The sequence below is a fragment of the Mercenaria mercenaria genome, chromosome 10 (assembly GCF_021730395.1).
Source record: "Mercenaria mercenaria strain notata chromosome 10, MADL_Memer_1, whole genome shotgun sequence".
NCBI lineage: Eukaryota > Metazoa > Mollusca > Bivalvia > Venerida > Veneridae > Mercenaria > Mercenaria mercenaria.
Genome location: NC_069370.1, coordinates 42923370 through 43052826, shown reverse-complemented (window position 1 = coordinate 43052826; position 129457 = coordinate 42923370). Strand labels below are relative to the sequence as shown.

The following is a 129457-nucleotide window of genomic DNA, read 5'->3' as shown; positions in this document are numbered from 1 at the left end:
TTTCAGTATTGTCTTCAAAAGAATATTACTTTTGAACAAACTCCAGTTGTTAGACTAGCAAATCCCTTGAACTCTGCATTTGTATATTCTCTGAATGTGAATGGAATTTTTATTTTCAGCAACTCTCATTTTCACACATAGATACACATTATAGAAGTTACATATGACAATATACAACGAGAAATGATGTTGTTTTATGTTAAAAATTGTTGTTCATAAGTAAATATGCCTTTTTGATTGCGAGTAGACCCAATGATAGCCCTAACAGGCCTTACTGCAATTTTAGTATGGCGCACATAATATAGCATTTGTGAAAAAATAGCTACAGAGAACAAAACTCGGCATGCATTTCAGGTGTAACATTTAGCTTTGAGTTAGGCTGTTTTATACAGTTACTCCCCACCCCCCACTCCCCCCGAAGATGCACTGTAGTCTAGGATACTGCATTTTACCTCATGAAAAGAGGGAAGCATTTTGTAATTCCTAGAACTGGATTTCAATAGACCTGTGCTGATGTCTTTAGGGATAAAATGTTTGCATGTATATAATATTTTAACAGCTTCAAGACGTTCAAGTTCATAAGTTATTTTGTACGGTATTACAGCAACTCCAAATTACCGCTGATTTAAACTGATAGATATCTGCGAGGTAATTGTTTGGGAAGTACCAGAGTCAAAATTTCTAGTTCTTCTGGATGAAATGAACTATATTTCTATTTTTATCTTTCTCACTGACAATGCTCCATGAGACACCTAGGTCTAACTAGCAGCCATCTGATAGGTTACTGGTAGATATGTTGAAGACTTGGGATCCAGATGCAATACCCAGTAGCTTTTAGTAAATATAGACCCCATGGTTCTTTTTGCATGCTCAATGAAAAGCAACAATATAAATGAAGCCCTCAGTCCTCTACAGAAAAAGTACAGGCATCTCTTTTGGACAGAAAACATGCAAGAGCACAATGAAATTTCAAGAGCCCAAATCTTTGGATTGATGGTGAATTACTTTACCACACAATGGAAGCAACATTTAGCATGTAAACAAGATCCTCAACAGTAGTTTAAATCTATTCAAACTAATTCAAAATCTTTTTGCAAGTACAACAAGGTGTCTGGGAATGGTTCCTTCTATTTCAATATGTCACTGTGAAAAATTTTGGCAATCCATTCTAAAACATCTATTTCCATCCTCACTGACAGTTCTGAAACTTAAATTTTTATATTGATCTTGCTACCCATCATGTAACCATTCTGTATTTTCAACCTGATTATGTGCTCTGTACCGTATCATATATTCATACAATATTAGCTACTGTTTAAAGTTAATAAAGTGTCCAGATCTTGCAACACCTGAACTTCAAAGTTTCGTAGAACACTGCTCAGTATTATTAAAGAACAAAGTCGATCCATGAATATTGCTGGAAGAGGTAAATTTTGTTTACCGTCGCTTTGTGAAACATCGAACATAAGCTCTGTAGAGCTTTTGAGCGACCCTTTTTTAAGAACAGTTAAAACCAATTATACCTTATCCCCAGCAATTTGCTGGTACCCATTCACAGCTAGGTCTACTGAGGCAATCCTGATAAAGAATTTTTTAAAGTGCCTTGCCCAAGGACACACCGCAATGGGAGTAGTCAGGAATCAAACCCTGGGCCTTCACCTCTGTAGGAAAGCTTCTTAGCCCTCTCAATGTGTCTACACTGGACTATTTGTTTGTTGAATGATACAACAGCAAATAACAATAGGGAAAAACAAAATAGATCTTAAAGCCAAACTGTTATTGTTAATATCAATTAGATCATTTTTATGATTTTACCAAAAATGTAAAGGCAATATTATGCATTTTTGCAAATAGATATGAATGAAGGCTTTTAAACACAGAAGGTTCAAATTTAAGCTCATTTACTTGCAAAAAGTCACGATGCGACAATGTCATTTATTTGGCCCTGCATCGATACCGGAAGAAGAAAACTACATGCATGTTTTATGAAATATGCGAGACTTCTGCCTATGCGTGCTACTTTGCAAGTGTAAAAACTGAACTGAAAATTATGTTGGTTCATCTTCCTTCAACTTTCAATATGGATAGGCTGTAAATACACATTCATTGATGGGTGTTTTTACAAAATATGCATTAACTGACAACAATTTTACAAGGTGCACATACCTAATACTATTAATTAAGACTGCTTGGCAGATTTTAATCACACTGTGATACATCTTTCAGCAAGATACACAATCATCATTTCTCAAAACTCCACGAAATATAGGAAAAAAACAAAGAGTCATGTATTTAGAGAGGTATGTATATAAGTTTTATCAGAAATGGTTTAACAAAATTACTATAGATGAGTATAGTAAGTTGATATGCTTGAAAATTTTTGAACCCCCGATTCATATTCAAACCAGACAAAGCACGTTTTTTACTTCAAGTTCTGCTTTTTAAAGTGCGAGTTTGGTATCTATTTAATCATTTGTTCCAACTCCATACGATTATACATTTCCTACACAAGATTTGAAGTAAAAAAGACACAAATTTGGGTGATTCTGTCGACAACAAATATTGTCTGAAACATGTGACGAGCTGTCAAAATTTGTAAACAAAGATTTTCGTCAACAAAAACAGAACGATCGGGATAAATTAGCTAAACAAGATCTAGCACAGATATTAAATATCGAAACAACTATTCATCAATTTATTGAAATTAACAAAAACCTTAGATATAGTGTGATACGGGTAGTTTTGTCCTAAATTTCCCCTCGGTGTACAGCAACCCCGATGGCGCGCAAAAATGTCGATTTTGAATATCGGGTCAATTCGGCCAATCTATTCAGTTCGTTTACACTTACCAAGAGTTTCACTTCATATATCCTGTCTTTACATGGAAATATTTTCAGAAATGCTGTCTATTCATCGAAATAGAAGTTAATTTCGTAAAAGTACACGTGACAGGTCGTGTTCGCCAATTTCCGTGTTCGACAAGATGGCGACGAGATTCAACCCGCCGAAGCTGTTGCTATAGTGACGTCATCAATGGGGCACCTTGCGGGGTAAAATCTTAAGTATGAGACGCCTGAACTGCATCGTTTTTATTTTGTTAAACACATATCAAGGGAACTTGCCATTTTATCTTTTGAAGACGCATAATCATGGCATCGTCCCATATACGGAATGAATGTTTGAAAACATGTTGTACTAACTTTGCAACTCTAATGGAGTTCAGAGAAACTCCAGCTAATGATAGAGAAAGCGTTATCGTACAGTTACCTGAATCAGTGGGGCACCAGAATCGGTGTTTTTTGTTTAAGCATGCTCCTGTTTTGAACAGGGAGTCGTATGCACTGGTAGTGTAAACTTATTAACTACATCACAGCGGTCAAACTTTGCAAAATGTGATTTTAAATAAAAAGTAATGATAATTTAAAATACCCATGTGTAAATTTTCATGAATTTCTTATTACTTTTTTCCACTGTTACAAAATCTCCTCCACTTCCCACACCTTTTAACCATTTGAAACAATATTTTGTATGATGTAGTTTCAAGACCTGCCGGAATTATAAATATATGGTAAAATAATATGCATTACCCAGAATTAGCATACAGGGTATTCCCAAAATTTCATCTTCTTATATATTTTTGTTGTAAAAAGTACTGTTTTACCTCCATTTGTTTCACATGTGAATGTAAATAAATCTTGTTTTTCTGCCAGAAATGGAAAGACTGCAGTTAAGTAGTTCCATCTCATTTGTATTCACTCAATTTGGAGAATGTAACCACAACAGATGTCACCATCATCTACCTCTTTTACTGCTGCTTGCAAATGGAGGCTAGACTGCATGGTGGTTTTCACTGCCAGTGCTATGGTTAACCTTACTTGCTACAAATATTACAAATCCCAGTAAATATATTCATTTTCATGTTAAGAGCGTATTGCTTTTATGATAACTTTAATGTTTTGGACATACTTCTCCATTTTATTATCACTTAACCATATGGATTGTGAGTAGATTCTACACTGATTCAGGTGACGGCATTTAGACATACCGCTTTTAGGGGTCATGTTATTAAAATGGCTCCGATTTTAAATTGAAAGCTGGTTTTAAAAAGTTTGGATCTCTTTAGGATGCACAAGTAAATAATGTATCAAAATAAGTTCATTTTATATATATATTTAAAATATATTTAACTCAAGATTAGACAAATGCATAGGAGATGAATCCTTATCCCCACCAATACTGGTAACTCCAGGCTAGTATAAACACATCTTAAAATTATACTTACTTCCTTTCAAGTCTACAATGACTTCACAAGTCGAAAAATTTAAAGATGGTTGAGTGGAGGTAAATGACGTTAATTAACGTTAGTATTAATTACTGATTTGTCAACCTTTATTCATTACAACGGTTGCGAAGAATACGTCTAACACATAATTAGGAAATGAACTTTACCAAGACTAAGTGTAAAAATGCACAGAAAAATGTTACATGACGAATTAATAAATGTACACCACCGACTGAAATAACTGTTGCATCCGTATACTTTGTAACAAATACTCGATTGCACATGATATAGCAGAAAGTGCACACAACGACCTAATCTGCGACGGAATAATGAATATGAAGAGGCAGCTGAGACGTTCCATATTTAAGCATTTTTTTTTATATTTTCATTACTCTTAGTATTTACTAAATCTATCAGTCAATGCCATTAGAATCATAATTTAATAAGAAAAAAATCTTATGCTGGCATTGACTTAAAATTTAAGTAGCATTCTCCCACCAAGCATGACCACATCAGCCCGGAATCGGCTATAGATGTCGGCGTATCGGCATATCGGCAAAATATGCCGATCTCGGACCGATGTCACACTGTTTTTAGGGTGTTGTTTTTCTTGCATCAATGTATTATACCTATGCAATGTGTTTCTTCAATACAAAAAAATACAGTTTGTTGATGTTGGTCCGATGACGGCCCGGTTTACATAATACAGAGTGAAGAAACAACACCAGGCCGATGTCTATGTCTATTTTTTGATATCAGTAAATGATTTCTTGATATCAAGAATTATTTTTGATATCAAGAATTGATATCAGAAAATCGATTTCTTGATATCAGAAAATGAATCCTTGATATCAAGAAATCGAATTTTTGATATCAAGAAATGATTATTTGATATCAAAAAATGCCTTTAAAATAGTAAAACGGCGCCCCATAGATGTCGGCCCGATATTATGAAAAATTGACTGCATGCATTATGTTATTACCAAGGAATCATATTACTTGATTCGCTACAAAACAAAACTAAGTTACCAGTTTAGTTTTAGAAATACATATATAGAAAGATTTGCGAATGGCATTAATTCAAATTCATGAAAATGTATGAAAACATTTTGCTGAATTTACTAAATTTATGTAAGGGTTGCTATCTTTGTGCCATGATAGGCAAATATTATATGCATATAAATTCCGAAATATCTACTCAGTACTTAAGGAAGGTTTTCTTTCAATTAATGTGATTGGTTTTTAGTTCCTTGAAATCATAAATATAATTCCTACTGCCACTATGATAAGTGGAGTGCCGTATCTCTACGTTGAGACTCACCGAGGCAGCTGCCTCAGTGTTTTTTATAGATACATTTGATTTCTGTTATCGTCCTAAACAAAACAGACGTTTTGACCGGCCTTATTTGTCTCCTACTTTTCTCTGTTTTCATGAAATTGCAATACTAGATCTAGCTTAACCTAATTTGATCAGATAATTCGTTTGTCTGAAATGGCTTTAAAATGTATCGTTTTGCCTTGTAGAATTTCCACGTTTCTCTGAGAGGAGCCCGAACCCCAAACTCTATATGTAATCAACTTGTGCAGGCGAGAAGTGCGTATATTTCAACCAGATTTGCTTAGATTTTTGGTCGGAGATGGCTTAAATGCACCATTTTGTCTCGTATAATTTCAAACTTTCTCGAGCAGGACCACGAACCCCCATCTCTTCTTGTGCTCCAATTATGCAGGCGAGAAGTGCGTACATTTCAACCTGATTTGCTTAGATTTTTGGCCGGAGATGGCTTAAATACACCATTTTGTCTTGGATAATTTCAATATTTTTCGAGCAGGACCGAGAACCCTCATCTCTACTTGTACTCCAATTATGAAGGCAAGAAGTGACCACGAGCCCCCATCTCGACTAGTATTCCAATTATTCAGGCGAAAGTACGTACATTTCAACCAACCAGATTTGCTTAGATGTTTTGGTCGGAGATGGCTTAAATGCACCATTTTGTCTTGTATAATTTCACAATTTCTCGAGCAGGACCGAGAACCCTCATCTCTACTTGTACTCCAATTATGAAGGCGAGAAGTGCGTGCATTTCAGCCTGGTTTGCTTAGATTTTTGATCGGAGATGGCTTAAATGCACCATTTTGTCTTGAAATAATTCAAAACTTCTCGAGGAGGACCCCGAACCTCTATCTCTACTTGTGTTCCAATTATGCAGACCAGTAGTGTGTACATTTCAACCAGATTTGCTTAGATTTTTGATCAGAGATGGCTTAAATGCATCATTTTGTCATGAACGATTTCAAAATTTCTCGAAGGACCCCGAACCTCCAGCTCTACGTGTGTTCCAGTTATTCAGGCGAGTAGTGTGTACATCTGAGCCTGATTTGCTCAGACGTTTTGTCGGAGATGTATTGAAATGTACCATTTTGCCTTGTATAATTTCAAAATTTTCGAGGACCCCCATCTCGACTTGTGCTCCAATTATGCAGGCGAGAAGTGCATACATTTCAACTAGATTTGCTTCGATTTCTGGCTGGAGATGGCTTAAATGCACCATTTTGTCTTGAATGATATCAAAATTCCTCGAGGAGGACCCCGAACCACCAACTGTACTTGTACTCTAATTATTCAGGCGAGAAGTGCGTACATTTCAACCTGATTTGCTTAGATTATACGGTTCGGTCGGAGATGGATTAAATACACCATTTTGTCTTGTATAGTTTCATAATGTCTCGAGGAGGACCCCGAACCATCTCTACGTGTACTCCAGGCGAATAATGTGTACATTTCAATCTGATTTGCTCAGATGATTAGTATGAGATGTCTTAAAAGTGCACCATTTTGTCTTGTATAGTTTCAAAATTTGCTCAGATTTTTTTGTCGAAGATGGTTTAAGCGCAGCATTTTCATGATTTTGTCAATTTCTCGTGCCATGACTGGCACTGATTAGCCAAGTGTAAACACAGTTAACGTTTTCATTAGTCCAAATTATGTTTTTGCTGAGAAATTCACTACAAAACCAATGTTGTAATTACACTTTAATTCTCACAAATATCAATAATTTTCATCAGTAACAATAAAACAAATCATAATCATTATCGCATACATGTCATTCTTACTAGTATTTCACTGACAGCTTTATCTAAAAACAACTTCATCGCCAACAACAACATCATCAAAAAACACCCTGTCATCAAAATCATCATCATCAGCAGCAGCAGCAGCATCATCATCAGCAGCAGCAGCAGAAACAACAACAACATCATCATCATCATCATCACCAGCAACAGCAACAGCAAAATCAACAGCAACAGCAACAACAACAACCGAAAAAATTATCATAAAGGAGAGGCATAACAACAGCATCATAAGTGCTATAAACATCATCATCAGCATTTTCATCATCAACATTATAAAAAAAAACTTTGACAAAGGCAATATCAGCATACTTTGCATGAACAGCATCATCAAATAACGAAATCATCATCATCATCATCATCACTATCATAACCAGTTGCGCTATTTCCAACAACACCCTCGTTCCATCAGTCCACTTGCCTTTTAATGACCTTCATCATGTAATTAATATTTCTGATATGAATTTAAAAAACGTATGGCATCGACTCCTAAATCTCTTTCGAATTTTTCACGCCAAATCGCACTCCAGACTCAACTCAAGACTCCACTCCATATTTTGCCGTATGCAGTTTACAGTTACAACATTAAATTGTGTCCTGCTGTTCGATACAGCGTTTTTTGTTGTTGCGAATTTTAACCCTAATTATGTTAAACCAAAAAGTTATCTTTTTTCTCCCTGTAGGTCAAGTAACATTTTGACTTTTTATGGAATTTTAATACCATCAAAAATGTATTTTTCTTGGGAAATTCCGAAAGTGATATTTTGTTTTTCAAAAGTCACATTTTGGCATCTGGGTCCAGTCTAGTAAAACTACAGGCAAATTACCAGGGTCCAGACTTTCTACCCCAAAATGGACGGCTATTTTGACGTACCCAGTCTCAAAGAAATACGCCGATTTTATGGGTACCTTACTCTGGCCCTTTTTGGCAATATCAGTGCTTTTTCATCTAGAGTAGGACCATACTAGCATTATTTGCAAACAGAAACTCCAGGACCCAAAATTCGGTCAAAACGCTATTTTTCATGTACCCCTTCTACAGAAATACGGTGAATTTTGTGGGTGCCATTCATGGCCATTTCTTTGAGTGTACAGCAAACTCTGCTAGTGCTAGGCTATCTGGGATCATGCATGCATCAAATGCAAAAAAAAGCCTGGTCCCAAAATTCAGTAAAAAAACTGTTTCCTGTTCCCACTCAGAGAGAAAAATGGTTAATTTTGTTTATGCTGTTCATTTCCGCTTCGATGTGTATACGGCAAAGTCTGTTTGTTCTTGCTTACTACACGAAATATGAGTCTCAAAGTCAGCACTGAACGGGTCACTTTGTAGGTAAAATACCATTTCGTAGAATGTTTAGGTACACTGGGTTCCATTTGACAGAAACAAAAATATTAAGAGGCCACAAAATATTTGATATTAAAATTGTTTTGGCCTTTATCTGGATAATATCATCCCTGTTTACTCTCTATCCTTTTTTGTTTCTCATTGATACTAATTTCTGTACTTCATTTGACAAGCTGAAATGAAAGTTGCTATCAGTTTTATGTAACAAAAATGCGAAAAACTTTCAAACTCTATTATTGAATTAACAGAAAACACAACTGACGTAAAAATCATCTGGGGTATTTTCAAAACCGGCTGCCAACATATAGTGGATGAAAAAGTGCCCTCACGCCAAAGTGCGCAGAGATTCAGCCAGCCCTGGATAAACAGCGATGGTTCAGGAAAGCCAAGAAGTCCAACTCTCCTTCAGACTAGGAAAAAGTATGCAGCAATTAAGCGTAAATCCCAGAAAGCCTGCAGAGCAGCCCATGAGGCACGTGTAGCCTCCATTCTAGCTGAGGACCACGAGAATAAAAAAGTCTTCTGGAACTATATCGAATTCAGGAAGAAGGATAGCTTTGGCGTCTCTGCTTTGGAGAAAGATGGCATTACATACAGCACAGCCAAGAAGAAAGCTGATATACTAAACCAGCAATTTTCGTCTGTGTTCTCCAACGAAGATGATACCTCTCATCCCAATCTGACATCTAATAAAGTCCCATCAGCTGGCACTATCAAAACGCAGAGAAAGACTCATTTAAACTTCTACAGGGGCTGAAACCACACAAAGCTGTTGGGCCAGACAAGATCTCTTGTAAACTTCTGAAGCTTGTCGCTGATGAGCTGACGCCAGGGCTTACAATGTTCTACCAACTGTCTGTCGACCAGGGTCAAATACCATCTGACTGGAAAACTGCACTAGTTTCCCCTGTGTCCAAGAAGGGCAACCACTCCACCTTCCAACTACCTTGCTATCTTCTTGACCTCTGTAACCTGTAAGGTCCTAGATCACATCACCTTCAGCCACATCATGTCTCACTTTGATGCAAACAATATACTCACTGATTTCCAGCATGGCAAACAACGTTCCTTTCATACCCAACTTATTCTTACTATAAATGACCTAGCTATATGCATCGACAAAAACCAGCAAATAGATGCTTTTCTTCTAGTTTTTTGTAAGGCATTTGATAAGGTTAGTCATCACCGCCTCCTACAGAAGCTAGATCTCTATGGAGTCAGGGGCAGCATTAATTCTTGGGTCGCCAATTTCCTGCATTGTCGCACACAACAAGTAGTCCTTAATGGTGCTAGCTCAGAAGACTCTTCTGTCTCATCTGGTGTCCCACTAGGCAGTGTTCTTGGCCCTCTTCTCTTCCTTACGTACATCAACGACTTGCCTTTGAGAGTCAGATCAACAGTCCGCCTTTTTTTGCAGATGACTGTCTTGTGTACAGACAAATCAGGAGCCAGGAAGATGCCAGACGACTCGAATGTTATCTTGCTTGTTTGCAAGACTGGGAACGTGAGTGGTCCATGTCACTTAATCCTGACAAGTGTGATGTTATTCAAATAACCAACAAACGAAATCCATCTGACCACATACACCATCCATGGAACTCGGTTGAAACCTACAGAAGGCGCTATATATCGGAGTCACTATCACACCCGATCTCTCTTGGAAAACCCATGTAAATAACATCACCAAAAAGGCCCACTCCATTATGGCATTCATCTTCAGGAACATCCGCTCAAATCCACCCAACGTCAAAGCAACAGCCTACAAGACCCACGGTGGAGTATGCTTCCACTTTGTGGCCCCCCTACGCTGACTGCCACATCAGCCAGCTGGAGATGATTCAACGAAGAGCTGCAAGGTTCGTCAAAAACGACTACCAACGAACAAGATCAGTCTCGAATATGCTCCATGAACTTCAGTGGGACACACTTCAGCACAGACCAAAGTAACCATGTTGTAATTTTGTTGACATTATTTCTGATCCTCCTCTACGGCAATCAAGATCTGCCAGAATCCACAACCAACAGTACAACCAAATCTCCTGTACTGAATCTGCCTACCAACACAGCTTCTTCCCTGCCACTGTTGTCCTTTAGAACCACCTGCCTCTATGTTCCGTAAATCAGCCTAGGCTAGAGGGCTTTAAGCCTGTTCTATGAAATATCAAAACATTCTAAATACCAGTCTTTGTTTGATCAGTTTTTTAAACTGTCTACAAAGAGAGACTCTTAGTCTTTTAGATATAAATAGTTGTATCTTGCGGCTGCGCATACATTATTTTAATCAAATCGCGAGTATGCTGTTTTAGAGTGAAGATGATGATAAATAACTTAATTATTCGTATTTCATTTTATGATTTGAAATTTATCATTATTAATCTTTTCCTTTGATTTTTCTTGTACATTTTTGTAACATTCTGTCTTATGAATAGTAAATGGGTGCTGGGTTTATTTTCGGGCCATGGACTGTCTATTGGTGTTTTTTTTTTTATCATATAAAGCATCATTATTGACCAAACAAATGTGCCGAATGCCTATGATACTTGATGGTTGCCACAGCTACCTTGGAAGCATTAAAGTCAGAGGTGATAACTATATGGCCAGGTGTGTGATCCGTGATAAAACTGAGTGAGGAAATAAAACAGAATTTATGGCAATGCCTGGTAAGTAGTGAATTGACAGCACTAAGATAGATTTTTTTTTGAAACGTTACCAGACGGGATCTTTGACTTAGATGTTACCTAGTCTTTAGAGTGATTATATCAAAAATATCTTGTAAAAATACATTTGCAGTGGAAATTAATCCATCACTACGACAAAATTATCATTATTGTGCGACGAAGCTCCAGAGGAGTCCAGCACATTCCGGATAGAATTATTACGACTGCACACGGAATCAGACCGGTAGACACAGATTTAGCGTCTTCCATTGACTCTTCAAAAAGGAAGATTTGAGCACCGCTACGAACACTTCCTCGTTCAAGAAATGAATTTTATTAAATAGACAAATATTGGTCAATTCACGCTATGGTCAGTTTGTCGGAGGACAGCGAGCGTGCTAGGGTATCGTTTCTTTTCATTATTGTTGTCATTCAGAGAATGTTACTGGAAAGAACACGGCATAATTTAAACTTGTTCGACCCATGGCACTGGGCCGAATTATTCGGCGAATAATTCACTATTCTCGTTTGCAAAGTGTGTAAAAAGCTATTTGACACTTACAGTCCATTTTCAGGGTAAATTTAACCTGTTCATAATTCATTTTAGAACTGTAACTATACTGTAGTATTTGTGGAACGAGGCATAACCCATTAAAAATATAAAAGTTATCTAGTTTTCATTTCCCTTAATACCTAGATAAGTATGTAAGAAAAAATACAGTAGTATTTGTGGAACGAGGCATAACCCATTAAAAATATAAAAGTTCTCTAGTTTTCATTTCCTGTAGTACCTAGATAAGTATGTAAGAAAAAAACAAAAACAAATTTAGAGGAAAAAATGTGTTTGAAAAAGAAGTTTGATATTTTCTACAGAGTAAAATGCAGACAGTTGAAGTACATGTGTTGTAAGACAACGTACATTATATTACTGAACAAGGTGAACTTTAATAAGTCTCTATTCTCGATATCGACATTATAGGATAAATCCCGTTTTCCAGTATTAAACGCCTGTTCCCGGTTTTACGGTGAGGGGGGTATCGGCCATTACGCTACATTGAGGTAGTGTTTAGATTATCCTTTTTTCAAGTTTTAAACAAAGAAAATGAATAAAAAAAAGTATTACAGATTATCATTAAATATTGTTGTAATTAAGATGTAGCATAATTATCCTCAAAGTTTACTTTATTTTTAAAATTTTATCTTTTATTCTACACTGCCGCTTCGGTGGCTCGATACAGAAGGTGTGAAATTATACGCATTTTTTCAAGGTAAACAGACTATTTTTGCAAAAAAATGTTGCCGAGGTTGTAGAATAGTATTTCCATTGCGAGAAAGTAAGAACTTTCCTAAATCCTTATCTTCTGGCAAAAATAATCGCTACTATTGTACATGGTCTTTATATTGGTTAATCTCGCCAGCCCCCCCCCCCCCCCCCCCCCCCCCCCCTATTTATGGCAGATATAATATCAAAATGAAAATATTAATACTGAGAACGGTATTTCCAAAGAGGAGACTATATTTTATCTTTTTTAAAGAGGGGCGATGATTAAAGAGTTTGCTCTCTTTTTTTTTCGTCATTTTAAATACATTGTAAGTTACAGCTAGGAAACAGAAGTATTTATAATTCTTTATTAAAGCCCTGGAAAAATATGATCACAAATTCGATAAGTAATAAATAGCAATTTGTACACAGTATTAAATCAGAAGCTTTTATCAAATTCTTGTTTTTCTCGGGTCTGATGAACTAAAATAATAAACTTGATATTTTCTGTAGTATAAATTGATAAAGGTGGCTACCGGAAATCGCTGTTAAAATTTAATATTCAATAGATATGCCTCGAACCCAAGTGAGAGCTGATTATAAATAGAATATTTACCATAAAAAACGTAATAACGGCAACTTTGTGAGAACATTATATCATAACTTTTTCCAGTAATTACCTTATACACTGGTAATACAGTACATTATAGTACATGTATATTGATTACCGGACCTCTAGCCACTTCCATAAAAATAATCATTCAAATACTATTTTCAGGATTTGTATTGGTTTAAACCATCAGTATGTCCATATTTGCATAATATATATGTCACAGCATTGAGGAGTAATTAAAACCTTGTTTATATAAATTGAATGAATGTTTGCAATTTATTTCATAGTGCCAGTTAAATGTTTATTGCCGAGAAAGTGTCTAAACATATAATACAGTGCAACCTGTATAGATTTGAATATCAGCTTCTTTCATTTTCATTACTTAAAGAGTCACTTCTTTGAGAAGGAGGATGAGGACTTTATGACAGAATCTGCAACACTGTCTCTGGTTGTCAGCACAGAACAAACTGGTAAAACAATCAACACAACATGGATCATCTTCGTAGAAATTGTCCTTGTGGTAAATATCTGTCAATAATCATTTCAGTCATGAAGATTTGCTTATAGCAACTGTAAGGACAAAATGGTTAAGGCCAATGACTTCAAATTACTTGCCCACTACATTGTCGTGCGAGGATGCCATCTAGCTGCTTTGCAGAAAGCTGGTGTTTCTACCAAAGTGTTGGTCCATTGCCGAAATAATTCGCTGAAGGGCACCTGGTGTCTTCCTCCATCAGGAAATAATGCCTGAATGCTAGAAAGTTTTTAAAACACAAGAGGGCAAACAAAATTAACTTATATTGTTATAAGTGTAAGAAACATGTTGACTTGGTGTTTGGTTTAGATGGATTTATGTTCACACTACAAAGCTGCACTTGTAAGTATTTAGAGAACTTTCCAGTGTTTCTTGTGAAATAAAGCTAGCATTATTTCAGACATAGGGACATCTTTTTGGAACATCTGACTTTCTTAGACCTTTTTTTTCGTTATTTTGGGAATGTCACCAGCACTGGTGAAATTGGGGAAATGTTGTCAGAATTTATCTGAATTGAAACATAACATTAACATGATACATATAAAGCTATCTTTTTTGATACTGGAAATATTTGCAAATATGGAATGGTATTTGAATAATTGTTCATTAGTGTATTATTTTGTGTGTTGTTTACCTAACCTCAATACACATACAAAGTAGCAAAACTATTATAAAACAGCAAAAAACCTGTATGTTAACAATGATTTAGGAATTTTCAGCTTAGAATTGGAGAAACATTTGTATGGGAGTTAGTTTTATAGTTGTAAAAAGCCTGCCCTTTATCCCCTGATTAGTTTACCAGCAATAAGCAAGGCACTAGACTGTTAAACAAGAGGTCACAAGTTCTATTCTGAGGTGACGCATCATTTTGATTCCGAATTGTATCATCATTGTTTATGTTAAAATAGAATTTAACTGCTCGTTCAGATTTTAGTGTTGTAAGTATTGGACATTGTCTTTTTGTTTCAAAATACAATGTGTGGTTTCCCTTACAGCTGGCTGTTTGGGTATGTGCCTTCATCTTGCCAGTACTGTGTACAGGAGATAAGTGTGGTCCTGAGCCAGTAGCTTTGATTTTATACATTGTTGGAGGTGTGTGGTTCTTACAGCTTATTATTGATAGATATTACAGGTATTTAATCTTTTAATTTTCCTTAAATACAGAATTTCTTTTTCCAGAAAGGAATGATTGTGTAGAGGTACTAATTTAAATGAATTTTAATATCTGTAAGACATGCAGGGGACTAAAGGACGTAATTGTTTTGTGAGAGCGCCATCCAGAAAAGTTATGGAAGGTCATGATTCAACTTGACAGGTGCTTGAAATATTTCACTGAGAAGCACCAGCTTGCAGCATTTAAAGCTGGAAAGTCACCATATGATATAAACCTGTGTCAATATGACTTCAAACACAACCAAATGAAGACAAACTTTGACAGAAAAAATGTACAAAGCTGCAAGCGTTTAAGAAAGATCTCTAGAAAGAATTCTGTAACTTCAATTTCACATTTTTTGCACATGAAAATTTTAATAGCAATTTTAAAAGCTATAGTTGTTATAGTTTTGAAGAAAAAGTGGACCTCAACAAAAATTTTAACCAATACCGACGCTGATGATCAAGTGACGACATTACCTCATAGATTTTTTTCAAAATTTAGACGAGCTGATAAAATTACATTGTACATCTTCATTTGATTCAATTATTTCCAAATTTTGATATGTTACTAAGATCACAGAAAGGGTTGAACTAAAAAAATTTATGAATGTTAACATGAGTGTCACTGTTTCTGGAAGGGTATTAATTTCTGTTGCTAAAAATTGTCAATTCAAACATTGATGTTTTTTTTAGGAACCAGCATTATAAGAACCGACTATGCGGATACCTCAGTTTTTACAGACGTACACGCAATATTAGACGTCTTCCACTTATCATTGCATCAGCAGGTTTGTGAAATTTTAAAGTTTATTCCTCTTTCAGTAGGTGACCCCTGTTTTTGTCTGGTACACTGATTTCGCCCGATCTGTACTTGTTTCTTGGGGTACACCTGCAGGACATGCCACATAGCCTGATCGAAACATCACAGCGCATTTCAATGTACAAATCGTGATAGGGATAGCCCAGTATTGTATGAATCGAGCCCACCTAGTAACTCTTGTGATTATTGATAACTTAATTTGGCACAAGCCTTTAATGTTGTTCTTATCATAGAATTGGTCACATGAACAAATTAAAATGATGATATAAAATTTAATAGAGTCGTGGAAGCCTTTTCGGGTTCATTATTGATACAGTAATAGGTTCCAGTTTGTAAGTAAGGCCAGACAAAAGGAACAGTTTCTTGGGTCAGTTTACTCCAACTGTGTATATAATGTTGACAAAATAAAACACTTTATAAATTAGTACTGAATACCTGTGCAAGCAATGGACTACAGTGTCTGATTGGTTATGTTCGCTTACTTCAAATCACTTGCCACTCACATCTGTGTGTTCAAGCCCAGCTCAGGTGGTCATTTCCGAAAGCCACTCAGCTGGCTTGCATTTAGTCAGTGGTTTCACCAAGGTGCACTTGTGCCTGAAATACTGGTAATCCCTGTAGGAGTATCTTTGGTCTTCTGTAATTATAATGCCATGATCTGAACTGTGCCGATATGACTGCCTAAAACAAACAGATCAGCTAAAAGCTGTATATATGTATGTCAGTTATTCATGACATAAAAAGGCTGACCATCAATTAACATTGAATGTATTTTTATGCTTCAAATTGATCCCAAACATGTACTAACTTCCTTGATTTTTAGACAGTGACATTACCTTGATATTGAACGGCCTAAACTTTCTTAAAACACAAATTATATCAATAATTTTTTTAGCAATTGAAACGTTTTAAAACAAGCAATTTATTAATTGCTTTTAATTATTATTTCGAATTAAAATGGATTAATTATGAACGCTTAACATACAGTGTTTTTCTAAAAAGTTTTGAACATCACTACACTGCTATTAAAATTATATGTCATTTAAAACAGTTATTCATTTAAAATAGATATTTGAATACAAAAATATGAAAATCGTAAAAACATTTGTTTTGCCCACCACCAGATAAACAGATGTTAATGCATGATGTCACGGCGATCTCTCCTATAGAACATTATGGCTTATAGACCTTGACTGTGCTTCATACATTTATTGAATGCGGTCAGTTACAGTAGTGAATATGGATTTGTTTTGGTGAATAGTAGGCCAAAAGTCCTAGCCTCATATGTATCTTGGCACTGTAAGCTATTTTTATGCCACCACCCCACTTCTAAGAACAGTGTATGAATTGTTTTGCTTATTGTCTGTCAGTTGACCTTTTAGTTTCTGATCGATAACTGGAAAGATGGTCAAAGTTCACAGAAAAAATACCTGTGGTTAGGAGATGACCCCTATTATTTTTAGTGGTCAGTAGATTCAAGGTAAAGGTGACCTTGAGACTGAAAATGATTAATAACTGAGCCGCGCCATGAGAAAACCAACATAGTGGCTTTGCGACCAGCATGGATCCAGACCAGACTGCGTGGATGCGCAGGCTGGTCTAGATCCATGCTGGTCGCAAAGCCACTATGTTGGTTTTCTCATGGCGCGGTTCAACTAGAGAATGCTTTGGCCTACATTATCCAGTTTTCATAGGATGAATGCCAGAATGGCAAAAGTTAAGGTCCTAACATACAAAATTACGTACCCACTTGCCTCCATCAGGACATCATTTAGGGTATGTTTTGTGTTTTTTTAAACGGCTCTTTTTACAGTGGACTTGGAATTCCCACACTCTTTAACTTACATATATATATGTATAATGGAAATATAAATTTTCAACTGTATACTTTGTCATTTACTTTCAGCCACTGCTTGTTTGTTGATAGTGAGTCAGATTTTAGCAGAGAAATGTGGAGAGGAAGAAGTGAAATGTGGGCCTTTACATAAAGACGGCTACATACAGATAATTGTATCATTCTCTTGTGCCATTCAAATAGTTCTTCTTATCATTTATAGTAGTGAGTATTCTTTTCATGACAGTTTTTATTGTAGTACAGAGAACAAATTTTCAGTCAAGGAATTTTGCTTAGCCTGGCATTTGAAAACAAAAGTTTGGGGAGCACGGTTTCTCAGTTTATCATATGCTGCCTTCAAATCATTTGCCCTCCATCATTGCGGGTTTGAGGTTTGCTTGGGTTGTCATGTGAAGAAGCCATTCAGCTAGGTAGGTTCTATGCAAGTGTCTTATCAGCAGGGTTTTCCCTCGGAAATTTTGATAGAGGGTCATTACGACCCCTGCGTGCTGGCTTATCTTGGTCTGCACTGGTTGCAAAGGCAGAATTGCTGCCAGCAGGCTAAAGGTTAAGATATTCTTAGTAAATGACAATTTTATGGCCAAGAATATACGTTTTCCTTGTAAAATTCTAGTCAGTTTTTTACATGGGAATTTTTTTATGCTATCAGAGGTAGCCTCAGACTTGAAAAAATAAATAGTCAGAATTGAATTTTAAACATCTTTTGGTGTCCAAAATTTGCGAGAAGTCGTAATAATTATAACTTTTGAAGTATTTTAAAATGATATGATATCATGCTTACTGTTTCATCCACCTTTGCCTTAAACAAGATTTTTCCTTGATTTCTTTTCAAATACAAGACAATACTGTTGATAATATACATCATTCTAAAGAATTCGTATGGTGGTAATAGGAACTTTATAGATTCTAAAAAATTATTGAGTTTAAAACTACTTTGATAGGGTATTTGTTATTTCCTTTTGTAAATTTCAGTCCTTTTGACACCAACAGTTGTTAGAATTCAATTTTGACTTTATTTGTGAATGGAGTGTTATAAAACTTTCAGGATATATTAGTTGGTTAGTTTACAAGCTACATTTCCTTGTTAGAATTTTGTTAAATTTCCAATTCCCCCACCCTACTTCGGAAATGTGATTTTGCCCAATTTTTACAGAGAAAACACATTTTTGGCCATACAGTTGAAATAATAAAAAATAAAGAATAAAAAAAAAAGATCCTACTATCACGCTTGGAGACGTTTAGATTAAATTAGAACAATGTAGGCTGATCATGGTCTGCACTGTTCGCTATTTAGTCAGTAAATTTTTAGTGAACACCCCTTTGAATAATAAGTGGCTCTGCCCAAATTGAATGATGGACCAGTTCATTTTAGAAATTTTGCTGGGTAAGGTTAAAGAGGAATCAGGGAAAAGGTGTATCAAACAGTAGGCTGAGGCAAGTCTATCCAGATTTACCTTAACTTTACATTTATTACATAAAATTCTGTTTATATCTGTCTCATCTCATATGACATGTTATCAGGATGACAGCAATTTCCTTCTTCCTGTTCCTTCTGTAATCTTTGCTTAATTTATTTTTGTTTCCTTCTACAATATCTGTGATATTTATTTTATCATTTGGAAAGGAAAATAAAACAAAATTATATATTAAATACTAAACAATTTATCGTTATTATTTAATAATGATTATATGATAAACATTTCATCACATGACAATTATAGTAAGGGGTAATAAGTAACGCTAACTAATAACTTTAAGATCAGTTCGGAGGTTTATGGCCATTTCCTGTAAAACTATGTGAGCCTGCAATAATATGACAGGGAATGCCGAAGCAACTGTCCAAACCTGCTGTAGGCGAAATAAGCAAATAGCAAAACCTGTTGCGAATAAGGCAAGCTATTATTGTAATCCACAGGCAAACACGTAACTTTACTTGAAACCAATTAAGTCAAAAACTTGGCAAGTGCAACAATAAACTAGGCAAAGGTGGCAAGCGCAACAGTAAACTAAGCAAGCTAGGATTGTTTGATCACATGGGCAAAACCTAGAAATGCAAACAGAATTGCAGGCTTACAAATAATATATCTAACAGTGTGATTCAAATTGCACTGTGTATAATTACTATAAATACTTCTGTCGTAAATGCCCCTAAACCGACGGTAATGAGGCCAGGGCCCCAAAATAGATATAGGAGAAAATACGACAGCAAATAATGAAATAATTTTGTGTAAAAGCAGTTCAAGTTTTATGGCTCTTGTGTTCCAAGTTCAACCCTCGGCTGACAGAATTTTTCATGATGTGACATTTAATAAGATGAAGTGTTACATATGAATATAGACATAGAACAATTTTCTTGTCAAAATTGTTAATTGTCATTTACATACATTTTATCAAAGACTGTTATGAACAGTTAAATCACATGAGAAGGTGACTATCAGTTGTAGAGTCTTTATGCAAAATGCTCATCACAAGGAATTCAATGACATTAAGTGTTTATATCTGACAGATGTACATGTATAAAGACTGTATTTAAAGGTAAAACAAGCAACCAGTCTGTAGTAGATGTCCTTTCCAGTAAAAAGTTCAATTAAATTATTAATGTGCAAAAACACAACATAAACTGTAGATGTTTATAACTGTAGATAAACATCACATTACCTGCCCATATTGATTTAGTAGAGACTTTTGAAATATCTTTGTTGGAACACATTGGCATTATTACAAAATAATTTCGCAGACATTTTTCTCGCATAACCATCTACCAAAACTGTTCAAGCAAGCAGTGTAACTCAGGAAAGCAATCTAGGGCCCTCATGGTCTTCTTGTTTAAAAGCAATGACATAGATCTGGAGTTTTGAAATTAAATACAGAAAAGCTAAATTATTTCGAAGTACATAATACTTTACTTTGCACAATAGTGAAATGCTGCACGCTTGAATATTGCTGGCTTGAGCACCAGTTATGACTCAAACAAATTACGGGGCATCCATGGCGGAGTGGTTAAGGTCGCTGACTTCAAATTACTTGCCCCTCGAGCCCCATTTGGGTTGTAGAATTCTTGATGTGAGAAAGCCATCCAGCTGGCTTACGTAAGATCAGTGGTTCTACCCAGGTGCCTGCCTGTGATGAAATAATACCAGGGGCACCTGGTGTCTTCCTCCATCTCAGTAAGCTGCAAAGTCACCATATGACCTATAATTGTGTCAGTGTGATGTTAAACCCAACAACAACAACAACAAAAAAAAAAAAGAGACCAACTGAGTTATCCTATTCCTTGTCCTCTATGTATTGATTACTCAAAACCCTTAACAAAAAGTTCAGCATTTTACTCATGCAACTTCAATTGATCTATGTTTTACTGTATTTTGATTTGTATTTGATAGAAAATATGGTTTAATAGAAGAAGGAAGCAATCTGTAATATTTCACCATTTCAGTTAGAACAATTAACTTTAACAAAAGTGGGGCATCGCCAGATGTCAACCAGGAGGAGATGGTTACCAGTTTCCTTCAAACAAATTCCATTTCTTCTGATGTTGGATTCAGGTATTTACGTCATTTGTATTTTATATTTACTTTAAACATGTTTTTGACCAATTTACAGCTGCTTATATCTTTCTATAAATGATTATATTAATCTTAACCCTTATCATGCTGGAAACGATTGATTCTGCCTTTGCAACCAGTGTAGATCATGATCAGCCTGCACATCCATGCAGTCTGATCATGATCTGCACTGTTCGCCATTCAGTCAGTATCTTTTTGGTAAGCACCCCTTTTAACAGTTAATGGTACTGTCCAAATTGAAAGATGGACAAGATCATTATAGAAATTTAGCAGGGTAAGGGTTAAGTGGGAAATGGAACTTGCAGTCTTAGAGACATGTAGCCTCAGTTCCAAGGTGGTCTTTAGTACAAGTTTGATTATATATAATACTGTATTAATGAATATGCAACCGTCTTTAGGAAAGTGCATGTGGGTATCTTTGCTAGGTTTGAAGTTGGATAATTGACATGGCAAATGTTCCCCAAGACAAAAATTGACAATGAAATAGAAAATTTGGACACATAATGGTTTAGGAGTAGAGCGCCAGACTCCTGATCTTATTTTCGAGTCTGATGAACTTTTGAGTATATATATCTGGTAACGGTTTAAAACATAGTAATCTGATGCTAACAGATAATTACCCATTAAAAAGTTTTGTCTCGCCTAACAAACAAATTCATGTGTATGAATAACTTACACAATACGTGATAAACACTGCATTGTGTTATCTATTTAACCAGGTATTAACCTGCTATTACAAGTGAAAATAATTCTGCTATGTACAGGTTGGTAACTTTTGCTAACTTATATGGTGTCCTAACAAGATCATTGATACTATTTCTGACACAAAAAGCGGACGGCTTATTTTCGAGTGCGGCTAAGTTATGAGCCCTTTTTGCCTGTAGAGAAATGGTGGCTTATTTTCAAAACTAGGACTGTCATTGATTGGGTCTTAGGCATATCGACGATACCGATATATCAGAAGACAAATATCGATGATACATCGATATATTGATTATTAAGTTAGATTAACAACCTATTTGTTCATATGCATACTATATACCTTCCTGTAAATGCTATTTTTAGTTTTATTGCCTACTTTTCATATTACTGTTTGATTGTGTTGTATTTGTATTTATGAAAATAAAAGAAACAAATAAAAATTAGTAAAATCTTTCATTTTTATTTTGCCTTCACTTCTCTTTTGCATTTATCTAAATTTACAACTTTGTAAGCTTAATTGTTTTTGAGGGTCTGAGTGTTTATCTGCATAGTTTTTTCTCTCTGTAAAATACCGATTTTTGAAAATGGGAATCGATAATCGATCGACAAAAAAATATCGTTGATACATCGATATCGTTTCTATCGATGACAGCCCTATTCAAAACCGGCTTATTTTTGGGATTTCAGGGTATTGGAGTGAAATATACCTGGTATTTTCACAGTGAAAAATATCAGATATAGTTTTCACTGGTAAAACTGTAAGATGGATAAATTTAGCCAAAAACATGAAATAAAAAGAAAATTTGTTTGTTTTACATATAAGATGAAAATATCTTTCACTCAAGAACACCATATCTTACATTTTCACTCGTGGCTAAGCCAACCATTAAAATATTGCATCTGAAGTTCACTCATGAAAGATCTTTCAATCTTACTTTGAAACAAACAAAATATCCTCTATATATTATAAGTACGTTTGTAATTGAATGATCAGTATTTTTGTGTGTTACAGAGATGGGGGATTATTGGACCAGGTATTGGAAAGACAAGCTGATATGATACGGTACCTGAAACAACACAATGAACAGCTCAGCAAGAAAATACTTGTTTTGTCTGAGGAAAATCAGACTCTGAAACAGAGAAGACAATAAAAAAAATCGATGCTCTCCACAAAAAAAAGGCAGTCTATACATGTAGTCAATTGTACATTGTCTTGAAAGGGGCAGGTTTCCAAATTTGTGTCAACATTGTCAAAGTTTAGAAAGTTGTTTAACTTTGTAAGTACAGCGATGTAGTGCTAGATAGAGCTAAATACAATTTAGAAAGTACTTGGATTTATTAGAAACTCTAAATAAGAATAAATGCAATTTGGAAAGTACTTGAATTGTTAAAAACTTTAAATAAAAATTAAATGAAATTCAAAAGGTACTACCACTTGCTGAACCTCTAGATAAATCTTTAAAAGCAAAGCACTTCATTGAGTTCTGGGCAGTATTTTTTTACACACCAAATGAAAAAAAAAAGTTTTCAGTCTGTAAAACATGGAGAAAAAATCTTAATATTGTTTAGTCACGTGATACAATTTTATTGTTTAGTCACATGAAAAAATTGTATGTAAAATGAAGCAATTTTAGGTGTACTGTAATATGATAAGTAATTTTGATTTATGAGTTGTTATATAATAGATATCGCTGTCTGTTAAAAGAAATAGAGGTGTACATCTGGAAACATGCCCCTTTAGCGCATGTTTTATCTTGTGTTTGGAATATGTTTCTGTTAATTGAGATTTTTAATACTGTTTTTGTTTGTTTCATGATGTATACCTTCATCCACCTTCTAAACTCCCGCCTCCTGTAAGCAGAAAAGTCGGAATGGATAAAAGTTCTGTTCTTACTTCTTACAACTACAAAAAATATAGGTCATGAAAGGGAATAAAATGTCTTACCAATCATTAATTTTTGACGAAGTCTTGCAGATAGAGGTGAACCCTTATACCTAAAAGTTTTACTATATTTTATACAATATACCCTACTGCAGGGAACCATGTCATAGAATTTTGATAAATGCCTTTACTTTAATTTTTGTCGAGCCAGCTTGTGGAAGCGAGGTATAGTTGTCCAAATGGCTGTTTGGTGTTTGTCTGTGTGTCTGTCCGGATTTGCTTGTCCAGACCATAACTTTGACATGCATAGAGCAATCTCGTTTATATTTGCCATGAATGTTAACCTCAGTGAGACGGAGTGTCATGCGCAATCTGCAGGTTCCTATCTCAAAGATCAAAGTCACACTTGGAGGTCAAAGGTTAAATTCAATAATGACTTTGTCCAGAGCATTTCTTTTTCATGCATGGAGGGATTTTGATTTAACTTGGCACAAATGTTCACAACCATGTGATGGAGTGTCATGCGCAAGAACCAGGACCCTAGGTCTAAGGTCAAGGTCACACTTAAGAGTTCAAAAGTCAGATACAAGAATGACTTTGTCCGGAGCATTTCTTTTTCATGCATGGAGGGATTTTGTTGTAACACACAATTGTTCACCATCATGAGACAGAGTGTAATGTGCAAGAACCTAGCATTACTTCCTTTTGTTGTTACTATAAATAGCTTATATTGTAACTTTTTAATTACTGGTCGTAGGAAAAAATCAAGACCACTTTTCTGTAGAACAATATGCATGTTACATCCAATTTTGAGGTGTATTTTTACCTATCTCTACTGGTAAGGATTTTTGTGTGGACTTAGATTTTTTTAAAGATTTTCTTCCTTTTGTTGTTACTATAAATAATTTATATTGTAACTTTTTGCAATCATTTTTTATTTGGCATAAATATTTGCCTCATGTGCAACTCCTAGTCCTTTTGACAGCTGGCAGGCTCGACATGTTGCCCGTGGGCATCTAGTTATACCTGTTATAGCAGCATAGAGTGTGGTTTGTTTCTTTTTTTAAAAATTAGTCAATAAAATATCATTTTTTTAAACTCCAGGTTTATTTCTACTTGAATTACAGCAGCAATAAGTATTTAATGGTTTTACTTTCTCAGAGCTTAACTTCTTACTGCTTGTGAAAATAATGCTTGTGTGTAACCATATTCATAGAAATACAGTATTCTAATCTATAGCAAAACAGATAATGTAAAGCCTAAATCAATTAATTTTATTATTCTTAAAAATAATAACAGTCTTCCTTTCTTAAAATCAAATTATAGACTTTAATGAAATATTAAATTGAAGTATAAAGTTTAGTTACACTATAATGGTATACAGATATGGTATCACCAAAAGTCTTGAGCAGTGTTATAAATGTAACTGCTATCATTAGATATGGAACCACATTATCTTAAGTGTTACTTATTAGACTACAGAAAGAAATGGTAGGAAAAAATCAAACATTGATTGAATTTTCTTGTTTAAAAAGATTGCATTTTCTGATGCATTGTCTGCTTCATTGAGTAACAACTGATGTTGATACTTCAGCAAGTTTCTCATCCTCAGCCTTATCCTTTGGCAGCTGTTGCCAGTTTCTTGTTGACACAATGTTATCCCTTTCACACTCCTGTGTGTCTGAATCTTCATTTTTTTGGAAGCATTGTCCACTCCAGGTAACAAAATCTTGCTCCAGATCTCATATCCATTGTCAGCGTGTTTTCTGGTCTTCAAGTATCGAGAACTGCAGTATTGTCACTTGCCAATCTTTTCAGACAAAAACCTGCACAGCTAGGTGATGATGTAGCCAGAAACAAGTGTGGACATACAGTGATCAACTGACTCGTTAACCATATCGCTGTTGAGCCACCATAGAAACCTAAGTGCGTCCCTGTCACTGCCTCGTACCCTCACCTGATGAAACATGGCTTCAATATCAGCTACCAGAGCTACTGGTTCCTCGCGAAAATGTAACAGTACTCCTATTAAGCTATTTACAAAGTCAGGACCTTGCAGAATGTTGTCATTCAACAACATTCCTTGCTATTTCGCTGCACAATCAAAAACTATCCTTACCTTTCCTGGCTTGTTTTGGTTAACAACCGGGTGGTGTGGAAGAGTCCACATTTTTCCATTTTCGGGTTTACCTTTGTTATGGACAGGTATGGCATATCCATTTATTTTATAATCATTCATCGTGTTCTTGTACAAAGAACATAAATCTGGATCACCTTTAAGTTTTCTCTTCAAATGCCAAAGCCGAGTAATAACCATCACTCTATTATTTGGCACTCAAACACTTTGGTCATGCAACGGCAGACCTAGATTATAATGACCGTCATCTTTCTCTTGTGTTTTCTCCATAATCGATAATGCATTTCTGTCCTCAAGTGGCATACCTACCTGTGCTGTTTTTAGGTTTTCAGTCTGGAAAGTCAGTTTTCCAAAGCCTTTCAATTTTCATTTGTACATCTGAGGTATGCTGGAAATTAACATTTGCACTAGAGTACGAATCAGTCTTACCTGTTGGTCCTAGAATCTCCAACCTAAGATTGACCGAATCGCATACAGTTCACCTCTCTTACCAGTTCTTTCATCTTCGACCCACAAAACCTGTGGGATATCACTACCTATCAATAACTCTACCTGACCTTTCTTTATTCATGGTAATGTCTTTTAAATGACTCCACTTACCTAGCACCCAACGGTCAGGAAGCAAGCTCAATGATATAGGCAGTCTTTCGACAGACCACACTGTATTCAATATGACTGTTTCACTCTCGTCGATAAGACTTACCTTCAAAGACAACTCTGACCCATTTCTTTGCTCTGAAGAATGATTAACAGTTGTAATGGTAAACTCACAGGGTGTACCTTCGACCCCTAGCTTCTTCACTAATTTATCAATACACAAAGTTATGTCACTTCCTTCATCTAACAATGTGTATGTTTTCACTTGCCATGACTTGCCCTCAATCACCACAGGAACAATTCTCAAACTTACCTTATTCAGCGTGATCTTCTTATCAGCTGCAGCACAGCCATTGTTTCGCCCTGAACCCGTGTTGATATTTTGGTAATTAACACCATGGAGCAAAGTGTGGTGCTTTTGGTTACACCCATCAATTTCACAACAGCTACCTTAACCGCAGAATTTTGCTGAATGCTTGAAAGTCAGACATTTTTTACACATTTTATGCTTTCTAATAACTCCTAATTTTTCACCAATATCAGTTCTCTTGAACTGGTCACAGTTTGTTTGTCTTTCTGTCTTCACTTATGTTTATTTATTGCTGCCACCACAAAATAAATGCTTTTAATTTATTTAAATTTGTATCCATAGTCACTTTTTCTGAAATCACAAAAATACTTATATTGTAGTAAGCTTGAACACGGTTTGTTTCTTATTTTTGAAAGCAGACAGTAAATATATTAATGAATTCCAGTTTATTTTCACTTAAATTATATTAAATATATACATGTATAAGGATGTTGCTTTCTCAGAGCTTAAAGATCTTACTGCATGTGAAAATATGTTAAGATGTAACCATATATATAGAAATACGATAGTCTTGGTTATAGCAAACAGATGATATCCAGCATAAATTAGTAACTTTTATTATAAATTACATAAGCTCCCTAACCAAACAAAAATGGTCATAAAATTGAAACATATAATTTTTTCTCTCAAATAGATATTTACCCTGTCCAAAAATTGATAGTGTGTAAGACTTTTTATTCTCCTTGGTTTGAAGGTATAAAATTTTTAATTGTTTTTAAGTTTGTTTAAAGAATTAAAGTTCTCTTTTAAATGTATAGTTTTATACACTATCCTATTATAAGAGAAGACATACAAACATTTGAAGATTTTAGCAAGTAAATGTTCATTAAGCTGTATACACCACCTTAAATTCATCATGTTTCCGGTTATAAAGACCTTAACGAGTGCCAAAAGAGTTAATACTTGGGACAACATCTTGCAGGGTGTAATGGGTATTTCCTGCAAAAATATTAAACCATATTCCATCCTCATAAATGTTCACTAGCCAGATTGGTGCACTCTTTTGCTTTTCCAGAATGGGGTGTAAACATCATCAACTTTCAGATTGGGTCAGATTTGTTTTCCTGTAGGTAACGATGCATGTTTTGGTTTCTAGCAAAAGTCAAATATCGAGACACTGGATGTAATATAAATATAGCACTCAATAGTGTGTAGTCAATATATAGCAGCCAGCGAAGAGAGCGGCACAATCTAGCGGATTATGAATATAGCTTGTTAACACAAGTTGAAATTAGACCCAAAAGCCAGTTTGGAAAGTTATTTGACTGGTTGGTTTAGCAAAGTGACTTATTAACCCTAATCATGCTGGACACGGTTGGTTCTGCCTTTGCGACCAGTGTAGATCAAGATCAGCCTGCACATCCATGCAGTCTGCTCAAGATCTGCACTGTTCGCCATTGAGTCAGTATCTTTTTGGTAAGCACCCCTTTTAATGGTTAATGGTACTGTCCAAATTGAAAGATGGACAAGTTCATTATAGAAATTTAGCAGGTTAAGGGTTGATACAGGTTGCCATTATGCCAGGTTCAGCTGTATAATTAATTATATTCTCTCTGTAATGTTTAGAATAACTACAATTTCTTACTTGTATTGTAAAAATTTAATGATAGGGAGAAAAAAAATCAGTAAAAAATTGTGCAATATGTTTTTCCCTGTTGTTAAGGACTTAAATATGTTAGCCATTTAGCGGAGTAACAAACTTAGTGTCCTTTCTGAGTTTGTGTTTCAGATTGTTTTTCATGATATAAACACTTTGCTTTAAACAAGCCGGGCCGCTGGTTTATGTATGTACTTCTTCTGTAAGGAACAACTTTTACACTACATATATATGATTTTGTTTCTCATGGAAAAATAGTTACTTATTAAATTGGCTTATTATGCAAAAAGCATGTACTGTATATGTATTTTACAAAGATTTTAATCAAATCTGTATCCACATGTATTTACATATATGCAATATAAGTTTTCACTTTTTTATACTTTGCCATTTTTGATCAAACTTTGAGTGTGCTCTCACTGCATTTATGAAATGACAATTTTATGATTTTAGGTTATAAAACGAGGGTATTATTGAGAAATATGCATGAGTTCTGCAGTAGAAATATTGAATGACTTTAGGAATGCAATATTTTTCAGAGAAAGAACTGGTGCATATCTCTTGATGCAGTAGCTAATAACTTTTATGCATATACTGGTATAAATTTGTACTTTAGCCTGAGTTACATTGACAATATCACTGTAAATGAACTTTTTAGTGCAACAACACATTTTAAAATGACATTGCAAATGGCGTTACACACTAGATACAAAATCTGCATCAGTATTAAAAAATATTGACGTTTTCAGTCCTAAACAGAGGTTGAAAAGACATGTAATAACTTGCAATATTGGACCAGTCATATTTTTTTATATAGTTTAACTTCGTAGCAATACCTCTCCCAGAAGGCAATATTTTCTGGCAACTAGTTACTTAAAAAGTAATGTCTAGATAAAAATACTGAGCACAATATTTTTCTTACCGCTCTTGCCACAATACTGGAGTTATTTCTGTTGAACATAGAATGTGTGTGACTATATTTATTATGCCCCCTTTCAAAGAAGAGGGCTAGACATTGTATATTATCAAATATAGCCAAAATTATAATTGTGATCAACAAATTGTGCATGTGACATTTTTCTTTCCATTTACTTCACATTTAGTTAGAAATTCCTTGAAAATGCTGAATGTAAACAACTTTAGAAAGAGATCTGGCATTGTCTTCTTACCTCTGAATGTATAGAATTTGACATTTTCACTGTGAACTGTTCAGTTAGTTTTAAAGCAGATGTAAATAAAGATATGAAGGATATTTTCTCAGTTGAGTGCCAGAAGAGGCCATCTCATAAGGATAAAGAAGGCTGATATTACGTCACTTCAGTGCAAAAAGTGGATAACTCCATGAGTAGCATGTGAAAATGTTCACAAGTGAAAAAATTTTGACCTTGCATTAAATAAACAAGTTTTCTTTTTATGCCCCCGAAGGGAGGCATATAGTTTTTGAACCGTCTGTCGGTCTGTCCACAATTTTCGTGTCCGGTCCATATCTTTGTCATCGATGGATGGATTTTCAAATAACTTGGCATGAATGTGTACCACAGTAAGATGACATGCAGTACGCAAGACCCAGGTCCGTAGCTCAAAGGTTAAGGTCACACTTAGACGTTAAAGGATAGTGCATTGATGGGCGTGTCTGGTCCATGTCTTTGTCATGGATGGATGGATTTTCAAATAACTTGGCATGAATGTGTACCACAGTAAGACGACGTGCAGTGCGCAAGACCCAGGTCCGTAGTTCAAAGGTCAAGGTCACACTTAGACGTTAAAGGATAGTGCATTGATGGGCGTGTCCGGTCCATATCTTTTTCATCGATGGATGGATTTTCAAATAACTTGGCATAAATGTGTACCACAGTAAGACGACGTGTCATGCACAAGACCCAGGTTCGTAGCTCAAAGGTCAAGGTCACACTTAGATGTTAAAGGATAGTGCATTGATGGGCGTGTCCGGTCCATATCTTTGTCATCGATGGATGGATTTTCAAATAACTTGGCATGAATGTGTACCACAGTAAGACGACGTGTCACACTCAAGACCCAGGTCCGTAGCTCAAAGGTCAAGGTCACACTTAGATGTTAAAGATCATTTTTCATGATAGTGCATTGATGGGCGTGTCCGGTCCATATCTTTGTCATTCATGCATGGATTTTAATATAACTATGCATGAATGTGTGACACAGTAAGACGATGTGTCTCGCGCAAGACCCAGCTCCGTAGGTCAAAGGTCCTAAACTCTTAACATCGGCCATAACTATTCATTCAAAGTGCCATCGGGGACATGTGTCATCCTACGGAGACAGCTCTTGTTATTTATGTCTTTTTTTAATGGTTTTAAATGAATTGTACAAAATTTTACCCATTTTTGAAGTTCCATACTAGTGGAAAATGTATTTGATATCTTTACTGTGTAATTACCGGTATCAGATATATTTCCTTTAAATGTTTCAATAATTCATTGAAAAAGAACCATGTAATTATTCTTTTTTTAGCTCACCTGAGCAATGCTCAGGTGAGTTTTTCTGATCGCTTGATGTCCGGCGTCTGTCGTCTGTCTGTCGTCTGTCGTCTGTCTGTCGTCTGTCTGTCAACATTTAGCTTGTGTATGCGATAGAGGCTGTATTTTTCAACTGATTTTCATGAAACTTGGTCAGAATGATTACCTAAATGAAATCTAGGCCGAGTTCGAAAATGGGTCATCTCGGGTCAAAAACTAGGTCACTAGGTCAAATCAAAGAAAAACCTTGTGTATGCGATAGAGGCTGTATTTTTCAATTAATCTTCATGAATTTTGGTCAGAATGATTACCTTGATGAAATCTAGGCCGAGTTCGAAAATGGGTCATCTCGGGTCAAAAACTAGGACACTAGGTCAAATCAAAGAAAAACCTTGTGTATGCGATAGAGGCTGTATTTTTCAATTGATCTTCATGAACTTTGGTCAGAATGATTCCCTTAATGAAATCTAGGCCGAGTTCAAAAAGGGGTCAGCTGGGGTCAAAAACTAGGTCACTAGGTCAAATCAAAGAAAAACCTTGTGTATGCGATAGAGGCTGTATTTTTCAATTATTCTTCATGAATTTTGGTCAGAATGATTACCTTGATGAAATCTAGGCTGAGTTCGAAAATGGGTCATCTCGGGTCAAAAACTAGGTCACTAGGTCAAATCAAAGAAAAACCTTGTGTATGCGATAGAGGCTGTATTTTTCAATTGATCTTCATGAATATTTTTCAGAATGATTCCCTTGATGAAATCTAGGCCGAGTTCAAAAAGGGGTCAGCTGGGGTCAAAAACTAGGTCACTAGGTCAAATCAAAGAAAAACATTGTGTATGCGATAGAGGCTGTATTTTTCAATTATTCTTCATGAATATTGGTCAGAATGATAACCTTGATGAAATCTAGGCCGAATTCAAAAATGGGTCATCTTGGGTCAAAAACTAGGTCACTAGGTCAAATCAAAGAAAAACCTTGTGTATGCGATAGAGGCGGTATTTTTCAATTGATCTTCATGAATTTTGGTCAGAATGATTACCTTGTTGAAATCTAGGCCGAGTTCGAAAATGGGTCATCTGGGTTCAAAAACTAGGTCACTAGGTCAAATCAAGGAAAAACCTTGTGTATGCGATAGAGGCTGTATTTTTCAATTGATCTTCATGAATTTTGGTCAGAATGATTACCTTGATGAAATTTAGACCAAAATTCGAAAATGGGTCATCTGGGGTCAAAAACTAGGTCACTAGGTCAAATCAAAGAAAAACCTTGTGTATGCAATAGAGGCTGTATTTTTCAACTGATCTTCATGGAATTTAGCCAGAATGATTACCTTGATAAAATCTAGGCCGAGTTCGAAAATGGGTCATCTGGGATCAAAAACTAGGTCACTAGGTCAAATTGAAGAAAAACATTGTGTATGCAATAGAGGATGTATTTTTCAATTGATCTTCATGAAATTTGGTCAGAGTGATTGCCTTGATGAAATCTAGGTCGAGTTTGAATATGGGTTATCTGAGGTCAAAAACTAGGTCACTAGGTCAAATTAAAGAAAAATCTTGTGTATGCGATAGAGACTGTTTTTTTCAATTGATTTTTATGAAATTTGGTCAGGATGATTGCCTTAATGAAATCTAGGTCGAATTTGAAGATGGGTCATCTGAGGTCAAAAACTAGGTCACTTGGTCAAATCTAAGAAAAAACTTGTGTATGTGATAGAGGCTGTATTTTTCAATTGATCTTCATGAATTTTGGTCAGAATGATTGCCTTGATAAAATCTAGGTCGAGTTTGAACATGGGTCATCTAGGGTCAAAAACTAGGTCATATCTAAGAAAATGCTTGTTTTATCGCAAGAGACCAATTTTTTGGTCCAATCTTAATGAAAATTGGTCAGAATATTTGTTTCCATGAAATCACTAGGTCAGACATGTTTTACACTGTTATGGTGTGTTTCTTAGGTGAGCGACCTAGGGCCATCTTGGCCCTCTTGTTTATCTTCTTATATTTCAAAGCAGAATTAATTTTCATTTCAAACAATGAAACAGAGAATAGATTATCTTACTTCTATAATGATGATGTTAAAATAGTGTATTAATATAACAGGGTAAAATGTACACAGATATAGTAAAGCCTTTATCTTGGATTACAACATCCTATTTAAAGATGTACTAGCGTTTTTTTCAGGATATCCGCCATTTTGAAAAATGTTTCTTCGAATATTGCTTTCTAACAAAAGTTTTGCTAAAAATTAATGCTAAATAATTAAAATATGGCTAATAATGTACCATTTAACCAAATATATTTTGCTTTTTGCAAAAAAATATTTTTCACCCTTATTTTTAGCTGGCGTTTACCTAAAATTGACGTAAGATTTACAATGGGGTAGGGATAGGTAACTTCAAATATCTATTAAAGTAGATCAGATTTGGTTTTGATACTTTTGTAACAGATACACATAATGTTAAGCTATAAACAAAATAAAAGTTCTCAAGATAGCACTTTATATTATCTAGAAAATATAAATTAAAACAAAAAGAACAAAAAATATCAAAATTCACCACTTTTTAACAGTTTTTTCTTAATAAATCTCTTAGATGCACGGTGACCCCAACTTTTTTTCTTTCCATTTTGAAGCATTTTTGTGCGTCATTAATGCTGCAAAATATTTTGAAAATCTTAACGTCAGAATTGATTTTGTAGATCTAAATATGTTTTTTCCATTGAAAATAAAGTGGGTGGGTAATAATGTCAACATGTAAAAATTAAAGAGATTTGTTAGTGACATTTATGCTTATATAATACTGACATCACCATATATTCATATTAACCCGTAAGACCTGAAATCCCTCTAAGATTAAGTAGGATATTATATGTTTTATAAAGTACCAACTGTTTTTCAATTTTACAAAATTTCAAAAATGCGTAAACAGTGGGTGAAGAAAATACCCTATAAAATTAAAATGAGTTCGGTGGCCTATGTTTTTTCTGCTCTTGTTTGTCTTAGAAACTAATGTTCTTCAAGCTCACAAGGTATGAAAAAATTCTTAACGTTAGAAAAAATTCGCTCGTACATCCTTAAAGTAATTGTTGAAAAATGTTATATTTGTTTTCTGTTTGAATATTTCTGTCAGTTTAAACTGGTAGAAAATACTGAAACTGAGAACATCTATTGAAAGTAAGTAAAGCTATCTTGATTAGAATTGAAATAAAGGTGTTCTTTTATATACATTGTAAGGACTCATCTGGCAAATTTGTTACTACAGTTCCATATAGAGGTAACGTCATTGTGAGCACATCAGTCAATTATATTTTGTAAAAAAAAATTAACATTCAATTTTTTGCCTATATGTTGTTAGGGAACGCAGATTAAACCATTAAAAAATATTATTTAATATGTCTAAAATATTCCAAAATATATAGCAACCTAATTATTAGGAGCCTAGTTCTTGTTTATAATTTGTTGATGTTGTATTTGTATATATTGCTCTGGTATTTATTTTTCTTACATTTAAATAAAATTGATAAAGAACATGTGTTGTGAATTTCATCTTGACATATACAAGAACATGCTTTAATCAGCATCCACCTGGTTTATGGAAGTTTCTTGGTTCTCTTGAGTACTGTACCTGCCACTACGTGAATGCGTGGAAGGGCACCTAGATCTCCCTCCACCATCAAAGGTGGAAAAGTCACATAATTGTGTTGGCGCAACTCTGAACTCAACCAAAAAAAAGCCATCCATCTGGTTTGCATACAGTCGGTCAGATTCTATCAAGGTAGTGATGAAATAATGCCCAGATGAGCACCTTGGTCTTCCTCCACCATCATAAGTTGGAAAATTACCAGAGTACTGAAGTTTCATAATCACACAAATCAAGGGACTATTGATTTTGCTCATAATGAATTTGACCATAGTGCCTCAGATTTCTTGTCGACAGGTTTTCAGATACTAGTGGAGAAAAAATATATGGTTCTCACTTAACTATTAAGAGATGTAATGTTGAAAATTATTCGAAACAGTAGAACCCAGTTTTTGGACAAACTCCGGTCTTGGCTGGATTTTCTTATCCAAATCTCAAGGGTATGGGATGGTTTAAGCACAGCTTTTCAACAGTTTTACAGTTGTAATGGCAGGCACTCAGCCTTTTCTCTGTACTTGGATTCTGTACCAGTATTAACCTGTTCTCAGCAAGTAACTGCCAACTTCTCTGTATAATCAGAGGTGTAGAACGAATGATATGGGACACAATGTCTGTGATCAAGTTGTCACAGAAAAGATACACCTCGTCTGAGTATCAAACTCACGATCCACTGATGAGCACTCTTCCTATTGAGCTAAGGATGCAGGCTGATTCACTTTGTCTTATCGAAGCTAAATAAACAAACAAACACAGAATAAGTGTCATACCGACTTAGCTGGATAGGGGTTTGTGCCCCAGAGCCTCTGGACTCATTTTTAGCTCGACTATTCGAAGAATAAGTAGAGCTATCCTACTCACCACGGCGTCGGCGTCGGCGTCGGTGTCGGCGTCGGCGTCGGCGTCACACCTTGGGTTAAGTTTTTCGTACCAGTCCACATTTTGACAAAGTCTTTTGAGATAAAGCTTTGAAACTTTCAACACTTGTTTACCATCATCATGGCCAGTTATAGGCAAGAGCACATAACTCCATCAAGGATTTTGGCTGAATTATGGCCCCTTTTGACTTAGAAATCATGGTTAAGTTTTTCGTACCAGTTCATATTTTGACAAAGTCTTTTGAGATAAAGCTTTGAAACTTTCAACACTTGTTTACCATCACCATGTCCAGTTATAGGCAAGAGTACATAACTCCATCAAGGATTTTGGCTGAATTATGGCCCTTTTTGACTTAGAAATCTGGGTTAATATTTCGTACCAGTCCACATCTTGACAAAGTCTTTTGAGATAAAGCTTTGAAACTTTCAGCACTTGTTTACCATCACCATGTCCAGTTATAGGCAAGAGCACATAACTCCATCAAGGATTTTGACTGAATTATGGCCCCTTTTGACTTAGAAATCATGGTTAAGTTTTTCGTACCAGTTCATATTTTGACAAAGTCTTTTGAGATAAAGCTTTGAAACTTTCAACACTTGGTTACCATCACCATGTCCAGTTATAGGCAAGAGTACATAACTCCACATAGGATTTTGGCTGAATTATGGCCCTTTTTGACTTAGAAATCTGGGTTAATATTTCGTACCAGTTCATATTTTGACAAAGTCTTTTGAGATAAAGCTTTGAAACTTTCATCACCTGTTTACCATCACCATGTCCAGTTATAGGCAAGAGCACATAACTCCATCAAGGATTTTGACTGAATTATGGCCCCTTTTGACTTAGAAATCATGGTTAAGTTTTTCGTACCAGTTCATATTTTGACAAAGTCTTTTGAGATAAAGCTATGAAACTTTCAACACTTGGTTACCATCACCATGTCCAGTTATAGGCAAGAGTACATAACTCGATCAAGGATTTTGGCTGAATTATGGCCCTTTTTGACTTAGAAATCTGGGTTAATATTTCGTACCAGTTCATATTTTGACAAAGTCTTTTGAGATAAAGCTTTGAAACTTTCATCACCTGTTTACCATCACCATGTCCAGTTATAGGCAAGAGTACATAACTCCATCAAGGATTTTGGCTGAATTATGGCCCTTTTTGACTGAGAAATCTTGGTTAAGTTTTTCGTACCAGTTCATATTTTTTGTAAAGTGTTTGACATATGGCTTTGAAACTTTTATCACTAGTTTAGTATAATAGTCTCTATCTGTAGGAAAGAGAACATAACTCTGTCATCTGTTTTGGCTGAATTATGGCCCATTTTGGACTTTGAAATTGGTTCTGTTTCCATACAAGTCCATGTTTTGTCAAAACTATTTGACATATGGCTTTTAAACTTTGAACACTTGTTTATCATTATGATTTCCATCTGTAGGCAAGAGTACGTCACTATTTTGACTGAATTATGGCCCTTTTTGGACTTTGAAATTGGCTCATATATTGCCATTTAGTGCAAGACTTATCGAAATCAAAGTAATACAGGAACATTGTTTGTCTAATCTATTTATTTCTTTTGTCTGAATATCCGTGGAAATATTTTGACACCATTCTTCAATCAATTCTTCGAATAGTCGAGCGCGCTGTCATCAGACAGCTCTTGTCATCTATGTTTCAAGTATGAAACTAGGACTGATACTTAACCTTTGGCCTGGCGGCAAGTGATTCTGCCTTTGCGACCAGTGCAGACCAAGATCATGGTCTACACTTTTCGCTATTCAGTCAGTAAATTTTCATTGAAACCCCTTTGAATAATAAGTGGTACTGCCCAAACTGAATGATGGACCAGTCCATTTTAGAAATTCAGCAGGGTAAAGGTTAAGTAATTTCTTCTTTTTGCTCTATCATTGTAAAATTAACACAGATTATACTGAAACTTAGCATAAATGTGCATTCTGCTGATATAGACAGCTTAGCAAAATTTCAGCGGTATAAGTATGCTAAGAAAGTTATGGCTAATTGGAAATTTGCTGTTATTAAGTCCTAAGTTTCAAATTTAAAACATTGATGAATACGAGCTCAGAATACTTTAGTTTCTGGGCTACCTTCTTATATGACTGATACCATAACTTACTTCCCAATTACATGTGTGATGGAAAATTGTCATCAATTTTTTTTTTGTGAAGACAAAAAATTTGTGCATTTATTTAAGTGAGTCTGGGTTAACCCTTAGCCTGCTGCAGGCAAATTTAACAGCCTTTGCAAACAGCTTGGAACCAGAACCAGATTAAATCGGCGTCTGATCAGGTTCCAAGCTGTTTGCTACTCTGACAATATTTCTTCCAATTTTGGAGCAAATTGAATGAATTTTACAATTTTAGCAGACGACATTTCCAGCAGACGACAATTTATCTAGCATGCTAAGGGTTAATTGACTAGAGATAAGGAAAAATTTACTTTTAGAAAACATTTTTGGAGGAATACCAACATAACGAGGCTCAAATGTTAGACCTAAGGCTACAACCTTGACCTTGGGCTTGTGCAATAGGGACATGAGCCTTGCTCCTCATCTGGTTAAGTTGAACTTTCAACTTGAGTTTCATAAATATCATTCAAGGAATTTAGATCATACAGACTGGATAGGAATCTAAGACTTAAATATTTGACCTGCTGTTGTGACCGAGACTTTCGGCCGGCATTTGGAATACAGTCAATCTTCATTCGCTCATACTCGGATAATTCAAACAACACCCTTCGCTCGAACTCATCATCGGGTCCTGGCAGAAGTCCTAGATAATATACAATTATCGACTTTTTCATAGGATGATATCAGGATTTATCAATCCTCAAAAAGTTATATTCACCTCGCCGTTTGATATCAGGATTTATCAACCCGAAAAGAGTTATATTCACCGAGCCGAAGGCGAGGTGAATATAACTTTTTGAGGGTTGATAAATCCTGATATCAACCTATGAAAAAGTCAATAATTGTTTTATTACATGAATAAATGTATAGTCAGTCATGTTATTACAATTGTATCTTTAATAAAGAAATAAGGAATAAATTTAGACCAAATCAGGTTGATATTGGTTTTCCAAGCACCTACTTTGATGTATTTTTATTTTCGTACTATTTATAACCCAAGATAAGTTGATATGATATGTACTCATTACTTTTCAAACCGTTTTCAGCCAATCAGAGAAACAATAGAATACAGTCATGTAATAATGTATATTGTTCAAGCGCTCAAACAACCGACAACTCTTAACTATTTTGCCTGTTCCGTCAAGTTTGAGCAAATAAAGTTTATCTGAATGCATTTTGTATGTGATGGGTATGAGAAGAACAAAGTTTCAAGGGTTTAGAACATAAATGAATATAAGATTCAAGTAAGGCCTTCACTTGTGACCTTGATCTTGTAGTAGCACATCTGTGGATTTAAAGAGATATGGACTGGACTTGAAACCAGACACTCAAAGTTCAGCCAGTTTTTACATCCAGCATGGGCAGACAAAATTAGAACACTAGTTTTGTGTAGGAAATTTATGTTCGTGAACAGGAATGATGTCTTGACGCTACAAATACAAATGATGTTCCTGGATTCTGTACCAGTATAAACCTGTTCATTGCATGTAACTGCCAACTTCCCCACATGAATCAGAGGTGGAGGTGAATGATTACAGACACAATGTCCTTATTCAAATGGTTACATGTGCCTTGCCTGTGGATCGAACACACGACCCCGCGATCTTTGCTCTCCCTAGGCTCAAATATTGATTTTAACCAGAGGCTGGCACAACTGGAAGTTTTCTTCATGGGATGCATACACAACCAGTTTAATCAGTATCCTTTATGGGGTTTATCCTTTATGGGGTGGTTCCAGTACTACAGCTTTAAAAGCTTTGGGTATTGTTTAATCACCCCTTGGATATGGTGATTGCTTTTTAATTCTGTCTTGGCAGTTCCTGTGATATGCAGGCTCCATAACCACAGATCCCCTCTCTAATTTTCAGTTTGTTTAGTTCTGCCCATTGTTTTCTCGTTTAGGGCAAAGCCATTATTTTATCTGGGGACCGCCGCTTTTCATGAAATTGAATTCTGTGCGTCATTGAAGGTTCCATGTGCTCCGCTGTATGAATACATCTGCAGATGACTCTAAATTCTTTTCTAGTACTTATAACATATGTAAATGTTAAATTCTGCTCAACCCGGGGCTAGAGGGAATGGACGGTAGCTTGCATTTCCACTACCGTCCATGAACAGGCTCAATCAAATCGAGCCTGCAACATTTTCATTTATGTTCTGTCTGGGCGACCTATGGTTTTCCACTCTTTTTTTTTTAGAAATGATGAACACATATAAACAAAGTGGGATGGATGGACAACATGAAAACCAGACTCTTCATTGTCAGTCAAGCATGTTACCACTACTGATAAACCACCAGACCACCAACACAACTCTAGTTGTAATTGAAATATTACAAACAAAAAGTAAAGTTATTAAAAGCTTTATTCATGACTTTCTATGACTAGATACCTAAGCTAGTTTTTGGTAAAGATTGAAATAATTAAAATCCAAATAAAATGTCTTTCCTAAATGGTAAAATACTTTACAAAAAAAAAAAAAACAGTTTACACTATCATAACAAAAATTAGAAAGAAATGAGATTCAACAAAAGATATTCAAGAACAGTTTAACAAGAAATAACTATTGATTGATGGCAACCAAAGAATGACTTTTAAGGTATTCCCACACACTTGGATGATGAATATTGAGAAAACCTGCCTCGATATTATTCTGTGAAATCAATCTGACATTGAAATTTTGACCTTCAGGTTTTACACTGGCTGTTTGTATGGAAACAATCTTCACATGTTCAAATATTTACAAATACTTAGTTATGTAGAAACTATTTAAATGTCTTTTATATAAATTGTCTGTTAAATGAACAAATAAAATGCATTTTGTTTTCTTGAGAAAACTGAACAGTGTGTGTGTGTGAACAACGCCTTAAGAATACATGAAGTTTTCTAAATTTTTCAACAAGAAAGTTGATAAAATACGTATATTATAAACCTTATGTATGCACTTTTATCACTAAATGATTCCATAGCATTTATGTACTTTTGACATGCTGTGTTGCTGTGTTAATTACCTTAAATCAATGATGCAGAGCTACCTTAAATCAATTTCTTTGGTTTTTGCTTAAAATAAAGAATAACATTTTAATATAAATGTACAGAAAAAATAAAAAAGAAAAGAGAAAAACAAGAACAAGAAAAAAACATAATTATTAGATTCTGAAGTGAAAGTAGAAAGTCTACTTGATATTTTACTGCACTGAGATAAAGCATTTTTCTACAAAACTTTTCACCACAGCACAAAAAGTGGATAAACACTGAAATTTAACCTTTACCCTGCTACATTTCTAAAATGGACTGGTCCATCATTCAATCTGTGCAGTGCCACCTATTATTCAAGGGGCTGTTTAATGAAAATTTACTGACTGAACAGCGAACAGTGCAGGCCATGATCAGCCTGCTTGGATGTGCAGGCTGATCTTGGTCTGCAGTGGTCGCTAAGGCAGAATCACTCGCTGCCAGCAGGCTAAAGGTTAAGATGCCCTTACCCACTTTCTGTGCTGAGGTGATGATACATAATCAACAGCATCATTACAAGCTGAATACAGTTTGTGGTTAGAGCACCTACAAGTTTGTATAATTTTCTAAAACCGAGTAATTAACAAGACAAACATATTTTTTACAAAAAAGAAATTGTACAAAGAATATAATTTTAACAATACATGGAAGAAACATAGAAAGAACACACAATAGTAAATATATTTCTGACCACAGAGATTATTTTATCTGATTTGGGTTTTACAGCCCGTCAACAGAGTATAAATTGTATGGGGCCGTACAGGACTAAAAATTTTCATTTCACATCTCAATAATGTAATAGAAATTACAAAGTATGGAATCTTAACTTTTAAACCTGCCTGGATTACAGACACAGCAAAACCAAGCATTCTGACTCTTATAGTTGTTTTGATGGTCATTCTTGTCATACCCAAGTTGTCTTACAACCACATAGAACATTACATAGAAGAATAGAAGAGTGATACTAAATTATTTGTACTGTGTGAGTGGAAAAGTTCGCAACGTGGAAATGTTTGCAAGTTTCACAAATACCAGAAATTCGCAAAAAAAAAAATCAACCAGTGTCAATTTCCACGCTCTCCAAGACCTGCCATTGTAGTCATGTAAAGATAAACAAATTTAGCTTAAGTACTTCACTTTTCGGCAATTAGCGAATATTTCTGCTTGTGAAATGCTTGATTTGGTTATTTGTGAACTTTTTCACCCACAAATATATACACTGTAATTAACAGATGCATCCAAAATTGATAGCAATCACCAACTGCAATACTGGTACAAGAATTTATTTAAATCTGATCAGTTGCAAAATGTGCTGAAAATATCTTATAATGACAAAATTGTCAGCAAGTTAATGAAATATCATGGTGTAGTACAACTGGTAATTTGTTATTTTTGACTGGTATGTGAATACAAAATAAGTTAAATTAGATTTTGATGATTTAAAGACAAGAAATATAAAATAAATGTTGTTTAATATATAAGACTAAAATGTATGAACACCATATCTTAAATTTTCAATATGTAACATAATGTTTTTAGAACATGGTCCTTACACGATTTTGACATACAAGAGAATCTATAACTACTACTGAAAGCCTTAGGCGTAAAAAAAAAATTGTTTGTTTCCAGTATCCCGATCTACCCTAAATTTTTGGCACGACCCTAAATGTAAAGGAGAAATTTTTTTTCAACTTTTAACAAAAAATTGCAAAACTGCACTTTTTATGCTTTAAACATGCTCAGTGATGTTAACAAGAGCTGTCTGTAAGACAGCCAAGCTCGACTATTCGAAATATTGTCACAGAAGCAGGAAATTATTACCCAAAATGTTAAATATCAAAAGAGTTTTAAGTTCGAAAGGGGACATAATTTGACCAAAATACATATCAGAGTTATGGGACTTGATGCTATCAACTAGTTCTATAACCCCGAAGAAACATGTTAAGTTTCAATTCAATATCTGCATTAGTTTTGGGGATAGTAACTTGCATGTAAAACTTTAACCAGAATTTTCTAAGTCCAAAAGGGGGCATAATTTGCTCAAAATACATGTTAGAGTTATGGAACTTGACCCAGTGAGGTTGGTAATTGACCTAGAAAAAGAATAAATAAGTTTCAAAGCTATATGCCTTTTGTTAATAGCTGTATGTACTTGCATGCAAAACTTTAACCAGGATTTTCTAAGTCCAAAAGGGGGCATAATTTGCCCAAAATACATGTCAGAGTTATGGAACTTGGTGCTTTCAACTAGTTTTATAACCCGTAAGACACATGTGAAGTTTCAATTTAATATCTGTAGTAGTTTTGGAGTTAGTTATTTGCATGTAAAACTTTAACCAGGATTTTCTAAGTCCAAAAGGGGGCATAATTTGCCCAAAATACATGTCAGAGTTATGGGACTTCACCCAGTGAGGTAGGTAATTGATCTAGAAAAAGAAAAAAAATAAGTTTCAAATCTATATGCCTTTTAGTAATAGCTGTATGTACTTGCACGCAAAACTTTAACCAGAATTTTCTAAGTCCAAAAGGGGGCATAATTTGGCCAAAATACATGTCAGAGTTATGGGACTCGACCCAGTGAGGTAGGTAATTGATCTAGAAAAAGAAAAAATAAGTTTCAATTCTATATGCCTTTTAGTAATAGCTGTATGTACTTGCACGCAAAACTTTAACCAAAATATTCTAAGTCCAAAAGGGGGCATAATTTGGCCAAAATGAAGGTCAGAGTTATGGGACTTGGTGCTATCAACTAGTTTTATAACCCCGAAGACACATGTGAAGTTTCAATTCAATATCTGCATTAGTTTTGGAGATAGTAACTTGCATGTAAAACTTTAACCAGAATTTTCTATGTCCAAAAGGGGGCATAATTTGCTCAAAATACATGTTAGAGTTATGGAACTTGACCCAGTGAGGTTGGTAATTGATCTAGAAAAAGAATAAATAAGTTTCAAAGCTATATGCCTTTAAATGATAGCTGTATGTACTTGCATGCAAAAACTTAGCCAAGGTGTGACGCCGACGCCGGGGTGAGTAGAATAAGTCGAGCTAAAAATCAACTTACTAATGCTCTAAAGGCATAACCCCCTGGTTTGTATTCATTTTTTGACACAAAAATATTTTCTGAAAAGTCTCCCTTAATAAAAAAAAATTCAAAAAAAAAAAAATTTCCGACCTAACTACCCTAATTTTTTTTAGCATGTTACCGGAAACAAAGAATTTTTTTTTAGGCCTTATAAGAATCGAATTAAAATTAACCTTTTTTACATCAATATTTTAAAAGCAAGACAATGACAAAACAAAAAGAGCATTCGGAGCATCCTAATATAAATATTACCCTAATAATATATATATATATTACCCTCCTATTATATAATGGCGATGAATAAACACAGCATTTTAGCAAAATATCTCAATATAATATCTTAAAATGTTAGAGGGAGATAACTCCATACATACATAAAATATTCTATGTGGTAGGTATATTTCAAATGTTCATAGGTATTTAGAATTTCACTATAACAATAGTTACAAATCCTTTCTATTTTTAAATTTATTACATTTATCATGTCAACAAAACAATAACATTGACACATCATTTGAGCCGTGCCATGAGAAAACCAACGTAGTGGGTTGGCGACCAGCACGGATCCAGACCAGCCTGCGCTTCTGCGCAGTCTGCTCAGGATCCATGCTGTTCACTAACAGTTTCTCTAATTGCTATAGGCTCTGAAAGCGAACAGTATGGATCTTGACCAGACTGCGCGGATGCGCAGGCTGGTCTTGATCCATGCTGGTCGCAAAGCCACTATGTTGGTTTTCTCATGGCACGGCTCAATTTTAAAACTCTAAAATAGATACATAATATAATTTATAACAACAATTACTAGAAATGCATACAAACTAATACATAAATAACGATACAACAACACTAATTTATGATAACTGTATTATACAACAAATGCTATGAAACTGGCCTAAGACTAATTGTGGGTTTCACATAGCACAAATTATCTCCCATAGTTGCTATTTTGGGGTTCATTCTGAACACAAAATCTGCCACAGATAAAAATCTTTTCTTTTATTGTTGCTACATAAGAATTTTTTACATGCATAACGGATTACGACAAGTGTCCTTATACCTCACAGTTTTTTTTCTGATTTTGTTAAATATCCCTTAAGATATAAAAAATTTTGACCCACAAAATGGTTGCCAGTTTTTTTAGAGAAAAATAATGCAAAAATTGTGAACTATCTATAAAGTTTTGATTTTAAGGACTGTTAGATAGCAAATTTGTATAAATAATTTCTCAGGACTTCTATCATGATAGCACATGTGTATTTTTAATTATTTTATTTTGAGGCATATACATCAAGCAAGAAAGGTTAATTTCATGTAACTTTCTTATGAGAGGACAAGTAAGAAACTCATTAAACTTACGGATGGGTTGGTTTTAATTTCAGGCATCTCCCCATACCTGTTTACTCAAAAACTACATACATGTACAATAGTTCTGTGCTGGAGAGATTATTCAGGATAATGAGGCCATGATAACAATTTCTGTATGTTAATGTACTTTTATATGTAAATTTTCCATTGTCATTATGGACCCACTACCGTACTTTATTTTTACATTCCATTTTTCCTGAGAAACAAAGTAAAATATTGGCTTTAGCGGCAATCTTCATCATCTGAATCAACGTTTATTCCAGCACCTGACCTTGCCTTGCGTAGCTGTCTCGCTTCCTCGAAGGTTTCGGACTCATAACCATAGGTTCCATGGGAGGAGTAAGTATTGAATGAAGCCTCACTGCCAGAGGCAAGCTTTTGTCTGCGTTCTCGTCGGTGGTCACGCTGAACATGTCTGAAATAAAAAACACTTTATTTATTTAATAAACTGCGTCACTGTAAAATGTAGGTTAGGTGTAAACTGTGTTACTTTAAAGTTACCCTTTCATATTTAGGGTGAAAAAATGCACCTTCAGATATAAGAAGTTTGACATAAAATATATACTTAACATTAAGAAGTAACAAAAGGAGCAAAAATCAGAATAACTGTTTGCCTGAATTAAAGTTACACAGATAAAATTTTAGGTCATATGTTGAATTTCCAGCTTATGAAAGTGTTCACCTTAAGAAATTTTTTTTATCTTTGATAGAAATAAACAAATAACTTTTATTTCTAATACCTGTTTAATGAAGAAGGTCGTTTCCTTTCCCTCTTTTCTCTGTAATATTGTCCAGAGTTCTGTCGCTGTAAACTATCCTGTCGCTGTAAACTGTCCTGCTGCAGATCCCGGAGACTGGATCCCCGAGATAAACTCTGGTGAAAGAGAGAAGCGTCATCATCTGGTCGATCAACATACACATACTCATTTTTTTTTCTGTAACTGCAAACATTAACACATACACATTTTATATGCCAGTAATACCGAACAACACTGCATACACCATTTTTATGCCAGTAAGACCAAATAAAACCTTTACACATTTTATATGCCAGTAAAACCAAACAAAACCATATACATAAAACCGAACAAAACCATATACACATTTTACATGCAAGCAAGACCAAACAAAACCTTATATACACATTTTATATGCCAGTAAGACCAAACAAAACCATATACACTTACACCTCTGTATTAAGTTTTAGTTGAGCTTGGCATACAGAGTCAAATTCTTCAATGTTAGGAAGTCATCCAGCACACTTATGGAAGACTGGTGAGTCTACACAAGTATGCGTCATATGTCAGACAAACATATGATTCAAGCTAGTGGAAAATCAATAGCTTTTTAGACAATCTATTGCATGTAGACCATGTGATTTACCAAAAAATTTTTTCATACTTGAAAAGTTATATATATATATATATATGCATGTAGACCATGTGATTTACCAAAAAATTTTTTCATACTTGAAAAGTTATATATATATATATATATATATTTCGTATCTAGACATTTGTACAAAGTTAAAATTTGTGGGTGCTGAAGATTTTAAAGGGCGGGTGAGGATAAGGATCCACTAACTAACTTGCCTTATTACAGTCCTATAAATTAGACAGATTAAAAAAAGTCAGCAATCGTCTTATGTATTCCTGCTGATCAGAAGCATCTTACGGTAACACATGTATAGCAAATTAAAAGGTATTCACAAATACCAACTTTTCACCAACTTCTCGTTATAAAAGATATTCTGTAGTGAAAATAACTTTAAGAGCATAAATAAAAAACATAATTGTACCTGTGGTTTAAGGTTTCATTAAATATGGGCACACTGACGAAAAAATCTGCAGTTACAGGTTGCTTATATCGTCTCTGCGACTGTGGCTGTCTTGATGATGATGATGCAAGCGATTCAGTCTCAAACTGTCTCAGCGGTCGTCCTGATGGCGGCCGCTGTCTTGGTGTATTTTCTACAACAACTTCCTGTGGCATGTCAGGGAGCCTGCGACCAGCATTTGGGTCTCTATTACCTTTTTTCCACTGTTCTTGTCTTAGGGGTGCCTGAACATGGCGTATATTAGTCTCACCATACCTGTATCAAAAAACAAAACAATAACTAAAAATAGGATGATAGTGAAAGAAGGGAAATATTCAATAACACATAATTCAAACAAGATTATTGAAAAAGAATATGCTCTCTTTATAACATAATTTACAAGTGAAATCAACATAACATTAATAGTCTAACAAGAAGGGTTTGTTTGTTCTGTCATTTTCACTTCTAAATTTTGAAGACTTCTGATATCAAATATGGAAAAAATTATCTATTTTTTTCAAAAGAGAATCAGTGCTTCTATCGAAACTAGTTACAATGTAAATCTTACCCCGAATGATCTATAAAACACGATTAAATATGTAGTATGTAAAATATGTAGGAAAGCTATCAACTGTGCTTGTCATAGTTAAAATTATATGTAAACTAGAAGTAATTTCACTTCATATCATTGTCAGCTTAAATACTATTCATTTTTGACATCCGATATTTGACAGAGTTTCTTCTTTGTTTCAAATATTTTGATATTTTGTTAAAATATGACATACATCTGGAGGTATGCCCCTTTAAAATGTGACATACATCTGTAGGTGTGCACCTTTACAATGTGACATACATCTGGAGGTGTGCCCCTTTAAAATGCTGCATGCTTAAATACTATTGATTTATGACTTCCAATATTTGACAGAGTTTCTTCTTTGTTTCAAATATTTTGATATTTTATTTAAATATGACATACATCTGGAGGTGTGCCCCTTTAAAATGTGACATACATCTGTAGACCTGTGTGCTCCTTTACAATGTGACATACATCTGGAGGTGTGTTCCTTTACAATGTGACATACATCTGGAGGTGTGCCCCTTTAAAATGCTGCATGCCCTTGAAAGTCTCTCAAATTGTCAAATGGGAGCTTTAATTTGAGTTTCAGCTTCCACTTACAATACCCTGAGGAGTGTGTAACAAGTGCAGTAAAAGATAAGGCTATTTGCTTTCTCTTAAATTTCCATATAAATATACATAGTGCCTTTATATATTATAATTTATACACTTATTTTATGGCTTGCTGGTCAATAGCCAATACTACTGCCCAAGGTCCAAAGGATAAAGTGTACGTATTATCAAATGACAAGAGAAATAAATTCCCACATTTTTTTTTTTTTTGAGAGTTGAGTTAAGCCCAGCAAAATTTAGTGTTGAACTATTAACTGGTCAATAGTCAATAGCACAAACTATGGACAAGTGATTTACATAAGCAGTCATGTACCGGTAATGATATTTCTATGTCCCTTGTTCCCTTTTGTGTCTTTCATTTTACCATTTGTTTCCTCTTGACAACTTGAATTAACAAACACGTCTGAGCCGTGCCATGGGAAAACCAACATAGTGGGTTTGCGACCAGCATGGATCCAGACCAGCCTGCGCATCCGAGCAGTCTGGTCAGGATCCATGCTGTTCGCTAACGGTTTCTCTAATTGCAATAGGCTTTGAGAGCGAACAGCATGGATCCTGACCAGACTGCGCGGATGCGCAGGCTGGTCTGGATCCATGCTGGTCGCAAACCCACTATGTTAGTTTACTCATGGCACGGCTCATTTAAATTTACATATAAATAAACAAACAAGTTTATCTACTGCACCACTTTTTTACCTGTTAACGTTTTTGTACTGTGCTGTTTCTTCTGGCTGTACAACTCTTGGTTGCTTTCGTGGAAAGCAAGGCACTATGTAAAACAGAAAATTGAAAGACATTAAACATCTTATATGTGGCAAAATAACAGATTTAACAAATATGAAAACTGTTTACAAATTTAGGCTTTTAATCAACTTTATAGTTCAAACAACTTTTTTAACCAATGACAAGAGAAAGATTTTTAAAAAAGTAACCATTTTATTTTCAGATTATTTCATAACGGAAAAAAATGAGTCACTTAATCACAAAGTTGTTCAAAATTAATGGGAATTCACAGATATGCCTACTTTGAATCAACAACATTCAAGGAGGCGGAACAACTGCCAAATACAGGGACTGCTAATAAAACTAAAACGACCTTTTAAGAAACATGTACCCCCTTGATCATGAGTGAAGATTAGACTAGCCAATGAAATCCAAGAGACTGAAGAAGGCGCAGTTTAGTTTACTTTAGACAGTGATTTTTGTTGTTTTAACCTTTCAATAAAATGAAACAGGGTGTTTTAACTAGAAGTCGGCTATAGATCATTTATTGACATTCTAACGCATTAGGTTTTTGCTTTCACTACGCTGCGCTCTGTTTTGGCAAATTTAATTGCATTAGAATGTCAATAAATGATCTATAACCTATACTTGCATAATTTCTGATTAACAATATGTCATGTCTGTTACTTACTGACTCATAAAAGCTATGAATCAAATCAAGCTGAGACAGACAGCTTTAGACAATTTCCACCAATAAGAGAGGTAACTTGAGTCATGGATTGGGACTAGCATTATACAAACAAAGAACAGAGGAACATTAATATTTTTTTTAACTGCCTGTTGCCTTCCCTTCCTGCCTTCTATTGAAACTGTTTCGATATTTGTTTTTTAGACACGCAAACAGATGCTCCCTCAACATTCATGTTACATATTTAATACTTCCATTCCTTATTATCAAATCTTATTCCATTCCATGTTCTGTTCCAGATTTTAGTGATGTTTTTATAATTTTGGTGGCTAAACAACTGAATTAGTTCAACGAATTTGACGCAATCCTAGGAAATATTGAGATAATTTTTTCATATGGGCAATATCCCCACTCGCGTCAAACATTCGAAAGACCAAAATGGTGGAGGAAATTTCCCATGAAATTTTCACTGCTGCCGACGCTTTACATACTACAGGTTTAAATGCCGATTATGTCACAAACTGGCCATAAATTCAAATAAAACTTTCATGATTTATGTAAGAAGTATCAAATAATATCCAAAATTACGAATTTTCTGGTGATTTAAACCTATGTTACGTACTGTAGTAACTAGTAGATATTATTTGATACTTCTTACATAAATCAATGAAGAATTGAATCACCTTTTGATAAATCGCAAGTATACTCTACACAGAGTGAGGCGATCACTGAAGATGATGATGATGATGATGATGATGATGAATATATGCACAAGTGATAAACCAATAACTTTACATGACTGTGTACTGTAATTTATCCTCAGTTATTTTGGTCCTTCGAAGTTTTGACATTTAGATTGCCCCGAAATATAAAACAATCTGAACGTCGAATTATTTTGACTACATCTACAATCGAATATGATACAACTTGATATTCAATCTGATTGTGAAAATACAATTTAATCATCAAGTCACATTTATATTTGTATTTTTGCTTTAGTGGAAAGGCACAAGAAAATATATTGTAGAATTTTAGCTGTGATTTCATTTCAATATGGGAGATGGGATGTTACCTGCAGGCAGTAGAGATAAACAACATTGTGATAAGTTGCTAGACATCTCTAAGAATTCTTGCTTGGAACAGATAAATACGCTACCAACACGACAAGATAGAATTTTGGATTTACTTCTTACAAGCCATCCAGGACTTGTTCAAAAACATACAACTGCCCCACCAATAGGGCTTAGTGACCATGATATATTAACAGTTTCCACACTAATCAAGCCATTCGTAGGCAGGAAGCCACCCAGAACTGTGTACAACTACAAAAAGGCGAATTGGACAGGATTAAGGGAGGACATATTTAAATTCAGTAAAAATTATTTCAAATGTGATCCTCGAAAAAATACAATAGAAGAGAATTGGAACTATCTAAAGAAAGAAATATTCTCATCCATGGATAAATACATTCCAACAAAATTACTGAAAAGCAAACCAGACGTACCCTGGCTTACCAGGGAGATAAAAAGAATGATAAGAAAGAAATACAGACTTTATCGTAAAGCAAAAAAATCAGGCAGGTTGCATGATAGAAACCAGTTTACAGATTATCGGAAATTAGTGCGGAACAAACTTCACACCTCGTATTATAATCACATTAGTAATTTACTGGATCCTGAAGAAGATAGGAGTTCAAAGTCTTTTTGGAAATATATAAAATCAAGAAAACAGGACAGTGTCAGTATTGGAACTCTAAAAGCCAACGGTATCATTGCAGAAAATGCAAAAGATAAATCTGAACTTTTGAACGATCAATTCTGCTCGGTATTTACAAAGGAAAACCTGGACTTTATTCCATCTAAAGGTTCCTCACCACATCCCTCCATGCCTAAAATTATTATAACAGATAACGGAGTGTTCAATTGCATAAAAAGGCTTAACGTAAAGAAAGCTAGTGGGCCGGAAAAAATGCCCATTGCGGTCTTAAAAGAAATACAGACAGAGATCACACCAGTATTATCTAGTTTATTTCAACAATCTTTGGACACTTCAGAGATCCCATCAGATTGGAAAAAAGCAAATATAGTACCTGTTTACAAAAAAGGTGACAGATCTAAACCATCAAATTATAGGCCAGTTTCATTAACAGCCATAGTATCAAAAATGTTGGAGCACATAGTTGTGTCACAGGTCATGAAACATTTAAATAATAAGCATATCTTGCATGAAAATCAACATGGATTCAGATCAAACCGTTCATGTGAATCGCAACTCCTTATCACAACTGAGGACATAACTAGCTATATGGATAAAGGGAAACAAGTAGATATGGCGATACTGGACTTCTCCAAAGCCTTTGATAAGGTATCACATCGTAGGCTATCATCTAAGTTAGATTTTTATGGCATACGGAATGAAACCCTATTCTGGATAGACGAATTCCTCCGAGGGAGAGTGCAACAAGTAGTTATTGATGGAGAAACTTCCCGTTCGTCCGTTGTAACCTCTGGAGTCCCACAAGGGACAGTGTTGGGTCCGACTTTATTTTTGATATACATCAACGACATCGCTGATGACATCAGTTCCACAATAAGATTATTTGCGGACGATTGTGTAATTTACAGGTCAGTAACATCTTCGGAAGATAATACTATATTGCAAAATGATCTAAATAAATTAGTTGAATGGAGCGATCTGTGGCAAATGGAATTTAATGTGGACAAGTGTGCCATCATGAAACTTTCCACAAGACATAATAAAGGTAATTTCAACTACCAAATGAAAGACAAAACTTTACAAACAGTAGAACATCACCCATACTTAGGCGTTGAACTATCTGAAAACATGAAGTATAATCTCCACATTGAAAATATAACAAACAAAGCTTCAAGCGTATTGGGATTTATTAAAAGGAACCTTAAACACTGTCCTTTGAAGGTCAAGGAGCGTGCATATCAAACACTCGTCCGACCCAAATTGGAATATAGTTCTACAATATGGAATCCACACCAGCAAACACAAATAAAACAAATAGAGCAAATCCAGAGAAACACTGCAAGATTTGTGATGGGGAAACCCTATAATTACCAGAATCCTGGAAGTGTAACAGCTATGATGCAGGCATTGAAATGGCAAACACTAGCACATCGTAGAAAAACAGCTGATTTAGTATTAATGTATAAAGTAATGAACAACCTGGTTGCAGTACCGCCACATTATCATCCACAACTTGCAAAAGTGCAAATAACTAGGCATAGTCACCCATACAAACTATTGACATATAGCTGTAACCTGAACATTTATCGATATTCATTTTTCCCAAGGACGGTCCTTGTATGGAACAGTCTTCCTACAGCAGTTGTTACATCAACAACGTTGGATAGCTTCAAGATCGCAGTCCAACAACCCGGCATCCATTGAAAATATATGGAACATTGTACAGTGTATATAACAGTTGGATTTTAAAAAGTGAGAGCACGTTTTGGGAACAACCGACACCCACAAATTGTACAGCACGTTGCAGTTTTTAACCCCTCCCACTCAACACGATGTCCGCCTGCGGATGAAGTTGAGGATTTTCGTCAAAGTCAAAGTCAAAGTGGGTGACAATATTGGTAAAACTGGGACACTTTGCAACATGCAGTGTCAAAATCAACTCGATAGTTCCCAAAGCCAGTCCAGTTTAGTGAGTTGTGCATGTTTTTGAAATACCATTATATTACCTTTAATATTATTCCATCTAAGCAGAGTTATTTGTGGAAAATACTTACTGACTGCTCAAAATTTATGTTGCTAGGGTCTGTGATGTAAACAAAACAAGCGCCTACATGCATAGACTTTCTTCAAAATAGTCTACGAGATCATACAGGCCTGTGTTCACAAATAACAATGATACGCTACTTAATGTACTTGTTATGAATTACGTGGTAAAAAACAGCTATAGTTTCTTTTCAAGTACATGAAAAAAAATAACACTAATTTTGGGAAATATTTTGATCTCAATCATCAAAACGCATGCAAATTACTACCGGTGTTGACACAAAAAAACTCCAACCACCTGCTGAGGGGCTCACGAAGGGGAATCCCCGTGTTGTACACAGACACTTGGGGTCTGGAACTCCCACCCTCTCCAGCCCAAACTACTATGCACCTGTAAATATTCTCATCATCATCATTGTATATCCAGACTCAGGCTCAAATTATACTTATTTGAACTAATTTAAAAAAAAATAGAATCTAGTGAGAGATTATATATTTTATAAAATTAGTTCAAATAAGTCTAACATTGTTTGTGTGATTAGAGTCTGGGTCTGGATATACAATGATGATAAAAATATATACAGGTGCATAGTAGTTTGGGCTGGAGGGGGTGGGGGTTCAGACCCCAAGTATCTGTGGTAATATCATAGGGGCCCAGCACATGCTGAGACTGAGAAAAGTGCTTTGTAAACATCAAAATCAAAAATATTAAAAAAAATCCACACATGTAAACATATTTTTTTTAGCTTACCTTATTATGATCGCGCGATGTCCGTTGTCCGTCTATCAAGATTTAGCTTGTGTATGCGATAGAGGCTGTATTTTTCAATTGCTCTATCTATCTATCTGTCCATAACCGTCGAACCCCTTGCGGGGACGTAGACGTTTTGCGTGCCAAAATCATAAGAGAAAGAGAAAGAATATAGTGATAAAAATTTAGAGTGGAAGAAACTAAAAAAAATAACTTTGGTGAAATAAAAGGTTAAAACTCAAGTTCGCAGGGTAACTAGGGCAAGACATGTTCAAGGCTGCAAACTGCGGCACTGAACTGCTCTAGGGTAGGGAGGTGGGCGACACTGGGGGGAAGTTGGTTCCAATGGTACACCGTTCTCGGAAAACAAGAAAACTTGTAATAGTCATAAAATTTGGTCAGAATGATTGCCTTGATCAAATCTAGGTCAAATTCGAATATGTGTCATCTGGGGTCAAAAACAAGGTCAAATCAAAGAAAATCTTGTGTATGCAATAGGGACTGCATTTTACACCGGATCTTCATGAAATTTGATCACAATTTTGTCTGGATGAAATCTAGGTCAAGTTTGAGTATGGGTCATCTGGGGTTAAAAACTAGGTCACACGGTCAAATAAAAAAATACCTTGTGTATGCAATAGTGGCGGCATTTTACACTAGATATTCATGATATTTGATCAGAATGTATGTCTTGATGAAATCTAGGCTGATTTGAAATAGGAGTCATCTGGGGTCAAAAACTAGGTCACCCAGTAAAATCAAAGAAAAACTTTGTGAATGCAATAGGGGCTACATTTCAGGCAGGATGTTCATGAAATTTGATCAACATGTTTGCTTTGATGAAAGCTATGTCGAGTTCAAATATGGGTCATGTTGGGTCAAAAACTAGGTCACCTGGTCAAATCAAAGAATAATCTTGTGTATGCAATAGGGGCTGCATTTTTCACTGGATCTTCATGAAATTTGATCAGAATGTTTGTCATGATGAAAGCTATGTCAAGTTCAAATGTGGGTCATGTTGGGTCAAAAACTAGGTCACCTGGCTAAATCAAAGAAATACCTTGCCTATGCAAAAGGGGTCGCATTTTAAGCATGATATTCATTAAATTTGATCAAAATGTTTCTTTTGATGCAATCTTGGGGCAGGTTTAAATATGGGTCATCTTGGATTAAAAACTAGGTCACCCGATCAAATCAAAGAAATACCTTGTGTATGCTTTAGGGACTGCATTTTAGATTGGATATTCATTAAATTTTATCAGGCTGTTTGTCTGGGCGAAATCTATGTCAGGTTCAAATATGGGTCATCTAGGGTCAAAAGCCAGGTCACCCGGTCAAATCAAAGAAATACCTTGTGTAAGTGTTAGGGGCTGCACTTTAGACTGGATATTCATGAAATTTGATCTTGCTGATTGTTTTGTATGTATAACTCATGCATTACTCACTCATTAACTGTGGTTTGCTAATGTTGTAACTCTATTTAATAGGTACACCTTTATTATGTTATTAAATATACTTTTGTTATTTATGTCGGTCAATAGCTATACATAGCTAATGTCATCTATATATGTAACACCGACTTTAAATAAAATTTATATCTTGTGTCTTGTATTGTATCTTGATGAAATGTAGGTCAGGTTCAAATATGGGTCATTTTGGGTCAAAAAATAGGTCACCCGGTCAAATCAAAGAAGTACCTTGTTCTAGCTGTTCTCAGGTGAGCAATCTAGGACCATTTGGTTCTCTTGTTTATATTTTATGTTTATATGGGTGGTTTCCAGTAAGATGGGTGATATTAATGCTGTAGTGTTTTATGACAAGGAAATATGTGTAACAGTAATTTTTTCACAATATATGATAAGTAATGGGTGTATGTGTATGGTCTGAAACTCATTTAATCAAATATTTGTGGACATTGGTTTTTAAAATCACCCTTTCTGCACAAATCTGATATGAAAATAAAATTTTACTTAGAAAAGTTGTTGCTGAATGAAAAATAATTAACATATTATTATAAAACCTATTTTTTTCTCGCATTTTGCATGTTTATAAACCACATGCCAAATTTCAAGAATGTCCAATAATTTCAATTTCTATAATTGTCAGCTCAAACTTGAGTTATTTTACAGGTGCACAGGGGACACATACTGAAAATCAGTGTTATATTCATTCATTATTAGTTTTCTGTTCATAAAAAGACTATTGGTGATCAACTTAAGACAAAACCTATCAAACAGTGTATTCCACAAAATAACTACAAAACTGAAAATTTTCGTAACAAAAACATGAAAATTCAACAGCATGTAGTGCTTTAAATGAAAAATAAGTGACTTTAAACATAACTAACACATTGTAATCACTTAGTTTACATGCACTGCTTATTTAAAGTAAAAAAAAATGACAAAATGTCATGCATGGTAAAATGAAATAGTAAAATAAATACATACTTTATAAAGTTACTGAGAAGATGCACAGGGGACAAATTGCAGCAAAAAATATAGTTATAGAATATGTTCATAGTAAGTAAAATTCTTTCAACTACACAATATCCACTAGCTTAAGAAGCAATAAAATTGATGTTTCCACTTTTTAACTTGAAAATTGGGAACTCTGAAAAAATGCAAACAATTAATTTTAAATTGTCCAGGGTTTCTTTTATAATGCTAAATTTTCAAGTAATGCCTAAATTTTGTGTACACACTGCGAATATAGAACTGCCACCGCACATTACAGTAATGCTAAGGTAATTGATGAATGTCAAAAAAAGGTGCACAGGGGACATCACTTTTGGCTTTGCGAATTTTTAACAGTCCTTTAATAAAGGAATATGTGAAGTTGAAAGCTGCTTTTGTATCCATTGTAACTCCCTTTCAAGGAAAATAAAGTAAAAAAAAACCCATTTTATTTAAAGAATAAAAGAAATCTGTTACTTAATTAACTACTGAAAAGGTGCACAGGGGACATTTTTGGGTGTATAGACATCCATCAAGATTCTGAGAAAGTTGATTAATTAAACAAAAAATCATATTGTGTCTTCAAAGCTGGAAGGATTAAGATCTTAGAAAAACATTAGGACTTAAGAAAAGTAATGGGGTTATGAAATTGTAGTGTTCCACATTTAAATTTAGTATTCTTTTCACTATTTTTTGTGAAGGGGGGTCCATCACAAGATGTGAAATATTGGTAAGAATAAGATGTGGTTTATGAAAAAAAGTATTTTGCTTCAAATGTGCAGAGTTTAAGTTACATGAAAAATCAAAGCTGTAACAATAAAGCTTTGTTTGAATAAATAAAACACAGTTGAAAACTAGCCTTCATGTAAAATGTCACACCTTTTTGGGTGCACACATTTATTGACTACATTGATTTGGATATAATTTGCCCCAAAACACTTTCTAAAACTGAACTGAATTAAAGTAAGGTGAGAGAGAAGAAAAAGCTTCATTATTTTGAAAACAATCCATATGTGGGTAGATTTTTTTAGATTTGGGATTTTTGATGTTGACAAAGCACTTTTATCAATCTCAGCATGTGCCGGACCCCTATGGTTAATCCTTTTAAAATCCTTTTATACACAACACTTCTGACACACTTGCTTGGACAAAACTAAAACACATAAAATGCGCTCAAGCCTACGGAAATCCTGTTCGTGCCAGTTGTTATGATGTCCATCGCACTAACAGGGTGGCAGCGCGACAATGGGAAGTGACAGCGCATTGGGAAGTGACATCATGATAATTAGTTATGAGCTGAAATCTTTTAGCTACATGACACTGCGATATGACTTGGGGGATATTTATTATGCAAAACAACGCTCAACTATGCCAAACAATGGACGACAATGTCAGTGGATAATCATTCGTGATATCATATTGTATTGTCATGTGTCAATAGCCGATATATTGCAATGTCACTTCACATTAATATTGTTGTGTGTTGTGTCATTTAGGTGACCGCAACGCATAACAATGCGATCCAATGTTGACATAGGTAAGTGACGCTTGATGATGCAAAGTGACATTGTGTGTTGTGTCTATGACTATTACATGACCCACAACATTGCAATATGACAATACAATATGATATCGCGACATTATCCACTCACACTGTCGTCCATTGGTTGGCATTGTAGTGTTGTTTAGCATTGTGGTGTGATGTATAACATTGTCGCAATGTCACTTTGCAATGTCCTGCAAGCGTGACAGACAACATTACAACTGGCACGTCAATGCGACACTGTAGGCTTGACACATAATATAACTTGCATCAAGAAATATGCACTCATTCTTTTGCGGAATAATATTTCACTCCTGAAGTCACGCAGTATTCCACTGCAGAACTCGTACATATTTCTCAATACAAATCTATTAACCTATAAACAGTGTCAGGACGGTCATGTTGATGCTGTATACGTAGGTCTTAGAGACATTTAGCATAATTTCGCATCTAGTTCATTGTATATTCTCTATGAAAATTAAATTTATTACTAGCTGTAACATGTGTCCTGTCTTACAGTCAGGCTCTCACAGGTTTAATTCAAGGATTTGCCCATTGAGTAATTGCCTGTATTAGATTAATAGGCAGGCAATCTAAAGGGACAGTCTGCCTCACAAGGTCTCTGGGAATTTATTGCTGTTTTGCATCCCAATTTTATGGAAATCAATAGATATTCTCATTGGCATTTTAAGTAGTTACCCCAACATATTTGTTACTGTCTGACTATCAGCTGTCGTTAGCTGTTTCATTGAAAACTTTGCTGCTTGAAAATGAGTTTGTATTACAAATTATGCAGATGGGCGTCGGGAGTCTCGTCAACGCTGTATATACCAATATAATTCTTATTGAAGTTTAGCATCATTTTGTCTCGGTATCATGGTATATTCTCTCTGAAAATTAAATTTACTACCAACTGGAAGATCTGTCTTTTAATCAGGCTTTCAGGGTTTTTATTTAAGCAGTTACTCTTTGAAAAGATGCATGTATTAAAAGATTTATTGTCAGGCATTGCAACGGTCAGCTGAACACCATATATATTTGTTGGTCACAGAACAATTTATGGCTGTTTTGCAACCCAATTTTTTTAACTCATTAGATATTCTCATTGGCATTTGAAGTCGTAACCTAACATATCTGATACTTTTCTGCTTGAAAATACGTGTCTTACAGATTATGCAATCGGGACAGTCTCGTTGACACTATATATTCATATACAAGTCTTAGTGAAGTTTAGCTTGATTTTGTCTCAACTAGCAAGATTAGGAATTAAGGAGTTGCAAGCAACAGTTATACCCAAATGCTTGTATTCTCTAGTCTTCTGGAGTCTTCACCTCTGTTTCATGTGAAGATACCAGTTGCATATCTAGTTCAGATCAGTGCTGGAGTAGAATCAATGAATACTCGTCTCTGGTAAGGCTAACTGACTGCCCTTTAATATGTAACTGAAATACGGTTGAAGAACAGAGCATGTAAAAGCCGAATCAAACATACAATTAAGCCTTTCCTTAAAGAATATGCTTTAGTGGCATGGTAATTACCAAACTCTGGTCAAAGATTTGGGGAGGCTGCACAGAGGAATATGAGATAAGCAAATAAAACACGTTTGTAATTTGCTGTTAACTTCTTTCTTTTCAAACACATATAATCAGTAACTGTGCATATACAGTTAATAGTGTTTTATGTAAACATCAGATTATCTTGAACTTTTTCATCTATATGAATACTTGTAGATCATCTTTAGGTCCATGAAAACTCCACCAATTCATCCGAACTACCTTAAAATACCTCAACAAATGCTTAAATTGACTGATAACAAAATTAAATACTAGCGAACAAATAAAATTATCACTGATTTTATCTTCAAAACATGCAGTTCATATAATAGCCGTTTTGTACAAAATTACAAAAAATCATGTCCATACAAGAGCACCGCCTTGCGGGTGCTGACGCTCATCTGATTTTTTTTTGTGTAATAGAAATATTGTCCTACCCATGATTTTCTAAGTCTAAAAAGGGCCATCATTCTTGCAAAAAGCAGGATAGAGTTATGTTTCTTGATGTACAGTGTCCACTTATGATGGTGAAAAACTGTTGCAAGTTTTAAAGCAATAGCTTTGATAGTTTATGAGAAAAGTTGACTTAAACATAATACACAACCAAGAAAATGATTTTCTAAGTCCAAAAGGGGCAATAATTATTGCAAAAAGCAGGATGGAGTTATGTTGCTTGCTGTACAGGGTCAGCTTATGATGGTGAACAAGTGTTGCAAGTTTCAAAGCAATAGCTTTGATAGTTTAAGAGAAAAAGTTGACCTAAACATAAAACTTAACCAAGAAATCTGATATTTTTTAAGTCCAAAAGGGGCCATAAATCTTGCAAAAAGCAGGACGGAGTTATGTTTCTTGCTGTACAGGGTCAACTTATGATGGTGAACAAGTGTTGCAAGTTTTAAAGCAATAGCTTTGATAGTTTAGGATAAAAGCTGACCTAAACATAAAACTTAACCAAGAAAACTGATTTTTTAAGTCCAAAAGGGGCCATAAATCTTGCAAAAAGCATAATGGAGTTATGTTTCTTGATGTACAGGGTCAGCTTATGATGGTGAACAAGTATTCCAAGTTTCAAAGCAATAGCTTTGATAGTTTAGGAGAAAAGTTGACCTAAACATAAAACTTAACCAAGAAATCTGATATTTTCTAAGTACAAAAGGGGCCATAAATCTTGCAAAAAGCAAGATGGAGTTATGTTTCTTGCTATACAGGGTCAGTTTATGATGGTGAACAAGTATTCCAAGTTTCAAAGCAATAGCTTTGATAGTTTAGGAGAAAAGCTGACCTAAACATAAAACTTAACCAGGCAACGCCGACGCAGACGCCGACGCCGACAACCGCTCAAGTGATGACAATAACTCATCATTTTTTTTCAAAAAATCAGATGAGCTAATAAAATGAAATAATTTCACAGATCACAGGCTGATTTTGGTCTGCACTGGTCACAAAGGCAGAATCACTTGCCAACAGCAGGCTGAAGGTTAATGCACTTAGTGCACCAATGTACAACTTCTACACAACAACATAATACTTATATTTTATACAACTTCTCCACTTATGTAAAATTTTAATCCCCTGTCTCTCTATACAACACGCATTAACTGAATTCCTATTTATCCACCATTCAACTTACATAACATTTGTTCTGTTTTTCTTATTCTTTCACATACTCCATATGTTCTTACTTGCATTGTATTTTATATGCATCATATTTACTAGAGTACAACCCTATACATTCTTAGCTTTCTTGACATTGGTATAAAACGGTGTTCAGGTTTTTGCAATATATATGCCAACTTTATACACCAGATGTACTTAATTTACCAATGGCAATGTACATATTCAAAACCATGTAGTTCATACACACAATTCGTCTTCACACACTGTGAATCCCTCATTTGACGTATTTCATACATGAATGAAGAATCTCTATACCATGTAGTTCTCGAAGTCTTTCCAAATGCCTGAAAATATATCAAACAAAAATAATATTTTAAAAGGAAATATATAGAGGTCATGATATTTGTCTGTTTCAGCATAAGATTGAAATATCTCACAAGGGAACACCAAATGCAATATTTTCACAAGTGGCACGAGTGAAAATGTAGGATATGGTGTTCATGAGTGAAAGATATTTCGATCTTACATGTAAAACAAACAAATTTTCTTTATATTTCATGTTGTGACTAAATCATCAAATTACTCGTTTGATAGTTTCTTACCAGTACAAAATATATCTGATATTTTTCACTGTGAAAATACCAGATATATTTCACTCTAATATTTCGACAATTGACTGAAATAAAATGCAATAATTAAAATTTTGCAGTATGTGTTTAAACGTTAATCTAACCCATTTTTACATCGGCTACTTCGCTAATAAATCTTAAAGCAAGATTTGTTAAACAAATGAAACTTTTTATATAGTCAAACAACTGAAACTTTGGTCCATTTTTAAGGGTAGATCCAAGCTGTATACTGGAAATTTTAAAGTAGTTGTGACTTTACAAAAAGGTATTTCATAACAAATAATTATAGGCATGATTCAGATTCAAACAAAACTGTTTAGTTACATGGCTTTTGGGATATACGCTGTCAATGAAAAACATACCAGACAATGTATTTCCCATATTCTGTCAACAACAATTTTCAACAATTCAAAGATTTAAGCTTGCTGTCTGTCATTTATTGTCTATGGTCAAACAAATGATTCTTAGATTTCAGACCAATATCCATACTATGGATTCTACTAAATTTCAACAGTTGGCTTAAACATGCAAACACAAAATGAAACCAGTAAAAGCTTTAAATACTCACTTAGAATCCCCCTGAGCCAGTTTAGCTATCAGTATTGCACAGTTCTGTTGTACAGCTGGCCTTTTCCCATCCCTTGCCAACACCAGTAGCTCTTTTATAATGTCAGTTTTCGTAAGAGCTGAACACATTTTCGGGACCTGTGTGCAGTGGCTGAGACATAGTGCGGCATTACCGACCACAACTTCATCACTAGATTTCAAATGTTTTATAAGCTTTCCAAGACCTGGAATATACATTTGTATGCTATACTTTATATTAAAACAACAAAATCCTTTATTTTCAAAAGAGTGTTTTATCAGAAGAGTAAACATGTATAGAGCTGCTTTTGAGAAAAGTGCATGTCTCCCACAACTGCCTAATCATCTGAATAGTAGTATATGAGTCAAGCATGCACCAAGACCTCAACTGCCTTATCAGACTTTAAGTGCTTTGATTATCAAAAACAAGATTCAAGGGCCATTATTCCAATGTGCCTAGGCCTATTTGGTAATTTATCGAACTTGGCCGAGGACTATTGGCAAACACATTTCGTTCAAGTTTGGTGAAGATCGGATAAGAAATGTTCGACTTAGAGTGCGGACAAGATTTGTGACAGACACACAGACTCACACACACACACACAGACAGACAGGAGTAAATCAATATGTCTCACACACTACTGTGTGGTGGGAGACATAATTAACAAGAAGATTATGGCTATTAACCTTTAGCCTGCAGGCGGCAAGTGCTTCTGCCTTTGCGACCAGTGCAGGCTGGTCATGGTCTGCACTGTCTGCTATTCAGTCAGAAATTTTTTTAGTGAACACCCCTTTGAATAATAATTGGTATTGCCAAAATTGAATGAAGGACCAGTCCATTTTAGAAATTCAGCAGGCTAAGGGTTAAGGTAGTTCTACATGTTTGATAAACCAGAAGTGATGGTGTAATGTCATTTATCCGGAAAGCGTAGAATAATGCCTGGATTCGGCGTATGGAAATGAAAATCATTTTATGAATTAATGGCAACCCGTGAGTAAATTTATTACAATGGCACTGTTACTATCTTTCTAAAGTTAAAATATGATACTTAAAACATCTGACATGTTAAACAATTCAAAATAATGTCTTAAAATTAGCTTGAAATGTGCGTATCACTTTTATCACGCTCAAATATCACACAAATAAGCATACTGACTTATACGTTATATTTCACCACATTATAGACCATAGGTTTATTTATGACTATGAGAAGTTTCATTAAAGTCTACCGGTTAATTGTAGAAAAATTTCTATTCGTGAAAATATTATGGAAGATGTGATTTTCGACTCCAATTATGAAAAATTGCATAAGGTCCAAATATTTCAAATCAGTCTAGCAAAAAACCAAGCATACTATCCTATAACAAGCATACTATCCTATCTTTTTTATTTGCTGAATTTTATAAGTATATTATGAAGTTTTCAAAAATCAGCATTTAATCAAATTCTACATTGTAGAAAAAATTTACATCCGAACGTGCAGAACTACCTTAAAGCCCCTATTTTCATACCTGAGTGTTCTACAGTGAGGGGTAAACATATTACGGCTTGTTAACATTTAACTGAAACAAATCTGGAATGAATCAACATAAGATTAATTTAGTTTTTTACATGTTTCATGCTAGAATAGCAGTAACACGTGACTGTTTCCTGTTATATCATCTGCAGATTCCCTAAGGATACATTGGTGCCCTTATTCTAACAGGCTCTGTTATATCCCAATCCCTCGCAATTCTGCAGATGTTATAACACAGAAAAGTATGCATTATTCCTGCATCAAAGTATCCACAGAAAATAATTATGGTTAACCAAGTAATTTCTTTTGTTATTATTTAATTTAAAGACACCTTTAACAGTAATTAAAACGTCTTAATTTTCATTGGACCAAACTGATTCTAAAGTGAGTGACAACTTGCCAACTGCGTGATGACACAGGTTGTTTGACAAAGCAAACAACCTTCAGCTTAGATAACGAAACACAGACAGTCATTTCTGTGAAACTATTTTGAAGTGTGTTCATTGATTTAAAAGGAGAAGATTAATATGGAGTTTTCTTTTGATTTCCATAGCAGCCAACAAAAGTTTTGCAAAAATCTGTGTCATGTACAAACTTTCTTCACTCAAACACAAATAATCCACACACCACCCTTCGTTCGAAGTCATTGTCACATCCTGGCAAAATATCTATATAATGTATGTTTCGGCTGGCTCGAACTGACGATAACTCAAATTTTGCTTGTCCCGTCAAGTTTGAGATAACAAGTTTGACGGTAGGTTCTTTGGTAAAGTTGATTCTAAGGGATTTTGTTTGAAGCAACTGTTGGCATACAGGGGTCAACGGATGGATGACAGCCAAATTAGACATTATTCACCCAAAGCTTCTAGAAGAAACGAGAAACTATTTACCTTTATTGCTTACTATATATTTCCTTGCCTCTTCATTTATTTGCGTCAAAGCTGTGAGTGCCTTTAATGCTGATTTGACATAACTGGACTCTTCTTCCTAAAGTCATAAGATATTTAAAAAAAAAAACATTTTCCCAATTCATTTAACCTCTCTGAAGAAACTACTGCGATAAAACTGATTACCAAACAAAACGGGCTGTAGTCTGACATATCAGACATTCTGAAAATATGTGATTAATAATCCAAATCCAATAAAATATAATTGCCGTACTCAAAACTGTTTCATATAGTTGGGGTGAAAATAAAGAACATCAAAAAAAGATAATAAAAAAAATGGTACATGTATATTTTATTCTAAATTTAAATGAAGTAAGTTCACTCACAAAGAAATATAAAGTTAATTTAAAGAAAAACTTCATTTTATACTACAGGTAATAAATTTTTTTTTATACATTTATTACAGAAAGTCAAAATGGGATAGGTTGGCCTACATTTAATGAAGCAGTAAGAATTTTAATCAAGGTGATTTTATGCTATTTTTTCAGCTTTTAAAGACGTGACTTACCTTTATAAACTCCATAAATATCTCTGTGCCTCCTTTTTTCACGACATTATCTACAGCTGGTACGCAGTAAGGTAACACGTGACTAAGCAGACCTACAACACGCTGTCTGATTACCTCATTGCACGAGCTCTCGTGCAAAATTGCTAGACAGCTATCACAAATTGTGGTGCCCTGAGTTCTCACACATTCTGACTGTTCAGTGGTAATGTTAAGCAGCAATCCTATAACACTCTCCACTATCTCTGCACTTAGTTCTTCACTTAATTTTGTTCTATGAGTATCCTAAAAGAAGATTAAAACAGTGCTTTGAATAAGTTACATGTATTATTTATGTTAGGACAATATCGGTATGCACAATACAGGACAAAAATATTTATTTTTAATGTAGATTTTTTTCAGTATTACTGAACAAAATTTTCTATTACAGAATGAAACTTTATACATTGTACACCTGACAAATTTTCTTTTCTTTTTCTGATTACTTAGGTATGAACCCTCCTAGATAAATAATAAAAGAAATAACTGCAAACAAATAATTTGGCTCTCAAACTGCCTAACTTTGATGAATATAAGCTCAACAAAACAAGAGAATAAACTGTACAATGGTACACACCAGAACACTACAGCTTGCCTTCCAGAGCTGGTTCCTCTTCATCAACTTTGACCTGATTAAAGGATCTGTTGTTAAGTTCATTACCATGGTTATACATCTTGGTAATGCTACAGATGGACTAGAATTTTCCTGCAGAAAAAAACAAACATGGCTAAAGTTTGATAAGGAAATTCAAAATCTGCAATGCAGTATATAATTTATTTTAACCAGTATCATGCTGGAAATGACTGATTCTGCCTTTGTGATCAGTGTAGATCATGACCAGCCTGCACATCCATGCAGTCTGATCAAGATCTTCACTGTTCGCCATTCAGTCAGAATATTTTTGGTACGCACCCCTATTAACATTTAATGGTACTGTCCAAATTGAAAGATAGACAAGTTCATTACAGAAATTCAGCAGGGTAATGGCTAAAGACCATCTGTGAACAGAGACTATTTGACTCTAAAGGTCACCTATTTTATTACCAAACTAGATATTTACGACATATTTTAACTTGCAAATAAAGAACTTGTTGTGGCCCACTGAAGTATACGTCTTTTTACAAAGGTCTAACTGTATTCTGTATATGAGATATTCATACATGAGAAGCATTTTCAACAGGAAATACAATTAGTCAGAAATATATCCACTGGACATGGATGCCTTCTGAAAATAAGCGTCTGTCCATAAAGAGCTTGTAAGAATTACTGTAAACTATACAATGGGAATTATGGAGAAAGAAATCTTGAAGTGAACACAGTTGAACCTGCCTTAGCAGCCAACTTTATTTAGCAGCCACTTGTCTTAAGCAGCCAGTCAGCTACTTTCCAAACAGATTTGGTTCCAATTTCAACTTCAGCCATCAGTTTGTGTCACTCCCCCAGCTGGCTGCTTAATACAGGTTTGACAGTCTCTTGAGTGAACAAATAGACCAGGTGAATCTGTGTGCCCAACACTGCTCTTGATTTTTAGGGTGCATTAACAGAGAACTATTTCTTTATCATGCATAACAAAAATGTTTTCTGTCTGCTTGACTAATAAAAAACACGACTATTATCAAATCTATCACACAATCGGACTACCTACCAATAACTGTTCAAATGCAGGTGCCAATGTTGCTTCTACTTTGTCTCTAATCATGGATTTAAATCTGAAAAAGTAATATTATTTACAGTTGTTAGAAATTCTTAACATCTACCTCTTTTAATAAATGGAGATGTGCTCAAAAATGTTGAATTTTCCCATACATTTAATAAGAAAGCCTGTAGAAAATCCAAATTTTTCAAAAAAGTCTTGCTAAAAATCCAGCACCATTTATGTGCTATACTTTCTCAGTACATGTATATCCTGATGTTTTGATATGTGAAATAGAATCTTCAATTTACATTTTGTTCCTAACATGTAGAACTATCTTAAAGTTTATGTAAAAAGTCATAATTAAAGAATGACTGTTAGTAGTTAAAAATCAAAGACTCTTTCAGGGCTTACTTTTTCTCCAGAGCTAAGTTGTTTAGAAGATTAGCAGCATCTTTGGCAATGGGACCTTTTGTTCCAATTAAATTAAATATCACAGCTATAAGCCTGAAAATACAAGAGTGGCAAAATTTAACAATATAATATGCTTGTTATAGCTAATTCCATTTAACAGCAACAAGAGGAACATGAAAATATTCAATGAAAATTGTAGAAATTTAAACTCATTTGCTTTTGTATTACCAGTCCAAAACTCAAAGAAGGTACACTTGATACATGTTATGTAAATCTTTAATCACGATCCAGATCAATCACTTCACTATTAATTATGGGTTTGCTAAGGAAATATGTGGGGTCAGTATGATAAATAGGCGGGCGAGGGGTTAGTCGAGTCCCCATATTTATCATATTGACCCCACATATTTCCGTGAAGGGTCACTAACAAACCCTATTATTTTATTTTTAGCGTAGATCAGCACAAAAATGTACTGACCTCCACAGAAATATAGAAAGTCACCACTTGACTACTTTTTAACCAATGAAAATGGTTAACACTACCCTTTCTTCACAATTTTGACTAAATCAAAGGCCACAACTCTTGATACTGGTGCAAACTGGCTGCTAGTAGTTGGTTATCAAACTTGACCACGATAACTGATATATATTAGATATCGTGTTTAAGTTTTGGTAAGATCCATGTTTATTTTACTTATTGTTGACATAAAGTTTATAACACATAAAAAGATTAAACAATAGTTTTGTCAACTTCCCAAACAATGAATCTGTTTAGATCTTCATCTTGGCTTACAAGGGATGCTACCTTCATAAATATTTTTGTCATTAAATATCTAGGTTTTACCTCCCCTTAAACAGATTAAATAATTTCAACACGTCTTCATTAAACATAGACTGCCATCATTTTAGAAAAAATGTCATGATTTATTATATTTTGTATTATTCATATGTCGGGAAAAATGAGAGTTTAATAACCTTATTGTATTGCGCTTAGTTCTGTAAACTTACTTTGGCACGTCAAATGTCTCCATTATTGTTTTTTGTCCAATCTGTAACTGGGACAAAGTGAACAAAAAATCCATTATGGCAACTTGAAGAATCTTTCCTTGACCTTTCATTTTCACATCCAGAAATCGAATACAGTAACTAGGTAGCCCCTCTGTCTGTAAAACTAACTCTGTACTTTTCTCTAAAATACAAAATTACTAAAACTGAAAGATCTATCTCCCATTCTTGAACTTCAGTTTCATACAATAAATATGCAACATATTTCTCCCACACAATAAACAAAAGGCAGCTCTTTGCAGAATCATGTAACAATATTTGAGCCGCACCGTAAGAAAACCAACATAGTGCGTTTGCGACCAGCATGGATCCAGACCAGCCTGCGCATCTGTGCAGTCTGGTCAGAATCCATACTGTTCGCTAATGGTTTCTCTAATTGCAATATATAGCTTTGAAAGCAAATAGTATGGATCCTGACCCGACTGCGCCGATGCGCAGGCTGGCCTGGATCCATGCTGGTCGCAAATGCACTATAATGGTTTTCTCATGGTACGGCTCATTTGTATTGTTATGATGTTTTTTCCCCCCGATAAAATTCAGTGTTGTTTCTGAATAGTGTATCTGTACCAGTATTTCCCTTGTATACAACTGACAGTTAACTTAAATTTAGTGTTCCAAAATATTGTACTTTAGCTAAATTTTCGATAGTATTGTAGCGTACTTCAGCCAGGAGGGGGTGGGGGGGGGGGGTCAGGATGCCTTGATGAAATACACTACAATATACAGGACTACTGGAGTTTCAATACACCAGCAGTAGTATTACTTCAATATAGAAGACGACAACGATATCAGTTTTAACACTCTGTATTAAATGCAGTAATGCATTATAACTGATATATATATAACATACAAATACTTAATAGCAATCCTAAATCCTAAAAATAATCATATTCATGAAGTGCGCCGGCTCTCACATGGGGACAGTTGCCTAAGTAAATATATTAAAGCGTATTCCTAAAAACTAAGATAAAATCCTAAGTTTAGGATTTTATTTCCTAAAGTTCGTACTAAAAACTATTTTGTATACAAGTATACCTATACTTGTATTTATATAATACTAATTCAATGAACCTAAGATTGGATAACCGATATTTAGGAAAGATTCCTAAATACTTACTAAAATTTGGATTTAGGAATTGTACGTTAGTTGTTTTGACCAATAATGATTTGAATAATGGCGCCTTCGCAACTGTTCTTCCAAAGTGAGGCAGATCGCTCTATTTATAAGCTTTGACCCGTTTAGGAATTTAGGAGAGATGTTTCATCCAATCAGATTGCACACAGGAATTTCCTAAGCCAATTAGAGTTGGGTAGGAAATCTCATCCTAAAATACGCTAAGCGGAATCTCCAAGTAAAATTACGAATAATACGACATACAATAAAATGTGAGCAATAATACACAAAGACAATATATCTTTTATGGTATTAAATCAAATGATCAGTAACATTTGGGTAGATAACATGTAATTGATGCAATAAAATGGAGAATTCCGGTGACTGAAAGTTCCAAATTTACACCGCGAATGACCTAACAAATAGTACGCACTTCTTTCACAAAAATGAACAATAATGTAAAGTTTCAGTGACAGTTAATGATTAAAATATGTTTCTAACATCCTATCAATGAACATTACACAAAATGATACAAATATGCTGCATTAGAATATGAAAACGGATGTATTTCTACACACTGCAGTAAACAACATGGCAGCCTCCATAAATTTCAGGAAAAGTTTTAGGAAGTTAACATTCACACAAAATACAGATAAATGGATGGAGTAAAGTTAATAAATGGTGACGATTTACTTAAAGTGCAATGTACTCCTTGGAAATATGAAATAACAAAAAGATACATGCATAAACATGGGAGAAAACGTGCAAGATAATAACTGACACTGCAGGATAAAAAAAAGGTAACTGTCATTCTTAAGAAATACAAACATCATTATGATTTAACTTTAAATGAAATAAATCATAGCTTTAAGCATTGATATAGAATACATAAAACATGTGGTACATAAATCCTACAGTATTTTACTTGTCAAATGGCAGTCATTTAACCTGACCAGTGTTCCTGGATTTCAAACTGATACCAACTTGTTCAACGCATGTAACTGAATCAGAGATGGAGAACAATTGACTTTAGACATATCAACTTCTGTCAATCATCATTGAAAATGCTGGCCTCAACAGGAGATCAAACTCCTAACCTCTTTATTCGCTGTCTAATATTCTACTTACTGAGCTTAACAGGTGGGCTAAAACGATTTGAGCCGTGCCATGGGAAAACCAACATAGTGGGTGTGCGACCAGCATGGATCCAGACCAGCCTGCGCATCCGCGCAGTCTGGTCAGGATCCATGCTGTTCGCTAATAGTTTCTCCAATTCCAATAGGCTTTAAAAGCGAACAGCATGGAGCCTGACCAGACTGCGCGGATGCGCAGGCTGGTCTGGATCTATGCTGGTCGCACACCCACTATGTTGGTTTTCCCATGGCACGGCTCATTTGTTTAATATTGCCAGAAGTCGGGATTTTATGGGCATGTTCACCTGCACCTTTTCCATGAAATAGAAAATAGAAAAGTGAAAAACTGAAACTGGCAAATCATACATTACCATTAAGTAAATAAATATATCTTCATACTAACCATTATCTCTACAAGCCTCTGTATATAACATAAATGCTGAAGTCAGCATATCTAATTCCTCTCCAGACAGGCTCTTTGGTGACGCTGAGATACAGTTGTGTAATGTTGCTAATGTGGTCAACATATCTAACCCTCCTTTTGTTCTGAACAATGTCCTGTCTGAGGCTGAAATTCGTGTAAAAAGTGTTACTAAATACAGTGTATGTTAAACTGATATAAGTTTAGTTCACACCAATTTGTTTCAGCTCAACAGTGAAGATAGCTTTAAGACTATGTGAATAACTTGAAAGGAAAACTACAGATAGAATTTCTGGACCAGTCGAGGATCCTGGTCATGGCACCAAAATGTGAGGAGGTGATTGGAATGAACAAGACATTGTGTACAGTTTGTTTCTTTATTACTACTGATCAACAAACAAAACACAGGAAGCGACGTTACGTCAATAATCTTTACAAGTATTTCGCGCAAAAGCAACGTTACGTGACATTGAGCTAAATCAACAACAATTGTAAAACTAAATGGAGACAAGTCTGCCAATGGTCAGTTTCAAATCTGAGGTCTGAATCACAGAATCAACCAGTCAGATGCTGGCATTCAGTTTTATAAATATGGACCAATGTCAGTGTTCTTTTCAATTTTGGGGGAATGGATTGCAGGGCCCTTTAAGAGGAGAAAATAGTGACGTAAAAAGTAAAATGGGGGTAAAATCAAGTCGTAATAAAATCATTTTTCATAAATATGTTACATTTGAAAAGAAAATGACTTAAAAGCACATTGTCTTGTGTTTTAAATAGTATGGTATACATAATTATGTAGATGTACTATGAGTTTTGGTTGGAACATGTAAAAAAGAAACAAACAAAAAATTTTTTTAGGGGATTTTTTGTCAAAAAAACTTTTTGGAGGGGGAAATGAGGCCAAACTTTGGCCCCAAAAATGCCCCCTTCTCAAAAAAGAGACTAAATATGTAACACAATATACTTACTAGAGCTCAGGAGAGACTTCAGTACCCTGTATCCCCCACTGTAGTAAACAGGCAGCTGCTCAGCTCTCTGGACCTTTGTCAATACATCAACAACATTAAGGTTCTCAGAGTTACCCTCCTTGAACACCTCTTCTGCATCTTTTTCTTGTGTCTCTGCAAGCTCTGCGCGATCTACTTCAGCTAAATAATCTACAAGAGAAAAATTTGATACATATAAATCACAATTTCCATTTGATAAACAACGATTTCCAACATGATTTTCACATCATCTAATAAAAAAATCTGTTCATTTTCCTAAAAAATAAAAATTCAATCGAATTCAGTAATAAAACAGAAGACAGATCCCAACAAATGGACATCAACATTAGATAAAACTGGTGATATATTTTGGGATAGACTCACTGGCAAGTTTGAAAGAGAGATGAAGGAATTCACATTAAGAAATTAAAAAAAGGAGTTCTAATGGGTAAGTAGTACAGTTGTTAAAAGGTTCGACTACAGTGCTAGCTATCTGGGTTCAATTCCCATTTACAACTGATATATCCCTACTAGTGTTCAGTGCTGGGTGATATACTTAAACTGTTTCCAGCAGAATTAGCCTAAATGGATGCTAGAGAAGTAAATGTGTTGCCATCTTTAAATAAGAAATATTTCCATTTTTAAAATCCATAATGGTAAAGCTCATTCATTTATAACAAAACCAGCGAAGCCAAGGACTTTTTTCCCAAACAGATCTGTGAGATCCATGAGATCCATGAGATCTGATCATGGAAAGTTTCAAATGATTTTCTTTACCCAGCTAAATACCTTTTATAAGAGCTTCTTTCTTTGGGTCACAGGTTAGAGCCTTGTTGTAGCATTCCCTGGCCTCCTTGAATTCCTTAAGACATAGATGTGCTCGGCCCTTATGGATATGAGCTTTGATACAATTTGGAAACACCTGAAAGAAGAAAATTTGGTATTAAATGTATATCACAAGAACGAAAATGGTAAGTAAAAGTATATTCTTTAAAACTGACAATTGTTAGACGGTGATTTTCTATCCTTACAACTTTGCTGAATTCCTTAAACTATGGTTAAAACAACAGCTTCTCGTTTAATAAAACAACAGCTATCGGAGGAGACAATGCACTCAGTATTTCGATCTTCGATAGTGAAATCGGACTATCTGAGGAAACTAGAGCTATCACAGTAGTGGTTAATACTCCATATGTGGATGATCATGTTGGACAACAGTTTGAGTACAATCCATGTAGTAACTGTAAGAACAAAGATAGAGTAAAAGTACATCAAAACATGAACCAGAATTTCTAAGTTAAGTAAAAAAGGGTCAAAATTCATGGAATAGTTCTACCAGAGTTATGGACCTTGCATTGTATGATGTGGGCGATGATGTGGAACACTTATTTCACGAAAAATCAAATCCATTCAGTAATAACCAAACAGAGTGAAAGTGCATCAAAACTTTCACCTGTACAAAGGGGTATAATTCATGATTCTAGAAAGAAGATAGATAGAGGAACAGTGCATCAAAACTTTAACCTGAAATTCTGTGTAAAATGGGGACATAGGTCATAAAATATTAGTGCCAGAGTTCTGGACCTTGTTGGTGATAATGTGGAACAGTATTTCAATCTGAGTCAAATCTATTCAGTAGAGACAGAGTGAAACTGCTTAAAAGCATTCACCTGAAATTCTAAGAAAAAAGATGTGCAGAATTCATATAATGTTTCTGCAAGATTCATGTCCATTGTGTTATAAGACGTGGGTGATGTTGAAATAACAGTTATTTTAAGTCTGCAGCATATCCATCAAGTTATAAGAGAATGTGAAAATTCATCAAAATTTTAACCAAAGTACAGACACAGCTGCAAGTAGGATAGCTCTCCTTACACTTCGTATAGAAAAGCTAGTAAGTCTTTCCTTGTTCTTTCTTCTGAAAAAGAATTGCTTCCTCTTCTGTGTTACTATACAGTCAAACTTTGTTCGCTTGATAATTTGTGCACCACCCTTCACTGAAACTCATCGTCAGGTCCTGGCGAAGTCCCTGTATAATGTATATTGTCCGACGATTCAAACTACTGATAAGTCGAACAAATTTTTCCAGTCCTGTAGAGTTTGAGCGAACGAAGTTTGACTGTATGTGCAAACCTGCTATAGTTAATACTGACTGAATTGCAGATTAGAATCTTACCCTGAGAGCCCATTCACAGTCAATAATTGCTTCGGGATATTTGCCCAGTTTGATGTAAGTTTGTGCTCTGTTTGTGTACAATACAGAGTGGTCTTTAACCTCCCTTAAAGCCTGAAAATCAATGATGTGAACACTATACTGAAAACATATAAATTTAAATGTCCTCAGACGAATGTGCACTTCCAGCTGTTTCGATAAAATGTTTCTACTGGAAATTGTGCACTGATTAACAAAAGCAGTTCCATCTTTTACAGTCACAAAACATATAAAACATATCAACAATAGATGCATTTTAAAAGAGCTTGCCTCAAGATAAACAGTAAACATTTAAAACAAAAAATATTGATGTATATCTAACATCAGAAATCAGTATGATATATAAAGTATGGCTAAATTTCCTAGCATGAATGTAACATTTGGCATGACTTTAAACAGTTATGGCAAGGGTGAGTAGTATGCAGACAAAAACTAACACATGGATTTGGTTCCAAGTGAAACAGATACAGAGATTTTTACTGGGTAAAGGGGAATAATTAAAATGTTTATACCTGTGTATACCACTCAAGGGCCTTTTCATAGTTTCCTCCCCTGAATTCCACATTGCCTTTCTCTTTGTAACCTTCAGCAACCTTCATCCTCTCATTTCTACGCTTTGCTCTCTCCTTAGCATCTGCTTCTACAGCCTTCATAAAACCCACTGAAAATTAATATACAAAACTAAAACAATCAAGTTAAAAGGGACATAATTCATGAAACACCGATGCTAGAGTTATGTACTCATGTATATGATTATAAGGAACAACTGAATCTGATTCCTTCTGTAATAACAGAGATATAGTGAAAGTACATTAAAACTTTAACATAAAATTCTAGGTAAAAAGGGGGATAATTCAGGAAATATTGGTGCGAAACATACTGCACCTTAAGTGGGCAATTATGAATAACTATATCAAGTTTGAAGCAAATCCATCAAGTAACTTCAGACATCAAAGTGGAAGTACATCAAAACTTTTACCAGACGCAGATGCGGATGCTGACACTGACGCAGGGGCAAATACATTTTGTAGGATAGCTCAGCCGCTCTCCATATATTTTGTACAGTTAAGTCAACAATGATTTTAACAGAAAAACACTGGATTTTTGTACTTTAGAAATATTGTATATAATAGCTGTACCCTGAAGAAGGCTCTGTAGAAGCCGAAACATTGGTCTTTAATAAAAACAAGAGGGCCAAGATGGCCCTAGGTCGCTCACCTAAGAAACACTCCATAACAGTGTAAAACATGTTTGACCTAGTGATTTCATGGAAACAAATATTCTGACCAATTTTCATTAAGATTGGACCAAAAAATTGGTCTCTTGCGATAAAACAAGCATTTTCTTAGATATGACCTAGTTTTTGACCCTAGATGACCCATGTTCAAACTCGACCTAGATTTTATCAAGGCAATCATTCTGACCAAAAATTTATGAAGATCAACTGAAAAATACAGCCTCTATCACATACAGAAGTTTTTTCTTTGATTTGACCAAGTGACCTAGTTTTTGACCTCAGATGACCCATATTCAAATTCGACCTAGATTTCATTAAGGCAATCAACTTGACCAAATTTCATAAATATCAACTGAAAAAAACAGTCTCTATCGCATACACAAGATTTTTTCTTTAATTTGACCTAGTGACCTAGTTTTTGACCTCAGATAACCCATATTCAAAACCGACCTAGTTTTCATCAAGGCAATCACTCTGACCAAATTTCATGAAGATCAATTGAAAAATACATCCTCTATTGCATACACAATGTTTTTCTTCGATTTGACCTAGTGACCTAGTTTTTGACCCCAGATGACCCATTTTCGAATATCAGCCTAGATTTTATCAAGGTAATCATTCTGGCTAAATTTCATGAAGATCAGTTGAAAAATACAGCCTCTATTGCATACACAAGGTTTTTCTTTGATTTGACCTAGTGACCTAGTTTTTGACCCCAGATGACCCATTTTTGAACTTGGTCTAAATTTCATCAAGGCAATCATTCTGACTAAAATTCATGAAGATCAATTGAAAAATACAGCCTCTATCGCATACACAAGGTTTTTACGTGATATGACCTAGTGACCTAGTTTTTGACCCCAGATGACCCATTTTCGAACTAGGCCTAGATTTCATCAAGGTTATCATTCTGACCAAAATTCATGAAGATCAATTGAAAAATACCGCCTCTATCGCATACACAAGGTTTTTCTTTGATTTGACCTAGTGACCTAGTTTTTGACCCGAGATGACCCATTTTCGAACTCGGCCTAGATTTCATCAAGGCAATCATTCTGACCAAAATTCATGAAGATCAATTGAAAAATACAGCCTGTATCGCATACACAAGGTTTTTCTTTGATTTGACCTAGTGACCTAGTTTTTGACCCGAGATGACCCATTTCAAACTCAGCCTAGATTTCATCAAGGTTATCATTCTGACCAATATTCATGAAGAAGAATTGAAAAATACAGCCTCTATCGCATACACAAGGTTTTTCTTTGATTTGACCTAGTGACCTAGTTTTTGACCCGAGATGACCCATTTTCGAACTCGGCCTAGATTTCATCAAGGTTATCATTCTGACCTATATTCATGAAGATTAATTGAAAAATACCACCTCTATCGCATACACAAGGTTTTTCTTTGATTTGACCTAGTGACCTAGTTTTTGACCCGAGATGACCCATTTTCGAACTCGGCCTAGATTTCATCAAAGTTATCATTCTGACCAATATTCATGAAGATTGAATGAAAAATACAGCCTCTATCGCATACACAAGGTTTTTCTTTGATTTGACCTAGTGACCTAGTTTTTGACCCAAGATGACCCATTTTCGAACTCGGCCTAGATTTCATCAAGGTTATCATTCTGACCAATATTCATGAAGATTAATTGAAAAATACAGCCTCTATCGCATACACAAGCTAAATGTTGACAGACGACGGACGACAGACGACAGACGACGGACGCCGGACATCGAGCGATCAGAAAAACTCACCTGAGCATTGCTCAGGTGAGCTAAAAATAGTCGAACTTACCATGCTTTGGTTGTGTGGTTACACTACACTTCGGTGTTTGTATACAGAAAAACATCTAGAAAGACCATAGCATATCAAAATATCTAGTAGAGTCTGAGAATAAACTGAAGAAAATTATAAAACAAACCATTATCCATGCCATCATAATTGGGGTCATTTTGTCCTGGCATCTCATCAGGGGCAGAGCTTTTGTTGATGCATGTCTTACTGAAGCCTATAAAAGTTCAAAATGTGCATGAAATCATGAATATCAACAGCAATTTATTTCAGTTTGAATACATGACTGATTGTTTGTTTGTTTATTCCAGTTAAAACATAAGTTAGATTTAAATGCACTATAATGACTATTACTTTTTAATATAGATAAATTAATAAAAAAAAATGTAATGTGATCATATTTGTCATTCATACAATTACAGCATCATACAAATAATCAATGAATTTGTTGTAAAAATGTTATTATCACAATGCTATTTTAAATTATTGTCTCTGGAGAAAATGAGTAATGCAATCACTTATCTATTCAGTACTTAAATTATTGGTAAGATATTATATATCAGAGCACACAATGAGTGATACTTAGAAATCTTTCATCAGTGGAGTTTCTTAAACAATAACAGAGAGGCTACAATATCCTGTGGGAACTTGTGTGTTTCTGAAGTAAATCCCTATATATAACAATAACAGTCCAATAACGTTAAATTGCTCGCTGCAGGTAAATCTACATGTTAAATACATGTAAGTTTGTTTTTAAGGGTTGATATGAATGTGTATAGTTATCTAGTGTGAAAAACTTCCAATTTTCTGACGTCTGACACCCTAGACACAGTCACTGAATTAAATAAGAGCATCTTACATGTAAGTGCACCCATAAACCTGTACAAATATGAAATTGCAAACTCTGTATTATAATGGTGCCCTAATACGTCAATGACTTGAATAAAGAAACTTCTGGGAAGCAGTATATTTACCGGTTCTAGTCTCTGGAAGGTCTTTGTCATCATCATACACAGCAACAGTGGAATCTTTTTTTGCTGCCTCCGCCTTGGCTATCAATTCATCTGCCTTGTCCATAGACACTTTGACTTCTTCCTCATTTTCAGCTCTCAAACCCTTCACTATTGCCTCTGAAAAGAAAAAAAAAAAACAAAGCAAATCAGTTAGAAACATGAAATAACTAAAAAGTTGATTTAAAAAACAACATCAATAAAATGGTGCTACAGTACTAAGGAAAAATTCAGAAGTAAAATATCTATGTGGGTTTCCTTCTAACATTTATACACATACACTGATTCAGAAGTAGAATGTCTATGTATGTTTACTTCTAACATATACACAAACATTAAACTGAAAAAAAATCTTTGCTTTTCCTGAAGAGATTTTTTCCTGAAAACCTAATCTGAATTTCTACAATGGCAGAATTAATTCTGGCAGGCCCAATGGACTTGCTACATAGGCTTAAGAACTAAACACATTTGTACAGAAAGAAAAACAGATTTGTTGATTTAACCTGTCAGTAAAATGAAATGGCGCATTTTAACTGTAAGTCCAGTATAGACCGCTTATTGATATATGCTAATGAATTTTAAGTTTTGCCTTTCCTATGTTATGCTTCATTTTGGCAAACTTAATTTCATTAGAGTGTCAATAGGTGATCTATTTCCTATACTTACTGTTGCTAGTGTTTCACATAAATTTGAAGTGCAGATAATTTTAGAGTTTTGTAGCACTGTGTGCCTGACTGTTATAACAATTTAGGCAGTACATGTACTAGGTAGCCAGGTTACTAAAGGTCTAGGTAGCCGGCTCTATGTATACATATCGTATATGGACATGTAAGTCAAGGTAGCCGGCTTTAATAAACTGTATTTTAAAGGATCACTATATTAGTTAAATAAATTACATTTCTTGTGATTTACTATTTGTGGTTTACCTGTTTATTTCGCCGTATTTATACTCTCATATCATATCGGCCGACATTTTGTTATGTTATCAACGAATGATCAGTGTCATTATCGAAACAGAGTTAACAGACAGACATGACATTGTATCTTTAAAAAGGGCCCTAAATGATTTTACTCTTGCGAGCATGATCAATGCAGACGTCGTGATTTTATTAAAGGTTTCTTGTTTTGTGTTGACACACGAACCGACGGATGAATGGACAGAAAGAAACAGACATGACATTGTATCTTATCCTAAATAATTTACCCTAAATAATTAACTGTAAATTTTCGCTTGCGAGTGGATCAATGCAAACGTGTTTTATCGAAGTTTGGCATTTAAAGTTTTCTTACTTTGTTTTATTTGACACAAATGACACATGTGAACTAGTGCTAACGTGAGTTTTTATATCTTCTAAAAAGTACTCGATACTTATTTGAGATACTGTGATTCATTCTTAAAACAAAACAAAACAAATAAGTAAAAAAAACAAAAGGGCAGAACAAAGAACATCAAAGTACATGAAATGATGCGGCTCTACTGAACATACAGGCGTTTGATCCTTTCGTGCGCCTTTTTTTAAGTGATAATTTTAAGTGATCATCACTTTTGCACCTCTATATGCGTTTTTGATTTATTAATTACTACATAATTTCTCCGCCAATTTGTTTATTAGTCAATAATCTTGATTGTTTCTAATTGTTTGTTTGAACATATGAGCTCTTTATTCTAAGGCAGCGTATACTAAATGTGAAAGATAATTACATATCAAAAGACTTAAACCTAAAGGATCGCCGACAACTGACATCATCTATGGAAATGTTTTTCAATATATAACAAACAATAAAAATTCATTAAAACCTTTAATTTATTTTAAGAATTTATAAACAATAACAATATAAACTCACCATTTAAATACACCGATGACAATAATGACACTTGATAACAATTATAAAATATCAGCATATATGATAAAAGTGCATAAATACAGGGAAATAAACAGGTAAAAAAAGGTAAAGGTAAATTTTATTTACCGCCGGTAGGTAAATCACAAATTGTAAATAAATCACAAGAAATGTAATTTATTCAACTAATATAATAATAATGATCCTTTATAATACAGTTTATTAAAGAGCTGGCTACCTTGACTTGCATGTTCATATACAATATGTATACATATAGCGCTGGCTACTGCGGTTAGCCAGAACTGGCTACCTAGCCACTGCCAAAAATTTATTCCTTTTTAACATATTTTTACAATTTAGCATTTGTTCAGATGTCTATATTATTGTAAATTATCAGTGTCTGTGTCTGATTGGGAGAACATTAAATCGTTTTGGTTAATTTCATACTTAAAGTTGTAAAATATGAAGAATATTCTAGAAATTCTTTGCATGCTTAAGCAAGTGATCTTCTCTACAAAATCAACATTTTTAAAATATGGTCTTTATTGATAGATAATAGATAGGTGCTAATAAAACTAATGTTTTCATGAGTAGATAACAGAAATAATTTTGATAAAACCTCACCAATCTCATCAACTTTGTCAAGAAACTTATCCATGTTTTTCGGGTCCATGTCCGCCATATTGTTTATACTGGTTACTGAACCGATCATTCGAATCAGCAAAACCAGGTGTTTTTTCAATAATTCACATAAATAAAAGATAATTAGAACACAGTAATATTCAGATACAATATATGATATATTATAATTTAAAATGTATTACTTATGATTACCATTTCTTTCATTTTTATTTATTTGCCTTCATGTAAAGCCGGGGAACTGTTTTCGTATTTCTGAATAGTTTTGCTGCATCAAGATAAACTGACAACGGCTTGAAGTTATGTCCTGAAAACGAACCGAATACTTTAGCTTCAAGCAATTAAAGCCCATATTAGGGTTTGCCAAAGTGCTTTTCAAGCTTCACAACCATTGTGTATTTTTGTACCCAAGTTGTAAGTTGGATAAAGTTTGTCAAAATTTGCTTAATAAGTTCGTTCTCAAAATTGTTCACACCAGGCAGGTTGCTAGTAACAGGGGCAGAAATGAGATAGACGTGAGACTGTTCATGATCCAAAAATCAGTTAATGTAATATTGTAGATCAACATAGTCTTATTTGCTCTTCAGGAAAGGGTTTTTTTCTTGTAGGAAATGTCTACTTGTATAGATTTGTGAATACAGGCTGATTCGGACCATGGCTGATTCGGCCCGGCTGATTCAGCCCATATTTCTTTGGCTTATTCGGCCCAAATTGTTTAAGTTTTCCTTACAATGATATTATGTGTAAATAAATTTTTCTTTTCTTCGCTAAACAATCTAGTGAGTTGTGATCCAAGATAAAAAAGAAATCGAAATATGCTCATTATCTACTCTTATTTCAAAATACGTGGTCCGAATCAGTTAAAATATATGCACATTATTTACAGTATGTGGTCCGAATCGGCCAACAAATATGCTCATTATCTATTCTTATTTTAAAATACGTTGTCCGAATCAGTTAAAATATGCACATTATTTACATTGTTTCAAAGTATGTGGTCCGAATCGGCCAACAAATATGCTTATTACCTACTCTTATTACGTGGTCCGAATCAGCCAAAATATATGCACATTATGTACTCTTATTTCAAAATATGTGGTCCGAATCGGCCAACAAATATGCTTATTATCTACTCTTATTACGTGGTCCGAATCAGCCAAAATATATGCACATTATTAGTCCCCTACTGGTTGAAAACCAGTTTTGGGGACTATAGGAATGCTCTTTTCCGTCATTCCGTCATTCCGTCTTTCCGTCATTCTGTCATTCCGTCATTCCGTCCGTCCGCAATTTCGTGTCCGGTCCATAACTCTGTCATCCATGAAGGGATTTTAATATTACTTGGCACAAATGTTCCCCATGATGAGACGACGTGTCATGCGCAAAACCCGGACCCCTAGCTCAAAGGTCAAGGTCACAATAGGAGGTCAAAGGTCAACAGGGCTTTTTTCCTGTCCGGTCCACAACTCTCTCATCTTTGAAGGAATTTTAGTATTACTTGGCACAAATGTTCCCCATGATGAGATGATGTGTCATGCACAAATCCCGGACCCCTAGCTCAAAGGTCAAGGTCACAATTGGAGGTCAAAGGTCAACAGGGCTTTTTTCCTGTCCGGTCCATAACTCTCCCATCCGTGAAGAGATTTTAATATTACTTGGCACAAATGTTCCCCATGAGGAAACGACGTGTCATGCGCAAAACCTGGACCCCTAGCTTAAAGGTCAAGGTCACAATTGGAGGTCAAAGGTCAACAAGGCTTTTTTCCTGTCCGGTCCATAACTCTCCCATCTATGAAGGGATTTTAATATTACTTGGCACAAATGTACCTCATAATAAGACGATTTGTCATGCACAACTTTCAGACCCCTAGCTCAAAGGTCAAGGTCACACTTAGCAGTCAAATGTTAACATAGCATGAACAGGGTCTGTTTCGTGTCCGGTCCATAACTCTGACATTCATTAAGGGATTTTAATATCACTTAGCACAAGTGTTCCCCATGATGAGACGACGTGTCATGCGCAAATCCCGGACCCCTAGCTCAAAGGTCAAGGTCACAATTGGGGGTCAAAGGTCAACAGAGTTTTTTTCCTGTCCCGTCCATAACTCTGCCATCCATGAAGGGATTTTAATATTACTTGGCACAAATGTTTCCCATGATGAGACGACGTGTCATGCGCAAACCCAGTACCCTAGCTTAAAGGTCAAGGTCACACTTTGAGATCAAAGGTCAAGAGGATTTTTTTCCTGTCCGGTCTATAACTTTGTCATGCAAAGCAGGATTTAGATATCAGTTGGCACAAATATTCCCCCGGATGAGACAACATGTCATGCGCAAGAACCAGGTCCCTAGCTCTAAGGTCAAGGTCATATTTAGAGGTCAAAGGTCAAATTCAAGAATGACTTTGTACGGAACATTTCTTCTTCATGCATGGAGGGATTTTGATGTAACTTGGACCAAATGTTCAACACCATGAGGCACCCTTGTTTTTAGAATTACATCCCTTTGTTGTTACTATAAATAGATTTTATTGTAACTTTTTTATTACTGGCGGTAGAGAAAAATCGAGACCACTTTTCTGTGGTACAGCATGCATGTTACATCCAATTTTTAGGTGTATTTTGACCTATCTCTACCTGGTAAAGAGTTTCTTGTGGACTTATATTATTATTATTTTTTTTTTTTTTTTTTTTTTTTTTTTTTTTTTTTTTTTTAAAGATTAATTTCCCTTTGTTGTTACTATAAATAACTTACATGATAACATTTTTATAATCAGCCCAAAAAATTCAATATGAAAACAACTGGGTTTTTATATATGCAGATTTTAATCCAAGTGTGTTGTTATAATGTTATAACATATTGTATATGTAGTACAATATTGTTTATACATCATTGACAGATATCAGTTCATCATGTTATACTGCAGTAGAAAAAATTAGGTGCCTTCCAGTAGGGGACTTTGTATTGCATGGCAATACTTCATTCACTTGTTTACTTTATTTCAAAGTATGTGGTCCGAATCGGCCAACAAATATGCTCATTATCTACTCTTATTACGTGGTCCGAATCAGCCAAAATATATGTACATTATGTACTCTTATTATTTCAAAGTACGTGGTCCGAATCGGTCAACAAATATGCTCATTATCTACTGTTATTTTCAAAATACGTGGTCCGAATCAGCCAAAATATATGCACATTATGTACTCTTTATTTCAAAGTATGTGGTCCGAATCGGCCAACAAATATGCTTATTATCTACTCTTATCACATGGTCCGAATCAGCCAAAATATATGTACATTATGTACTCTTATTATTTCAAAGTATGTGGTCCGAATCGGCCAACAAATATGCTCATTATCTACTGTTATTTTTAGCTCGACTATACGAAGTATAAGGAGAGCTATCCTACTCGCCTCGGCGTCGGCGTCTTTCCGCGTCCCCACCTTGGTTAAAGTTTTGGTGCACTTTCTCTTTTTTCAACATATCTCTGTAATTACTTGATGGATTTGATTCAAACTTGAAATACTTATTCCTCATCATCATCCACATCATCTGACATAAGGGCCATAACTCTGGCACCAATATTTCATGAATTATCCCCCCTTTTCACTTAGATTTTCAGGTTAAAGTTTTGATGCACTTTCACTCTATCTCTGTTATGACTCAAGGGATTTGATTCAAACTTAAAATAGTTGTTCAACATCATCCCCCATCATAGCCCAAGGTCATAACTCTGGCACCTTTTTTCATAATTATTTCCCCCTTTTTATTAAAATTTCGGTTAAATTTTTGGTGATTTTCCACTTACCTTGTTTATGAAGGGATTTGATTCAAATTTAAAAAATAGTTGTTCAGCATATCCCCCACATCATAGACACAAGTCAAAAAAACTTGGACCATTCTTTTTGAATTTTCCCCTTTTTATTGAATTTCGGTTAAAGTTTTGGTGCCTTTCACTCTACCTTGTTATTACTAAAGGGGATTTGATCAAATTTAAAATTTTGTTCAGCATTACACCCACATCATATGACACAAGATGATAACTCTGGAAAATTTTTCATAAATTATTCCCTTTTTACTTAGAATTTTAGGTTAAAGTTTTAGCACTTTCACTTATCTCTTTATTACTGTTTGGATTGTTTCAGATTTTAAAATAGTTCTTCGCACATCACCCCACCCATGACGCAAGGTGCATAATTGGCCCCAAAATTTTTATTAATTTTTCCCCCCTTTTTCTTAAAAATTTGGGTTTTAAAGTTTTGATGCACTTTCACTCTGTCTGTTTTTAAATGAATGGTTTTTTGATTCAAACTTAAAATAGTTTTAAAAACCATCCCCCACACTATTGACACAAGCTGCACAATCTGGCACAGTATTAATGAATTATGCCCCTTTTTGCTTAGGATATACTTATATAGTGTTTTGATACATTTTACTTTAAGTTGATATTTTTGACATAGACTCAGGCTATTGTGCAATATCTTCATCCACAATTGGAGTCATTAAACACTCCAGTGACGGCTCTAGTTTCCTCAGATGTGCCCAGTTTCACTATCCAGCATCGAAATAGTCGAGCGCGCTGTCTCCTGTGACAGCTCTTGTTAAAATACGTGGTCCGAATCAGCCAAAATATATGAACAATTATGTACTATTATTTCAAAGTATGCGGTCCGAATCAGCCAGATTATTTGGTCCGAATCAGCCAAATATTTGGTCCGAATCAGCCTGGTCCGAATCAGCCACGGTCCGAATCAGCCTGTTTCCAGATTCGTACAGCTAGAATATATTATGATTCTAGGCCAGTAGTCTGAGTAGAGGTATAGATCCATATCTCTAGACAATACTGTCTAGCAATATGTATGTCCTTTTATCAGATATTTAATTTATTTACATCTACATGTTTCTCCCTAGCAGTCGTTTATGATTATGTTTTTATATATACATCCATCTGTCGTTTTGGCAAATCATGAAATTTTTATGAAAACTTATACTCGCCTGAAACTTTAATAGATCTGAAATTGTTCTCTAATCTAACTTTTACTATTTTGTTTAGATTTTCTTAGGTCTTGTGAAATATCTTGTGAAATCAAGGAACACCAAAAAGTCATACTAAATTGAACAAGCTCAAACAGACTGGACTAAATGATGTTATATCAAACCCTTTAAGCTATCAGTAACATATTGGGCATTATTTGTGTTTGTACTAACTTGCATTTATGTCATCAGTTGGAACCCATACAATCTTGTCTAGAGGTACGGCCTTGTACCTCTGACACCTCCTTTCCAGTAATTACGGTGTGTGTAAAATGTTCATGCTGTTGGTCTATCATACACATATTTTGAACGTGATAGGCAAGAAAAATTATTCTACATGTCTGTCTGTGTAAGAAAACTGCTTTCCCAACCCTCGGGACAACTTGGATAAAAAACCTCGCTAACACTCGGTTTTTCATTCCACACAGTCCCTCGGGTCCGGAAAAACCCCGTCTTACTCAGGCAGGCATGTAAGATCATTATAGTCAGGGTCTTTGTTTTAACTTGAAGTTTTTTATCATATGAAATTTGAAGCTCACTAACTTCAGTTGGAAAACCCTGCCTGAAATATAATAATTTACCTGTGACTTAGTAAATATAATTTTTTTATTGTTTCCAGCAGCTATTAAAGTAATTAAACAATATGTCAGACGATAAAAAGCGAGGTGAGGATGCGGTTGAAGATGGAGGACCTGGTCTGGTGTACATGCCATTTGTTGTAAATGAAGAACTTGTTGATAAGCTGAGACTTCTCAACTACGAGACAGAATTCATTAAACCACTGAATATGAAATCCATGAGCAGGTATGCTTGATTTATTTGTAGTTACTTTTAAGGTTGTTAAATGATATATTTATATATATACACTGTTCTTGCATTTGTATGGGAAAACTGTTGTAGGTGCCTGGTATATGGTGAAATTAAGCTTCAGTAATGTCATCTGTAAAAGTTATTATTGTTGCATATGATTTAACCTTCACCCTGCTAAATTTCTAAAATGGACTGGTCCATCTTTCAATTTGGGCAGTACCACTTGTTTATCAAAGTGATGTTCACTGAAAATTTACTGACTGAATAGCGAACAGTGCAGACCATGATCAGACTGCACGGATGTGCAGGCTGATCTTGGTCTGCACTGGTCACAAAGGCAAAACCACTTGCCGCCAGCGGGCTAAAGGTTAAAAATACTGATCCATTTTCATTTTTATAAGATACTACAGGATTATCAGCTGCTCCTAATATAAGGAAAAAACATGTTACAGTCAAACTTTGTTCACTTGAACTTGAATAATTCAATCACCCCCCTTCATTTGAACTCATCGTCAAGTCCAGGCAAAATCCCTGTATAATATATATTGTTAATTTTATTACTCATAACCAATTCTGTCTGTCCTGTAGAGTTCGAGCAAATGAAGTTTTACTGTATATCACACATTTACTTTTCAGACATTATTTTGCAATTGGAACTAACCCTGGAGAACAGTTCTTTATGTTTACATCGTTAGCTGCTTGGTTGTTAAGAACAGCTGGTCGTAACTTTGAACAGCCACAGGAGGTTTGTATGCTTGTCTTCCATTTTTAGCTCACCTGTCACAAAGTGACAAGGTGAGCTTTTGTGATCGCGCGGTGTCCATCGTCCTTCGTCCGTGCATGCGTCCGTCTGTCCGTAAACATTTGCTTGTGACCACTCTAGAGGTCACATTTTTCATGGGATCTTTATGAAAGTTGGTCAGAATGTTCATCTTGATGACATCTAGGTCAAGTTTGAAACTGGGTCACGTGCCATCAAAAACTAGGTCAGTAGGTCTAAAAATAGAAAAACCTTGTGACCTCTCTAGAGGCCATATATTTCACAAGATCTTCAGGAAAATTGGTCAGAATGTTCACCTTGATGATATCTAGGTCAAGTTCGAAACTGGGTCACGTGCCTTCAAAAACGAGGTCAGTAGGTCTAAAAATAGAAAAACCTTGTGACCTCTCTAGAGGCCATATATTTCACAAGATCTTCATGAAAATTGGTCAGAACGTTCACCTTGATGATATCTAAGTCAAGTTCGAAACTGGGTCACGTGCCATCAAAAACTAGGTCAGTAGATCAAATAATAGAAAAACCTTGTGACCTCTCTAAAGGCCATATTTTTCATGGGATCTGTATGAAAGTTGGTCTGAATGTTCATCTTGATGATATCTAGGTCAAGTTCGAAACTGGGTCACGTGCCTTCAAAAACTAGGTCAGTAGGTCAAATAATAGAAAAACCTTGTGACCTCTCTAAAGGCCATATTTTTCATGGGATCTGTATGAAAATTGGTCTGAATGTTCATCTTGATGATATCTAGGTCAAGTTCGAAACAGGGTCATGTGCGGTCAAAAACTAGGTCAGTAGGTCTAAAAATAGATAAACCTTGTGACCTCTCTAGAGGCCATACTTGTGAATGGATCTCCATAAAAATTGGTTAGAATGTTCACCTTGATGATATCTAGGTCAGATTTGAAACTGGGTCACGTGCCTTCAAAAACTAGGTCAGTAGGTCAAATAATAAAAAAACCTTGTGACCTCTCTAGAGGCCATACTTTTCATGGGATCTGTATGAAAGTTGGTCTGAATGTTCATCTTGATGATATCTAGGTCAAGTTTGAAACTGGGTCAACTGGGGTCAAAAACTAGGTCAGTAGGTCTAAAATTATTAAAATCTTTTGACTTCTCTAGAGGCCATATTTTTCAATGGATCTTCATGAAAATTGATCTGAATGTTCACCTTGATGATATCTAGGATAGTTTCGAAACTGGGTCATGTGCGGTCAAAAACTAGGCCAGTAGGTATAAAAATAGAAAAACCTTGTGACCTCTCTAGAGGCCATATTTTTCATGAGATCTTCATGAAAATTAGTGAGAATGTTCACCTTGATGATATCTAGGTAAAGTTCAAAACAGGGTCACGTACCTTCGAAAACTAGGTCAATAGGTCAAATAATAGAAAAACCTTGTGACCTCTCTAGAGACCATATTTTTCAATGGATCTTCATGAAAATTGGTCAGAAATTTTATCTTGATAATATCTAGGTCAAGTTCAAAACTGGGTCACATGAGCTCAAAAACTAGGTCACTATGTAAAATAATAGAAAAAACGACGTCATACTCAAAACTGGGTCATGTGGGAAGAGGTGAGCGATTCAGGACCATCATGGTCCTCTTGTTGTATTGTGGCATTTATGTCACTTGAATCAGATATCACTGTGAGAAACACTTGACCATGATGCATTATCAAAATATAAAACAAGGTTACTAAAAGATGTCAGTAGCTAGTTACCTTTTTCTTTGTCAAACCTCATTTTTGTAGAAAGGTTTTGGTTATGCACTGTGTCTTAACTTGACAAATAGTGTATAAATGTTAAGCAAGTTTCACTTGACTTTGTTTAATCATGCTGACATATTGTGTTTGATTCAAAAGAGGTCTTTTGTTATGGAGGTCATGAGATGAAAAAAGAAAGAACCATAAGAAAAACTGGGTGTTTCTTTGTTATTAGTATATCTACATGTAGTATGCTGTCTTATTTTATTAAGTAACAGAATACATTTTCTGAATCAGTCATGTTTGTTTTTCAGTATGATGACCCTAATGCAACAATCTCGAGTATAATTGCTGAAGTTAAAAGATTTGTAAGTTTCTTGATATTGCTGTATGACTTTCACCCTTGTAACACACCCATATGCCTTTTTCCCTGCACTGTAGTTGACTGTCTATATAATAACTGCTATTGGTGAAGTTTGAGTACTGACACTTACCTATTTCTTCATCAGCATCTTTGCCAAAGCTAGCTGTTACCGGTGGTTTCTTTTTTAACAATTTTCATTGATCATCTTTGATGTTTTAATATAGGTTGCCAGACAATAGTTAAAATCATTATACCAGTTTGATTGTCAGTCCATAGTTTGTGCATGTCTGTATTCAGCACATGACTGGGCTAGTAAGTCAGTAATTATGTCTCCCCCGTATATGGGGGGAGACATATTTTTTTGCCTTTGCCGTCTGTCTGTCCGTCCACATTAAGCTTGTCCGGTTTTCACAGGTCAAACTGCTGGCTAGATTTCAACGAAACTTCACAGGAGTGATCAGTACCTAGCGTAGTTGTGCATACTGCCGGCATGTTCCACTTCGCTGCACAAAATGGCCCCTTTACCTAAAAAATCTTGTCCGGCTTTCACAGGTCAAACTGCTGGCTGGATTTTGACTAAACTTCACAGGCATGATCATTGTCAACCCTAGTTGTGCATGCCCCAGGTATGTTCAACTTCGCTGCACAAAATGGCCACCAGAGCTAAAAATAGAAACATTTTGTCCGGCTTTCACAAGTCAAGCTGCTGGCTGGATTTCGACGAAACTTCACAGGAGTGATCAGTACAAAATGGCCGCCAGACCTAAAGGTATACATAGGGGGGAGACATACGTTTATGTGACAAAAACACCTTCCAGTTTGAAAATAAAATCAGTGACAGTAAAGTTTGCTTTATACTGTTTGCTTGAGGTCTGAAGGACTTTCATATTAAGAGTTTTATTACATGGCATCTGAAAAAAAAGTTTTGTTTTTTTCCAATTTTTAATTTAAGTGACTATTGACTGCAACCTAATGGTAGACCACAGTTATAGCAAAAACTATGGTTTGAAGGTTGTTATTAAAAAGGTTGATGTAATAATCTTACATTTAATATGAATACTAATATATACCGTAGGTTTCATTCCTCTTCAAAATTCAGTTAGGCACTGTTTCAAAGGAACCACATTGTTTCAGCCTAGATTTGTTCATTCTACACTTTTACAATCACTTCCTTTAAATTCTCATTCTGTAGAAATTAACTAATGCATATAATTACATATTCCCTGAACATCCTACTGTCTTCCAGAAACTGGAATGCACAAATAAAAATTCAATGATTCTTTCTTTTTATGTACTTGAATCAGTTGATAAGTTGTACCATATCTTTAGACATTGTGGAAATTTGTATTTTGCCATTGCTTAAAGAAAAAACTACTGAGAATATATGTACTTGGGAGGCCAAACAAAAATATCTGTGTTTAGGGATACTTGACCCTAAGAAAGAGGGTAGGTAGGCAGGCTTTTTTTTCTTTTCTATTTTTTAAAAAGAAAATATTTATTAGCATAATTATTCAGAGAATAGTGAGAGCTGTTCTACTCACCTGAGTGTCATCTTTGGCATCACACTTTGGTTAAAGTTCTGCATGCAAGTCCATGTCTTGGTAACAATTGCATGTATTAGACTGAAACTAAACACAACTGTTCTTAGTCATCAAATATACTGAAATAATCAAGTAAGATAACTCTTGTTTACATTTAATGCTAACTATGACTCTTTTCCAACAAAAATTTGGTTAAAGTTTAGTACACAACTATCTATCAAGCTATATCTCAGTAACAACCTTACGTATTTGATTGAATTTTCACACAATGTTTCCCACTTATCAAACCTATGGAGATAATTAAGGTATCTGATCCACAAATAGGTAACATTTCGGTGCCTTTTGACCCCATGCTTTTTTGGTATCATTTGAAAGAGTTGTGTCTGCTGAACTAGAATTAGTAAATAAGATGACCATAAATAATATGCACGAATCACTGCAGTCATGTTTTTTGACTGCGAAATGGTAAAATCTTACACCGTAATAACTGGATTTCTGTTGAAATATCATGAAAACTATAAAGTAAAAAAATAAAAATTATAAATTTTATAAAACAAATTTTATCATGTGATTTACATTTTCTTTTTCAGTAGACAATACACTTTCAAATGATACCAAAATTATATGAGCTTACCAGGCATCAATATTTGATACATTTTAACAGCACTTTTAGATAGAACTTGCTTATTTAATGATTGGATACCTAAAGTTATATAACTTTTATTTGAATTTGATACAAATTAAGGCTCTTCTTTCAACATAGAAAATATGGTTACTGTAGATACCCATGTATAATGCGCAGTTTTTTGACCCCCGGGACCACCCCCGAATCGTGGGTGCGCATAATATACAGGTATAGACAATTTTCCTACTTCAAAACAAGTTTGTTACCGATGTTCGCCATTTTGGTAAAGGGAAACTACTCCCCACGCTTACTGTCTCCGCTAAAATCTAAGATTGCCGTTACGTTCCGTAAAAGATCGAATTGTTCATTTTTCTTTGAAACAAAATTAATTTCATATAAATTTAAAAGTATTTTGACGAAAGAAATGTTTATAAATCACGAAAATTATGATACTAATTAAAGATCGAGAATTATCTTTAACCGAGATCAAACTGTGAACAACATAATTGACACGAGGTGACACGTTAATTGCCGGTAATTACTGGCTTTATGATCGTGACAAAAAGACTATCACACCTTTTGTTATCAGTTTGAATTGAGAAGCTCATGTCATTTTGAAAGATACCATTCCGAAATATTGAATCAGCTGCTATTTATTTATTCAAAATAGTGAATTAAAAAAGGTAAAACAACAAATATAACAATAACTTACTGGTTTTATTTTCGAGAAAACAAAAATCGATAGTACCGTGAGACTGATGCTGCTCTCCGCCGCGGAGATAAGATTTATTACCGGTGTTGATGTAAACTCTACTTTCATTTTCCATCCACCTCAAAAATTGACAAAAATTTTTTTTTTTTTTTTTTTTTTCCCAGGATTTTGGACTAAGATCGGGGGTGCGCATTATACATGGGTATCTACGGTAGTTTTGCATACAACTATTGAACTGTGTCTCTGTTACAATTGTACTGGTTGGGAATAATTTTCCGGACAGAACCAGTTTCCGGACACATGTAATATCCACTTTATTTCGTTGTTATTCTTGTTATTGTTTCATCTAGGTCATTTAGGTGTTTCTTCTTCATGTCTACAACAAACCACTATATTACAAAACTGTTTTATGTTAGTTTTTATGATGATAACTCACCTGTGTTTACAAAACAACTTTCTGTCTTAACGGGGCATGAAGATAGCATTGCGCATGCGCAGTAGTTCACACTTGCCGAGGTATCAAGTGGGGAAGAAATAATTAAACTTCATATTGATTGTCTGCTGATAACATGTGCTACTTATAATTTCACGGTAATAGTTACATAAAATGCAGGGCTGTCGATTTTTGCACTAATTTTATTCTATACCTATTGGAATTATCAGGAATTCGCGTTAGACAAAATTCAAGATTTTTATTGTCAACTTCGGTTTGCTTTCGTAGCTGCTATTGAACGTCAGGTTATGTTTCATGTGCATTTTTGAAGAGATGAATGATAAAGAAATGTGTTAAAATAGTTTAATAACTTATTTCGATATCAAATTAACAGCAAAGTACTGTCAAAATATTGTCCGGATACTGGTTTACCTTACGGGGAAAATAACTTCTTTTAGTGACCCCATTTGAGGCACCATAGAACCCATGTTTTACGTCACAATGCGATGCTGATTACAACATCGGATGCGGAAGGAGCTGAAGTTTGTGCAGTATGGGCTTCATTTATGTCAAATATTATTTTTAGGGAATAATGGAGCCAAAATATGAAAATGTGTCCGGAAAATGGTTCCCAACCAGTATATGTTGGATTGAAACATAACACATTGCTTTCCAGACATCAAACCTACTGAAATAACCAAGTTAGATAACTCTTGATTGAGTTTTATATAAATCATGACCCTTTTCCAACATAGAAAATGCAGCTTAAGTTTTGCATGCACCTATCTGACTGTATCTCAGTAACGGTTGAAACTTCACACAGTTGAAGACATCCTTCCCATCAAGTGTACTTACATAAGCAAGTTAGAGGCTCATGTTTTATTTCGAAAAAAAGTCGTAAAAAGTGAATCCTGATTCCTAAAAGCAAAAAATGAACAAATAGATAAATAAATATTTTTCAAGAGGAATAATGGGTCTCTGTTTTAGGGTCTGTCAGGTAACCCCTAACACAGGTATTTTTTGTTTGGCCTTATAATGTTATTGGTTAATGAAGACATGAACAGTGTCTACCAGTTGACATGGCACATGCTTCATGTCATAAGCTTGAGTCTAAACTGTCTGTTAGGCATCCTTGTTTTGTGATAGATTCTATTTCAGTAATATCTAAGAACGACTAGTATTAAGATATATTTTTAGCTCACCTGAGCACAAAGTGCTCAAAGGTGAGCTTTTGTGATCGCCCTGTGTCCGTCATCCGTCATCAACAATTTGACTGTTAACACTCTAGAGGTCACAATTTTGGCCCAATCTTAATGAAACTTGGTCAGAATGTTACCCTCTGTAAAATCTTGGACGAGTTCGACATTTGGTCATTTGGGGTCAAAAACTAGGTCACCAGGTCAAATCAAAGAAAAAGCTTGTTAACACTCTAGAGGTCACAATTTTTGCCCAATCTTAATGAAACTTGGTCAGAATGTTACCCTCAATAAAATTTCGGATGAGTTCGATATTGGGTCATCTGGGGTCAAAAACTAGGTCACCAGGTCAAATCAAAGGAAAAGCTTGTTAACACTCTAGAGGTCACAATTTTGACCCAATCTTAATGAAACTTGGTCAGAATATGACGAGTTCAGTATTGGGTCATCTGGGTTCAAAACCTAGGTCACCAGGTCAAATCAAAGGAAAAGCTTGTTAACACTCTAGAGGTCACAATTTTGGCCCAATCTTAATGAAACTTGGTCAGAATGTTATCCTCAGTAAAATCTTGGATAAGATTGATATTGGGTCATCTGGGGTCAAAAACTAGGTCATCAGGTCAAATCAAAGGAAAAGCTTGTTAACACTCTAGAGGTCACAATTTGGGCCCAATCTTAATGAAACTTGATCAGAATATTACTCTCAATAAAATCTTGGACGAGTTTGATATTGGGTCATCTGGGGTCAAAAACTAGGTCACCAGGTCAAATCAAAGGAAAAGCTTGTTAACACTCTAGAGGTCATAATTTTGGCCAAATCTTAATGAAAGTTGGTCAGAATGTTATCCTCAGTAAAATCTTGGACGAGTTCAATATTGGGTTATTTGAGGTCAAAAACTAGGTCACCAGGTCAAATCAAAGGAAAAGCTTTTTAACACTGTAGAGGCCACATTTATGACTGTATCTTCATGAATCTTGGTCAGAATGTTAATCTTGATAGTCTCAAGGTCCAGTTAGAATCTGGGTCATGTAGGTTAAAAAACTAGGTCACCAGGTCAAATCAAAGGAAAAGCTAGTTAACACTGTAGAGGCCACATTTGTGACCATATCTTAATGAAACTTGGTCAGAATGTTGATCTTGATGATCTATAGGTCAGGTTCAAATCTGGGTCAGGTGGGGTCAAAAACCAGGTCACTAGGTCAAATCAAAGAAAAAGCTTGTTAACACTCTCATTTATGACTGTATCTTCATGAAACATGGTCAGAATGTTAATCTTGATGATCTTTAGGTCAAGTTGGAATCTGGGTCATGTGGGGTCAAAAACTAGGGCACCGGGTCAAATCAAAGGAAAAGCTAGTTAACACTTTAGAGATCACATTTATGACCATAACTTTATGAAAGGTGCAGTAGGTCAGGTGAGCGATACAGGGCCTTCATGGCCCTCTTGTTTGGATTATATCTCTAACATATTTATTTTCTCTCTGAAAAGGGTCAAAAGACCCAGAAATCGCATAGAAATGATAAGTCTGACGTTATTATGATAAATGTGAGTATAACTGAAGCCACCATTGAAACATTTTATATTTGCTATATCCCATCATTCACACATACTGGTAGAATCTCATTTCACATCGCTATTTTTATGTTTGTTTACATTACAGGTTTAAAGTTTCAGCCAATCAGCAGAGTTTTTCAACAAATCTTTGCAAAATGCCTTTAATATCCAACCAAAATCTGCCTTGAAAAGCAGATCTGTGTTCATTTTAAAAATACAATACTTTAATTTGGATTATTAGAGTTAAACTTTATTGACACATCACACAGTTTGCAGTCAAAGGTGAAAAACATATATTGGCTGAAACCACTTTCCAACAAATTTAGGAATATGCAAACTCAAGAATCCCAAGAAATTGTTGGTTCAGCTTGGATTTTGTCAAACCTCCAATGGATGAGAATGTATCACATCAGTACTTAATATCGCAGCCCAAGGACTGTGTCAGACTATATTCTCTTGTGACAATTCCACTGATGACAATTTGTCTGAAGTCATTTCTCCCCTGTGTCTGATTTTTGTGGGGAAGTTGTCATTCACTTTAGAAGAGCAAGTTAGTAGTAGTGCAGTATCAAAGATCAATGGTTGGATGAATTGACTGTCATTATGTAACTGCAATACTATTGAAAAATGGTATTTAATGTATCAAAACAAAATCCTTGGTATGTTGACTATTACTGCAAAGAGGTCCATAGGTTTACTGTTTATCAATAATCCTTGTTTGAATATGGCCAAATATAAGATCTTTGATTGGTGGCTATAATTAGGGTTTAGAAGGCTGGCAAATGAATGGCTTTAGAAATTTACAGGGTATTGTTTGACTTTGGTAGAAAATGGAAACTATACTATTCATTTGGCATTTTGGTTTTAGTTATTTTTTGCATTGTTGCCTCAATAGTTGATCCAAAATCAATCTTGTATTTTTTCTTGTTTTTTTTTGACAGTTTGTTTAATGTGACATTGTTTTTTAAAGGCATACTAGTAATAGCTGAATTTTATACAATGGAACATGCTGTCTTCTGTAATTAAATAAATTGTTCCAAAGAATCATACTAATTTTTTCATGTTTTGTAAAAGTGAAATGTGAATTATATTGTATATAAATGACCAATGCTTGTGCACACCTCTGTCATTGTTATATTATAAATAATATTAATTGGACATCTTGCATAAAACTGTGTTACTTAAATTTTATTTCTTCCAGTCTTGCCATACATTTGCCAGTTGTTACACAATCACAGCATGCATAGAGTGAATGCATGTAGAAACTAGAGCTACAAATTAATTTAGATGGATGATTTTTGTATTAAAAAAGAAATCTTGAATAGAATTAGATAGATAGAAAGAAGAATGAGTTTTATAATTTGATTGATTTCACCTGCATCAATTAAACATCAGTGCACTTGGGAGGCCTCCGTGGTCAAGTTGTTAAGGTTGTTGACTTCAAATCGCTTGCCCCTCACCCCAAGTGGATTTGAAACCTCGCTTGTGCATGGAGTAATTTAAGAAGGCTGATCTGCTCATCTAACTTAGGGAAGGTCCATGCCTGTTCATGCCATTAATAATGCCCAGAGACTCTGGAGGCATCTCAAGAAGAGTGTGAAACTATTGTATCTTGTTCTTTATTTATAAACAATTACAATTACAATAGTTTCATACTTTGTCCTCGATCTGGATTCTTGCACCATCAAAAGCTGGAGTGGCGCACTTACAATGTGTAACTGCGGGCTTGATATTAAACACAACAAAAAGATCAGTACACCTCAAGTTTATACTTCAGAGTTGGCTGTTGGGTTTTTGCTTTATAAGTTTTGTCAGGAAATGAAAAAAGAAATGAATCTGTTAATTGGTACTTAGAACAGGTGCATATGTACTGTTAATGGTTACGTATGAAGAGAAACTGTTTTTCATGATGACCTTAAGTAGGTTTTACAGTTGTGGTGGTCTTTAGTACAGTTTTCACTGTATCATATAAAGCTTATTTTTTGTTCATTTTCGTTTTTCAGGTGGAATTAATTATATATTTTTAGATAGTGGGTTTTAAATGTCTGTATATTTTTAGATTTTGTGCAAATTCAGTGGTTTTTCATCTTAAAAGTTAAGTGAGACTCTAAAAGAAAATCTACAAAATTTTATGTGTCAGGTTTGTAACTAACAGATCAGCTAAATTTTAGATATGGAGACTTCTGTTGAATATCAACTTAACATTAATATGTACTAGTAGCCCAGGTATGGTAATAGCATCATTACATCATTATTAAATTTCCTAAAGAGGTATCACATATTGAAATGTTTTATAATGGAACTATTACATACATAATGTACTACATTGTAAGTGAACATATTCTATTCTACATACAGTTAGGCTCATTTTATCAACATAATTTATAATATTATTAAAGAAATATGCTCCTTTCTACTTTCTCTTTGTAACTACAGATCTCAAAAAATATTGTTAGTAATTATTATGTCATTTAGTTTTGTGGGCTTAAAATTTTATGGTTTTGACAAAAATGACAATATTATGAGGGGGGCATAAATTAAGGGCTTTCAAATTTCAGTGATAAATATATGGTATTTGCAGCTTTGGAATCTACGAAAAATTTCAGAGGTGTATTTTTATCTTATTTCAGAATTACTCAGTTGATTTCCCGCCATCTAAATTGAAGCAGGGTTGTGGAGAACATTGCCTGTATGTACTAGACAGACTGGCTGATGAAGCTCTTAAACATACCAACTTCAGATGGGGAAGGTACACTTAGCTTCTTTACCATTCATTTAAGCTTTACTGTGAAAGAGAGTTGGAAAAACAGTTATTGATGTCACATGGGATGTCACAATCATTACACTAAGGGTGTTAGAATAAGTAACCTCTGTGTGGAACTGCATACACTGGATCTGTGACTCAGCCATTGGCAGTTTGCTTTCATGATAATACTACCAGCAGTTCCAGTATACTGTTAGAGCAGACGCAGTGGTCTGGTGGTAATACTGTCTGACTACGAAACTAGGAGTCATGAGTTCGAGCCCCCACTCCTCCAATGAAAAATTACTAACATTAAGATAAGAGTCCACTCTATGTGTGCTTTGCACCTGGTAGCGTAAAGAACCAGGGAAGCTTCTGGAATTAGGAGCATCTTTGAATCTTACACTATCCTCCCACTGACATTACTAAAACTCATCTGAAGGAGTCGCCCATATTGGTCACCTATAGTTACTATTAATAAACCTACAAACAACCAGTATACTGCAAAATCATGAAAATATCCATGGAGACTATTTTCGAGGATTTCGCCATTTCGTCAAAACACAAAATTAAATGCAAACAAACAAGTAACATTCCCATTCAGTCTATCTTCAAAATTTGAAAGTCACAAATTCATATCCCAAGAAAATAGCTATTTTGGAAAAAAAAACATTAATTTTTTTGCCCCCAAATTTAAATGGTATTACAGTATACCAAAGTTCCTTCTAGACCATCAGTCATGGCGCTTTACTGTGTAATCATTTAATTTAATGGGCTTAAATTGTTCTTGCTTTCTGCAAAAATAGCTATTTTGTGGTGAAATGAATAAGTGGATTTCAAATTTCTAAGATACAATAATTGGGAAGTTTGTTTATATTCATTAGAATTAAATTTTGTGGTTTAATGTTACCACATAAACCACGAATATTAGTTTACAACAGATATTAATGGCTTCCCAGTGGTTCAGTTTTTTGCTTGTCAAACTTTAAAAGGTGTTTATGAAGTGGCTGCAGAAGGTTCAAAGTAAGAATTGTTTTTCATAGCTTATCGAAGACTTATGGCTAATTATTTGTAACATAAAATTTAAAAAAAAAATGAAAATTTTGAAAGGCTTAGAGTAATTGTGTGATGTTTCTGAAAAGGCCCTAGTTCGAAAGAAATAAATGTTGTAGGTTTTACACTGGTAACATGCCTGCTAACTGCAAAACTTTTGTAGTCAACAGTTACCATAAGTTATGAGTACGTACCAAGTATGAGCCATCATAAAGGAAATGACAGGGAAAAAAATTGAACAGCAATTTGTTAAGAGAGCTCCAGATTCATCACTACCAATTTTCATGCAGTACATAACTTCCAAAGAATTATTGTATAGAGACAAACAAACTTTTCTATTAACCTGATGGGATAATGAAAAAAGACACTAAAATAATGGGACTTTTTCAGACCTGAGTATCCTGAGGAAGAATTGGAAGAAGAAAATATTGTAGAAGATGATGCTGAACTTACACTTAACAAAGTTGAAGACAATATATTTGGGGTATGTAATTATTATCTTTCCTTACATGGAGATTGTAATGTCTTCAAACATTTGTACTACTCTAGCATGACTGGTTGGATGAATTAAGTATTGCAGATAGCCTTTAGGTTTTAAGTTCTTCACAATGGATTGTTTTGAAAGCTAGCAGAATACTTAACAAATGCCTCAAAATGACATGTTGGTTTTGAGGATATACAGTCAAGTCAGCCAACTGACTCAGTCGGGCTGCTTTAGGCAGGTGACTGCCTAAGACAAGTTGAAAGTAGAATGAAAAGTCAGTTTGGGATACATGGGGTTGTTAAGACCGGTTCAGCTGTTTTTACAAACATCAGCTAGAAACACTACTAACTTTAAATTGCTGCAGAGATTCATAATTTGTTAATCAGGAATGAAAATTTCAGTTGAAGAGAATTTTTTGGAATCTTCATGTAAAATAGCTTGCATGTCATTACATTGCCAAGTTAATCAATAGCAATCATATATTTTATTTTCTTAAACAAAAATCTTTTTTATGAGTTTACAAAGAAATGTGAAATTTTGAAAACTTTAACAAAAACAACTCTTCGTTTAAACATAGTGCAAGAAACATGCTTAATAGAACAAGTAATCTATTATTAGATGCATGATGATGATGAGGAATTTGAAGATGATGAACCAATGATGGACCTGGAGGGGCTGAGAAAACTCAATCAAAAGGTACTGGTTACTTTGGTTTTTTGCATGGTTATACTGATAGGGATACTGCTGATCTGTACTTTATATAAAGGAAATGAAATATCAGATTCCAGTTCAGTCGCAGCCTATATAGATCTAAATGTTTTGAAACAATGTGAGAAAATGCATTTACAAACAGACATGAAATTATACATACAGTAATCTTTTTTCATAGTTAAATGAGGCCTGTATCATATTTTCTTTAACAGTTGTTTTAATGGTAGGAATGTGAAGCAAATTTCAAAAGAAATTTGCATAATCCTGATCTTTTCTGATAGACAGCATCTTTGATTTTACCATTTTAAGAAGTAAATCACAGTATTTTAGTTTGTAATCAAAATGAAAGACACTAGGTGTGTTAAAAATGTGTGAAGGAGTAAACACAGAGAATGTTTTCCATTCTGTGTACCTTTTATTATGGCATGGTTCAAATAGTTCTATCATTATGTCAGGCAAATGATGAGAAGTCAAAGCCAGATGAGATCATGGAGTCAACAACAGACGCTGCTGACTGGAAACTTGAAGTTGAGAGAGTTTTACCACAGCTCAAAGTCACCATTAGAACTGATAATAAGGTTAGTATGACTGTTCATCAGTCAGAACCTTTATTTTCAGGCTGTAATTAAAAAATGGTTTGTTTGCGGTAACGCTACCCAAAGTTCTTCTGTAGGGATTTTTTTCCGCATATAATCATATAGGGGAAAAAATTCATTTGACCGGCCAGAAAAAAAGTTGGTGGCAGCGATTTTCATGGGTAGGTCGTGTTACTGCAAACAAATATTTTTTAATGATAGCCTCATTAATACTTTGCTACGACAATGAAAATGAGCAGCCATCATGACCAAATTGCGTAGTCTGCAGACATAAGTCAGTTGCCCTTACCACTGTGGGTTCTAAACCTGCAAGAGATCATACAGCAAGCTTACAGAAAGTCCTTGTTCTACTCAGGGGCCAGGAATAATGCAGTGGCGCTCCTACCATTAAAGACTGGAGAGTCCCCACATATGAGCAAATATTTTGGCTAAGATTTAATGCATTCAATTTTTTTGCATAAATTTCAGTACTAATGGCAAGGTTGACTGTTTTTTATTTAAAAATAAATTTTGGGACTTCAGATTTCAAGACCAATACAAATTTGTTTTTGTTTTTGGCTAGCTATTCTACTCACCCTGGCGCTGGCGTCACACCTTAGTTAAAGTTCTGCATGCAAGGACATATGTCTTTCATTTAAGGGCATATAGCTTTGAAACTTATTTTTTCTTTTTCTAGGTTAATTACCAGCCACACTGGGTAAAGTCCAATAACTCTGACATGTATTTTGGCCAAATTATGTCACCTTTTGGATTTGGAAAATCCTGGTTAAGTTTTACATGCAAGTTACTATCTTCAAAACTAATGCAGATATTGAATTGAAACTTCACATGTGTCTTCAGGGTTATAAAACTACGTGATAGTATCAAGTCCCATAACTCTGACATGCATTTTGGCCAAATAATGCCCCCTTTTGGACTTAGAAAATCCTGGTTAAAGTTTTGCGTGCAAGTACATATAACTATTACTTAAAAGGCATATAGCTTTGAAACTTATTTTTTCTTTTTCTAGGTCAATTTGCAACCTCACTGGGTCAAGTCCCATAACTCTGACATGTATTTTGGCTAAATTATGCCCCCTTTTGGATTTAGAAAATCCTGGTTAAAGTTTTGCATGCAAGTTACTACCTCCAAAACTAATGCAGATATTGAATTAAAACTTCACATATGTCTTCAGGGTTATAAAACTAGGTGATAGACATGTCCTATAACTCTAACGTGTATTTTGGCCAAATTATGCCCCCTTTTGGACTCAAAAAATTCTGGTTAAAGTTTTGCATGCAAGTTTAGTTACTATCTCCAAAACTAATACAGATACTGGATTGAAACTCTATAGATGTTTTAACATTTAGGGTAATATTCCTACTTCTGGGACAACAATTTGAATAGTCGAGCATTGGCTGTCTTATGGACAGCTATTGTTTCTTTTTGTAACCACAAAATTTATGAATATTAGTTCCTAAGAAAAATAACCATTTCACAGAACTTCTTTTGAAAAGATTGAAACAGCAGAAAAACATTTATATTATTATGCAGAAACTCTGCTTTCTCTTAAAGATTTACAGTTGATTTAAAAAAAAATGTTAGAATAAAAAGGCATAAAAAAATATCCATGTTTATTTCAATCTTTAGGACTGGCGTGTTCATGTTGAACAAATGCATCAACACAAAGATGGCATTGAAACATCTCTTACTGAGACAAAAACATACCTAGATAAACTACATGACGAGATCACTCGTACATTAGAAAAGATCAACAGCCGGGAGAAATATATAAATAACCAGTTAGAACATCATCTGGTTGAGTTCCGTGGAGCTCAAGACAGTTTGGCAGAAACCAAAGAGAGATACAGACAAGCTAGTGGTGGGGTCACTGAAAGGTCAAGATTACTGGCAGAGGTATGATTGGATATTAAATTTTACAAAAAAAAAAAAAAACATGTCTTAGTCCTGGCAATTGAACCAGGGTCTAGTCCGTTCAAACTTTTTTACCATCTTGACCAATAGACCACAGACAAATTCATGTTTATTGACCGTTTATATAAACTTTAAGATTAAGACAGTTTATCTTTAATACACCATGACAAAAGCTTTCAAGTTTTGGATGGAAAAATAAGTAAAAACAACTAATTCTTATAGGTTTCTGTAAGATAGAAGTTGTCAGTGACTAAGTTTCAAAGCCTTCTTAAGAAATACAGCACTAATTTCCCGATATTTTAAAATTTTCTTTTTTCTTTGTTGTTGTATGATCTGGAGGTCATTCCCTTTAAATCGGGCATCTGAAGAATACCTTGCCTGGGAATTGAACCTGGGAGTCTTGTGCTCTGGTTTTTAGGCAGCTGAACAGGCTTGAGGAAGCCATAACTTTGTTTTCTTAAAAAAATAAATATGAATAAGGGTCATTGTTTGATCAATTTTGTTATTTGAAGTCATTTTTGATGTCCGCCTTATGTAGTGGGGTCAGTCTTAAGATAGTCTTTAGGTTTGCAATAGGTGTTAAGTATTTGTTTTGATATTAATTTCAACAAAATGTCTTTGTTCTGCAGGTTACAGAGGAATTGGAGAAAGTAAAAATGGAAATGGAAGACAGGGGCAGCAGTATGACTGATGGAGGTAACTGTTTTAAAACCTGTAAAACAGAGTTATTATACCTTGCCAGAGGCAGAGGGATATAGTTGTGGCATAGTCTGTCCGTCCGAAGCCATATCTTTGACTTGGTTTGGAGTATTTAAAAAAAAACAGGGTAGAAATATTAAGTGCTATAGGGAAATGCCACCCTGCAAGTTTCGGTCAGATTGCCTGAGTAAGAGAAGAGTTGTGGCTCTTTGTACATGTATATATATTACATATATAGTGGTTTTTTTCCCCCAATTTCTGTCTGTCCATAGTCATAGTTTGATTGATTTCAGTAGAACATGGTATAAGTGTTAACTGCTATTAAAAGGGCAATTTGGCCCTGCAAGTGTCATTCAGATTGGTTTGTGGCCCTTTGTACTTACATAGATCGTACATAGTCAGTTTGCTGTTGGTTCTTCTTAGACATGGTTTAATGGACTTCAATAATATATTGTAGAACTGTTGACTGCTGTAGGGAAATGCAGCCCTGCAAGTTTCAGACAGCTTGTTTGAAGAAAACGAGATTTATGGTCATTTGTACTTTAATAACATACTTGCGTATTACATTACATAAATATTGTCTATCTGTCCGGAGTCATATCTCAGACATTTTTTGAAGTATTTCAATAAAATATCCAATAATAATGTTAATTGTAATAGGGAAATGTGGCCCTGCAAATTTTAGTGAAATTGCTTGAGGAGATAACACAGTTTTATTATAATATTCCAATGAGCACGTTAGACTGAAAATAAACAAGATATCCTTGGGGTTTATCATCTGACTTACCACAAATACCAGTTTTCTTTAGAACTCTGAACCATGGTAAATCAGAAATTGAACAACACGAAGGCATTGATTATTTGACAAATATAAAAGACATTTCTTTCTTTGTTTTATACTTGTAACTGATAAAGCATTCTAGCGAGGAGAGAATTAATAAATGAACTACTTATAGGTCGTGTAGGAATGTTCCGTTCAGTCAGTGCTTTGAAAAAGTATTATGAGAATAAGACTGACACTCATTTGATAGTTCCAGTTTTAATTGATCCAGTGTTGCATACTCTGAAGTTATAGAGCAATTGAATTGCTGCTAATGACCGTTGATGGAAAAAGCCGAAGTGCCGATGTTGCACCACCCTGCACGCATTGTTCACTAACTTGTTTGTGCATTTTTAAATCAAGTAACTGATCAATATTGCTTTGTATTTCAGCTCCTCTGGTGAAAATCAAGCAGTCCATCACACAGTTAAAGAAGGAAAACACTCAGATGGATATCCGGCAAGGCGTTGTGGAACATATTCTGCTACAAGCTAAACTTAAAGACAAAACTTCTCAAAACAAGCAGGCCCATTCAACAAATCCCTCATCATCTCAATATCCAGCATCCTACTAGTTATATTCACTGTACAACTAGCTATAACTAGAGATCTTCTAGTTGAATCCCGTTTACAACTAGTTGTTACCAAGGACATACAGTTTGTATCCATTTGCAACTAGTTGTTACCAGAGACCTACTAGTTGTATGGAGTTTGCAACTAGTTGTTACCAAGGACCTACAAACTGTGTATTCAACTAGTTGTGTCTAATATGCAACTAGTCGTAAACTAGGGACCTACTAGTTGCACTATCTGTGATATACATACATGAAATTTTCTTCTCATAAATTGATCTGATACTCTTGCATTTAAAGGCTTTAATAATTAATTTTCATACTTTATCAAGTTGCTTAAACAGTTTTTTCCATATCTGAAATGTATACAGGTTTTTAAATGAACCCTCGTTAGTGTGTAAGGTTCTTTGAAAATTGTTGAGGGATTATAACATATCAGGGTGATTGTGTACTTGCTATTTATAGAATAAGAAAAATAGGTAAAATTGCTGTAGTGATACAAAGGGCAAAAGTGTTTATTTGTTGATGTCATAACAATGCATGTTTATAGTTTGTCTTTGATAACACACCATGGACATACAAGGAAAACTGAATATGTGTACATAAAAATGTAGATGAATTATGCTCTTTAATTACAGTGCATTCTGTGATTTTCAATAGCTGTCTGTTTTGCATAAAGAAGTAAGCTTTTTAATCAAACTTTGGCATGTACACGTGTTTGTAAGGGAAATAAGCGAGATGTTAGACTGTTTCCCTCTTATTTCTGATTTTTTTTTTGTCGAGAATTTGAGCATTTTAACTTTTTCTAGTTTCAGAATCATTAATTGCTAGCTGCAGACGGGCATACAGTAGTATTCCTAGGTATGCCCCTGAAACCAAATGACTAGTAACTCGTGTTTTACTCCGCTGCAGGTTTATAGTCCGTCCAATATATGTAAATTGTGCTTTAATTGAAAATAATTGTTGTGTATTTTATTGTATATTTTTTCAGTATTTATTTATTTTGTTATGATTTTTGACATCAGTATCACCAGGTGTAAAATTTAAATTTTGCAAAACTACCAGCTTTATCAAGCAGTTTAATATAGACATTTCTAACACATTTTTCATACTTTGCAGCATTTTACAGAGATTTGTTAAAAGAATTAGTTAAATCTTTCAAAACAACTGACAGAAAGTGACTTTAATTTTAGGTTAGAGATTAACTTTTAGCCTGCTGGTGGCAAGTGAATTTGCCTTTGAAACCTGTGCAATCCAAGATCAGCCTGCACACCCATGTGGGCTGATCATGGTCTGCACTGTTCGCTATTCAGACAGTAAATTTTCAATGAACACCCCTTTCAATAATAAGTGGTGCTGCCCAAATTGAATGATGGACCAGTCCATTTTAGAAATTTAGCAGGGTAAAGGTTAATCATCAGCAGAAATATAAACATGACAGCATGTGTTCAAACTGTTGGTCTCCATTACATGTGTCTTGTGTGTCTACTACATTCCAAAATTACAATGGTATAGATGTATTTAATGATTGAATAAAAATATGAGCCGTGCCATGGGAAAACCAACATAGTGGCTTTGCAACCAGCATGGATCCAGACCAGCCTGCGCATTCGCGCAGTCTGGTCAGGATCCATGCTGTTCGCTTTCAAACCCTATTGTAATTAGAAAAACTATTAGCAAACAGCATGGATCCTGACCAGACTGCATGGATGCGCAGGCTGGTCTGGATCCAAGCTGGTTGCAAACCCACTATGTTGGTTTTCTCATGGCGCGGCTCATTTATTAATGTTGCAATATTTGTTGAATTTATTATTCTACCTTTGGTGTAAAGAAGATCCCAGTAGAAGTTATGATATACATTACTTTAAATGTATCTAAGGGAGGGGCGGAAGTAGGAATTTTACAAATTTTAAAGATCTCTAAAAACAAACTTTGTAGCCAAAAATGTAGTTTCCCCTATGTTAAATTATGTTGAAAGAAAAAATTTTGATACGAACATACCAGACATTCAAAGACAAAACTTGTTAATCAAAATTAAAGTAACACTATATTAAAATTTTATGAAAAATTTTTTTTTACCTTTCAAATGTGAAAATCTTTTGAAGTTAATTTTACTTTCTCATGAGCTATAATGCTTTAAATCAGTTGCCAAACACATTTAGAGACATAACATCGAGTGTTATGAAAGCAGTATGATGTTGTTTTGGCATTGCGTGTACATTACAGAAGATTTATGCAACAATATTTATATCAATAAATTGTTCTAATATGTTTGAAATATTAGAGACTGAAAACATTTTACTCTAATAATGTAGAAGTGTATTTTAGTTTCGTCACAAGCCTTTCAGTTTTAAACCTGTCCTAGTTCATGGGTTCTTTAAATTTCAGTTGTCCTGAACACAAATAACGTGTTTGTTAAATATTGTAGAATTTGCTTTGGATAACTTAATTACAATGCACTAATTTTTAGTTTCTGCAAGAACACAACAAAAACGACTTTCCAATATTCTAAATCCATTTATAATGCAAAAGTTATCTTATGAAGTAATACAGGTTTTATAAAATTTCACAAAATTTAGTGTTCTACAGGGAATTGTAAAATTCAAAATGGAAAATACAATATCAAAATTGACAAATTCAGAAGCTTTTGAAAATTTATTGTTCCTATTACCAATTTAACCCACCCTTGGAGTTCTTTAGAATTATGTATATAATGAATGCTGTATTCTTACATGTAAAATCAAGGAAAAACTTTGTTAAAGAGAAGTACGACTGGACAGTAGGCAGAAACGTGTTCTCTTGAAGCACCAAGCAAATTTCATACTTTGCAAATAATCACTGCAGAGATGTGGTATTTTTTTGCTGAATACAGCTGAATCCATCTCGGTTGATTTGAATTTTGTTTATTTTGGGTTTAATGCTGTTTTTAAACAGTATTTCAGAACTTAATGAAATGGCTGGCAGTTGACCTAACCAGTGTTACTGTACCAGTACAAACTTGTTCTCCACAAGTAACTGCCAACTTCCCCACATACATTTGAGGTGGAGGATGAAATGTCTTTCATCATATCATCATGGAGAACAGACGCCTCACCTGGGATCAAACTCACAACTCTGTGATCCGTAGATCTGCACTCTCCCTACTGAGCTAAGTGGGTGGGCTATTTGTTTTGAAGACCTACTCTGAAGCAATATGATGCCTTGTGCCTTCTCTGAAACAATATTTCTGTAAAGGGGCTTTTGTTGAGTATTTGCCCAGAATATACAAAATATGCTTTTATGGCTGCCCTGGTTATCCGGTTTCCAAAGAAGGTTTTAGTATATTCTTGAAGGTTTCCCAAAGTCCTTGAGTGTTTCGTTTAGTCATGATTTTTTTGCTGAACAAAACTGGTGTATTCTTTACTAGTAATCTTGTCACTTTGCTCAGACTGCCTACATCATTTTGCAAAGTAATATAGTATTATTGCTGAAGAATGAGCAAATACATTTTGTTGTTACTGAGGAAAATTTCATATTATGAGAGTGAAATTATTTAACCAACCAGTATGATTTAATGACTTTTTTTTTTTTATAATAATAATAATAATGACTTTCTTTATAGTGGATAACATATTTGGCTAAGCCCATTTACAATATGGTCCACATATACATGGCTATACACAAACATGAATTAAACTAGAAAATGCTTTTGTAAAAAAGCGCATGTCTCCCCCAATGCAAAGTCCTATAGGCAAGAAGTAAATAGGGGTCTTGAGCGAAAGTCAAAGAGACACTGATGGTTGGCTGCAATAGGGATCATGTACTTGGCATGTCCAGTCATCCCGCTAAATTTCAACACTCTTGGCCTAGTGGTTCTCAAGTCACTGTTCAGGCTCCTGTGACCTTGACCTTTGATCAAGTGACCTCAAAATAAATAGGGGTCATCTACTCTGCATGTCCAATCATCCTATTAAGTTTCAACATTGTAGGTCAAGTGGTTCTCAAGTTATTTCCAGAAAATAATTTTACATGAACAGGCCACTGTGACCTTGACCTTTAATAGACTGACCCCAAAATCAATAGGGGTCATCTACTCTGCATGCTCAATCATCCTATGAAGTTTCAACATTCTGGGTCAAGTGGTTCTCAAGTTATTTATCGGAACTGGTTATCAATGTTCAGGCCTCTGTGACCTTGACCTTTAAAAACAATTGGGGTCATTTACTCTGCATGAACAATCATCCTATGAAGTTTCAACATTCTGGGTCGAGCGGTTCTGAAGTTATTGATTGGAAATGGTTTTCCATGTTCAGGCCCCTGTGGCCTTGACCTTTAACAGAGTGACCCTAAAATCGTTATGGGTCATCTACTCTGTATGACCAATCATCCTAGTAAGTTACAACATTCTGGGTCAAGTGGTTCTCAAGTTACTGATCGGAAATGGTTTTCAATGTTCAGGACCCTGTGACCTTGACCTTTAACGGAGTAAAGAGTTTAGCGGACCAGCTACACAAACTTTTTGGAAACGGTTCTCTAAATATGATGATAACCATGCTATAGAAGTTTCACTGAAGTTGTACAATTTTAATTTGTCTATTAACAGAGTGTGGTTTACTAGATCAAAGGCTTCGGTCAGGTCTAAGAAAATAGTTCCAACATAGGAGTTATTATTTATAGCAGTAATCCATTCATTGATTATGTTAGTGAGGGCAGTTTCACAAGAATGGTTTGAACAAAAGCCTGATTGTTTTGAATGGAGGAGATTATTTATTTCTAGGAAGCTTTTCATTTGATTCGTTCTCAAGTTACTGATCGGAAATGGTTTTCAATGTTCAGGACCCTGTGACCTTGACCTTTAACGGAGTGACCCCAAAATCGATACGGGTCATCTACTCTTCATGACCAATCATCCTATGAAGTTTCAACATTCTGGGTCAAGTGGTTCTCTAGTTAGTGATCGAAAATGGTTTTCAATGTTCAGGCCCCTGTGACCTTGACCTTTGACGGAGTGACCCCAAAATCAATAGGGGTCATCTACTCTTCATGGCCAATCATCCTATGAAGTTTCAACATTTTGGGTCAAGTGGTTCTCTAGTTATTGATCCGAAATGGTTTTCAATGTTCAGGCCCCTGTGACCTTGACCTTTGACGGAGTGACCCCAAAATCAATAGGGATCAGCTACTCTTCATGGCCAATCATCCTATGAAGTTTCAACATTCTGGGTCAAGTGGTTCTCAAGTTATTGATCGGAAATGGTTTTCAATATTCAGGCCCCTGTGACCTTGACCTTTGACGGAGTGACCCCAAAAACAATAGGTGTCGTCTACTCCAGCAGCCCTACAACCCTATAAAGTTTGAAGGTTCTAGGTCAAATGGTTCTCCAGTTATTGCTCGGAAATGAAGTGTGACGGACGGACGGACGGACAGGGCAAAAACAATATGTCTCCTGGGGGAGACATAATTATGACAAAATAAAACACACAAAGTTATATGTTATCAGAAAAATAATATGAGAATGAAAGATTATATACAATACAGGACACTATATTTAACAAGTGAATGAAGTATTGCCATGCAATACAAAGTCCCCTACTGGAAGGCACCTTATTAGTCCCCTACTGGTTCAAAAACCGGTTTCGGGGACTATAGGAATGCGCTTTTCCGCCATTCCGTCCGTCTGCAATTTCGTGTCCCGTCCATAACTCTTTTATCCATGAAGGGATTTTAATATTACTTGGCATAAATGTTCCCCATGATGAGACGACGTGTCATGCGCAAAAGCTGGACCCCTAGCTTAAAGGTCAAGTTCACAATTGGAGGTCAAAGGTCAACAGGGCTTTTTCCCTGTCTGGTCCATAACTCTCCCATCCTTGAAGGGATTTTAATATCACTTGGCATAATTGTACCTCATAATAAGACGATATGTCATGCACAACTTACAGATTCCTAGCTCAAAGGTCAAGGTCACACTTAGCAGTCAAATGTTAACATGGCATGAACAGGGTCTGTTTTGTGTCTGGTCCATAACTCTTTCATCCATGAAGGGATTTTAATATTACTTTACACAAATGTTTCCCATGATGAGACAACTTGTCATGTGCAAAACCCGCACCCCTAACTCAAAGGTCAAGGTCACAATTGGAGGTCAAAGGTCAGCAGGGCTTTTTTCCTGTCCGGTCCATAACTCTCCCATCCATGAAGGGATTTTAATATCAATTGGCACAACTGTACCTCATAATAAGGCGATGTGTCATGCACAACTTTCAGACCCCTAGCTCAAAGGTCAAGGTCACACTTAGCAGTCAAATGTTAACATGGCATGAACAGGGTCTGTTTTGTGTCCGGTCCATAACTCTTGTCATTCATTAAAGGATTCCAGTATTACTTGGCACAGATATTCCCCATGATGAGACGACGTGTCATGCGCAAAACCTGCACCTCTAGCTCAGAGGTCAAGGTCACAATTGGGGGTCAAAGGTCAATAGGTCTTCTTTCCTGTCCGGTCCATAACTCTGCCATCCATGAAGGGATTTTGATATTACTTGGCATAAATGTTCCCAATGATGAGACAACCACCCAGACCCCTAGCTCAAAGGTCAAGGTCACAATTGGAGGCCAGAGGTCAATAGGGTTTTTTTCCTGTCCGGTCCAGAACTCTGTCATCCATCAAAGGATTACAATATTACTTGGCATAAATGTTCCCCTTGTGACCACGTGTCATGCTCAACACCCAGAATCCTAGCTTAAAGGTCAAGGTCACACTGAGATCAAAGGTCAATAGGATTTTTTTCCTGTCCGGTCTATAGTCATGCAAAACAGGATTTAAATATCAGTTAGCACAAACATTCCCCTGGATGAGACAACATGTACGAAAGTCGGGCCCTAGGTCTAAGGTCAAGGTCATACTTAGAGGTCAAAGGTCATATTCAAGAATGACTTTGTCTGGAGCATTTCTTCTTTATGCATGGAGGGATTTTAATGTAACTTGGCACAAATGTACACCACCATGAGGCACACTTTTTAGAATTACGTCCCTTTGTTGTTACTATAAATAGATTATATTGTAACTTCTTTATTACTGGCTGTAGGGAAAAATCGAGACCACTTTTCTGTGGTACAGCATGCATGTTACATTCAATTTTAAGGTGTATTTTGATCTATCTTTACCTAGTAAAGAGTTTCTTGTGGACTTACATAATATAGATTTTTTTTTTAGGATTAATTTCACTTTGTTGTTACTATAAATAACTTTTATGATAACTTTTTGTATAATCGGCCAAAAAAATTCCAAATGAAAATGACTGTACGTTTTTATATAAGCAAATTTTAATCCAAGTGCTTTGTTATATTATATTGTATATATAGTACAATGTGTGTAGTGGAAGGTCATTGATATACAGTATGATATACAGTATGAACAATACTGGCCCCAGAACAGAGCCCTGGGGTACACCAGCAGAAATATCTTGGGCAGAAGATAGCGGACCAGCTACACAAACTTTTTGGAAACGGTTCTCTAAATATGATGATAACCATGCTATAGAAGATTCACTGAAGTTGTACAATTTTAATTTGTCTATTAACAGAGAGTGGTTTACTAGATCAAAGGCTTTGGTCAGGTCTAAGAAAATAGTTCCAACATAGGAGTTATTATTTATAGCAGTAATCCATTCATTGATTATGTTAGTGAGGGCAGTTTCACAAGAATGGTTTGAACAAAAGCCTGATTGTTTTGAATGGAGGAGATTCTTTTATTTCTAGGAAGCTTTTCATTTGATTGGATACATGTCTTTCTATAAGTTTAGATAAAATTGGGAGTATTGATATTGGTCTGTAATTACTTTTGTCTGATTTTGAATTCTTCTTGAATACTGGTGTTATTTTTGCTGTTTTAAATTTTTCTGGAAATTTACATGTATTTATACTTAGATTTATTATCTTTGTGAGTGGTTGACAGATTATTTTGTGACTTATTTTCAGTATTCCTGCGCCAATTTCATCTAAACCAGTTGCCTTTGATTCATCAAGTGAGTTTAATTCTTTTAATATGAATTCCTCAGTAACAGGTGGTATATGAGAAGTGTTAATTACTCCTTTACTATTTACAAATTTATGAATACGTTTCTTGCTTTCAATGTTAAGGTTCTGTGGGGGATTTGGTACCATTTTAAAAACACTTGCAAAAAGAGAGTTGAAAGTTTCTGCTGTTGTATATAGATCTAATACTGGATTGCTATTGTCATCATTAATATAATTGGTTTGGTAATTTTTAGCTCACCTGAGCACAGAGTGCTCAAAGGTGAGCTTTTGTGATCACCCTGTGTCCGTTGTCTGTCGTCGTCAGTCGTCACAATTTGACTGTTAACACTCTAGAGGTCACAATTTTGGCCCAATCTTAATGAAACTTGGTCAGAATGTTACCCTCAATAAAATCTTGGATGAGTTCGATATTGGGTCATCTGGGGTCAAAAACTAGGTCACCATGTCAAATCAAAGGAAAAGCTTGTTAACACTCTAGAGGTCACAATTTTGGTCCAATCTTAATGAAAGTTGTTCAGAATGTTACTCTCAATAAAATCTTGGACGAGTTCGATATTCCGTCATCTTGGGTCAGAAACTAGGTCACCAGGTGAAATCAAATGTAAAGCTTGTTAACACTCTAGAGGTCACAATTTTGGCCCAATCTTAATGAAACTTGGTCAGAATGTTACCCTTAATAAAATCTTGGACGAGTTAGATATTGGATCATCTGGGGTCAAAAACTAGAATCTAGGTCATGTAGGATCAAAAACTAGGTCACCAGGTCAAATCAAAGGAAAAGCTAGTTAACACTGTAGAGGCCACTTTTATGATCATATTATAATGAAACTTGGTCAGAATGTTGATCTTGATGATCTATAGGTCAAGTTCGGATCTGGGTCAAAAACTAGGTCACTAGGTCATATCAAAGGAAAAGCTTGTTAACACTCTAGAGGCCACATTTATGACTGTATCTTCATGAAACTTGGTCAGAATGTTGATCTTGATGATCTATAGGTAAAGCTCAAATCTGGGTCAGGTGGGGTCAAAAACTAGGTCACTAGGTCAAATCAAAGGAAAAGCTTGTTAACACTCTAGAGGCCACATTTATGACTGTATCTTCATGAAACTTAGTCAGAATGTTAATCTTGATGATCTTTAGGTCAAGTTCGAATCTGGTTTGTGTGGGGTCAAAAACTAGGTCACCAGGTCAAATCAAAGGAAAAGCTAGTTAACACTTAAGAGACCACATTTATGACCATATCTTAATGAGACTTGGTCAGAATGTTAATCTTGATAATCTTTAGGTCAATAGGTCAGGTGAGCGATACAGGGCCTTCATGGCCCTCTTGTTCCCTTTACCAGATAATTCATTAAGGTGTTTCCATAGCTTTTTAGGGTTTTTCTTGTTGTTACTGATATTTTGGGAATAGAATGATCTTTTTGCTTGATTTGACGTTTTTACTTTCTGTCTCCAAAATTTGTATTCTTCTTGGTTGGCTGATTTTTTAGCATTGTGTTTCAACTTAATTGTGTCTTTTATTTCTGCATTAAACCAATCTGGTTGATGTTTATATTTAACTCGACGTTTCTTTTTAGGTAAGTGGTGATCCATAACATCTAGAAAAATTTTAAGAAAGAAGTTTAAAGCATCATCAGGATCATCATATATATCCAACACAGACCACGGCTGCCTTTCTAAATCATGTAAAAAGTCTTGTTGATTGAAGTTTTTATATGACCTATATTTAACTGTTGAATGTAGTGGGCCATTTTTAGTTGTAGTTACAATTTTTCTGGTGAAACGGACAGGGAAGTGGTCACTAAATGCGGGATGCGGTATTTGTACATTAATAATGTTTGAAGGCTGATTTGTATATAAATGGTCAATAATAGTTGATGATAAGTTTGTTACTCTTGTGGCAATAATAAGGGGCCCTAATTCATAAAATATTGGTGCCAGATTTATTGATCTTCTGTCATATGATGTGGAACAACCATTTTCAGTTTGAAACAAATCAATCCATTAATAACAAGAGATAGAGTGAAAGTGTATCAAAACTTTAACGAAGGTGTGGATATTGACACCAGGGCAAGTAGGACAGTTCTCCATATAATTTGTATAGTCCAGCTAAAAGTTACCCTATCAACAGATCAACAGTAGTGTTTTGCTTATGTCAGTCAATCTATCTGTTGGCAGATAATTTAGTTTCCACTTCCAACACTCAGAACTTTTTGACCAACTGTGGTCAAATTTCAAAAGACGATTGCCTATGGACAGTACATGACCCATTGTTTTGGGGGTCAAAGGCCACAGTTACCTTGAGACAGAAAGTGATTGCTTGATCAATAAATAGAGAGTGCTAAGGCTAACATTTGTCAGACTTACAAGTGTGATTGCCACAGTAACAAGATGATCACTATTGGTTGGTGCTGCATATTTTTCAAATATGAATTATATGGATGCAGTGAATTATACATGTACAAAAGTTATCCCGTTAATCATTTAAGTAGGAAGATATACACTGAATAATTCATTTACAAACAATTTCTGTATCCGAACATACACTGAATAATTCAATTACAAACAATTTCTGTATCCGAACATGTGCCTGAATATACAAAGAATTACTAAACAAGTTTCTTAATAAATTTAATACACTTGCTACGTTAGTCTGGAAAATTCCAAACTCGACAGCAATAATAGACTGATAACTCTATTTATTCTATCTGGATAGCACTAGATAAATGATAGGATTCCAAAAATCCAGTGTTTAATGTATTCTCATCAGCAATCACTGCCCTCGCACATTCTTACTTCAGGTCAGATGACTCCTGGATTTTATATTAATAAATTTACTTCAATGTAGAGTTGAATTTTACAAGCAACATAGTCAAGCATCTAGGTCTAGAACAGAAAGGAATATTCTTGCATGTGTTTTTGCCGGTACTAGAAAAACTCTTACACCTGGGGGTGTAAGAAATTACACCTGGGGGTGTAAGAAACTAAGATGACTTGCGTGCTGTAATTTATGAATGAATGCGTAAATTCATATGCTACTATTATAAAATAGTGCCTAAAAGAAAAACATTCATTTTACTTTATTTCTTGTATTAACTGAAGAATACAGCATGCAAGAAAAAGAATCTATCACTAGTTGAATGTGGGGATGGAAATATCTGGCTCTGGGAGAACTGTTTTCGGTTAACTCTGCAGAGCCTCGTTACCGCCTTAACAGTTATCCTGGAGCCAGGTATTTCTATCACATACTTAAATATGTGTATTTCAGGCAAGGGCAATGGAAATGCATTCCAAGCCAGCCTAACAAAAAAAAACAACAACAAAAAAAACCGGAAATTAGTTACAACTTAAAAAAAAGTTTCTCTAAATCGTCTTTTTAAAGTCTCTTGATATCCGTCCTTTAAATATCAAATGTGAGTATGATTTAATGAATTAATTTCACTATCACGTTTCTCCCTTCACTTTTTTTAATAAATCCTTTGAAAACCAACTAGGCCTTTCTCTGTCCACTTCAACAAGGTATCTCCCTTTATACATTGGAATGTCTTTAACATCTTCCTCACCCTTGTATAGGTAGGTCACCTCTTGTCTCGGATGATCGTAGTAGTATTTGTCCTCGTCCATAGCTTCTCTCATCTTCTTTGTCTCTTCCCTTACCTTAGAGTAGCAGTTGCCTTCAAAAGAAAACAAAGAATTTTCAATTTTAGACCTCTTCCTCTACACTGCATAGTGTATGGAGGCACGGTTAAAAAACTACGGTACCTTATGACTTAAACTCTTACCAGTTAGACTGTCTTACTGTTAGACTGGTTTCAGGGATTACACACCTTGGCTAGCTCATCATTCTGTTAGTCCAAACACATATTCATGTCTAGTCCATAATTGTGCCATCCAGCGATTTTAATATTACTAGGCAATTGTTCCCCATAAAGAGATATGATATGCCCAACACCCAGACCCCTTGCTCAAAGGTCAAGGTCACAACTGGAGGTTGGTCAACGGATTTTTTCCTGTCCATAACATAATCATCCATCAAGGGAAATAAATATTACTTGGCACAAAGAACTAAAAATACACAGAATGGCAACTGGGGATAATCCCGTGTCATCTCGTGTTACAGCGTTATCTTATTTCAAAGCATTTGCCGACTTGATCAATCGTGATCAAATCAACAGGCGCTTACTGAAGTATAAAATTGGCGGTATGCCCGGCGCGTAATAAACCGAACCGAGTCCTTTTTTCAAACGAAAACTGTTGATTTATTAGACTTCCAATCATAAATTCATTCCTTCCCCGTGTAGAAAATACTAATAACATTAAAAAAGCACCATTATCATTATAAACAATCGATCCGAAAGTAACCTAATTTAAAAGCGTTTGCAGACTTGATCCATCATGATCAACAGACGCTTACAACGAGATCTCATTCAGTTGTCACGGGATGTTGGCGAGATTTGCTCTATATGCCTTTCAAGTTGCCGATCTATTTATTTTTATAGCTCTTTGCTTGGCACAAATGTTCCCTATAACTAGATTATGTACAATGCACAACTCGCAAACCCTAGATCAAAAGTCAAGGTCACACTTTGAAGTCAAAAGTTAACATGGAATTAACGGGGTCTGTATCATGTCAGGTTTTAAATATGACTTTGCACAATGCTCCCCATAATAAGACAATGTGTCAAGTGCAACACTCAGGCCCCTATATAAAGCTTTGAGGTCAAAAGTCAAATGTTTTTTTCCCTGTCTGTTCCATCTGTAAATCATCCACAAATGTTCCCTTTAATGAAACGATGCGTTATCGCACAATACTAATTATAGCCCTAGCAGAAAGGTCAAAGTCACACGCAGAGGTCAAACATTTTAGGAAATTTTTCTTGTCCTGTCATTAACTTTACCAAGCACAGCTTGATACTAAAATCACTTGGCACAAACATTTATTATTATAACAAGGCAAAATGTGCAAGCTGTAAGGTCAAGGTCTCACTTACAAGGTTAACACTTGCCTTTTTTGTGTTTGTTCCATAACTGCTATCCTTCAAAGGATTTTAATACTGCTTGATGCATCCTTTAATGAATAAAAGTGTCGTGTGCAACTTTCAACCCAAACACCTATATCAAAGGTGATGTCACTTGTAGGTCAAAGGATAACAAGGCCAGTTTCATGCCTGGTCAATTACAACAAGAGCTGTCGGAGGGCAGCAACGCTCGACTATTCAACAGCCTTGTCAATTGAATGAATACAAAAGTTGAAAAAGGGGCATAATTTTGTAAAATGCAAAGTAGAGGTATTGAACCTCTGTACTGCATGTCATATCACGACAGTGAACAAGTGTGTGAAGTTTCAATCCTTTCCAATTTGTGGATACTGAGATACCAGCTTACATACAAAAACTTAACCAAAAACTGCTAAGTCAAAGGGGCATAGTTTTGTAAAAATGCCAAGTAGAGTTATGGGACCTTCACAGTGCATGTTAGATCATGACAGTGAACAGGTGTGTGAAGTTTCAATCCATTCCAATTAGTGGATACTGAGATATCAGATTACATACAAAAATTTAACCAAAAACTACTAAGTCGAAAAAGGGGCATAATTTTGAAAAAAAAAAGAGTAGAGTTATGGGACTTGCTTAGTGCATGTCAGATCATGACAGTGAACAAGTATGTGAAGTTTCAATCCATTCCCATTAGTAAGTACTGAGATACTAGCTTACATACAAAACCTTAACCAAAAATTTCTAAGTCGAAAAAGGGGCATAATTTTGTAAAAAAGCAAAATAGAGTTATGGAACCTGTGCAATGTAGGTCAGTTCATCACAGTGAATAAGTGTGTGAAGTTTCAATCCATTCCCACAAGTGGTTACTGAGATACCAGCTTACATACAAAACCTTAACCAAAAATTTCTAAGTCGAAAAAGGGGCATAATTTTGTAAAAAAGCAAAATAGAGTTATGGAACCTGTGCAATGTAAGTCAGTTTGTCACAGTGAATAAGTGTGTGAAGTTTCAATCCATTCCCACAAGTGGTTACTGAGATACCAGCTTACATACAAAACCTTAACCAAAATCGGGACGCAGACGCATGGGCGAGTCCAATAGCTCTACTATTCTATGAATAGTCAAGCTAAAAAAGCATGTTTTTTCCCAATTATGAACTGAAAGTTCCCAAATAATTGTCAACATACAGGTTTATGCTGTTTTGTTACCATTTTGCTACCTCGTGTGTTATGCAAACAACAGGTATAATGATTAATAATCATGTTCTTCCGACAGACAAATTTTGAGTATATTTTTCAATTCCACTGGTGTTGATGGCATTCCCAAAATGATAGAAAAAAGGCCTGTAATTTGCATCACAAAGTTTTTGAAATTGACTGAAGATAGACTACATGGCCTACAATGACTCCTATATACACCACTAAACTTTGCTTTTTGTGGAGGTATAACATATAACATACCAATTTCTTGTAAAGTTTGACAAACAATAACTTACCACATATTGTCTGTCGCTCATGGGGATGTCCACAATTCAAACATATGATAATATTCTTCTTTACTCTTGCCGTTTCCATATCTGGAAGTGAAAATTTTCTCATCCTCCTTCTTTCAAGAGATCTTCTATTTCTTGGAACAGCATATAGAATTGGCTCAAATAAATCTGCTAGGATAGACTCAGAGGACCTTCCTGGTTGTGGATCTGTACTTGGTCCATTGTAACAAACGGCTGGTAAACCTGAAATTGAGTGAGTGTTTTTACACATTTCTTTCAAATTTTATCAAAAGGCCAAAATTGTATATGACATTTCAATTAAACTCTTGAAGTAATCATCAGTAAAGTATGTCTAGAAAATACACATAACTTTGTCATAATCTTTTTATTTGTTGTTTTGGGTTACAGAAAAACAATTAAGTTGTCTAAAGTTGACACAGGGAGGGTCTTAACTGAAATATTATGTAATATTTGCCAGAATGCACATGCCCCCTATGGTGGCCTCCCAAGATCACTATGACCTTTGAACTTTGATCAACTGATCGCAAACACAATAGGAGTGATCTACTGGTCACAGACAACCATCCTAAGAAGTCTCATGCCTGTAGGCCAAAAGCATTCTTCAGTTATCAACTTATCAATAGGAAACCTATCATGAGAGAGAGAGAGACAGACAGGCTTTGAAACAAACAATTTCTTCAGTTACAGATGAAAACCGACTTCCATGTCAACGTCATCATGACCTTGACCATGACCTTTGAACAACCTACCTCAAAATCGATAGGGGTCATCTGCCAACCAAGCTGAAGGTAGGCCAAAGCATAAAAAAAATACTATATTTGCATTATATTTGCCAGAATGGGAAAATTGGTAGATTTTGGCAACTGGGAGCAAGTGAAGAAAAGAAAAAAAAGATGTTTGTAAAACACATATATCCCCTATGATGACCTCCAAAAATGGCTATCTCTTATTAAGCGCCTCAATCCATTAAGTCAGGTTTGATGAGTGTAGGAACAGACTAGTTCAGAAAATATAGTAAAACTGAGATGTTGCCATAAATTTTGAACAAGCACTATTACATCATTTGACCCAAATGACCTTGATTTTGAGGTACCTGACTCTAAACCAAAAGATGTCTGCCACTTAACAAGACCAACACGTAAGTGAAGCTTGAAGATAATAAGGTAATAATCTGTATGTCAAGATACTGTGAAATTGGGAAGCTTGCCATAAAACGTTATCCTGCATGTAGTGGCAATGCTGACATCTGGGTGAGTACAAAAGCCCTTCTTATTCTTAAAAAATAAAAGGAGATAATTCAAAAAGACAGTTATCATTTTTGTACCTGCTCTTCCTTTCAACAACCTCTGTCATTGTGTGAAGATTTAACAAAACTAAACTTTCAACTGAAAGTGTTTTAGACAGACGGACTCATGGACAGGCAGAGACCATTTCTATGTAAGGATATTATGTTTTTACTGCATGTTGCTTGCTTTTATTCCCATGCTTTGCTTTTGCAATGTCTGGGAAATGCAGCCTGACAGCTATTGCTCTACGGCATAACAATCAGATTGGAGATCAACATAAACATTGACTTTTCATATTATTTGCAATTTTTGTTGTTGTTTTTTTTTTGTTGGATTTAACGTCGCACCGACACATGACAGGTCATATGGCGACTATTTGCAATTTGAAATTTCATAATCACTTTAATAGGTATCATGTTAACATAAACTTGAATAAACTATTTTAGTGAATATTTTCTCGCAAATTGTTTTGAGTAGTGAATAGTTTCATTGTAACACAGTTTTTAAAAGATGTAAAATCTGATTTCCTCCAGCTCGCTTTGAGTTGAGGCTTTGCCTTATTTCATATTATCAAGGCAATAAACTGTTAAAACAAGAGCTGTTCGTAAAACAGCCAATGCTGGACTATTTGAATTGCATTGAATCTGCATTAGTTTTGGAGATAGCAACTAGCGTGCAAAACTTAAACCAGAAGTTTTCAAGTTCAAAAGGGGACATAATTTTGCAAAATACATGTCAGAGTTATGGGACTTGATTGTATGACCTAGTTCTATAAACCCGAAGAAACATGTGAAGTTTCAATTCAATATTTGCATAAGTTTTTGAGAAGTAACTTGTATGCAAAACTTGAACAGGACTTTTAAGTCCAAAAGGGGGCATAATTTGCCCAAAATAAATGTTAGAGTAATGGGACTTGATGCTATCACCTAGTTTTAAAACCCCAAAGATACATACATGTGAAGTTTCAAATCAATATCTGCATTAGTTTTGAGATAGTAACTTGCATACAAAACTTTAACCAGGATTTTCTAAGTCCAAGAGTGGGCATAATTTGCCCAAAATACATGTCAGAGTTATGGGACTTGATCCTGTGAGATTGGTTATTGACCTAGAAAAAGAAAAAAATAAGTTTCAAAGCTATATGCCTTTAAATAATAGCTACATGTACTTGCATGCAAAACTTTAAGTCTAACAAGAGGGCCAGAATGTCACAATATACGCCCGTCATAGCAAATTTCTATACACTAGCACCTATATTTGCAAATGGAATTTTCATTCTGTGGTTGTGTAGTAATTATTGTAATCTTTTGTTTTTCTAAGTCCACAGAAAGTAACATCTATGTTGTACCACAGAAGAGTGGTCTTGGTTTTTCCCTACAGTCAATTATAAAAAATTACAATATAAGTTAATTACAGTAACAACTAGAAATGCTCCGGACAAAGTTTTCATTCTTGTATTTTGACCTTTTAGTGTGACCTTGACCTTAGACCTAGTTCATGCGCATGACACTCCATCTCATGATGGTGAACGATTGCGCCAAGTTACATCAAAATCCCTCCATGTAAGAAGATATGCTCCGGACAAAGTCATTCTTGTATCTGACCTTTGACCTCTAAGTGTGACCTTGATCTTAGACCTAGGGAACTGGTTCTTGCGCACGACACTCTGTCTCATGGTGGTGAACATTTGTACCAAGTTATATCAAAATCCCTCCATGCATTAAGAAGAAAAGCTCCGAACAAAGTTTTCATTCTTGTATCCTTTGACCTTTTAGTGTGACCTTGACCTTAGACCTAGGGACCTGGTTCTTGCGCATGACACTCCATCTCATGATGGTGAACAATTGTGCCAAGTTTCATCAAAATCCCTCCATGCATGAAGAAAATATGCTCCGGACAAAGTCTGTGGACGCCGCCCGCCCACCAGGGGCATTCCCATAATACGTCCCGTTTTCCATACGGTTTAAGTTCCAAGCAAGGATTATTACAGACTTTTTTTCATCATTTTGGGAATGCCACCAACACCAGTGGAATTGGGAAAATGCTCTCGGAAATTGTCTTAATTGGGAAAATTTGCAAATTATCAAAATTTATATAAAGATATTTTTTTGTGTGTAAAATATTAATGGATCAATTGAATTTCAATAACTGTTCAACAGTATTTATAACTATTGTTTTGATAACCAAAATATTCATACAAATTAGCAAAACTATTTTAAAACAGCAAAAACCCTTAAAGGTAACACTCACTGGGAATTTTAAAGTCAGAATTGGGGAAAAAAAACATACTATTTTGCTTTGGGATTACCTCCTTTTACCGGAGGTAGATTTATTGGGGGAAAAAAGCCTTGTACTAAATCCAAAAGGGGGCATAATTTGCCCAAAATACATGTCAGAGTTATGGGACTTGACCCAGTGAGTTATGGGACTTGATCCAGTGAGGTTGGTAACTGACCTAGAAAAAGGAAAAAATAAGTTTAATAGCTATATGCCTTTAAATGACAGGTGTACATACTTGCACACAAAACTTTAACCAGGTGCAGCCCAACGAATTGTGAGAAAAGGGCTCTTTGATATAATAATATAGACCTAAGACTATAACGCCCTCCATGCACAATCCACGTACCATTCAAAACAATGTGGAAAGTTTTCCTTCTATGTCTAGCAAACTGCGTCGCTAACTTTGGAGGCTTCAAATACACATATTTAACCCCAATTTTTCAAACTCAAAATTACATGTTCATGATGTGTTTGCCTTAATTCCAGAGTGACGTTAGTCAACTTTTGGCAAAATTGTGATTTTAGTGTCATTAGGTATGTCTCTATGACCTCTGTATGATGGTGAATTTGTTGCCTTGTAGAACTAACATAAACGACCTAAATTTTAGTCCAACAAGGCTGTATGTAGAGTAAAGTCATTGACACTCAAATTTTTAAACGTTTTTTCCCAAAACTATCAAAAAGCTAGTTACAGCATTGTAGAAATAAGGCGACAATGTTTGGAAAGCTCATTCCAAATACAACATTATCTGTCCTAACTAATGAGAAAACCTCCATTATGTAGGCAAAACACTTTTAAACTCCATGTATGTCAGTGTGTTTTCCGCTACACTGTTAAATATCTACCTCAGTCATGTAAAGCTCTGTGTGTATCGATCGGTTTATTTTTAAACCCTGCTATACACTCCATGCATTTCATTGGTTACACGTTCAACATTTAAAATTTTCAATATATTTACGGAAAGTGTCATGGTAGGATTAATGCGCCATTTTTAACTTTTGTTTATCTTTGGGCGTTTTGAATCATTGTTTATGTTTTCCTAATGAAAAATACCAACCCTAGTAAAAAAATGTATATGTAAAACTATGAATCATAAAGGCAGACATACGATTATGTCAGTCTGTGAAATTGGTCTGCCTTGCAGTCGAAAAATGGACACTAACCAAGGTGTGAGTGACGCCAATGCCAGGATGAGTAGAATAGCTCAGCATTCCCACTGACTTTTTGAAAAGTGGTACATGTACATGGTGAAAAATAGAGTGTTTCCTTCAAATTAAATTTATCATTTCTGGCTCTATATACACCCCCCCCCCCCCGCCCACTCCACCCCCAGCAGGCTTGTGAAGCAATTTGAAAGGATGGCTATAATTTTCTCGTTTATGGATAAAAACTCTTGATGCAATGAGTTTAACTTCATTCCATAATTCTGAAAAGCTGTTTTCAAAAATTCAAGCAAACGCTGGTAAGTATCACCCGCTGAGTTTTTATAACATTTTTTGCTGCTATATCTTGCTGCAACATATAGCAACAAAAAAAAGTTATAAAAACTCGGCGGGTAATACTTATTTAGCACTCAATAAAAATGAAAAGTAATTTGTAGAAAATTGCCCGATGAAAGTCAGTCTGCAACCGGTCATTTTGTAAATATTTATAAAGAAGCAGCTTACGAGTCTTTCTTTTACAAATTGAGACCAAATAATTGTGTAGTAAATGCCAGCTGACCACTTAATTATTCAACATCTTGTTGAAAAAACGTTCAAAAATGTTAAATTGTTTTTGCACTCGCACATGTTGACAATTATCAGAAAGTATCAAAGATGTAACCGTGTCGTTGATTGGCTGAATACTGTTGTGTCTAGTTTAACGAATAATTTGATTCGCTGCCACAGTTCCTGCGAAAATCTCACAAGCACCTGAAGTAGGCGGAGCTTTAATTATGCCATTGGCATGCAAATTCAACTCAACTTGACACGTAGCAAATTGTCAACAGTGTAAATTGCGGTAATTTGCATGTGCGGATCAAAAATAGTCTGGTTGCTTGAATTTTTGCTCTTTATGGACGAACAATGTATTTTCTGTCAGATTTTTTACATGTGCATTGTAGCCAAGGAATTTTAAAACTTGCGTGCAAGTGACTTTTTATGCGTGAATAATTACGCGGATTTTTGAGTGAATGGGAATGCTGATAGCTGGAACTATTCTTCGAAGAGTCTGGCTAAATATGAATCCAATGATAATTAATTTATTCACCAATCATGGTTAACAATCTACAAGTTTATACCAGGTTATCCGCAAGGAAGTGGCTATTCCTACGGTCCCGTAAGAATAGCCTCACAGGCTATTCCTACGGCTCTCCCGTAAGAATAGTGAAATAGCCCGCAGGTGGTTATTCCTACGGCTCTAAAGACAGTTTGTATGTCCATCTTGATTTGTTTGTTTGTTTTGGGTTTAACGCCGTTTTTCAACAGTTTTTCAGTCATGTAACGGCGGGCAGTTAACCTAACCAGTGCTCCTGGGTTCTGTACCAGTACAAACCTGTTCTCCGCAAGTAACTGCCAACTTCCCAACATGAATTATCAGAGGTGGAGGACTAATGATTTCAGACACAATGTCGTTTATCAAATAGTCACGGAAAACATACTTGAACTGCATTGTACGGACTTAATTTAAATGGTATATTTTCGAACAAATTGTTTACCTTTTAGTATCACATCGAGAGAGAACTTTGCATGTCAATTTTCAAGAAAAAATAGTTATATATAAGGTGGTTTTGAAACGAAAAACGTATACGGGTGTTGATTTCGCCAGATTCTACTGTATACGCAGAAATTTTAAATGACAGGCAAAATCAAGATATAAAATTTAAAGTGATGATTTTTTAAAGAATCATTTTAAGCTTTTATTCACGAAAAACGTTTGAGGGTGTTGATTTGGACAGAATTTATATGCGAAGAAATCTCAAGTAAAAGGCAAAATCAAGACATAAAATCTAAAGTGTTGAATACTTTTTAAAATCCTTTTAAGCTTTTATTAAGTATATATTTCTACGTGTGCACGCCAATTTTCAAGAAAAAAATACTTATACTAAGTATTAATTAGAAACGAAAAGTATATACAGCAGGGGTTCCACTAGACCCGAAAACCCAAGAGTCCCAGGACCCTTGGGCCCAAATTTTGAAGGGTCCTTTTCCAAAATACAGGAGTCCCAACATGTCCGTATAATTGACTATATTTTTTATACAGTAATACGTAGATCTTTACCTAAGACAACAATAAACCCAAGATCATGTTACAGCATGATAAAAATGTCAGTTTCAGGTCATAATTATAGTCTGATATTGTAAACTAATATTTATCGAAATTCATTTTATTTTGATCAGGGTTTTCTTCAATATTTCATTTCATTTTTAATAACAGAAAAGTGCTAGAACACTCTATAAAAAAATAAAAATGTATCCAAAATGTACTATCCAGATACTGGTACACTTTCAGAATGTCATCGGAAAGTACTTTTTGCTTTGTTTACTTGTCAAACTAAGCTAAATCAGCGATAGTTCCTCGAATAATGATGCTACTTGTCATTAAAAACTGCATTGAAAGTCAGTTTTTATTAAGGAATTTTGGAAATATGCATATGACGTCGGGTGTAATTAGACCCGTGAACGGACATTCTAAACTTATTTTTGCTTTCAAAATTCATCAAAATTTGTGAAGTTTCTTGTTGAAATTACGATATGATCTCGAAACAATGGTCTGATTTAAAGTTGGCATGAAAAAACCTTGCAGGGCACTTTTCACATGCTCGGTAATCAGCTGCTTACGATAATTTAATAATTGGCGCCTTTTTGACAGTACACGTGATTCGCTTTATCAATAAATTTCAACACTTCATTGATTCTTGTTACCTATGTGCACTCGCCGTGACGTAACTTGCTGATAAAAAAATCAGCGAGGCATGTCTACAGGAGAAAGGGCGGGATTTAGCAGAGATCAAAGGCAGGAGGGCATGACCGCGAGTGTTTATTTTGAATACACGTGTCTATCGTGGAAATAGTTTTACTGCTGGAAATTAATGATAAGAAAAAAGATTATCAAAGGAAAATGCCCCGGGTCCCGAAGGACGCACAGGCAAGTATTCTGCCGGGTCCTTTGAACGTCTTTTGAAAATCTCCCGGGTCCAGACCCGGGGTCCCGGGTCAAATGGAACCCCTGATACAGGTGTTGATTTTGCCTGATGGTCATCGACATGCAAAATTAAGTCATAAAGTCATAAAGATTACATGGAGCACTTTGGTAAAAATTATTATCATTTCATTTCAAACCACAGTTTGTGGTTCCCATATCTTGCCATCCAAATTAATTGCCTTATTTTTTCAGTTCACTTAGAGATATTTGTCTTTAAGATATGTAAGTGCTATTTTACATTGTTTTAAAGAAAAGGAAGTAATATTCAAATCACTGAACTTAGCGCAAATATCGGTTAAAAACCAATAATTACCGGTATGTTGTTAGTACCACTCCAGGTAGATAAATGGTTTATAGTGGTGGAAGAACAATTCCCAAGAACCCAGTTCCATAAAATGTTAAACAATGTTTCTTTTTCTTTTTTTTTTTTTAAAGAGAAAGGTTGTTAAAACCTCAAAAACAACTACAAAGCTGCAGGACACAGCTAAAATTGACTCGTTGTCAAAAGATTGTTAAGAGAATTAGCTTAATTGGTCAAATTATTGGGAGGGGGCGCCCTGGGTGTGAAACTGAAAAGTAAACAATTTGTTCGAAAATATACCAGTTGAATTAATTCAGTACAATGCAATACAAGGTGGACATACAAACTGTCTTTAGAGCCGTAGGAATAGCCACCTGCGGGCTATTTCACTATTCTTACGGGAGAGCCGTAGGAATAGCCTGTGAGGCTATTCTTACGGGACCGTAAGAATAGCCACTTCCTATCCGCAAAACGCAAGTCCGAGCACTGTTGTACTGTGCAAGTTCAATGTCGAGATTAGTAAAGTTTTTCGTAGCTCCGCCGTAACAACTGGTTTTATATTTCGGAAATATTAAATATTACCTGTCTGAGTATGCCGTGTAGCTATATTTTCGATCGTATGCGTTAAATTTTGAATAAAATGTCTTATTTTCGTAACGAATGTCATCTTGGCCGCCATGCTTGATGGACGTTCTAATTGCCGTTTTGTCCGGTATTTATTTGTTGTACGGTGGTCCTTTTAGAAGTTATTAGAATAATTGCTATAGGGCCTATTTTGAGTCGAGTCAGGATGATTTGTTTCTTACTTTTTTCTGTGGGGGCGGGGGGGGGGGGTTGTATCGACAGTAACTACATAATCGTACATACTTAAAACACCTAGATTCTTTATGTCTACATGTATGTCAACGCGATGTGTACAGTGCTCACCATCTGGACTGCACACACTATTTAAGAGACTAGTCAGCATTAAGAACAACCCAGTCTAAGTCCAGTAATTCAGATTGTTTAAATAATGATTTAACCTCCGTATAAATATCATTTAAATTCATAATTCTGATCAGATTGCAACTCTCACTTAATACCCCAATCATTTACCTAGAAAAAAATACGCTTAGTATATAAAAGGCGACGCCAGCGGCACAGTTCTATGTCCATCTCTCTCACCTGCATCCTTTTTAAAACCCTCTGGAACATATCGTTGCTTCACACAGATCTATCTACACACTTCAAACATCAAAGTATTAAATGAATTTAAGGGGAGGTGTTCCTGCGTAACATTATGACTGAACCTACAGACAACCTTGTCAACAACATCGCTTCTTGTAAACTAACGGACCATATTCTTTTTGATTTCAGCAGTGTATTTGCCAAGGTGACGTTTACCCTCATTTCTCATCTGGACTCGCTATTTCTTGACCAGACCTTCACCCTTTACGGTGACAGCTCCGATGCAGCGAATGTGAACTCTTTCAAATACAGTTACAAAAAACTTTTATTTGATGAAGTCTGCACTGCATAATCATAATGCCACAGGTGCTCAGATCAAATTCGTTTTTACCTTTTGTTGTTTCTTT

At 35.1% G+C, this 129457-nt stretch overlaps 5 protein-coding genes across 7 annotated transcripts; 2 read left to right on the top strand and 3 right to left on the bottom strand.

The window, feature by feature from the left end:
* The first annotated feature begins 11679 nt into the window (after positions 1–11679).
* Positions 11680–25354, top strand: LOC123561789 (transmembrane protein 192-like). Its single transcript, XM_045354394.2, has 7 exons — positions 11680–11822; positions 13682–13813; positions 14824–14960; positions 15677–15771; positions 17710–17862; positions 21095–21203; positions 22939–25354. The coding sequence occupies exons 1-7, from the start codon at positions 11787–11789 to the stop codon at positions 23075–23077; spliced, it is 801 nt and encodes a 266-aa protein (XP_045210329.2). The 5' UTR covers positions 11680–11786; the 3' UTR covers positions 23078–25354.
* Positions 25355–40012: 14658 nt separating this feature from the next.
* Positions 40013–53568, bottom strand: LOC123560366 (uncharacterized). Its single transcript, XM_045352563.2, has 5 exons — positions 53317–53568; positions 48832–48904; positions 46929–47222; positions 45871–46071; positions 40013–45545 (listed from the first exon to the last, which is right to left on the bottom strand). Coding segments are annotated over exons 1-5 (762 nt in total). The 5' UTR covers positions 53318–53568; the 3' UTR covers positions 40013–45352.
* A 6086-nt stretch (positions 53569–59654) lies between these two features.
* On the bottom strand, positions 59655–81005 carry LOC123561790 (tetratricopeptide repeat protein 12-like). Its single transcript, XM_045354395.2, has 16 exons — positions 80938–81005; positions 78436–78591; positions 77592–77678; positions 74936–75084; positions 74388–74498; positions 73001–73133; positions 72194–72382; positions 71208–71372; positions 68501–68681; positions 67493–67585; positions 67091–67154; positions 66022–66150; positions 65409–65690; positions 64844–64940; positions 62420–62642; positions 59655–61566 (listed from the first exon to the last, which is right to left on the bottom strand). The coding sequence occupies exons 1-16, from the start codon at positions 80993–80995 to the stop codon at positions 61497–61499; spliced, it is 2187 nt and encodes a 728-aa protein (XP_045210330.2). The 5' UTR covers positions 80996–81005; the 3' UTR covers positions 59655–61496.
* Positions 81006–81195: 190 nt separating this feature from the next.
* On the top strand, positions 81196–107417 carry LOC123561791 (intraflagellar transport protein 57 homolog). Of its 3 annotated transcripts, none has more exons than XM_053552929.1 (12): positions 81196–81366; positions 86613–86794; positions 87437–87545; positions 89596–89649; positions 95643–95699; positions 98339–98457; positions 99895–99988; positions 100607–100684; positions 101155–101277; positions 102925–103191; positions 103839–103905; positions 105121–107417. In XM_053552929.1, exons 2-12 carry the CDS (start codon positions 86634–86636, stop codon positions 105300–105302), a joined length of 1311 nt encoding a protein of 436 aa, XP_053408904.1. In that variant the 5' UTR covers positions 81196–81366; positions 86613–86633; the 3' UTR covers positions 105303–107417. The 3 variants fall into 3 exon arrangements, with proteins under 3 accessions (XP_053408904.1, XP_053408903.1, XP_045210331.1); XM_053552928.1 differs by having other exon boundaries at positions 86610–86794; XM_045354396.2 differs by lacking the exon at positions 95643–95699 and having other exon boundaries at positions 81197–81366; positions 86610–86794.
* An 8517-nt stretch (positions 107418–115934) lies between these two features.
* Positions 115935–128579, bottom strand: LOC123561792 (39S ribosomal protein L32, mitochondrial-like). The gene is made up of 3 exons (XM_045354398.2): positions 128466–128579; positions 119813–120052; positions 115935–116994 (listed from the first exon to the last, which is right to left on the bottom strand). The coding sequence occupies exons 1-3, from the start codon at positions 128560–128562 to the stop codon at positions 116765–116767; spliced, it is 567 nt and encodes a 188-aa protein (XP_045210333.2). The 5' UTR covers positions 128563–128579; the 3' UTR covers positions 115935–116764.
* Positions 128580–129457: the final 878 nt, after the last annotated feature.

Excerpts from the sequence above, each read along its gene's own strand:
- LOC123561789 (XM_045354394.2), top strand. The coding sequence starts at position 11,787 with ATGGTCAGTTTGTCGGAGGACAGCGAGCGTGCTAGG. Across the intron at positions 11,823-13,681 it reads AGGACAGCGAGCGTGCTAGG|AGTCACTTCTTTGAGAAGGA; the intron begins GTATCGTTTCTT and ends CATTACTTAAAG. Across the intron at positions 14,961-15,676 it reads ATTATTGATAGATATTACAG|GAACCAGCATTATAAGAACC; the intron begins GTATTTAATCTT and ends TGTTTTTTTTAG.
- LOC123560366 (XM_045352563.2), bottom strand. Across the intron at positions 46,072-46,928 it reads AATGAAACCTTAAACCACAG|TTACAGAAAAAAAAATGAGT; the intron begins GTACAATTATGT and ends TAATGTTTGCAG. Across the intron at positions 45,546-45,870 it reads CGACCTTCTTCATTAAACAG|ACATGTTCAGCGTGACCACC; the intron begins GTATTAGAAATA and ends TTTTTATTTCAG.
- LOC123561790 (XM_045354395.2), bottom strand. The coding sequence starts at position 80,995 with ATGGCGGACATGGACCCGAAAAACATGGATAAGTTTCTTGACAAAGTT. Across the intron at positions 73,134-74,387 it reads ACTGTGAATGGGCTCTCAGG|GTGTTTCCAAATTGTATCAA; the intron begins GTAAGATTCTAA and ends TTCTTCTTTCAG. Across the intron at positions 67,586-68,500 it reads GAGACATTTGACGTGCCAAA|GCTTATAGCTGTGATATTTA; the intron begins GTAAGTTTACAG and ends TTGTATTTTCAG.
- LOC123561791 (XM_053552929.1), top strand. The coding sequence starts at position 86,634 with ATGTCAGACGATAAAAAGCGAGGTGAGGATGCGGTTGAAGATGGAGGA. Across the intron at positions 89,650-95,642 it reads TTGCTGAAGTTAAAAGATTT|GGTCAAAAGACCCAGAAATC; the intron begins GTAAGTTTCTTG and ends CTCTCTGAAAAG. Across the intron at positions 103,906-105,120 it reads CAGCAGTATGACTGATGGAG|CTCCTCTGGTGAAAATCAAG; the intron begins GTAACTGTTTTA and ends TTTGTATTTCAG.
- LOC123561792 (XM_045354398.2), bottom strand. The coding sequence starts at position 128,562 with ATGGCGGCCAAGATGACATTCGTTACGAAAATAAGACATTTTATTCAA. Across the intron at positions 120,053-128,465 it reads TACACGGCATACTCAGACAG|GTTTACCAGCCGTTTGTTAC; the intron begins GTAATATTTAAT and ends ACTCAATTTCAG. Across the intron at positions 116,995-119,812 it reads TGAGCGACAGACAATATGTG|GCAACTGCTACTCTAAGGTA; the intron begins GTAAGTTATTGT and ends TTTCTTTTGAAG.